General features: G+C 46.5%; 3 protein-coding genes across 10 annotated transcripts in view; 1 reads left to right on the top strand and 2 right to left on the bottom strand.

Annotated features, from left to right (window-relative positions):
• The window catches only part of Slc1a7 (solute carrier family 1 member 7), a 44,586-nt gene extending 36,573 nt beyond the window's left edge, over nucleotides 1–8,013 (top strand). The window contains exons 5-11 of the mRNA XM_005072146.3: nucleotides 148–370; nucleotides 3,133–3,232; nucleotides 3,781–4,014; nucleotides 5,221–5,415; nucleotides 5,829–5,963; nucleotides 6,345–6,447; nucleotides 6,934–8,013. Coding sequence (XP_005072203.1) covers nucleotides 148–370; nucleotides 3,133–3,232; nucleotides 3,781–4,014; nucleotides 5,221–5,415; nucleotides 5,829–5,963; nucleotides 6,345–6,447; nucleotides 6,934–7,152 — 1,209 coding nt within the window. The 3' untranslated portion in view covers nucleotides 7,153–8,013. The remainder of the gene's footprint in view (nucleotides 1–147; nucleotides 371–3,132; nucleotides 3,233–3,780; nucleotides 4,015–5,220; nucleotides 5,416–5,828; nucleotides 5,964–6,344; nucleotides 6,448–6,933) is intronic.
• A 1,541-nt stretch (nucleotides 8,014–9,554) lies between these two features.
• Nucleotides 9,555–28,121, bottom strand: Podn (podocan). 4 transcript variants are annotated; one of them, XM_040757012.1, is made up of 13 exons: nucleotides 27,859–28,106; nucleotides 25,814–25,930; nucleotides 23,136–23,196; nucleotides 20,037–20,353; nucleotides 19,531–19,624; nucleotides 18,305–18,369; nucleotides 17,687–17,796; nucleotides 16,892–17,048; nucleotides 16,470–16,585; nucleotides 15,576–16,233; nucleotides 13,273–13,421; nucleotides 12,245–12,450; nucleotides 9,555–10,409 (listed from the first exon to the last, which is right to left on the bottom strand). In XM_040757012.1, exons 4-12 carry the CDS (start codon nucleotides 20,346–20,348, stop codon nucleotides 12,267–12,269), a joined length of 1,845 nt encoding a protein of 614 aa, XP_040612946.1. In that variant the 5' UTR covers nucleotides 20,349–20,353; nucleotides 23,136–23,196; nucleotides 25,814–25,930; nucleotides 27,859–28,106; the 3' UTR covers nucleotides 9,555–10,409; nucleotides 12,245–12,266. The 4 variants fall into 4 exon arrangements, with proteins under 4 accessions (XP_040612946.1, XP_040612945.1, XP_040612944.1 ...); XM_040757011.1 differs by having other exon boundaries at nucleotides 9,555–10,369; nucleotides 23,162–23,196; nucleotides 27,859–28,100; XM_040757010.1 differs by having other exon boundaries at nucleotides 9,555–10,369; nucleotides 27,859–28,097.
• Nucleotides 28,122–39,777: 11,656 nt separating this feature from the next.
• Nucleotides 39,778–127,646, bottom strand: Scp2 (sterol carrier protein 2). 5 transcript variants are annotated; one of them, XM_040757006.1, is made up of 18 exons: nucleotides 127,548–127,611; nucleotides 126,740–126,797; nucleotides 125,505–125,638; nucleotides 118,196–118,253; nucleotides 115,955–116,026; nucleotides 113,079–113,210; nucleotides 111,427–111,491; nucleotides 109,756–109,882; nucleotides 104,027–104,090; nucleotides 98,357–98,443; nucleotides 97,155–97,305; nucleotides 94,746–94,893; nucleotides 86,587–86,760; nucleotides 70,965–71,118; nucleotides 61,480–61,582; nucleotides 54,245–54,374; nucleotides 43,405–43,484; nucleotides 39,778–40,751 (listed from the first exon to the last, which is right to left on the bottom strand). In XM_040757006.1, the coding sequence occupies exons 3-18, from the start codon at nucleotides 125,571–125,573 to the stop codon at nucleotides 40,656–40,658; spliced, it is 1,710 nt and encodes a 569-aa protein (XP_040612940.1). In that variant the 5' UTR covers nucleotides 125,574–125,638; nucleotides 126,740–126,797; nucleotides 127,548–127,611; the 3' UTR covers nucleotides 39,778–40,655. The 5 variants fall into 5 exon arrangements, with proteins under 5 accessions (XP_040612940.1, XP_040612941.1, XP_012970386.1 ...); XM_040757007.1 differs by having other exon boundaries at nucleotides 86,653–86,760; nucleotides 127,548–127,608; XM_013114932.3 differs by lacking the exon at nucleotides 86,587–86,760 and having other exon boundaries at nucleotides 127,548–127,605.
• Between the last annotated feature and the right edge of the window lie 15,162 nt (nucleotides 127,647–142,808).

Genomic DNA, 142,808 nt, shown 5'->3' with positions numbered 1-142,808 from the left:
TTGTGGTGGGTGACATCCTGGCTCACCAGGCTCTCCCTCGACAGTCCGTTGACATCCATGTACTACAAGCGAGTACAAACGTGCCTTCAAGTGTTTCCTGTAATAACATGGTACTGATTCCCTCCTGGTTGGCATGCTCCCCAACAGTACCGCACCAAGACCACTCCAGTTATCAAGTCTCCCAAGGGGGCGTCAGAGGAGGCCCCTTCTCAGCGGGTCCTCATCTACGGGGTCCGGGAAGACAATGGCTCTCGTGTGCAGAACTTTGCCCTGGACCTGACCCCCCCACCGGAGATCGTGTACAAGTCAGAGCCTGGTACCAGTGATGGCATGAACGTGCTAGGCATTGTCATCTTCTCAGCCACCATGGGTATGCGTTGTCACTGCCCCCTGCAGTGCCCCTCCCAGTCTTCCATACCCTTCTTTGCTGCTCCTTCCTAAGTGGCTCCGAGTCCTGAGAATTCCTGTCCTGGGGCTGCTCTGCCCACACAGGCGTCGGCCCTGCTACCTCTCTCCGACCTTGGACCTTTTACTGAAGTCATGAGATGATAGTTGGTGAACAGCTGGCCCTTTTGATAGGACTTTCATCCCACATCCCGGCTTTTCCCTAGCTGCCTCTCCCTCTAGAGCTGTTTGTGTCATTTCTTGGGTGCTCATAGCAACTTCCCTGAGCACGTCTTTCCCTTTGCAAGTATTGTCTGGGTCCCCAAAGTCCCTCCAACCACAGCAGTTTATTCAGTTAAACCACTAAGGGTGTGATGTGGGGTCCTTATTTGTATGTGAACCTTTGAAAGCATTCACCTTCTTTGTTGTGGTGGTGGTGGGGGGGTAGTTTTATATTCTCAGTTTTGCTTGTGTTTTGGTTTTGAACTTTTTCTTTGCTTTTGAAAATTTCACACATGTATACAAATGAATATAGTTTGGGGTTTTGCTTTTTGCTTTTTTTTTTTTTTTGAGGCAAGGCCTCATGCAGCCTGGGCAGGCCTCAAACTCGCTTTGCAGCTGAGGATGGCCTTGAATTCCTGACCTTCCTGCTTCCATCTGCCAAGTGGGATTATAAGTGTAAGCTTCCATTCTTGCTCTTAAAGAGGCCCCTAACCTGTATGGCTTCAGATGTCACGATCTCCTGCCAGGAATGCTGCCCACCGCCACCACTGCCACACACAGGACCCCCTGTCTGGGGGGAGCTCCAGGCCTGGACGTCTGAGGAAACATTCAGCATCAGCCCTGGTGTGGCTGGCTCCTGCTTCCTGGCTTTCCCACCCATTTCACCCTCACACAGCCTGCCCAGCATCCTGTTGTGTACACTGCCATCTGACCCCAGCAGGTCCCCTACCCAGCTCCTGCCGGCCTGCCTCCTGTCTCTCTCTCTCTCTGCTGCTACCACCACCCTGGAGCCATCTGGACCCTGCAACAGCTGCCTGGAGGTTCCCTGCATTTTGTGCTCTTGTCCCCCCCTTGGGAACAAGAAGCCAGTTCTGTTCTGTAGGCTGCACTCGGACAGAAGCCAAACGGGGCCTTGGAGGCTGCAGAACTCAGAGGTGTGGCCCGGGCTGCTCCACCTCCCTGCAGTGCTGTGGCCCAGGCCTCTGCTCTCTCTAGCCCACTGCCCCTGTGTTTCCTCACAGCCACCTCTCTCATCCTCACCAGGGTCTTCTTGGCCCCAGACTCAGTCAGGTGCCCGGGTTGTGACCTCTCTGCTCGGGATGCTCCACAGAACATCTGACCCTGTCACATTAGCCACTGTCTGTGTAGAGCGCGCAGAAGCTGGGTTAGGTGACTCAGCATCACTTGGGTGGCTTATTTATGGTCTATTTACCTGATCCCTCCATGGTGACTAGTGAGGGCAGAGCTTAGAGGAACCTGATGAAAACATGTTTGGGCGATGCCTGAGCATGTAGGCAATAACGGATAGCAAAGCTCCGGTCGCCTTGGCCAAAATACCAGACACGTAAGGGCTAACGCTGGAAAGTGGCACCGGCCACTGGGCTTTCCTCTCCTCCAGCCTCTTTGACGGATGAGGCAGCAAATGAAGGATCCGAGGGAGCAGTGAAATGGGATGTCTGAGACTCGGTGTTCACCAGGCAGTGTGACTGTCTGTGTGCCCTGTACATGTGTGCTGTTGGCGCCAGTCCGTCTTAGCCAGCTGGCGTGCCCACTCCTGAGAGTCTGAGAGCGCCCTCACCTGCGTATGTCCGTGCCGTTAGGCACAGTTGCCCTACATCCCTGTGTCCTTCCCCGATCTTTCTCGATATTGGGACAAGGCTGGCGCTCAGGTCACCTGTGGGGTGCCTCATTGTCACAACTGTGTCCTATGCACACTAGATCTGAATTCGCCCAGAGTCCATCTTGGAGACATCCAAGTGAATGACGGCGAGGAGGGGCAGAAATAGCCAGAAGGCAGACAGAGGTGGAAGGTGTGAGCTGGTTCATTTGCCAGCATCGCAAGCCAGATGAGTGGGCCTGGCCCGGTGTCACCCCAGTCCTGGCTTCTCCCGCTTACACGGGCAGGCCCTTCCTCACGCCACCACCACAGGGTGACTTCTGTGTGGATTCATGGCGACCGAGCCCTTCTCTGGAGCTCCACATGCCACACTCAGTGCCCACCTTTTCCTGTTGGGCAGAGGTCACTGAGCTGCCAAACCGCATGCAGAGCGTTCGAAGGACAGAATGGTGACATGATGGTGCGGTCACAGGGCTGATGCCAAGGAACAGTCTCCCCATGTGCTCTTGCCAAGAGAACTGACAGCCAGACGTCCTGACATTGAAAACTGGGGAAATGCTCTGAGGCAGCCGAGAACCTGCTGTCTAGAATGCTAAGGCCCATGAGGCCAGGGCCCAGGGAGAAAGAGCAGACAGAGCAGGGTGGTGTAGAGGGGTCAGGTAAGAACGGCTGGAGCTGGGGAGCTGGTTACTGTCAAAGTGGGCTGGGCATCAGGATGTATTCAAGGGCCTTTTATCTCAAGGGATGAATGTCTGTCTGCCGCCGTGTGGAGAACGAACTGTGATTCTAGAGGCTGCGGGGATGTCAGCAAGGGCTGAACTCTGTATTGTGTTCACCTGTCCCTCCTTGCTATCAGCATGCCTGCACGATGGCCTGGTGCACCTGTGACTTTCTGTGTCACCCTGCAGGCATCATGCTGGGCCGCATGGGTGACAGCGGGACCCCCCTAGTCAGCTTCTGCCAGTGCCTCAATGAGTCCGTCATGAAGATCGTGGCGGTAGCGGGGTGGTAAGTTTGCTCTATGGAGCCCCCCCCCCCACTCTTCCTGTCCTGGACACATCACTGGCCCATTCTCAGTGCTCTCTTAGGAGCTCAACAACCTGCACAGGAGGCTCAGCTGGGTGCGCTGGCTGTGTTTGCAGGGTTTCCAGCACAACCAAGCCTAGGCTTCTGCTCTTGCGGCCTCAGTTTCCCCTGTGGAACCTGTTTAACCCAGCTTTTGCAGAAAGCACACAGTGGAAGTGAAAACCAGTAACCATCCTGGTTAAGAGTTCAGACCCCAGGAGCCTTCTAGTTAGAAGGGCATGCATGGTCACCTAGGAGATGTGGCATTGCTGAGCTAAAATGCAGCTTCTCGAAGTGAGGTCCCCGGCTGCCTAGGGTTGGGGTAACCGAGGAGAACTAGTGATGCCACGGGCCTGGCTCTCGGCTGGGCACCTCGGTTGGTTACAGTCTCGTTCAGTCCCTGTGAGGGGCTTGAGATGAGGTCGCATGAGGACAAGGTGAGGGGTGGGATGGGAACCTGAACTGAGCCTGAGGTCACTCTGCCACCCCAGGTACTTCCCCTTTGGCATTGTCTTCCTGATTGCTGGAAAGATCCTGGAGATGGATGACCCCAAGGCGGTGGGGAAGAAGCTGGGCTTCTACGCCGTGACTGTGGTATGCGGGCTAGTGGTCCACGGCCTCCTCATCCTGCCCCTACTCTACTTCCTCATCACCAGGAAGAACCCCATCGTCTTCATCCGCGGAGTCCTCCAAGCTCTGCTCATTGCGTTGGCCACCTCCTCCAGGTACCCCAGGGAAGCGCTGAGCAGGCTGGGGGTGGGCTGAACAGAGCTCTGTCCACAAATCCAACCACAGAACCACAGGAAGTGCTAACACGGCTCTAGACAGATCCCAGGGGTGGCAACAGTGTCTTGGTAATATCACCGTGTGGGACTTAATGCTCAAGACTCTGTGGCCTTCCTTTGCCCATGGACCAAAGCTCTCTCAATCCTCATGGAGGACCGTCCTCACTCCACAGCCATGTCTCCTGTCAGGGTAGACCCCTTGACATCATGGGAGCTCGGTCTGTCTGCTCCATATGGGATGTCCAGGCTGGAGCACCTGTTTCAACCTGGGTAGCATTTCTGGACGGCCAAGGCTGGAGTCAGGCTTCTGTTAGGCGTGCCAGTGTGATGGCGGGCTGTCCCTTAACCTTCTCAGGCCTGAGTGTCCCCATACCTGGACTGGAATAATTTGTACCTCACAGGATTCCTTCAGAGACTGGGATAATCCACCGGGGGTAAGAAAGCCAATAGAACCAATGAACCCGGCCTTAGGGGCTCCTTACCACAGCTGAGTACGGAAGACCTGGGAGAGTTACAGGAGGAGGCAGGGAATGCAGTGGCCGTGCACGGCACCTTGCCCTGTGGGGATACAATACTGTCCTGAGATCAGGCGTCCAAGACATGCGGAAGGAGCTGTGGGGACCTAAGCCCATCTTTCCGGGCCAAAGTCACCACTCTTGCCTGGGCCTCAGTCTCCCAGACAGTGCCATGCTTCACCCCTGTCAGAGGCACCCCGTACCCTGCAGCAGAAACCCCTCAGAGATATAACATCAGGTGCTTCTCTAAGCACTTCATGGCTTGATCTTGCAATCACTCTGTGACCTGAGAGTTGTGTACAACAGAAACCAAGGTGCCCAGGTTACAGGGCTTGCTGAGGACCTGTGGGAGACTGCACTCAAGGTCCAGGCACTCTGGCATAGTCTCTGCGGGTCACCGCTATAGACACTCTTGGCGTTCCTCCCCTGGGAAGATGAAGGGGCAACCTGATGCCTAACACACAGTGGTGCTCTTCCTGGGGTCACTCCTACTAGCCTGAGCGGACCCACGTGTATGCCACACATTTCTGTCAGGGCATCAGTGAGCTGGCCCTCCTGTAGTAACTCACTTCAGAGGCCCTGACCGTCCTGGAGGAGGGTGGTGGGCAGACACCTGGCCCTCTGCCCGTAGCTCAGCCACACTGCCCATCACCTTCAAGTGCCTGCTGGAGAACAACCGCATTGACCGGCGCATCGCCCGCTTTGTGCTGCCTGTGGGCGCCACCATCAACATGGACGGCACCGCGCTCTACGAGGCTGTGGCTGCCATCTTTATCGCCCAGGTCAACAACTACGAGCTGGACTTTGGCCAGATCATCACTATCAGGTGTGTACTGCTGCCACACCCCAGCGGGCTCCTGGGTCAGCAAGGACATGGGCACACGGCAGCCGCAGGCAGGGCTAGGGCTAGGCTAAGCCTGATCTCTGGGATCGGGGCGAGCCGAGAGGCAAGGGCCAGGCCTGAGGACCAGTGAGGCTGGGGTGGGGCTGGGGTGGACCACCGGAATTTGAGTCTCTCTGTCCCACAGCACAGTTCCCTAACTTACTCCAGTTCCCTCAAGGATGGGGATGGGGACCCATGAGCCAAAGGACTGCGAGCAGACACGTGCTGCTCTGAGAACCCCCTGATGAGCTACTCGTGACTGCCCCCACCCCCTGGCTGACCCTGAGGACCTAGCATTCTGGTCTAGGAGCCAGTGCTGTAGCAGGTGTCCTTGCCACACCCTCCTCCCTCCGCAGCATCACGGCCACTGCAGCCAGCATTGGGGCAGCTGGCATCCCACAGGCAGGGCTCGTCACCATGGTCATCGTGCTCACCTCTGTGGGACTGCCCACCGACGACATCAACCTCATCATCGCTGTAGACTGGGCTCTGTGAGTGCTTCAGTCCAGTCCCTACCCAGGCCCTCCCTTGCCATGCAGGGCGCATGGGGGCGCCCCAATAATCTACACCCAGCTCAGTTGTATGACTTGGGGGTCCCAGGGTTCAAAAGTCGAGACAGAGTCCCCTTGCATTCTCCAAAGAAGAGTTCTAGATAGTGACCCCAAGTCTGGCCCCTCCTAACACAGGGCCTGTGTTCACGATGGGGCCTCCTCAGCTGGTTAGGCACGGCTGAGGATGGCTTGGGTGCATCCCCATGGGCAGTCACTGCCTGTGCTTCTCCTGTGCAGTGGTCTTACTTTCCAGTTCAGCGTGGCCCTCCACCGATTTCTGGTTGAGGTTGCTGCGGCTCACTGCCCACCTTGACTTGCCAGGGACCGCTTCCGTACCATGATTAACGTGTTGGGTGATGCGCTGGCAGCCGGGATCATGGCCCACATCTGCCGGAAGGATTTTGCTCAGGACACAGGCACTGAGGTGAGAGCAGTGTCTCCCCAGGAAGCCTCTAAGAGCCAGAGCCAGGTGGGGTTGCAGACTTCACGGTGGACCTGACAGAGTGCCCAGATCCAGCCAGGGAAGCAGTGGGGGGAAAAATAGCACATTCCCCCCTGAGAAACCCAGTCCCTCATGTCGTATATTGTGGGGCAGCTGGAAGTTGTCTGGTATTCAGGGTTGCAGGTATGGGTAGTTGGCTGTACCTACTTCACTGGAGGGAAGCTGAGTTCAGGCAGGAGATCTACTGCTCTCCAACTGGACCCTGTGGGGTAAGTCCCTTTACCACCAAGATAGGAGGCAGGAGGCAAGGCACCTTGCAAACTGGTAGTCAGAGAAGCCTGTGCCCTGCCTAGGCTACCCAGGCCAAGGCTATCCAGCTGTATTTATAGGAAAATCCCTTTTGGTGGCTGCTAGGCTTTACCTACCTTCAGTCCCTCCTAGTGCTAACAGGGCTCATTTCCTCTCCAGAAACTGCTACCCTGTGAGACCAAGCCAGTGACACTGCAGGAGATTGTGGCCACCCAGCACAATGGCTGTGTGAAGAGTGTGGCTGAGGCCTCGGAGCTAACCCTTGGCCCCATGTGCCCCCACCACATCCCAGTCCAGGTAGAGCAGGATGAGGAGCCGGCCACTGCCAGCCTAGACCACTGCACCATCGAGATCAGTGAGCTGGAGACTAATGTGTGAGCCCACAGGGCTGCAGAGCCAGGCCAGACCCTGGGGTAGGAGCTGAACTCAAAATACAACCACGCAGCTGGCAAAGCCTGTTCCAGTTCCACTGACAGGCCAGTCAGCCACTGATGAGGAAGTGTCTCAGCAAAGAGACAACTCGTGCAGGAGCCCACAACCAAGGGCTCTTGCGGCCCAGGACCTAGCTGTGACATTTCTCCTGCAAGAACCCACAAAAGCTCCTGGCAGGGAGGGTCTTTACCTCTACTTTTTGGAGGAAGAGTTTTGGGGCCTGAGAGCTAAAACCACTCACTGAAAGCAACATCAGGGTCAGGATGTGAACTCAAGTCTTTGGAGCCTTGACCATTCCCTTCTGGAGGACAAGGCAGCCTGCAAGGACCAGCAAAAGAGGCTCTGCCCTCTCCAGGGTCCCCATAGCCACCACTGCTTCCAACTGATAGAGATATAACAACAGCGTCCCTGTTTCTGTCCCAGCTGTGTCCAGGTCAGGTCAACCTGCCCCACCCCACAGCATGTGGTTCTAACCCAACACTCCCAGTAAGGGCCGGCCCATCCCAGAGCTGAGACCTGATGCCTTCCATGTGGCCATTTCTGCCCACCAGATCTCTCATCTAATATGGAGAATGATGTCCACTAGAGCTGGGAGGCCCCATGGGTACAGCCCAGCCAGCCTTCCATGGGACAGGTAGGCAAGATGGGCCACAGGAAGGGAAGCCTAGCCTGGGATTCTCTGGCCAAGCGACCAGCAGTACCTTGGGGTCCAATCTCCACAAAGACTTGTATGGCAAAGTGGCATGAGAGTTACTAGTTCTTTCTGTGTTTGCAATAACGTGATAAATAAAAGTCTTTGTGTTTTCAGGACTTGTGGATGCAGCAGGCTGTGCTGGTGGTGGTTTGTTTTGTGATCTGGGACATGGTCTTGTTAGGCAGCATTAACCACCCATTATGTAAACTCTGTTAGTAGCAGTCCTCCTGCCCCTGCCTTCCCAAATGCTGAGGTTATAAGGCCTGGGCCACACTCCCTGGCTGAGACCAGACTCTTGGACAGAACTCCTTTGTTGAGTGGATGAAAGCCGATAGAGTACACGTCAGCCAGCTCTGGTGGTCACAGTGAGGACAGGTCTATCACATGTGGGAGACGGAGTAGAGACAAGCCCACCCCAGGCCACCTCAATAGGCCTGACTGTAGCTGGCTTTTCCCAGGGCTGTTATTCACAGACCTCCTAGCCTTCACCAACCTGATCTGGGCTCTGGCCCTGAAATCAGATCCCAGAGAAGGAAGAAATCTCAGTGGAAGCCTGCCGCTGGCTAGTTAACATTGTGAGCAGGCCCTTAAAGAAGGACCTGCTCAAAAAGCCTAAGGCAAAGAAGGGCGCTGTCCACACAATCTGTTGTAGCCAGGATTGGGGCTGGGATGGGGTGGGGGTATCACTCTGGGGTCAGGAGGGGTAATATACTAGGTCCATGAGGATACTGAGACCCAGGGAGGAGACAGGCCACCCCAAGGTCACTCAAGGATCAGTAGGGCACAGGCCCTCACCCTTGAATTCTACCTTCTTCCCATGAGTGGAAAGACTACAGGAAGGGCCTCAGCTCCAGGACACTCTCCCACTCCCTGCTCTGTGGTCCTCTCATGGGTCCACCATAGCTGTCTTCCCACCTGGGAGAGATCAACTGTCCAGTCAGTCAGTTACTTCTGCCTTCATGTAGATGGGCTCACTTGGCCTTCCTGGAGCCACCTCTTAAAGCCTTTGAGGAATCCAGTTGTCTTGCCCGGCTAGTCACAAGCAGGAGTCTATATGTTGATGAACTTGACAGGCTTGTACCCACACATCTCCAGGTCAGGGAGACCCCTATATAGTCATCTAGATCCAAATGGCACTAGCTACAGCCTCCCTACAGCTTTCAACTCAGGCCCCCCTCTGCTCACGCTGGGGTGCCACACTGGACATGCCCCTCACCTCCTCCCGGGGCATACCTGAAGAGACTGTCTCCACATCAGCTCTGCATGAACTCTCAGACCTGCCTTCTGCCTCTTCCCTACTTGGACAGCAGAGAGCACATCAGTAATACCAGCAACAACACCTCCCTGCAAAGGTGACTCTCCAGGTAGGCCCTCTGCCTGGGGGCTCAGTTTGGGGGAGCAGGGGTAATGTGCAGGCTGTGCCCTGTCTGACCCTGAAAGCAGATTGTCGCCCACTCAGAGTGCATGCGCCAAACCTTCCTGCCTTGCTACTGTGTCCCATCCCTCCTCTGTCTGCACCACCCCTGTGGGGCCCCTTGGTCCCGGCACCAGCCCTCATTCTTGCTGGCCAGGGCTATTGCCTATTGAATCTTGCCCACCCTGAGCAGATGCCAGCCCAGCTCCTGGATGGAAGCATACACAGACACGGCGTGGCTGCAGGGGCAGGGACAATGCTTTATATTACTTTTTCTGTAACAGGAAAACTCAGCTTTGAGACTTTTATCTTTATATATATATTTTCTCCTTAAACAAAACCAAAGGTACCCAGAACTTTCCTGCAGAACTGAAGACCAATGCAGCCATGCCCCCGAGCCCCCACCATGCCCCACAGCTGCCTCCTTTCCCTCTCCCTCCTTGAGGTTGTCCTCAGAAAGTGCCTGTGACCTGCCAGGGCACAACAGGAAGGGGCTCGCTGCGGCGGGCCTGCCCCAGCACCTGGGGAAGGGGTAAGGCAAGAAACAAAAGCCAGCTTTTGTGAGTCTCAGAGGGTGGAAAGTACCTGGCCACAGAGCAGGGGGACAACCCGGAGTCTCCAAAGGAGAGACGACAGAGGAAGGGCACATCCAACTCTTATGGCCAGAGCTGTCCAGAAACAAGAGCTTTCGGTGGTATAGGTCACTGTGTGTGTGTATGAACTGGGAAGAGGGTGGCTGCCTGAGTGTGCCAGGCCAGTGTGAACTCAGAGGTCAGGATGTGGTGTGGGGTGTGTGTGTGTGTGTGTGTGTGTCTGGTGTGTGACTGTGCAGACAGCCAGTTTGGAGGGTCATGTGCAGCTAGCTGTGTGGCCAAGCTGGGGGTGTGGTATCTGTATGTGTCTGATTTGTAACATATTGCAGGAAGGGGTGGGACACAAAATTGTGGTCAGCCTGTGGCATTCGGATGCCCCTTGGGCTCAGCGTTGGGTGTGTCAGAAGGGCACTCGTGGGGCACAGGCCTGGGCTGCAGAAAGGAGTTCGGTGGTCCATCGTCCTGTGGAACATGTCGGAGAGTCAGCGCTAGCTACACACAGCTTCGGGAGAAATGAATCAGAGAGAGGGGGATTTGGAAACTAGGTTATTGGGAGTGCAGATGGGAGGTGCCCCTGGGAGCCTTGAACCAGGAGGTGCCCAGCTGGAATCCAGAACTCTCTGGGATTTCTCCCAGCACTCCGCTCAGTTGACTTGACCATGGCCCACATTCCACAAGGGGGAAGATTCTTCTTAACCCCAGAACTCCACAGCTCTTCCCCTGAGAGCCAGAGAATCCTCATATAGCAATCACCCCTTCCTACTGAGCCCTGGCTTTTAAGGACAGAACCAGAGGACAAGGCCATAGCTGGCCCTGGGAGCAGGGTCTGCCCCTCCATGCTCACAACCCTGTCATGCACCCGCTTTCTCTCCTTAGTGGACCTTGTTCCCATTATCTGTCCTCACAGCAGTCCTTACCCATCAACACCCTCCCCCCAACTACCAGTTCCTCCCAGCTCCAGGCTCTACTTCAAGTCACTATCCTAACTGTGGCCATGACCAGCAGTCCCCTCCCATGGCTGCACCCTGGCCTCTTAACCCCTAACACATTCTCTGAGGTCCTAACTAACCTTAGATATCCCCTCTGACCACGGATCTCTGCCTGGACACACCCTATCATCTGCCCAGGTTTCCGCACCCTCCCCACAGCTCTGCTACCAACACTTCCTCCTGCCCCTCCTCCTGTCCAGGCCACCAAGCCTGACCCCCAGGACTGTTAATCTATCCCGTTTCTTTGTTCCTTGTCTTCCTGGTCCCACAACCCTAACCAAAGAGTTAGCCATGGATGAACCCAAATCTCTGCTTAGCATCTTCTGCTGCATGGACAGAAAGCTGATGGTCTCAGTTCATGTGACTTCAGATCCAACCATCAAAGCCACTAGCCTGTCTGTGACGGCGGCCACTCAGCTCCCTGGCCTCCCTTCCACAGCGGGACAACTACCAGAGTCCTGCAATTCCTACAGCAACCCCCATACCCACGCTCCTCACTGCACCACCCTCCCTTCACAGCATAACCCCTGAGCGAGCATGCCACCTGTGCTAAAAGGAGTACTAAGCAGAGTGAGCCTTTGTGAGGCCTCCCCCCTGCTGCCCCTCTGCCCTTGCCACCCCAGAGTAGATATATTCTCTGACTTCCCAGTAATTCTCTCCACCCCTGCGTCTCCCTCAGTTGTTCCCTAGGAAGTCACAGGGACTCTGTAGACACATCCAGTTAGTTAGGCTTGCCAGTGTCTACCTCCCTCAAGCTCTTAGCACTGAAGCAGCTTGAACCCCCTGCTTCTAGAGAAGTCCATGCATGTACTAGGTATGTGTATATATGTGTATCCACATGTAAGCCCATATGAATGGGCACCAATAGACATGCCTCTATGCACATGTCTTCACACAGATATGTACATGTTATTGCCTGTGACTGTGTCCTGGAGTAAAGTATGTATGTATGTACACATGTGTAGATGCTTGTGTGTGCAAACTCTCTGTACATTAACTGTCTATGGCTGCCCTCTCCCTCACTGCCCTGGACAAGCTCTTCCAGCCCCCTCAGTGTCTGTCTCAAGGCCTACAGTGACTCCAGCCCCAGACTCGGGGGTCTCTGCACCCCGGTATCTCCCAGCAGTGTTCATCTCCTTGTATTAGGATGCCTTAGCACAAACTGGCTCCCATGGGCACTCTGCCACACAACCAGCCTCTCCCATGGTGCAAGCCTACATTCAAAATGAGCTGAGAGGCTTTCAAAATGAAGGGACAGAACAGAGGACACAGAGAGGGTAACACACAGAAACCTGGCTGGTCAGGGGCAGTGATGGGAGATGAGCCCCCACACACACAGATCACCCACCTGGGACATTTGCGTCACTTTGTTACGATCCTGTTTCCTCTTCCTCATCCTCCTCATCCTCCTCTTCCTCCTCTTCCTCATCTATGTGGCCCCGGTCCTTGGAAATGTCACCAACCTCAAAGTTGCCTTCAATGTCCAGGACCTGTAGGTGTTTCAGCTTCCGGAAGGCGCTTTCCACCACGGAGCCCACGGCCAGCTTGTTGAATCTGAGTGGTGGCCCAGGAGCCAGTGTCAGGGGCCCAGGCCGATTCCCTCATGCCTGCCCAGCTCAGGAGGGAAGAGGGCAGGGAGTGGGTGTCTGGGAAATGGCACAGAAGGTGTAAAGGCTGGGGACTGAGAAGATGGTGAGTAGACCTTTAAGAGCACTGAGCTTGGAGGAAGGGAATGGCAGAGGACTCATCCATAAGGCAAGGGAAGTCTCCCACATGCATACACTCACTTCAGCCACACAGTGGCAGCCATGGAGTTGCCTCTGCTACCCTCTGGCACTAACCCAAGACCTGGCACACACGCAAGGTCATGGCTGAGCTGGTAAGGGATGTACCCAGTCCTGATTTTAGGCCCAACAGTGCCTCAGCTCTGCTCAGAAGCCCGAGTCACACACCCCAGCGTCACCACCCCAGACCTTCTGCTGTCATCTGTCTCCTCTCTGATCCGGGGGAGGGGTCACGTTGGGGTGTGGGAGGGGTTGAGAAGAAGTCATAGCCTGTGGGGTCTGACTTCCCCGAAGTCCTAACCCAGAGCCCAGGGGGACCTAGGTATCTGCGTTCTTGGTCTGACACCTGAGCCCCACCTGTGTTCTCATAGCTGAGGGTTAGCAAGATGCTCTCTGGGCCTCCTTGCAACAACACCCTACACTTACACGAGTCATTAATGTCCCTGATGCCCACTAACAGACCTATGAGGCTTTGCAGGGTTGCCAGAGCTGTGTTCACACTCTGCCTGCAAGCTACTTCCCTGTGTCTCAACTGTCCACTCACTGTTAGATGTGGGGTCAGGAGGGGGAGGGTGCGAGCGGGGCTTCCTACCTGAGAAAGATCCCCTTGAGGTTGGGAGTGGAGTCGAAAGCGTTGGCAGGAACTGAGCTGATCTTGTTATTCTGCAGGTACAGGTACTCAAGAGATGGGGGGAGCCCTTGAGGGATCTCTGTGAGCTGGTTTCCAGCAATGTCCAGCAGCTGCAGAGGTGAGGAGGGGAGTCAAGGACTTCCACCCGTGCAGGGCACTTAACAGCTTACAGACTCCCACCAAGCTGTAGTCTATCTACATCTAATGAGAACCCCCGTGTGTGTGTGTGCGTGCATGTGTGTGTGTGTGTGCGTGCGTGTGTGTGCGAGTGCGTGTGCGTGTGTGTGCGCGTGTGTGTGTGCGTGCGTGTGTGCGCGCGCGTGCGTGCGTGTGTGTGCGTGTTTGGGGGGGTCTCACAATCCACATTTTCTGGGTGGAGAAACAGCTCATCGAGGTTAATCCATCTGGAAGAGGCTGGAACATGCTGAGCGAGCCAGACCCCACATTTTTGTTCTAATTGATGTAGATCCTACCCAGCCCCTTCTGCCTTTGCTCACTAAGTCATAGCCAAGCTGCCGGCATGCCATAGCCTTTCCTTTTTAATCCACCTGTCACTTCCATCAGCCTAGACATGCCAGGACCCACCTGTGCGGGTCACGTGACGTGCAGGGGTCAGGAGCGTGGGCACAAGGCTTGTAGAAACCCTGGCACAGCAAGCAGGCCCCAGGATGGTCAGGCTTAGAGTCACCTCACGCCTGGAGCCCAGGAGCCATAGCCAGGTTAGTGGGGCAGGGGACCTGGCACACACTGGCTCTGTGCTTGCCCTCGTTGCCCCTCCAAGTGCCAATGAACCTTCTCCAAACCCACACTAGTGCCATGAGACAGGACTGCATGCTCTTTAAGCTCCTTCATGGCCCTGAGAGGCTGGGATTGGGGGTCACCACCCAGATCTCACACATCTTGGTAAGCCAGCATCAGGATTGCAGCAGAACCTAAAATGTCCAACTCTATCACCTTCTCCATTCACAGGGCTTCTTGTTTCCCATTTTGTCTCCACAGCCATTGGCACCCTCCCCAATCTCAGCTTTGCCACGCCCTCATTCATTCCTGAGATGGTTGGTGGCCATGGGTGCTGGGGACATGGATTCCGTGAGACACCATCTCACTCTCAGAAGCCAGACACGCTGTGTAGATGGGCCAGGGTCTGACAAAACAAGCCACAGGCTTGGCTATAATGGAGTGGTAAAAGGCTCATCCAGCTTCAAGTGATTTCCAGGGCATTAGCACAGGGTAGATTTGAGGGAAAGGAGCAGCGGCCTGTCAAAAGACCCACAGTGTGAGGGAGAAACCCTGCGTGCTCCCCAGACACCCAGGCTGAAGCTCAGGAAAGTGACCTGCCCTGCTAACGGGTAAGGGTGTTTCCTAGGCAAGCTGAGTCAGGTATCCCAAACAAAGGTGGTGCCCCTCTATTTCACAGGGTCCCCAGTTCTGGGACTGTGTCTAGTACGATGTGGGGACTCTTCCACACCTATAGGATGAATGAAGGAACAAAAGAACAAATGGACAGATATCTCCAGTAAGCAAGGCAGGCAGAGAGCTTCCAGTGGAAGGACTGGTGTGTGCCTGAGCCTAGAGCAGGCCCCGAGGAGGCCTGAGGAAGAGGGGACAGGGTGAAGGTTCTCAGCTTCAGTCACGAAGGACGGCTGGGAGGGAACAGAGCTGCTGTGGCAGGCTTGCCCCTCTTAGTGTTCTGATGAATTTCTCTCCTCACGTGGGGGGGTCTTTTTGTCCCCAGAGAGGTTTAACCTTGGGGATACCCCTGCATAGTCATAGCAGCCACGCCTATGAAAGGCCCCTCAGTGCCTTGAGCAGCTCCCCTGCCTGGCCGGGCAGCTGACTGGTAAGATCAACATGAGCAATGCCCCGCCCTCCAACGTCAAGGCCCAGCCTTCCCCAGACACCTGCTACTTCTCTGCTTCGGCCCATGCTGCCCAAACTGCCCCTAGTCCTCCTGAACTGGGGACTCTGACTGCAACCATGGCTCCCTTACCCTTACCACCCTCCTCAAGCCTGAGCCTGCGTGTGGTGGCATGGCCCGGCCACCCCAGACACAGGCTCCAGTGTTCACTCCGCCTTTGCTTTTGACCCTACAGGTAGGTTGGACTGCATGGTCATGACTCTCCTACCGAAAGTCAGGCTCCCCAGCAGGTATCTAATTGTGAGTTAGCTCAGCCTGGCTAACCCACAGCAACCTGGCCCCTGGCCCAGTAGGTCCACTATCCTCTCTGCTCCCCGTGCCCTCACGTGGCCCAGTCCTTTAGTACCTGCAGACCAGCAAGGTCCACCCAGGCGCGGGGGCCCAGGGCCCGGCTCCGCAGTCGGTTGCCTGTGAGGTAGAGCTCCCGTAGCTGGGCCATGCCAGCTAGTGCCCCGCGAGCCAGGGCAGCCAGCTCATTGCGCTTGACCTTCAGCACGTGCACATTTCTAGGCAAGCCCGGAGGCAGGGTTTGCAGGCGGTTGCCAGACAGGTCAAGGGAGCGCAGCAGGCGGAGCTTGCGGAAGGCATCCCGGTGCATCTTTGGGCTGGTGATGCGGTTGTAGCTGAGGTTGAGCTCTTCCAGGAAGTAGGTGGTGGCGAAGTCCTCACGGCCGATGCCTGTGATCTGGTTGTGCAGGATCATGAGAGTGCGAACTCTGCGGGGCAGGCCACTGGGCACGCGCTCCAGAGCATTGTTGTACAGGTGCACTGTGTGCAGTCGCTTGAGGCCCTGGAAAGCCAGCGGATGGATGCCCTCAGCCCGCAGCTGGTTGCTGTGCAGCAGCAGGTACTCCAGGCTGCGGATGGGTGTCAGCACGTCGGCATCTACGTTCTGGATGACGTTCTTCTCCAGGTGCAGCAGGACCAGGCTGCGGGGAAGACCCGCTGGGACCCGCGACAGATTATTGCTGGACAGGTCCAGGTACTCCAGGCTGGAGAGCTTCCTGGAGAAAGGAGGGGCCTGAGATGCTAAGTGAGAGCCCGCACCCCACGCATACCTGCCTTATCTATACACTTGACTTGTTCCCAGAGACAGAAATGGCAACAGACACAAGCCCCAAAGTTTCGTCTCCAGGGAAAGCAGCCAAGGAAAGCAGACACGTGACTGTGCCCAGCTGGGACCAGCTGAGACTGCCAGGTGCCATGGTGACCAGAAGGATGCGGTGATACAGGGACCCACCAGAAGGTCTCGTTGTCCAGGCCCTCATCAGTCAGGAAATTGTTTTGCAAGTACAGCTCCCGTAGGTTGCTCAGCTCACTGAAGGCCCCAGGGGGGATCTTCTCTAGTTTATTATTCTAGAAGGAAAGGGAGGGAGAGGGCAAAGTGAGAGGCAGGAACAAGAACCAGGCCTCAGGATGAGGTGCGCAGAGGAGCCTGGGGGCTACCAGGGGGGCAGTCAGACCTGCAGCATCTGGGTGTGCTGATGGTCCCCTCAAACCCACACTAACGTCTGCCTGCTCCCCTGGGTGGCTAATACTCCTGCAATGAACTCTCAGACGCTCTGGGCATCCCCATACTCAACTGGGCGGTGCTTCTCCCTCAGCAGTGGGTGACCGGCCACGGGTCTGCCTCCACCCCCATCTGCCCTCTCTGTCCCCCACCTTGAGATGCAGCTTGTACAGGGCAGGTGGCAGGTGTTTGGGCACGTGGCGCAGGAAGTTGCTGGACAGGATGAGGATCTCGACATTGCTGGAGCCATTGAACATGTTGTCCGGCAGCCCGGCATCTGCAAGCTTGTTGTTGTGCAGGTACACAGACCTGCGGGATTGAGGGACAGGCCTCACCCCACCTGGGCCCCCGGGGCCTAGGCCACCTTTGCTGCGTACCTTCAAGCCCTTCCCCAAGCTGAGGTCAGGGCCCCGGGCACTCATCTACCATCTTAACCCAGGCACGTGGAGCTAAAGAGTTTCAGAGACCCCTCTATGGTCAGGGACAGGGAGCACAGGCTCAGCACCCTGCCCCAGGTCACCACATACATCAGTGGCAGAAACAGGACTTCCTGGTCCCAGCCCAGACTCCTTCATCTGAAGTCCAGTGTGGAGGTCCTGTGAGTGGTCCACCTCCTTAAGCAAGGTCAAAGAAGGGCAGCTCTGCCTGCTGGGAGCTGCTCTTTCCTCTCAGACCCCACCACTCCCATGCATAAGCTCTCATTCCTCATTTACTGGATGGAGACCTCCTCATCCTCATGTCTCAGCTTCCTGGGTCCCGAGCGCCTCTAGGCCCTGGGTGTTCCTCTGACTCCCCTGAGCACAGCCCATAGCCCACACACAGCACAGCAAGCCCCTTCTCAAGGCCTGCCTGTGTCTCCTCTTTGTCTCTGCATCCCAAGCCCCCCCCCCACTCACCCGACACACATACATCCCCACACACCCAGGACCATCCCTCTGACTTCTGACCTCAGATTTGGCTTCTGGCCAAAGGTGAGTCCATAGATCTTAGTGAGATAATTGGCAGCGAAGTCCACACTGATCAGGGCGTTTGGCAGGGACCGGGGTGCCAGCGTCAGCTGGAGAGGAGAGAGAGACCAGGAGAGGCTCACACTGGGCCCTACCACAGGGTGCACATCTGCTTCCCTTCCCTTGACTCTTCCTTTTCTAACGTAGAAACCTGTCTTTTGAAAAAATGTGCCCGGCTCCCACAGCCCTTAGCTTGGCAGTCAAAGCCCCTGAACCTGTCCCCACATTCCTGGGCTCCTGGACTCCTGGGCTCCTGGAGAAGGGGCTTAGAGGTCAGAAGAAACACTGTAATTTGAAAAGTTGCTCTGGATGGAGGGAAGGCAAGCTTCAGTCCTGCCATCCTTTCTGTTTATTATTTACTTCTATACATTTTGAAACAAGTCTCCTTGTGTCCGGGCTTGTCTCAAATTCATGGATGTAATGGTCCCCCTTCTCAACATCCAGGGCAACAGGGACCCAGAGGCCAGGCTGGAAAGGGCACTGGGGAACAGTCACAGAGCTCAAGGAAAGAGAGAGCCAAGAGGACAGGGAAGCCCGCCCGCCCTCCATGGCCCTCACCTTGTTGTTGGCCAGGTACAGGTAATTGAGGCTAGTCAGATGCTCAAACGCCTCCTCTGGGAGCCCTTGAAAGGACAGGTCAGAGCCCTGGATGAAGGAGATACTACAGGGGAGCAAGAGGACCACCCACACGCTAGGCGGCTCCCTCCCTCCCCAATCAGTCCCAGTGTCCATCCTGCGAGCTCGCTCCTTCTCACGTGGTCCACGCATAGCAGCAAGCAGCTAAGTGCTTGCTAGGGACCGAGTGACCTAGCCTAGCCCTTTGAAGCAGGAAGGAGTGCTCCCCTGAGGATGGCTGCCGGGGGTCAGAGCCCCTCTTCAATCTCAGCCCCACCTACAGGCAGGTGCAGCCAAGCTGGGAAGAGCTCTCTGTGCAGGGAAGGCCTCACCCCTGGTCCCCTCTGACAGCTCGCTTGTGAGGAGAGCAGTTAGACTGGCCCCTCTCCAGCCCGGAGCTGGCCTCTGACATCCAGTTCCCGCTCCAGGACCCCCAGATGCTGGGACTGATCCAAGTCAAAGGAGAGGGAACGGTTACATAAACCATGGGCTGTCTCTCCAAGGAATACCCTGCTGTGGAGTGTGATGGGGCAGCCAGAGAGAGCCCTAGCAACAGCAGTGAGAGAAACAAATTGCCAAGCGAAAGAAAGCAGGCCGCCACCGTGATTGCAGGAGTTCAGCTGTGGCTTTAAACCCTAAGATGAATGGCTGCAGATCATAGAGGCTGCACAAACTCACCAAAACACATCCACTTGGACTGGACTTTTAAACCGGGTCACTTACGGCACATAAATTTCACATCAATAAAGCTGCTTTCTTTTAATATGGGGAAGGGAGAATACTAAAATCTTAATATTGATTAATTCGAAGTGGTAGAATTATGGTGTGTCCCCTTCCACTTTGGTTTCCAATTATGTATTACATTTATCTTCAAGGAAAAAAAAAGCACTTAAGAATGTCGGACACTAAGGACCCTTGCAAGTTGGAGAGTCTTTGGCTAGGTCCCAGGAAGTTTGTGCTCTCAGTGCCTCAGGGCCCACCTTCTGGGCCTCAGCCACTAGCCACAGGTTCAAGCTCACAACAGGGAGCCCAACCCAAGCCTGGGCTCCCCTTCACCCCAGGGTCTACAGCGTGAGTTCTCCCCATGGCCACCATGCCTCTCAGGTCTCTGAGGCTCCATGTCCCAGGCCCCTGAGCCAGTGCCCCAGCTCCAGAGATGCCTCCCTCACCTCGGGAAGTCAGGCGGTTGTTCTGAAGGTTGAGTGTCTCCAGACGCTGCAGCCGAGCCAGTTCCTCAGGGTAGATCTTCTCCAGCTGGTTGTTCTGTGGGGAGATGGGGGCAGCAGCAGTTCAGGGGTAGTACACAAGGGTCCCATGCCTACCCTTGGCCTTAGGAGCATCCCTCTCTTGGGCACCTGCTTGGAATTTTCTCCCGAGGCAGATAGTGCCACTGCCTCCTGGAGTTGGGTCCCTTTGTCCCGGCTTTCCTAGTCCTGGAATAGTATCAGCGGTGCCCTATCTATCCAACTGCAGGGCAACTCTGTACCATTGGTGAGACACTTTTACTCTGTAAGCTGAACACCCCAGACTCCTCCATGAACAAGCAGGCTATATCTCAGGGCTCTGTAACCAGGCATCATTGGTACCATAGGGTCTGGTCTGCCTTGCTACCCTGAATCTGGGGGGGCTGTGAGTTGCCAGGTAGGGGTAACTGCTGAAGGAGCATCAGCCTCACCTGCAGGGACAGATGGTTGGTGTGCTCGGGCAGGTCACCTGGAAACTCACGCAGGTCAATGCCACCACAGTCTACAACGCCTTCCTGGGAGCAGGCACAGTCTCGGGGACAGTCGATGGTGGTTGGGCCAGGCTCTGGCTCCTCAGGGCTCAGAACTAGCACAGGCTGCTCCTCCTCCACAAATTCATTCTCCTCAGGGCTCAGGCTGTGGGTGTCACTTTGGCCAAACACGGGAGCCCTCACAGCCAGCACAGGGCCCAGGAGCAGCTGTGGCAACAGCAGCAGGAGTGGTAGGCCCCTGCTGCTGGCCATGGCGCCTGTGGAAGGAGTGGCTCAGGCCCACGGGTGCCAGGCGACTCACGTCACATACATTGGGCATAGAGTAATGGCCACTGGAAGCCTTGGTAGGCCCCTCGCAGGCTAAGACAGTGGCTGCTCTAGGGCTCGCTGGCTGCTCCCCCTCTCTCATCTCTCTGCAGTGATGGAACTGCCATAAAGCTCTGTCCTTAGTCAGGGCTGCAAAACCACCTGTAACCCTCACCAGACTGGGTCCTGAGGATTTGCAACCCTATTTCACAGAGGGGACGCTAAGGGACTTGCTAAACTCCTGCTCTCCGACACAGACAGCGTGGCAAGCCTTGGTCCCTCCCTAGCAGGGGTGACACTGCGCTTCAGCTCCCATAGAGGATCCCAGGACTTGGCCCTGCCAATCTCCCGTCACCAGCTGAGTTACACAGATTTCTTAGTGGTCCCTCCAGGCCTTTGCACATACGATTCCTTCTGCCCCAAGTGCCCTTTCCCTCTCTTGTGCGATCAACAATGTCCTTTCCAAGAAATAACTCAAGTGCTACAGTGTGTGGGGGGGGGGGGGTAGAGTCTGAGATTGCCCAGGACTTAGCAATAGTTGACTTGGGCTGTGAACACTTAAAAGTCACAGCACCCAGGTTGAGAATAACTCTGTATGTGGGTACAGTCTGAGTAGCCCAAAGCCAGGCAGAGAGGTGACTGAGGCTGCTGCCATCCTATGACCTGATGAGCTCCACTCCTGATGTTTAGTCACTCAGTCACCCTCCCCAGGACCTGACACACTCACATGACCACTGTCCCTGCCGACAATCCCCAGTGCAGCGGGGATGGGTATAGGCTATGGATGATACTTGGCTACCAATGTGGTCCTGGTCCCACAGGCCATGGCTTAGCATCGCATGGACTCAGAAATGTCTCTGGGATGTGTTGAGTTGCAACAGGCGGCAGGTCCCACAGACCCCAGTGAAAGCCTCACCTCCTCCGATTCACTGCACCCTCCCTGCACCTCAGCCTCCTCATCTGCACCAGGCAGGAGCTGTCTGAACTCACAGTCCTGTGAGTGTGACAGCAGACATAGCATCTGAGGCCCATTGAGTGGCAGGAGTGGCTGTTGCTCCGCACAGTAAGTAACATGTCCCACTGAGTGGCGAGTTCCAGGCTCCAGGGTCCACTCCAGAATGGAGTGGTCACCAGTATGAAAGCCAGGCTGGGTCTCTCCCACCATGCCCTCAGGAAATGCAACCAAACAGCAGCTGGAAGGGTCTGGCCAGAGCTTGTCATGGCAGGGTTGGGGGAACGGGGAAGCTGGCAGTGGCACTGGAGGGTGAGACTGGAAGACCAGTGTGTGACTTTGGGCAAGCTTTGAAACAGTCTCAGTTTCAGTTTCTTATCTGTCCTAGCGATAACAGAAGTGTCCTCCATGGGCACTCCACAGGTCAATGAGGTACACACAACAAATGCTTAATAAAACAAGCATGAATTTCTACCTTCCATCACTCTAGCCTAGTGCTTCTCAACCTTTCTAATGCTGGGACATTTAGTACAGTTCCTCAAGTCGTGGTGACCCCCAATGATAAAATTATTTTCATTGCTACTTCATAACTAGAATTTTGCCACTGTTGCAAATCACAGTGTGACCCCTGTGAAAAGGTTGTCTGACCCCCTAGAAGGGCCTCAACCCACAGGTTGAGAGCCACTGCTCTTCTCTGTAGCTTGATGCACCTCCCAATCACCTCATTACCCACTCAAGCATCCCCTCCAGCCCATCCCATATGTGGGGGTTGGAATAGGTTTGGCCCCCATAGACTCGTGTGTTTAGATACTTGGCCCATAGGGCGTGGCACCATGAAGAGGTGAGGTCTTGTTGGAGTAGGTGTAGCACAGGAGGAAGTATGCTACTGTGAGGGTGGGCTTTGAGTTCTCACATTTGCTCAAGCTATGCCCAGTGACACAGTTCACTTCCTGTTGCCTATGGATCAAGCTGTAGAACTCTCAGCTCTGTCTCCAGCATCATGTCTGCCTACACACCACCATGTCCCATCATGATGATACCGGACTAAACCTCTGAACCGTACGCCGGCCTCAACTAAATGTTTTCCTTTATAAGAGCTCCAAGGTCATGGTATCTCTTCACAGCAGCAAAACACTAAGACACCATGTCTAGAACCCGCTTAGACTGCTTGGTCTGGCTGGACCCAAACCATCTGTTCTTTATGGACTGTAGAAGATGCTGTAGCCCACTGGTCACTGTGACTCCCACTGCTGCACTATTTTAGATACTGCTTAGTGCCTCGGATGCCCCATCTTGCACCCAGCCCTGGGCCCTGGAGACAGAGGTGAGGTAGATCACATGCCTGTCCTGTCTGGGGTAGGTGATACCATAACCACTACTCACTCAGATCCGGTGGCAGTATAAAGGGTTGACAAGATATTCCAGGGAAAGGGTAGGAAGAAGAGGGCAACAGCCAAGTCCCTTGACCATACAATCCATGTGGCCTAAGCAGCCTTGAGTCCCAGGCCACTGGTCTGGCAGAGACAGGGAGCCCGGCAGATGCCCAGCTCTCAGGTGCCAGAGATCAGTGAGCAGATGTAACACAGGCAGCAGCCTAGCCCTCCGTCCCCCTGCCACACCTCTACAGATCATTAGCCTTCCCTCCCCCATAGCTGATTCCGCAGTCTTCTGGCCAGAGCAACCAGGAGGAGGTGGGAAGTGAGCCTCAAATTTACTCAGAGCAGGAGGCCGGGGAGTGGATTTAGGGAAGGAGCTCGTCCTCACATATACAAGGTACTCACTGGACAGGCTGGCTGTCTTCCCTCACCTTTGGCTTGTCTCCATAAAAATCCACAAGCTTATCTGTAAAATACATAATTTACATCAACATTCTGAACCACACTGAAGATGTTTTCTTCACCGCTTTAGAGATCAGAAAGCAGAGGCCCACTGGGATCAGCCAGCGTAACAGCTGCTAAGGGCTGAGCTGAGAGCTCCGGGGTTTCTGCGCTGTCCCATGCACACACGGAAGCCTGGGGCAGGCTCCTCGCCGAGGGGTTCATGATGCCCTGTCCACTCCAGTAGACACTCGCTGCCCTGTGTGGCTGTGGAGCACTTAAGGTATGGCTAGTCCATGCTGAGACTGTGTGTAGATTTTAAAGGCACTGCACGCAAAACACCTCACTAATACTAATGATACAGAATTCCTCATTAGTTTTATATGATGAAATAATACTTTTAATATAGTAAGTTTACCTGTCTTATTCTACTTTTAAAAAATTATTTGTTCTAGGCATGGTGGTGCATGCCTTTAATCCCAGCAATGCAGGAGGCAGAGCCAGAGTTCTGTGAGGTCAAGGCCAGCCTGGTCTACAGAGAGAGTTCCTGGACAGACAGGGACACAAGGACAGATAGGGATACATAGTAAGACCCTGTCTTAAAAAAAAAATAAAAATTTGACAGATGGTGGTGGTGCACATCTTTAATCCCAGCACTCAGGAGGCAGAGGCAAGCAGAGCTCTATGAGTTTGAGGCCAGCCTGGTCTACAGAGCAAGCTCCAGGACAGCCTCCAAAGCTACACAGAGAATCTCGAAAAACAAATAAACAAATAAATAAAAATCGTGTGTGTGTGTCTCTGTGAGTTCAAGGCCAGGCTGGACCGACAGCCTCCAAAACAATACAGAGAAACCCTGTCTGGTAAAACCAAAAAAAAAAAAAATCATGTGTGTGTGTGGTGTGTGGTGTATGTAGTGTGTGTGTGTGTGTGTGTGTGTGTGTGTGTGGTGTATGTGGTGTGTGTGTGGGGTATGTGTGTGTGTGTGTGTGTGGTGTGTGGTGTATGTGGTGTGTGTGTGCGCGGGTGTGTGGTGTGTGGTGTATGTGGTGTGTGTGTGTGTGTGTGTGTGGTGTGTGTGTGGTGTATGTGGTGTGTGTGTGCGCGGGTGTGTGGTGTGTGGTGTATGTGGTGTGTGTGTGTGTGTGTGTGTGGTGTGTGTGTGGTGTATGTGGTGTGTGTGGGGTGTATGTGGTATGTGTGTGTGGTGTGTGGTGTATGTGGTGTGTGTGTATGTGTGTGTGTGGTGTGGTGTATGTGGTGTGTGTGTGTGTGGTGTGGTGTATGTGGTATGTGTGTGTGGTGTGTGGTGTGTGTGTGGTGTGTGGTGTATGTGGTGTGTGTGTGTGCTGTATGTGGTATGTGTGTGTGGTGTGTGGTGTGTGGTGTATGTGGTGTGTGTGTGTGTGTGTGTGTGTGTGTGTGTGGTGGGGGGGCACATGTATGCCAGGGTGAGCGTGTAGAGGTCAGGAGTGTGTCTTTTCCTTCCATTCCTGTTTTAAGCCTGCACTGCACATTCCATGCTAGCTGGGCGTCAAGCTTCCAGGCAACTCTGCCTCTGCCTCTCACCTCACCATAGGACTGTTGGGATTACAGATGTGTTCATCTGCATCCAAGGGTCAGACTTGCACGGAGGTGCATTTACTCACTGAGCCATCTCTCTGGCCTCTCATTTCATTTTTATTAACGTGGCATTTAGAACACTTTACATTGCATTTTTGACTCACATTGTATTTGTTAGACAGTGTTGCTTTAGAGTCCAATGATAAATTTGATAAACCTTAGAGTGTGATAAACTGAGTCACCTGAGATGCGAGAGTTGAGGTGTAGAGTTCACAGGAGCTCAGAGAGAGCATAACCCTGTCACAGATGTCTTCCTACAGGAAGTGGAGCCTAGACGAGGCATTCTGACGGGCAAGTATCAGGCAAGAATGAAAGAGGGTCAGTGTGTGTGACAGTCAGGGGGTCCAGACAGTCCATGTGAAAACTCCACAAAGCTCACTTGCACTGTCTGTGGCAGGTGGGGATGTCACAAGCAGGCACAACGGCCCCCAGCCCAGGGCAGGTTAGGCCATGGGGTATGGGCCATGTCTCTGGAAGCTAAGGAGCTGCTGCAGTGAGGAGGGCAGCAGGCTGTGGGTGGAGGCCAAGAGCAGGCTGTGCAAGGGATGCAGAGGCTGAAGCGCTAGTGCAGGCATGGGAAGCGAGGACTAGACTCCAGAGCCAGACAGGAAGAGTGGATACGGCTGGGAGCAGGTGCTCCCAGACCAGTGTCACCTCCCGCACTCAGGCTCAGTGAACATTCACTGAGGCCCCACTCTCTTCTGAGCTACAGCTTGCTGGAGCAAGAGAAGGCCCAGGGATGGGCATAAACTGTACTCTGAACTTGCAAGCTGGAAACTCAAGTGCAAATGCCCCCACTGCTGCCCACCCCACAATCTCAGACTCCTCAGCAGCCCTACCCAGAGGTGTTATCTCTGTCCTTCAAGGTTAGGCTAAGCGTCCCCTGATTCTGGGTGTTGAATGAATTTATGGAAAGGCAGAGGAGAAAGACCTATAATATCATCTGTGCCGATTCTCTGCCTTATAACTTAGTATGTTGACAATAAGAGTGAATAAGGGTCAGAGCTGGAGCGATGGCTCACCTGTTAAGAGCAGTGCTCCACTTGCAGAAGACCTGAGCCCAGCACTCACTGAGATGGCTTGTGACCACCTGTAACCCCAGCTCCAGGGGCTCTGACACCTCTGGCCTCTGCCAGCACCTGTACACACAACAGACACAGAATTAAAAATAATGCTGATGGATGCTTTAATCCTAGCACTTGGGAGGCAGAGTCAGGTGGATCTATGAGTTTGAGGCTAGAGGGAGTTCTAGGACTACATGGAAAACCCTGTCTGGGGGTGGGTGGGTGTGTCTTTAAGAAAGAAAGAAAGAAAGAAAGAAAGAAAGAAAGAAAGAAAGAAAGAAAGAAAACCAAGGGTTTGATGGCTCAATCAGTAAAGGCTCTTGCCCCCAAGTCTGATGACCAGAGTCGGAACTCCAGGACCATATGGTAGAAGGAGGCAATCAATCCTGGCAAACTGTCCTCTGACTTCACACATGCTCTGTGGCATGTGCATACAAACACACAGGATAGATAGATGATAGATAGATAGATAGATAGATAGATAGATAGATAGATGATAGTTTTTCTTCTGCCCATAGCCCTGAGCTAGTCTTGAAAGCTGAGCAGGGGTTCCCCAAGTGAACAAAGAGAAAGAAAAGCCCTCCAAGAAGATGGAAAGCATGGGCAGGGTGTGAAGTAGGGACAGGAAAAAGGCAGATTGTTTAACCAGGGTAAATGGGGAATAGAAATTAGGGATGGAGACACAGGTTACCAAGGGCATCAGCCACCATGCCAGGGAGCCATGGGGTAGCAGTAAGTCATGACCAGCATTCTGTATGCCTCCACCAATCCTACAGGTGCCACTTCCTACCCAGGATTCAGACAGAAGGGACAAAGAGTCATTGAATCTGACACTTCTTACCTTGCACACAGAACATTGGGCCCAGGATTCCAAGAATATGCAGAAAAAGGTAGAAGCCCCAGACCTACCATTGATGAATTTCCCAGGGCAGCCCAGGCCCTTCCCAATGATGTGCCCTGTGAGCCCGGAATCTGATCATTTTGGCTTTCACAGGGCCAAAGAGAAAGGTGGAAGACAGGCCCACCCAGGGGTCCTCCCAGCTCACAGCCTTGGTGCCTGTTTGTGCCTGGCAGAGCGCAGTTTCACCTTCCCCGGCAGATGATGCGCCGGTTGCTAACGCTCATCCTCCGGACCTCTTGCACTCCTGCATCCTAGCCCGAGCCCTAGGCCTGGCTGCACACTCCAGCAGCTTGCTTAGGCTGAAGTTGCCTCCCAACCCAGGCCCCAGCACAGGGGCCCCAAGCTGACCCCACCCACTTCTTCCACCTGACTGCAAGTCAGGTATTTCAACTCTCAGAGTCCCCACACCCAGTGCCCCCCTACTCCCGCCAAAGCTGATGGTAGTTTTATGACATCCACAACCTGGGGACGACTGTGCTTTTTGCCCTGCCCCTTTCTATCCCGCTGTTAGTAGTTGCCTAGACAGGCGGAGTGCCCAGGACCACTCTGAGGTTCCTTGCTCGCCTGTGTGCATCACCTGTCCATTCACCGTAGGGACCGATTTCTACCTCCTTCTGTGCTTGTTTCTGTCTGTAAAAAGGTCGGTGTTGGACTCGGTAGAGCCCTGCTGAATTGACATGGAAAGTCTGCGGGATGCCCTGGGCCCAAGTTCTCAGTGCAGAGGTTCAGACCCTTTCTCAGTTCCACCTGCCCCCACAGTCCCTGTCGCCCGCCCGTGTGCCTCCACCTCCCCTCCCCACCCGCTCGCAGATTCTTTCCAGATGTGCGCAGCGGGAGGAGCCCGAAGGCTGGGACCAGCCTCTGAATATCGAGTAGAAAAAGCGTCCCCAGCCCCCTGATCCCGCAGGGGTCGCCCCCATTCCGTGGTGTGCCTGTGTGTGTGCCCGACCGTGCTCCTGAGCAGGGTCCACCACGGGACAGGGCGGGGTGCGGCGACCCTCCCCGGCAGCGGCGGTGCGCACACAGCGGGAAGTCAGAGCGGGCTGCCACGCACTGCCAGGGGCCCGTGGTCCCTCTGCCCACCCGTCCGCCCGTGCCCTACCTGCTGCTGCGCGCCGCGCCGTGGGTGGAACAGGCTCCCGGGTGTCCGCTGCGCTCCGCGGGCGCGGGCTCCTGTCATTCAAGTCGCACCGAGCGCGCAGCTACGCCAAGTTTTGTTGTGGATTCTCTCTCCCCGCCTCTCCCCCGGCCCCCGCCCCGCGTGCATCTGCCGGACGCCGGCCTCTCCCGACACAGGCGCAGGGTCCTGCCGGGCGCGGGGAGGGAGGGAGGGAGAGAGGGAGGGCCTGCGCCCAAGGCGCCGGGCTTGGCGAGGCCCCACTTCCCGGGAGCCCGCGCCGCCGTCCCCGTCCCTCTCCACCCCGGCGGGCCGCCGCACCACGCCCCCCGACACGGGCCAGGCGGGGTGCCTCCAGAGCACCCCTGCCAGCCTGCACGATGGGGCCGCTCCCCGGTCAGACCCCCCGCACCTGAGGAGAGCCCAGAAGGCTCCTTCAACCGCTGCCTCTGCGCTCAGCTTCTTCCTCATGCCTGAGAGGATTTTGCAACCTTTCCAGACCAAGTGCCTTCCCGTTCCTTCTCACACCCTGGGGTCCTGGGCTGTGGCTAAAGCGGTGGCGCCAGCCAAGACCCTGCTGAACCCCTTCCCGTCAAAATTCCGTGTTCTCCACCCCACCGTCCGCCTTCACTCCATTGGCCCTGAGCCCACAACTTGGTGAACATTGATGGATGGTAAATTGGGCCTGGAGTCTTCATGCACACAGGTCCTAGTCACAGAAAGGCAAGGGGGTGAGCAGGGAGCACTTCAGGCACCGTATTGCTCCCAGGAGCTGAAAATGGTTCCAAGTAAAGGCGCACTAAGTGCTAGCAGCTGAAGCAACAGTGGTTGGCGCCAGGGGCTTCACGGTGGAAAGGCGGTGGAATGAGTTCGGGTGCTACTTGGAAGGTCTGCTGTGAAACAAACCTTTCATACGTGCTCTGGCCTTTGGGCAGGACTCACCTGGCATTCTGAGAGGGATTAGAATAGTAAATCAAACGTGGAACCACTTGGCCACCTAAATTGCCGAGACCCTGGAAGTGGCTCCCGGACCTTACACTCCTGTGCTGCCAGGCATTCTGTTTATGTCTCCAATCCGCAGTCTCTAATCCTTACAACCCTGCAAAGGAGAGACTTTCTCTGCCCGACTGTGTAACAACATTACCATTCAGAGCCGGGGTTCTGGCCCATCTACCCATCTCAACAGCCCTCTGTGATGCGAACAGGCAGGTAGGTGAGTCGGTAAGGATAGAGCTTGGATTTGAACCTGTGGCCATCTGTTTCCATTACCCATCACGGAAGAACTTAACGAGAATGAGAAAGGGAAATATTTTGCCTTCTTTGGCCTCAAATTCCAATCCTCTCTGAGCTTAAACTTGAAAGTTGGTATGATTCACAGGGTTGGACAGGACCCAACAGAGATGCATCTCGTGTTTCTGGACAGGGCCTAGATTCAAGTGGAGCTAACAGAACTGAATTCTGCTGTTCCAAATACCCATGAACCAAAATCCTAGAACAAGGAGAATCAGTACAAACTGAGAGCTAAGAAAGTGCCAAGCACTGTCCTTAAATATCCCGTCCTCTGAGCCCTGTCGGGGAAGGGGTCATAGGGTAGACCATGCTGGGAAGGGCCAGGGTATTTCAGGGGCCAGGCACATAGACACTAAACACTCACTTCCCCCGCCATCAAAAGTAGCTCTGCCAAGCCAGTGCCCACACGTGCTTTGTGTCCGTGTGGTGCTGAAGGTACAAGCTACATTACAGAGGTCTGGTCTGGAGGAATCATGGGTGTCTTGGGTAAAAAGCAGAGATGATCCTGCAGCAGAAGCAAGTCCTCTGGCTTTCAAAAGGGATGAGGCACCGCTCAGTCTACCAATGCTGTCAGCTCCTTCACCTGCTTCTCAGTGTCAGCATCTGTGGGTGAGATCGCTACAGTGCTTGACGTCAAGCATAGGTTTTGGATGAAGACCTGGGCCCAAAGGAAAAGTAATACATCAAAAACTGTCTACAGAGAAACTAAACAGAGAAATCCAGAACTCTGCACAGCACTGGACTCATGGCAAGTACTCAGTAAACAAACTGTTTTTACAAGACTGTTACCCACTCCTAACTAAGCTCCAAGAGATGTCCAACGGAAATGCAAAGACCAGAGTCATGGCGCACACCTGTAACCCCAGCACTTAGGTGGCTGGGACAGGGAGACAGCAAGCTGAGACCGCTGGGCTACACTGTGAAATTCTGTCTCAAAAAGTGGGGGGTAGAGGACGTAAGGACTGACCCTGGAGGTTGTCCTGACCCCTCACGTTCACACTTTAGCCCCCCATGCCTGTATTAACACACTAATAACATATACACAAAGATTTTAAAGACGACAAGTGTGGAGAAATAAACTCCCGACCTGCCAGCTAAGTGCCTTCTAATTAGAAACAGAAGCAAGCAGCATAAAAGAGGGCAAAGACAAGGCTCACACAGCTAGGCTGAGGGACAGAAGGCTCTACAGGAGGTCTGATGATGAAAAGAGAAAAGAAGCAGCAAGCTATTTATTATCCTTTATCAATCAGAGGATTCCTTCTACCTTGAGCTCAGGACACAGGGTCTTTCCTTATCCATTGTCAGCACCCTGAATACTGAGCTACAGCAGGGGCTGGATCAAGTCAGAGTGCTGTTTGGGTCTATGGTCTGTCTGAAAGTCTTTATTGTTGTTTTCATTAGTACTGGGATTAAATTTAGGGCATTGTGCACACTAGGCAAGTGATCTACTGACAGACCCTACCCTCGGCCCTCTTTTTAATTTGTTTTTAACTTTGTCACAGGGTCGGGTCAGGTTGCCCACGTCTTGAACTTTTGATCTGCTTGCCTATGACTTCTGGAGTAAGTAGGCCTATAGACCTGCAACCATCACACCTGGCTGAAGGCTGTTGACAGAGGTCAAGACTTGGGGCTGGGGGACGGCTCAGCTGGTAAAGGGCTCATACCAAGATCAGCACACACCCAGGAAAAGATGAGCACAGTGGCATGCACCTGCAGCCTCAGGGACTGCGGTGGAAGCAGGGTAGAGACAGGATCCCTGGGGCTTGCAGGCAGCTAGTCTAGCTTAATCGGTGAGTTCTAGGCTCCCAGACAGACCTTGTCTAAAAAAAAAAAATAGAAAGGCTAGAGCCCTGGATCAGTTGGTAACGTGTTTGCCATGCAAGCCTGAGGACCTGAAGCTTGGATGCCCAGCACACATGTGAAAGGTGGGGATCCCAGGAGCTCATTGGCCCAACAGTCTTGCCAAATCAGTAAGCTAGAGAGACCCCGTATCAAACACCAAGGTGGAGAGCAATTGAGGCAGACACCTAGAGAATGCTTCTGGCCTTCAGGGACATGTGAACACACACACACAAAGACAAAACTCATCAAGGAAGCAGAGAATAATGGGAAACCCACAGGCCGAGTCATATACAAAGAAGTCTGAACTATTACATTTCATACAAGCTATTCTTAGATTTGTGTGTTTTTAATGTCCTCCACTGGGTTGAGCCCTCCAGGGCACAGACCTTAAGTCATGTTGTGTGAGGTCCCAGGTAGAATGTCCCAAGCCACGCCCCCAATATATACACACACCAGAATGTCCACCTCTTAACCCCCACAACTCGAAAATATGTCATGTGACACAAAGGACTTTGCAGATGTAATAAAGACTGTGGACATTTTCTTTGGGGAGGGGCTCCTGCTGGGGACTGAACTCAGGACCTCAAACATTAACAAAATCTTCAGTTCAATTCATGGATTTTCTTAACTTTGTAAAGTTATCTAGCAATGCTGAGACGCTTTGCAGGCTGGAGACAGGAGAAATGAAACAGAAGGGGCCTGTGACATGTGAGGCCTCCACCAGCTTTAGAGATGAAGGAGCTGAGTCAGAGGAGGCAGCTCTAGAAGCTGAAACACTCACAGCCTCTAACAGGGGCCTTCACGGGTAGCAGCATGGAGCCAAGTTCTGCCAAAATCCTGACACATCACACCAGCGGCTTCTCTGGTGAACTCTGATGAGCACCACATAGCAGTCCAGGGTGGCAGAAATTCCGTTTGTAAGACTCCAGGCCAAGCAGCCAGAAGAGCCCAACCAGAAGTCCTGAACCATGGCGGTATTATCTTCCCCTTCTTTCAGGAAACCCAGGCCCAGAGAAGAAATGAAACTTGCCCAGGGGACCCGGCTAATGAGGGCTGGAGGCAGAATTCAAACTTGGGTCTGCAGGTTCCAGCCCAGGGAGACTCTTGTGCAGCCCCAGGCAGTGGTCAAAGAGCCTACTACAGAACAAGAGCGGCCGGGGCACACCGAAAACTTGAAAGCTTTCGAAGATTCAGTTTCTTCCAAAATCATGAACGAGTATAAAAAGTAAATGAGAGGAATGAATCTTTCTCCCTTTAGAAGGAGAAGCCCTCAAAAACAGCCGTTAGTGAAATGACATGTTCTCCATTCAGACGATCCTTCAGCCATCACCAAGGTCTGTCTCATGGATGTCCTCAGGGTTAAGATACCTCTGTGGCTGGTGTCTCTGGTCCACTCACTACCAGCTTTTATTGCCAAGAAGCTCAACTGATTTTCTTTTTTAAAAAAATATTTATTTTTATTAACTTGTGAGTTTTGATCTGCTGTATGTGTATAGCATGTATATCCCTGGGGCCCAGGGTGTCCGATTCCCCTGCCACTGGAGTCACAGATGGCTGTGAACCACCAGGTGGGTGCTGAGAATTGAACAGGGGGCCTCTGGAAGAGGAACACGTTCTCTTAACCGCTGAGCCAACTATCCAGCCCTCAGCTGGTTTTCCACAGGAGCTCTCATGCTCTGTCTCTTCCCTTGACTTGTGATAGCTACGCAAACTTTCACCCTCCTTGGTCTCCCTTTGCTCCCATTTGTGAACTGCTGCCACACCCTGCCCTTGGGAATCAAACCTGCGGCTTCTTTGAGTTGCCTTAGTCAACCATTTACTTACAGTATCTATGTCCATTTATTTCCATTCCAATGAAGGGACTAGTCTTGAACAGACCTGTGTCTTTCATACTACAGAAGGTGCCATATCCTAAAAAGTGAATTATAACTTACAGGAGAAAAAAGGTAAACACTGAGTAATTGGATAATACCTGTCTCCCTGTAATTTATGCAACCTCATTTTCTTTAAAGATTAAATTTTAATTATTTGTATATGTCGGGGAGTGCAGGTGCCCAAGAAAGTTGAATCTCGATGGGGCTGGAACTATAGACAACTGAGATCTGCCTGATGTTGGTGCTGGAAACTGAACTCACTTCCTCTACAAGAGCAGCCCACAATCTTAATGACTGAGTCATCTCTCCGGCCCAATTTAATTCTTTTTTAATTTTAATTTTTTTGCAGTGGTGTGATCAAACCAAGGGCCTTGCACATGCTAGGCAAGCATGCTGCCACTAGGCTACATCCCCGGCCCTTTTGGCTTCAATTTAAATAAACAGCGCAGTATAATCAACTGTCCCCAACTGTACTTAATGTTTATGCCATCAATGCAGCAACTATAGGTCAACATTTGTCATGTCTACATACTGCTGAAAACAGCAATATGAATATTGGCAGTAAAGATTTAAGAGAAGTAACTATATGACCTCCACTTTGGGCAGTAAGTTTTGGATTCTTTTTTTCTTTTTTCCTTTTAATAGTTCTTCAAGAAGTCTGGCTAAAATCCCATACCAGATAGAACATCCAGCCAGATGGAATCAGACTCCACACTCGTCAAGGGCCAGAAATCTAGCCTAATATTCTCTGTTCTTACCAAGAATTAAAGAGCTGTTTGTTGCAGCGGTCTCCAGACACATCTAAGATGGGACTGGTCCAGAAATTTTGTAACTCTCTATTGAGAAAAACTCTAAAAGCTGGCCAGACTTGGCTGTGGTTGCTGATTGCCTGTGAATCTTTCAGGCCCCTCTTCAGCTGTTTAGTACAAATCCCTAATTCCTACCAGTGTGGGTCCAACCCCTAGAGCAATGCACGTGGAGGCGCACCTGGCTGACTTCGCCTCTGGTTAATAGCATTGGTGGGCTTTGTTGTTCAGAAAGCAGCCACTGCATGGGTCAACTAGAATTGCAATGTTTGGCAGAATTTAAGCCTCTGACTGTTATACTAACTGTATCTGTACTTTTAGTTACTGTTTAGTTAAAGAGGAATTTTGTTTTTAATGGTTCCTAGCCAGGTTTGGTGATGCCTTTAATCCCAGCACTTGGGAGGCAGAGGCAGGTGGATCTCTGTGAGTTTCAGGCCAGCCTGGTCTACCTAGAGTTCCAGGACAACTAGGACTACACAGAGAGACCCTATCTTAAAAAAAACTGATGGTTCTTATGGAAAATATAAAACTACATATGGTCAATAAAAACAAATTGCCACCAATCCTAAACCCAACTGATTATCTGAACTCAGAGAATTCTCAGACTGTCCCAAACCAGTAATTTCTTCATATAAAGAAACCTTCGTGGGGCTGGAGAGATGGCTCAGCGGTTAAGAGCACTGCCTGCTCTTCCAGAGGACCTGAGTTCAGTTCCCAGCAACCACATGATGGCTCACAACCATCCGTAATCTGGTGCCCTCTTCTGGTGTCCAAGCATAGAACACTATATGCATACATAAAAAAAAAAAAAGAAACCTTCGTCAAAATAACCTGAGACATGGTCTACTGAGTACACTTTAGAGCTACAACTACTAAACCTCACATCATGTGAAAACTTATTATTTATTCATGTATGTCACACGTGTACAGACAGCCAAGGAGGTCAGAGCAGCACTGGATCCCCAGGACCTGGAAGCCACCCAGCATGAGTGCTGGGCTCCAAATGTGGGTCCTCCAGTAGAACAGCAAGTGCTCTTAACTGCAGCTCCAACTTTTAAAAGAATGTGTGTGTGTGTGTGTGTGTGTGTGTGTGTGTGTGTGTGTGCCTACACTTATACATATGAACCATGTGTGCCCCGGTGCCTGCAAAGAGGGCGTTAGATTCCCTACAACTGGAGTTAAGGATGGCTCTGAGCCAGGTCTTCTGCAAGAGCAACAAGTACTCTTTACCACCCCCATCCCCCACCGGAGACAGGGTTTCTCTGTGTAGCTGCCAACTCACATAGATCTTCTTCCTGTCTCTGCTTCCCGAGTGCTGGGATTAAAGGTGTGTGCCACCACCACCTGGTTTCAACACGTACTCTTAATGGTTGAGCCATCTTTCCAGCCCCTCGGCTTTTTCTAGAAAAGATGTATTACTGTTTTTATTCGTGCATGTATGTGTATGTGAGTGAATGCCACATGTGTGCAGATCCCCTAAGGGGCCAGAAGAGTGTCAGATCCTTTGCAGCTGGAGTACAGGCAGCCGCAAGTCACCAGACGTAGGTACTGGGGACTGAGCTCAGAACGGCAAGCGCTCTTAACCACTCTACTCCTTCTCCCTTCTTACAGAAGGTCAAACAAGCTGGTCCTTCACTTACTATTAGCTCAAGGTCACGAAGTTGTTTACCACAGTGAGGACCAAGCCACACACCTGACAGACCCCTAAGTTTCCCACAATACCAAGCTCCTCTAAATGTCTCGTTGTCTGCAAGTCTCAGAAGAGAACACCCTGCGCTATAGGCTTTAAGTTCCTGTTTTATTTCCTCAAGGTGACATACACAGGGGAAACCAGAATACTTATGCTTATCGGACCAGGCTGGTCTCAAACTCACAGAGATCTGCCTTCCTCTGCCTCCGGAGTGCTGGGATTAAAGGTGTGTGCCACCACCATCTGGCCAAGTTTTTGTTTTTTTAAACTGGTCTTAAAAACAAATAACTGCCATGCAATTTGGCTTACAGAAGGCAGAGATGGTCAGGTACTGTTGTCTCAGGCCAGAGGCCTCTCTGCCTCCACAGGCCTCCTACCCAGGCTTCCCATTACTCCTCTGCTTATCGGATGCAGAGTCATCTGGAGGAAACAGCAGGGTTAATAAATGAATGCATCGACAAAGAACTAATGAACTCTCTTGTGATTTACTTCAGGCTTCTGTTTTTAGTTGAAAGGCTTAGGAGAGATTTCAAATGTCCTCAAAGAAAGATCGGGACAAGTCGGGCTAAGGAAGAATTCCTAATCCTTTCTTTCATCATTAGGGTAGCAGACAGACGGTCTATTTTAACAGACTACAATTCTGTGACTAGGTTCCCATCCTCAGACATGCCCTTCTGTTGAAACTGTTGGTAAGCTAGCTTCCCTCCCTCCTTCCTTCCTTCCTTCCTTCCTTCCTTCCTTCCTTCCTTCCTTCCTTCCTTCCTTTTCTTTCTTCCATCCATTCAATCAATGGCAATCAAGACTGGGGTTAGGAGGCATCAAACTAGATGCACGAGAAGCAGATTTTGCCCCTAATGAGCCCTCTGGTGGGAGACAGGAACATATTACTGTGGCAGAGTGAATACTTTCCTTTTGTGACTCATGGGGACAACTTCCTGAAGGATGAAATCCGAGTTTTCAAAGTGTGTATGAGTGACCAGGGGTGACACAGAGAGTAGCATGTATACTACCTGGGTTGGACTTCAATATGATCAAACTGTGCCTGCTCAGTATGACTTCTTAGAAACCAAGCTTCCTACTTCCCAAGAGAACTCTCATCTTATGTCATTGAATTTTACAAAACCAATTCCAGTCCAGCCTTCATCCCTACTATGCCACTGAACCAATTTTGTTTTGGTCACCAATGATTTCCATGTTGCCAAATTCTGTCAGACATCAAACTATTTGACCTCACTGACTCTGCCCAATTTTGGCTGTGCTCTCTTCTGGAGTTTTCCATCTACCTCTCTCCTACTACCTGACCTCTGGTTTACCCAAGGCTAACCCAAACCCTATTCCTCAGTTCCAAGTAATATCACCCATTCCTGCAACTTTAAATTCAGCCCTTTTGTGCACATGACTTTCTTTGAACAAAGGCGTGTGACCAAAAGCTTCCTATGTCATGACGGCAAGGTGGACAGCAGCAGAGTGACAAGCCCTGTCTTCAGCTCCCAGCGGCTGCACTAGGAATGCCGCACCTTACGAACGCCTTGCCGAATGAACCAGGCCTACGGTAAGAGACTCCCAGTCCACTTGTCCCCTGTGGCACTCATCCTGGGCCTGTCCTTCCACTCACTGTGGTCTTCTCATGTGCAAGTTTTAGAGCAAGCCACCTTTCAACTCAACATTCTTTACTTAGTTCTATCCTCCTTAGCCGTCCGTTCTCAGCTTAAAAATTATTTCTCACAGATATCTGCAGCCCTCTATCATGGCGCCCTGACTGCTTGCTGTAGGAGAAACTGCTGACCAGCCTACCCAAGCCGCAGGTGCCCAGGCCAACCCACATGAGTATAGAGGCAGCAAGCACTTCCTCCCTGAGCCAAACCTGCATCTATACTCAGAGACTACTGATTTCAGAAACAGGTATTCTAAGGTTTATCTACATAAGATGATAATATAATAAAGTGAGTTGAGATATTAAAAAGAATAAAATATGTTCTAGCTTTCTCTCTTTCATTATACTACTGTTCATTGTCTTAATAGACCACTATACAATTATAACTGCAAGGTCAAGATTAAGGTACTTTTTTATTATGCTAAAAAACATCTATACCACTGTACTATCAAAACTATAAGCTCAAAATTAAGGTACTTTTCATTGTGCTAAAAATATCTGTCCTCTGTGAGTTCGAGGCTGGGCTGGACCGATAGCCTCCAAAGCAATACAGAGAAACCCTGTCTCGTAAAAAACCAAAAAAAAAAAATCTGTCAATTTAAAAACTGCTAATACCTTCAGCCAAGTCGTTTCTAACACAAATATGCTGCTGATATGTCTAATACTTGTGTTTTCACAAACTCAAAGGATTCCTGTAAGTTCCAGGGAGCCTAATTGGACCCATCCAAACAGGTCAGATTCACTCCAGATATTATTCAACTGCTCCCTGGTCCTGGGACTCCCCTCCCTCATTTTGGGACCCCTTGGGAAACCCACCCTCATTTTACAATCTTCCCCTCAAATACCAGGACCTAAGAAAAAAAAATTTAACTTAACTTTGTCCTCTAGTCTGCTAACATCTTGCCAGTTCTACAGAGGCGCCAGAGAGTTCCATACAGCCTGGACTGCGATGGAACAACCAGCTACTCCAGGACGTGACAACACCCCAGCTTTCTCGGGTCCCCCAAAGATGGTTGATGGCCCCATGTCAGCAGGAAGCAGTCTTAAGAACTCAAGTGTCCTTATTCCCTAACCTGCCACACCTAACACCCACACCTCTTTTTAATCATAAATAAATATAGGAATGAAAGGTTCAGGCATTACGCTGGCCTGCCCTGCTACCTGGCAGGATTCACTCAGGCAGTTCTCTGGCCAGCCCAGAGTTCCATGAGAACCAGTCTGCACCAGGTGCAAAGGACCCCTTTAAAGGACAGACCCCGGCCACTTACGCTCTCTCACCTCTCATCTCTTCTCTCTCATCTTCCCTTACTCATCTCTTCTCTCTCATCTTCCCTTACTCTCTCTCTTACTTTCTCTCTCTCATCCCCTCTCATCAGCTCATCTTCTCTATCTCATCATCTGTTCTCTCTCATTTTCCTCCCTCTCTCTGTCACGTCTGCCTCCCCCTTTCAGTCTCCCTATAATAAACTGATTAATATACTCTCCATGGCTTGTGCTCCGTCCATCGCGCTGGCCCTGGTTCCATAATTAACAACATATGGAGACACCCGACCCAGAGACACCATTGAGGAAAGGACAATGCAACAGAGTCAGCCGTGAGCCAATAGGAGCTTGGGAGGGGGTATAAAGGCGGGTCTGACTTCCTTAATAAAGGAATCTGCAGTACACTCTGTATTCACTGACTCCCAGTGCCTGAGTCATTGGTGCTAAGTCTTCTCACCTTCTCCCCCAAGGGGTATCCAAGCAGGGTCACCCACAAGAGCTTGCTACCCAGCATTTCACAGTCTATAATAATTATTCATCTCTTTGATTTTCTCCCCCGACTGGACTGAAAGCAACACAGGGGAAGAGCTCACCAGCGTCTCCGGAGATTGCACTGTACTGTTTATAGGTAGTGCCTTCTGTTTTCATAGGGTCATCCTAAAGCCTATTTCTAGAATCTCTTGTTATCGAGGGTCAGAGGGGACAGAAGGGAGCAACAAGTGTAAACTACAGAGAGATCAGGCATTTTACTTCTTGGTCTTCTCAAAGTTAAGAAGCCACTCTGGTTAGGAAGTGGGTCTACTCCTTGAATCCATTTGTGGGACTGGAGGCCAACCTTTCCTGGTTTAATTTATCCTTAGGCACTATCAGCAAATGCCCTTTTGGTCACAGAACACAGAAAGCTAATGGTCTCAAGGACCTAAGCAAGTCCTGGCCACACCAACAAGGACCACGAATACTTAGAATGAATCAAACAACCTGACTTTTTACCTCTGGCCCCCTCACCCCCGGTAAAGGTCAACAAAAGCTGGGCCTACAGCGGGCATGGTGTCAAACACCTGTGATCCCAACACTTAGGAGGCAGAAGGATTACCACAAGTTCCAGACCTATGTGGACTATGAGGAGAGTTCAGGCTAGCCAAAATTACATAAGACTTTGTCTCAAACCCCCTCCCCAAAAAGCAGTCATCAATCCAGGGACACTAAATTCCCAGTGAGAAGACTAGCATAGTAGCAGACTGCTACTCCTTTCTAACAACTCAGGGGCCAGGGCCCGGGCAAGTTACTTACTTGCTTATGAGAGGCAGAGTGTCAGTCAAGGGTTCTTCCCACACACACCACCTCTCCAGTCAAGAACTAGCAACTGTGAAAGCACAGGAGGCCCTGCTCGGGTAACATCTGGGCTCTAAGGCCCCAGTGTTTTCTTTGCTCTACAGACTAGAGAACACCGGGTAAAAGGAACATACTCAACACAAACAAAGGAGATAGGAAGAGCTATTTTAATTTTCTTTTTAAATCTTCCAAAAGCATCATCCAAACCTAAGTTGTAACAAGGCATTAGAATCAGAAAAACTAGAAGAGATGATACAGCAGACAATCAAATGTATGAAAAAGGAAAATTGTGAGACTTAGTTTATGAATTTATTAATGTGAAGTTATAATTTGAAACCTGTGCCTCTGGAAGAAAACTTTATTCGATTATTTTTAGTGATTGCATCCAATCGCTCTAATACCCTGATTTTTTAAGGATGCCAATTCAAAAGTACTTTAAAAACAGCTCTGTTCAGCTGTAAATTCCCTCCTAAGCTCAGGCCATAATTCTTGTATTTTATTTGGGGAGAAAAGAACTGTTTCAGATGGCATGAAATGCACATTTTCAAAGTTGTTGTTTTTTTTTTTTTAAACTTAGTGCAGAATTTTAAGAAGTATTAGTAAGAACTTGATGTAGGTAATTAAAAGTGAGACACTGACTCCTGGTCAACTATGGAAGTCTGTTTCTTCTCTGGTCCCCAAGGGGACCTCTCACTCCAAGTGTTCCACACATTGATCCTTAAATATACTTCTAAGCAAAACAAGAGCTTTGTTTACAATCGTTAGATTTTACTGTTCTGAGTTTTATTCTGAAACTCAAATTTATCCCCAACCCTCACTGCCATAGTAGCCTTGTCATGCACAGTTGCATGCAAGTCTTCAAAGCAGCAGCAGTGAGGCCCTATCACCCCCAGCTCAGGAGAAACACCACCATTGGCTGCACCCACATAGCAACAAATCTGCCTCAGGCTAATCGGGAAAGGAGAAGGAGCCTTGGTTATCTACATATCTATGCATCTCATCCTGACGCTGAGGTTTCCAGATGGAGATCTTCACAGCTTAGCTTTGCCAGGCTGAAGCTGGAGGCTTTGCAGTTTCATCGCCAGACCCATGTTACCAGCAATTTTCAATTTACCTTGAAAGAAGGCCTGTGAATAATAGAAATAAATAAATAAATTCATTAGTTGGTGGATTTTGTTTAACATTTGCTAGCGTTTCTAGACTATTCAGGCATTAGATCATCTATTCAGGTCCTTAGCTTTCTGCAAAATACAAACCTTAGCTTTCTAGTACAGATTTAGAACAAGATCCCTTGACAGGAAGAATTCCCAACAGCCATGCTTTATGTAAAGGGAAGGAGGGAGCAGAATCCCCAAACTCCCTTCTCTTAAAAGTTGGGGCTCTTTATCTCAAATGTAGTATACCTTGTTCAAATGCCAGACAAAATAGATCAACATTAGATGAATTTCCTTTAAAATATCACATATGGGCTTAAAATATGAAATTATAACAGGTTATGAAGAGAGAAAGCACACTCAAAGCCCACTTAGAAAGTCCCAGAATTCAGTGGATGGTTGAAACTCCATCATTGGCTCTGTTCTGGTCAGCTCTCCCTGAAGGGCTGGTCCCTGCAGAGGATAACCCCTATCCCCCCACCCCCAGTGAGAAGCTTCAGCCACTCAGAAGGGCAAAGCCACAAACTTCCATTTAACAAGGCTGGGGATTAGATCACATGACATTTGCTAAACTAACTGTGTAACAAAATCCCAGGGAGACTCAGAAGTAGCAAAATGAGGACTATAGCATGATTCCTGCTATGACTTTAGTGTTTTAACTTAGTCTGCAGCAAGAACAAGCGCTGGCTGAGAAAGGACTCTGGGAATTTCAGAAGCACACAGCCTGGCTGGGTTTTTCCACACCCTGGTAGGGATCACTAACACTCTCTTTCCCCCAGTAGGGACAAACTAAATATTTCCTTTTTATATGGCACAACGCCTTCTGTCTGATGACTGAAAGGTCAGGTGTCTCAGAACACAATAGATTTAACATATGCTATTTAAAAATACAAACCAGCTGTACTACAGAAATGCACCACCTTCTCCTTTTAAAGCCTTGGGAGAAAATAATGGAGAAAGCATTAGTGTCATCCACTGAGAATCCAAGCGTGAGGACTGTGTTAATCTGGCCCCTAGGTACTCTTTGTCTGTGCTTTTCTGCTGGCTAGATCACTGCTTTGGTTCAACTGCAGCCAAACCCTGAAAGTAGAATTTCCACTGCATTTAATGGTTCCCAGTCAACTCCTCTACTGAGCATAAGGAAAGGCCATCAGCACAGTGACAGACAGGGCTGCTACTTTAATCTGCAGTTCCTCTGGGTGTTAACAGGTGCTGAAGAAAAACAAGCTGATACCATGCCCCCCACAATGCTTGTACACAGATAAACTACAGGAGAACGAGGAAAGCGGATGTGTGAAGGGCAAACCTCTGCTGAGCCCAGCACGGTACATGAAAGGCGAACCTTTGCCAGAGCTGTGTGGTGTGCACAGAATGGGCACAGAAACTGGGAAGGGTATGACAGCCAGCTCCTGTGCTGGTGGCCTCTGTCCCATCCAGGTTTATGGAGTGGACTGTGGGCGGTGATGTCAGCACCAGGGTGAGTGCTACATTGAAATATCACAGATGCACACTGTACAGTCATGGCATTACTGAGACATACTCAGTTGCTAAGAAACCCATTTCAAAAGGAAGAGGCATGGGCGTCAGATTTAGTTTGGTCCAGTCTTGAATTACTTGGGAATACTAGAAACAAGATCTACAACAGCTTTAGAGTAGAGGGAAAGGTCTTGGGTTTCTTTTCTGCTATTGGAAGGCTTGATGTATCTAGTCCTCTCAACCCTGTTGATAAAGAAGGATTCCTTGTCAACTTGGGGACCAGGAATAACTATATAAGGCCATTTTAGATAAATACACTTTTTAATCTATCAACTGTTTATAGCAACCTAAAACCATCAGGCACTGTACTGCTGTAGAACCACCAAGAACATAAGATGTCTGTCTTCTGATCTAATGGGGATGAGACAGACTCAGGACAAGGGCAAGCTCAGCCAGGGGGACTGTACTCAAAAACTCAAGACTGTTCTTGAGCTGATTTGAAAAGTCAAGTCTGTCAGGGAAGGAGTTCAGGCATAGAGGAAAGCTTGGACATCAAGAGGAATACAGGATGTACTGTGTGTGTCCACTACCACCTCTTCCTCCCTCAAGTGCTCCTTCTACCACCGAGCCTCACTCTTTGTATGCTACGCCTTTCCTGAGGCCATCCCTTCTTCCACGTGGGCTGACCACCAGCCAGGAATGGCACCTTGGACCTTACCAGCTGTGCTTGGGATGTGTGCATGAATGAGTGAGTTTGTGTGTGTGTGTGTGTGTGTGTGTGTGTGTGTGTGTGTGTGTGTGTGTACATACACCGAGGGTGTAGCTCAACACTGGGTGTCTTCTTCACTTGCTTTCCACCTTATTTTCTGAGACAGGCCCTCTCACTGTGAGCTCCAGGGACTCATGTGTCTCTGCCTCTCCAGCACTGAGATTACAGACATGTACAGCCATGCCCAACTTCTTTACATGGGTGTGTGGGTTCTCATGTCTGTGCGGCATGCACTTTACAGACCATCTCCCTGGCCTCTGTACTTAACTCTTACAGATCTGTTTCTTACCAAACTAAGCGTAGGAACTACTTCAAGTTCATTGGGCACTTATAACACACAGGATGGTATTGTCCCACAAATGTCTGCCACATCGTACTTACCGACTGAGGGTTCATTTTACCAGTCATCAAAGCCAGCAAGTCTGAGTCAGCCATGGTGATAGTGCAGTCAGCCTCCTTATCTAAAGCAGACACATGCAAGACAACAGGAGAGAAGAGAAGAGAACATTCAGGGACATGACACTTGGAGACCACTCCTTCACGAGAATCACAGTTGAAGCAGCAAGAGGACATGGCACTGGGGAACAGTCTATTATAGTCTGCTAAAATGGGGGTAACCTTGATGTTCAACAGCAGGAATGAGCTGTGTTCTCACACTGTACCACAATGCAGCCATGGTCAGGAAGGTAAAGGTGTCTTATTTGTGACAACAATGATATAGAGGCAGTTACAAAGTAAACCTCAACAATGATCCTGTTTTTGCTTTAAAATACTATTCGATGACAGAAATAAAAGAAAAACAACTGTCATCTCAGACACTGATATGTTACTGTTACTGTGGTTGACAGACTCAGGGTGGCCCTCATGATCCCTGCCTACCTTGGCATAAGCCCCTTGGGCCAGTGTGAGCAGGACCTGTCCTTGCTTTAGCCAAAGGACTGTGGTGACACTGCTGGAATGGAATCCATGGGACTTAATGCTAAATAAGCATCCATCTTGCTAGCAAAGTCACACTTGCTCTCCTCTTGGCTCTGAACAACTAGTTGGTACATGTGGACTTCCCACAGAGAGGGCCATACTTTCCAAGCAGCTGGGGGCGACTAAAGCTACTGAAGCTGTCTTTCTCACAGTCACAGGAAATACATTCTGCCAACAACCTGGATGCCGAAAGCAATCAAGCCTCCAGTAACTCGATTGCAGTTTTATGCAACCCTGTACAGAGAATCGAGCTAGGCTGTCATCAGCTCAACCACTGGAAGCATGTGAGGTGATAAAGAAAAGTATCCTCTCCACACACTGTGTAGTCCAGGCTGGCTCCAAAGTGGGATTACAAGTACATGCAACCAAGCCTAGCTAATATATATATTCTTTTAAGCCATTAAAGTCATCATAATTTGTTTTGCAATAAGAAAAATTAGCATAATTACATAAATATCGGATTAACCAACATTTTAAGATTTGTTTATTTATTACAAACACAACACCCTGCCTCCATGTATGTCTACACATCAGAAGAGGGCACCAGATCTCATTACAGATGGTTGTGAGCCACCATGTGGTTGCTGGGAATTGAACTCATGACCTCTGGAAGAGCAGTCGGTGCTCTTAACCTCTGAGCCATCTCTCCAGCCCTAACCAACATTTTTTAAAGATTTATTTATTATATATACAGCATTCTGTTTGCATGTATGCCTACAAGCAAGAAGAGGGCACCAGATCTCACTGTGGATGGTTGTGAGCCACCATTTGGTTGCTGGGAATTGAACTCAGGACTTCTGGAAGAACAGCCGGTGCTCTTAACCACTGAACATTGTTTTGTAAAAGATCAAACACTAAATATTGTAGGCTTTGGAGGTCACCGGGTCTCTGTCATAAATATGCCATTCTATATAGTGCAAAAGCAGCCACAGATAATACACAAATGAGTAGCTAGGTCCAGTAAATGGTGTCCTTTCTTTTTTGTTTTTTGTTGCTGTTGTTTTGCATTTATTTGTTCATTTAGGGTGTGTGTATGTTCATGTGCACACTTATGCCCAAGAACGACAAAGTGTGTATACATCAGAAGACAACTTGATGGAGTAAATTTTCTCTTTCTACTGTGAGTTCCAGGTATTAAACTCAAGTCGTCAGGCTTGGAGGTAAGTGTCTTTATCCACTGAGTCTCCCCAACAAATCATTTTAAAGCAGTGTCAGACAGAGGGGAATGTGCCTACAACTCACAAATCTACAAACAAATTGTGTCTAGAACGCTCGAAGAATTCCTACCACTCAGCTGTGGGAAGTTGGGTGAGGGGCTGGGGAATGGCTGCCCAAGTATAAGGACCTGAGTTCAGACCCTCAGCACCCACATAAAAGCTGGGTGTACTAGGCAGCAGTGCACGCCTTTAATCCCAGTACTCAGGAGGCAGAGGCAGATGGATCTGTTTGAGGCCAGCCTGATCTACAGAACAAGTTTGAGGACAGCCGGGCTACACAGAGGAAACCCTGTTTCAACCCCCGCAAAAAAAAAAAAAAAGAAAAAAAAAGAAAAAAGAAAAAGAAAAAACCCAAACCCCAAAAACCTGTTTAACCTCAGTGTGTGTGTGTGTGTGTGTGTGTGTGTGTGTGTGTGTGTGTGTGTGTGTGTGTACACAATGGACCTGAAGGTCATTGGGTCTTGTGGGCCTCAAACCCTGCTCCAGGGTCAGTGAGAGACTCTGTCTCAAAGGAACAAGGCACAGTGACAGATCAGCAGGACACCTGATGTCCTTCTCTGGACCCCACATGTGTGCACTCACACGCACACATACAAAAATGCATGGCTGTCCTAGAACATCCTACATAGATTAGGCTGGCCTTGAACTCAAAGAGGTCTGCCTGTCCCTGTCTCCCAAATGCTGGGATTAAAGGTGTGCATGGCCCAGACTAAAAGGGCTTTTGCTTTGTTTTGTTTTAGGGTAGATTTCATTGAATATAAATTATAGCCTGATAGACATGACTTTAAAAATCTGCCAGTTCCAAGTACTATAAAAATGAGAGGCAACTGATTATAAAACAGTGCAGTATAGCAAAATCCTGACTGTGATGCACTTTATGACTTAACACTCTCACGCCAAAGAAATGTCCAAAAGCATGATAAAATGTCCAGAACAGCTTTCTTCAGAAAAGCCTCAACTGGGAACAAGGCAAGGCAAGTTCAGCCCACAATGAGTAAAGCTGGGGTTCGGGCCTGGTAAAGACGAACGGTCGCTGCCTGCAACCATTTTACTGGATCCTACACTGCGGAGTAAGGAGTCTAACACTAAAAATATGTAAATATGCGGTGATTCCATAGACAGGTTCCCAAGATAAGTAAAATTCAGTCTATGGTGACAGAATTTGGAACAAGTGTTCCTTTTTGGGGTGGATGGCATTAGGAGGAGCCTTAGAGAGGCTTCTGGAATGCCAGAATTCAGCAACATTCCAAAGCATCCTGGTCTGGGAGGTATATTATTCTGCAAACATTCTTCAAGAGAGTACTTCAGATCTATGCTCTTTGCCATAGGCTAGATTTCAATAAAAGCTACCCAAAGTTAAACAGCAAAAAAACAGGTGGTAGGCTAGAGTTGGTCCATAATTTGCCATTTCCTAGACTAGATGGTAAAACTGGGGGAGCAAAATACCTACTCTCATTTTATTTCTCTACCTTTTCTAATCATTTATGCTAAGTATACGTTACTTTAATAGTGTCTAAAAGTATTTATTTTGGTATTATCAATGTATGATGATAGAAAAAAGACTGGACAACAAAGATTAATATCTCATTGTTGAAACAGCCATGATGACTGTAGGCGATGAGAGGCTTCCAGCAGGAAAGGACAAACTCAATTAGAAATCATTTTCTTAACACTCAGTGTTTTAGGCAATGAGTCCGTGTAAGAGGGGTCCAATTGTTGGCTGCTCATCTTATAAGGGATTAGCTCAAATAAAAGTTGGCTTTCTCCCCCAAACCAAGCCATCTTCTACCCCTCTATTTTTTACTCCTTACATTTATCTGAAACAACACTATGTACTTGTGTGTGTTTTCTATCTGTCTGTGTACAAAGAATGAAACTTCAAGGGGCAGGACCCACCTCAGTCTTATTTACTGCTGTATATCCCCAAATCCCCGGAAGAGGGTGCCACAAATAAAGATCAGACAATAAACTGCTCAGATAATCTGGACCTGAACAAAAGAGACAGGGGCCAGGAAGGGCAGAGCATGCCTGTAACCCCAGCACTCAGGAATGGCAGAGCATGTCTGTAATTCCAGCATTCAGGAATGGCAGAACATGCCTGTAACCCCAGCACTCAGGAATGGCAGAGCATGCCTGTAACCCCAGCACTCAGGAATGGCAGAGCATGCCTGTAACCCCAGCACTCAGGAAGGGCAGAGCATGCCTGTAGCCCCAGCACTCAGAAGGCTAAGCAGGAAGACTGCCCAGACTGGATGGATGGTCTCATCACTACTCAGAAGGTCAGGGCGACACAGTAAGAACCAAGCAAGTCTGGGATGCAAAGTAATACTTTGTCTCCAAAAGATAGGTGAGCTAGAGCGATGACTCAGAGGTTAAGAGTGTGAAATGCTCTTACAGAAGACTCACTTTCAGTTCCCAGCTCCCAGATTAGCTGTCTGAACTCCAGCTCCAGGAGATCCATGCTTCTGAACTCCTCAGACACCTACACTGATGCATGTATATACCCACACAGAGATACATACCTGAACATATAGTTAAGAAGAAAAATTAAAAGAGGGAGAGACTATGACTATGGTGGAGCACACCTTTAATCCTAGCACTCAGGAGGCAGAGGCAGGCAGAGCTTTTTGAGTTCCAGGACAGCCTGGTCTACAAAAAGCTCCAGGACAGCCAGGGTTTTGTTACATTGAGAAACCCTGTCTTCTGGAAAAAAAAAAAAAAAAAAAAGGAAGACGATGCCTGGCATGATGGCACACATCTTTAATCCCAGCACTCAGGAGGGAAGAGGTCAGCTTGATCTACCTAATGAATTCCAGGAAAGTCAGGGCACATAGTGAGATTCTGTCTCAAATAAAGGAGGAAAAGGAAAAAGGACAGAGTAAATGAAGCATTAGGAAAGGCACACCCACATCACTAAACAAAGCAAGATGGAGAGAGCTTTCACAGCAGGTTTTATGATTTAGGGACTGACAGCCAATGGCCACTCCACTGAAGCTTCTAACAATACTTTCCCTTACTTATAGGGTGAAAGGCCTGAAACTTTAAAAATGAAGACAATTTGCTATCTAGAAAATCAAATCCTACTGCAAATATATAATATCAAAGAGTAAGTGGGAATGGGGTGGCTAAGTAACTGATACAGCTGGACCCGATTCCATCATTTCCAGAAAGGATTCTTGAGCACGAGGCACGTAACTGGGAAGAGACATCTGCAGTGCTGAGCTCACCATGCTGAGCATGGCACACATGCTCTCACATGAGCTTGGTAACTCCCCTGTGCAGGTGAGAGAGAGCATGTAACGTCCCTAAGATCACACAGCTGATGCAACTAAGAAAAGTTAGTATTTGATATACTGACTCACGAAGCCTTACCATGCCAGGAGCTTTACAACCCTGCATCACAGTTAATTCCCACAACAGCTCTGCTGACAGAAACTATCCTCACCCCTTTCTGGAGGACACAACTAGATTCAGGGAAGGGATGCACCTTGCGTAAGAGACTGGGCCAGGATCTGAACCCAGGCTTAAGCGCCTCCAAAGGCTCATCCTACTGCACCTGGGGAGAGGAGACCCAGGGGCATTCTCTACTCTGTTGTCCCTAAAGGGCCAGAGTGAGAAAGAACTCAGTAGCTGAGGACAGAAGGAAGGAACAAAGAAGTAACATGCCACATTAGAAGTTGGCTTCTGGGAGAGATGCTACGTGAATTGTTTCAAAGAAATCATGGGAGAGAAGGAACTCAGAGAAGGTAATAGAAGGCATCCAAGAAGCGAGAAAAGACGATGGAAAACACATTACAAGTTTTTAACATAATCATGTGTATACCACTGCCATACTCTTAGAAAGCAGATGGATGAAATATATGTACAAACCTTACTTTTTTGTTTGTTTGTTTTTTGGTTTTTACGAGACAGGGTTTCTATGTATTGTTTTGGAGGCTATCGGTCCAGCCCGGTCTCGAACTCACAGAGATCCGCCTGCCTCTGCCTCCCGAGTGCTGGGATTAAAGGCGTGCACCACCACCGCCCAGCCAAACCTTACTTTTTAACAATAACAAAAAGTCTCCTGAATCTGTGTACACACCAGAAAAGCCAGCAATTCTCCTCATGGTTCCAGTTCAAACTAGGACATGTTACCGAGGCTTTAACATAGCTAGCATCTAGCAAATGAGCATTTGTTGTGAAGCTAAGAGTAACTGGAAGTTTCCAGTGATGGCTTTCACAGGCACATTTAAACACAACTCCTGGCTGCCAACAGGTGTCAGGTTTAGCAGAAATTCCCCTGCCCCAGGGTTACCGTCATTCAGGTCTGGAACAGGGCACCTAAAACAGGGAGGAGGGCACCTGGCAGTGTTTGTGCAGGGAGCAAGGCCTTTTGACATCATTGATAGCCTTCTGTAAGCAAACCATCTTTCGTGACCAAACAACCAGCTTTAAAGAGAACAACACAGGAGACTATTTAAAATTCCTTAACATCTGTCAGGAAACACAATTCTAAGTAACTATTAACCTTTATTTATGTTTTAATTGCCACTACTGCCAGATATGGAGCCCATGTCTTTAATCACAGTAATTGGGAGGCAGAGGCAGGTAGATCTCTACCAAAGCCAATCTTGACTACATAGCAAGTTCCAGGCCAGCCAAGGGCACATAGTGAGACCCACCCACCCTTCAAAAAGCCATTACTATAGTCCCTAGAGCACCTTCTATTTTTAAAAGCTGCCTTTAGATGACACCTTTAAAAGTTTTCTTCTTATACCACTTCAGCGTGGCAGCTCATGGAATGCAAACAATTTCTCTGCTCACTCATTTTTTTGGGGGGACCCTATATTTAATTCAGGAACCTCTGCAACAAAGCTACCATGCTACACTTGACAGGCTCCCTATTTGTTGGTCCTATTAGACAGTGCACAAAGCAGTGCCCCTAAGCATTCTCTCTTTTTCTAAATGCTTCACACTCTCCCAAGCACCCCTCCCTCTGGAGAGCCTGGATACCTAAGTACAATTGCAGGGAAAGGGATGTCCATCCCTTGTAAGAGCTCTCCTCCACCTGTTCCTGAGGACAAGCTCTCCTTCGGGACCGTCTTCACTAATGACACAGCAGTGTCACTGCAACACCTTTCTTCCCTCAGCGAAATGATCTAGCACCCACCCTCAAGCACTCACTTTGTTCCCTGCCACACCAAGCTGTCACTCAGGGTGTGGTGACACCATCCTCCTAAATGTTCTCTCTGGCCCTGCTCACTCCTTTGCAGTCCATCAGGCCTACTACAGCTGCCAGGGAAGCGTTGCCAGCTTGTGTGGCAATGGCTAGATCCCCAGCTGGAGGTGCTACTGAGAGGTGGCCGGGCTGTGAGGGTTCAAACTTCACCAGTTTGTCACAGAAGAGTTCACAGCTGAATGGGCTGCTAGCAGGCAGGACCAGACTAGAGGAAGTCAGTCGCTGTGGGCGTGTCTCCGAGGGTACAGCCTGCTCCTGGCTCTCTGCTTTCCGGCTGACACGCAGCGAGCAGCTTTTGTCCACCATGCTCTCCCGCCAAGTTTCCCCCATCATGTACCGGCCCAGATGCAGTGAGGCCAGCGGCCCTTGAAGACCGTGAGCCAAAACAAATCTCGCTCCTTGTTTTTACATCCTCACAGCTGGAAGCCGACTAGGGCAGTCACAAACACCAGTTCACACGCTAGCACTCAGTTCCTTAGAAGCTCTAATGAGGCTGGTGTGGTGGTGCACAACTTCCACCCGGGCACCCGGGCCACAGAGGCAGGCGAGTCTCTGTGAATTTGAGGCCAGCCTGGTCTACATAGTGAGTTACAGGACAGCCAGAGAGACAGAGAGAGACCTTGTCTCAAAAACCAAAAAATAAATAAACAAACAAAAAAGCTTAATGATTTGGCTATAATATACTAAATAGCTTTCAAAGTTCTTACGGCATGTTTCTAGTTTAAAAAATTAAGTGTTTTATGTGTATGGGTGTTTGGGCTACACGTATGTCTGTGCACCACAATGTGTGCCTGGTGCCTGCAGAGGTCAAAAGATGGCATCTGATCCCTTGAAACTGGAGCTATGAACAGCTACGAGGCACCATGCACATACTGGGGACTGAACCCGAGTCCTCTGCAAGAACAGTCAGTTCTCTGAACCTCGGAGCCATCTCTCCAACCCACTATTGTGACATTTGAAAATCTTTAGTAAGTTGATCCCAGCACTCCGTCTTCCTAAAGTATACCAGCCCCTCTCCAGCAATATGGCTTCTGCAGTAAATGCCACTAGTGTCTTTCTCATTTCTGAGGGCCTACCATGTGTTACATACTATGTGGATTATTGGGAGGCAGCAGTGGCCTAACGGACAAAAGCTCTGCTGCCTGTGGATTTGTCAGAGGAGCAGCAGGTGGCAACTGAGCTTCGGGAGTTGGGTCCCCCAGGAAGCAAAGCACTGATAGGCAAGTTCCCTGAGGGCTTTGACCCCAGAAATCTCTCTTGTTACTGCTATGTCTTTGCATGTTTGCCACTGCCATTTTTCTCTGGTATCTGGCATGGTATAGATGGGTGTTGGGGGATCCCCATTGCCTTAATAAAGAGATGAGACAAAGACCCTGAAAGTAAGTGTGAGTGAGTATGTGTGTGTGAATGTGTGTGAGTGTGTTGTGTGTGTGAGAGTGTGTGAGTGAGTGTGTATGTGAGTGTGTGTGAGTGTTACGTGAGTGTGTGAGTATGTGTGTGTGAATGTGTGTGAGTGTGTTGTGTGTGTGAGAGTGTGTGAGTGAGTGTGTATGTGAGTGTGTGTGTGAGTGAGAGTGTGTGAGTGTGTATGAGTTGCTGAAGGTTGGTCCTCATGGCAGCAGTCTGCTTCCACTGAATGTATCTCAGGGTGGGACAGCAGCGGCAAATGAGAGTGAAAAGCACTACAGAGAAAAGTAAGGCAGAAAACAACAGTAAGTGTGGTTAGGGAAGTGACTGCTGAGAAGGAAACTTTTGGGCAAAGATGAGGCAATGAAGCTATCTGGGAAAGACAATCCCAGGCAGGCAGAACAGATAGAAGCTCCCAAATGAGAACACCCCGTGCTCAAGCTATAGCAGGAAGTCACCAAAGTGAGTGAGGGAGAACACAGCAAGACAAGCTGGCCGGATCATCCAGTGTTGTCACAGAAACCCCGATTCTGTTTGGAGCAGAGAGGGTACAAACCTGACTCTGGTTTTTGACCATCAGGCTGCTGTGTAAAGAACTGTGAGAGTCAAGGGCAGGAACAGAGACACAAAGCTCAGATCCAGCAGGACATGGAGTATGAGAAGAGAGGCCAAGGATGACCTCACAGCACTTGGACTAAGGAACTAAGAAAACACAACTTACTGGGAAGACGGCAGACCACAGAATACATGCTTCAAGAGGAGTAGGGCCCAGAGTTCTGTTTCACACACACTATCTTTAAGGTGTTGACATGGTTTAATGTGCCCTCTAAAACACCGTAAAGTCTAGTTTCTAGTCTATCAGTATTAAATGATAAAGTCTTTTAGAGGAGCCAAGGGCCATGAGGTCTCTACCCTCAGCAACAGATAGAGGCCATTACCTCAGGAGATGGTTTCTGGGAAAGGGCGGAGCTCAGCTCCCATCCTTCCCTCCCACTTCCCTGACCTTTCCACTCTATCAGATAAAAGTAACAAAGCCCTCTCACCGGATGCAGCTGCCTTGTGTTGGATTTCCAGCCTCCAAAATGAGAGCCAACTAAAATTACTGTTTATAATTTATTTACCTAGTCTGGGATATTTTGTTATAGCAGTAGAAAACGCCCTGACAGGTATCTGTGTACACTTGTCAGCTAAATACAGACACCTCTGACTTCAGTGGTGGGTTTATGCGGAATACATAAACCTGGGAGTCATCAGCAAACTATTTTAAAATATGAGGCTACATGAGATCCCCAGGGAGTGAGTGAACCAGAACTAAGCCTTGCAACACTCTGATGCCTGAACTTAGGAGATGGAGAAATTATTAAGACAGGCCAAAATGAACAGCCAGTTCCAAAAAAAAAAAAAATCCAAACATGTGATATGAAGGCTGGAATTAACTGCATCTAGTAAGGTGGCAATTGCTAGGGACTTTAGCAAGAACAAATTTAGGAGAGATCAGGACAAAAACTGGATGGGATGGGTTCAAGAAAGAACTGGATGAGAAAAAGCAGAGCTCATGAACTCAGCCAGGTCTGTGGAGGTCGCCCTTCAAGCCCTGGATAATGTGATCTCAGGCTAATCAAGAGAAAGTGCTGTCAAGTCCCACATACACTCTATGAAGCAGACGATATTTGTGGCCACTTATAGGCAAGAAAACTGAAGCTTGGCAAGCTAGCTAGTTTCATGGCAGCCTCACCCAAGCTAGTCATCTGAAAGGAGGGAACCTGGATTAAGAAAATGGCTCCAAGACATCAGGCTTCAGGCAAGCCTGTGAGGCATTAATTTCCTTGATTAGTGATTGTTGGGGGTGGACCCAGCCTATTATGGGAGGGTCCATCCCTGGGCTGGTTGGTGGTCCTAGATTCTCTAAGAAAGCAGGCTGAGAAACCATGGGAAGAAGCCAGTAAGCAGCACTCCTCCACGGCCTCTGCATCAGCTCCTGCCTCCAGGTTCCTACACTGCTTGAGTTCCTGCCCTCACTGCTTTTGATGATGAACTGTGATATGGAGCTGTGTGTGAAGTAAACGCTTTCCTCTCCAAGTTGCTTTGGGCCACTGTGTTTCATCCCAGCAATAGAAATCCTCAGAGAGGATGAATAACTAGGTCAAGGTCAGAACTGGAGTGAAAGAAATCCAAGCCAGGTGTGTCTATGTCCAGTCTAAGACTAGTATTTCTTGTGTAGAGTCCCCTCACATTTGGAGGGGGTGGTCTGAACCAACATCTCTTCCCAAGAATAGAACAGTTCTTTCCCAGGACTTGTAACCTCCAACACAGGCCTTTGTGGGAACACCGAAGCAGACTACCCAGCCCAAAGTCCTTGTGACCTTGTCACTGCTCTACGGGAAGTCACTATGGCACTGACCTGAGTTGGGCAGCACTGATCCTTTGCCGTTCTTCACATCCACCACCCAGGTGGCTTCTTTGCCCCCAGGGCCATCCTTCACTTTGAAGGCAAAAATGCCACCGATTTTCTTCACGAACTGTTCCCCTTCCTGGAAACAGAAGTAACACAGGGAGCTGTTACCTTATGTCCCCTCTGGCTTTCAGTAAATATTTAAACAGGCACACGTGAGAAGCAGGGACAGCAGAGTCCCCTTCTGTAGGATCTTTACTCAGAACCCAGAAAGAAAACAAGGCAACAGTTCTCCCATCTGGCAACTCTGAGAAGCAGTGGTACAGATGGAAGGAGCGGGCGAAAGGCACCCAGTGTCTTCTGGTGAAAGAGCCTGGATTCGCCCCAGCAGTTTGAGGTTCGAACATTCTGGCCTGTCTACCTGCAGGCACCACCAGCCTTTGATCCAAACTCAGCTCCTTAACTTCTGATTTTGGTTCTCCACAATCAAAACTTAAAGAGATTCTGAAACCAAATTTTTCTTTAAAAGCTCAGTTCCTGTCTTAGTATAAAGAACTACGTAAACAATATTCCATTTGCCTTAGTTTTGGGTCCTGGGAACACAGTGGCCTAATACAGAAAATGCCGCAGCAATCTCTGGCCGACAAGTTTCCCCTTTCCTTGCTCTTCGTATCCCACTCAATTCCCACTCCGCTTCCTTCGCCTTCTTGAACATTCATGGCCCCAGACTCTGTTGTAAGCACCAAGGTTACAGTAGCGAGGGAGTCAAACACAGGCTGGCAGTATTCTGCACCGTAGTGACAAAACCATCCAATTTAAGGGAGCACAGGGACACAGGAGCCGCTGGCAGGGTGGACAATGACAGAAGTCAACAGCTCATGACCTTGCTCTAAAGAAAAGCAGAGGCTGGTGAGATGGCTCAGTGCTTGCCTGATGACCTGAGTTTAATCCCCAGAAACCATCATGAAGGTAAAAGGAGAGAATACACTCCACTAAGTTGTCCTCTGACCTCCACGGCATCCCCTACCTCATGCACACAGACACAGACTCTAATAGTAAATAAAATGTATAATTAAAAAAACAAAAAAGAAAGAAAAACCAGGCCAGATAGCGGTGGCACACACCTTTAATCCCAGCACTGGGGAGACAGGCAGGCAGATGTCTGTGAGTTTGAGGCCAGCCTGGTCTACAGAGTGAGTTCCAGGACAGCCTCCAAAGCTACACAGAGAAACCCTTTCTTGACAAACAACAAGAAAGAAAGAAAGAAAGAAAGAAAGAAAGAGAGAGAGAGAGAGAGAGAGAGAGAGAGGGAGGGAGGGAGGGAGGGAGGGAGGGAGGGAGGGAGGGAGGGAGGAAGGAAGGAAGGAAGGAAGGAAGGAAGGAAGGAAGGAAGGAAGGAAGGAAGGAAGGAAGGAAGGAAGGAAAACACGGCGTCTGGAGAGATGGCTCAGTGGTTAAAAAGTGGCCGTTTGTCCAGAGGACCCAGGTTCAACCACACAGTGCCTCACAACCTTCTGTAACTCCAGTCCCAGGAGATCCAACGCCCTCTTCTGGCCTCCATGGGTACCAGGCATGCACATGATGTACAAACATGCATGTAGGGCAAAACACCCATACACATAAAATAAATTAATTTTAAAAAAGAAGCCAAAAGCAGCACAATTAATCTTTTGAAATCTTTTTCTTTAGAGAAAAAAAAACATTCACAGTAGAATAATTAGCAAATATTGGTATGTAAAAAGAAGAAAATACAAATCATTTCTAATTTAGCATATAAATAAAAATCACATCTGGTATGAATTCCATCTTTTTTCTCTACACAGTTTTAAAAATTGATGTGATGGCTAGACATGGTGGTTCAATCCTTTAATCCTGGCATCAAAAGGCAGAGGCAGATTGAGCTCTATGAGTTCTAGGCCAGCCTAGGCTATTTATGAGACCCTAATCAAAATAGGTGGACATTATCTACTTTTCTAACTAATATATCCTTCCTCTGCCTCATGAGTGTGTCACCATGTCTGGCTGGCCCTTTTATTTTTCTATAAAGAATAATATTTTTTACACTTGTGTGTGTGTGTGTGTGTGTGTGTGTCTGTATGTCTGTATGTGTGTATGTGGTGTGTTTTGACACATGGTTTTACATGGTTACACTTTAGGCTGATCTCAAATTTGCAGCAATCCTCCTGTCTCAGCCTCCCAAGTGGTGCTACGATTACAGTCAAGAGCAACTATACCTAGCAACATTTCTAGATAAATTTATCCTTAGGCATTTTATAGTGCTCGTTAATATACTTTTCACTATATTTTATGGCTGAATTATTACAGATACATAGACAATATGCAAATCTTCTTATGGTCAGTTTTGGAGTTCTCCTGTTCAGTTTCCTTCCTTAGTTTTAGACTTAACATCCCTGCAGTAATTTGTATATCCAGGGTTCTTTCTCCCTATTCACTCCCTTAACAAAGATTAAACTGTTCACTGTGTTCAGACCCTGTAATGAGCACCTGAAATACTCAACTGCTTATTTCCCTGGAGGGATTTACATCAAATGACACCATACACTAACCTGTTTCCTGTCTCCATGTGTGCAGAACCATGCCCACATTTATATTCTCTCTCTCTCTCTCTCTCTCTCTCTCTCTCTCTCTCTCTCTCTCTCTCTCTCTCTCTTTCTCTCTCTCTCCCTCTGTCAACCTCCCTCCCTCATTCCCTTCCTCTTAGTGTGTGTCTGTGTGTGTGGTATAACAGCAACTGAGGTATAATTCAGTCAGTTACAGTATGCATTTTGATAACTTTTTTAGTATATTCTAAGATATGTATGACAGTTAATCTTCATTACCGACTGGCAGGAACTACACTTGTCTAGGAGACACACCTTGCTGTTGGTGTGCATTTCCAGAGAAGCCCCACCCTGGATGCTGGTGGCACCATGCTATGTGTTGGGATCCCAGCCTAAGTAAAAGGAAAAACAGGCTGAATGCCAGCACTTCTTTCTCTGCTCGAAGCTCTTGGCTGCAGATGTGATGTTATGACTCATGCTCCTGCCACCAGGCCTTCCCACCATGTTCAGTCTCTCCTCAAAGTGCCCGTCAAGTAAGTGGTCACAGAGATGGGGAGGGTGACTAACATATAACGTGCCACCCCAACATCATTAATTTCAAAAGTCTCATTTTCTCATGCAAATTTATACCCATTTGCAGTCCATCACTATTTTCTGATACTAGCTTCTGAACACCACAATAAACTGGCTCGTTCTGGGCATTTCCTATAAATAGAACACACCGTGTGATCTTTTGTGAGTGGCCTGTCTCACTTAGCATGTTCTCAGGGTTCATGCTGCACTGTGAATCAACCAGCACCACTCCCTGCTCTCCTTTCCTTTCTATGGGCGGAAAATGTTCCACTGAATGTGGCATATTTCGTTTATTTTTGTTTTTGTTGTATTGTATGCATGTGTGTCTGTGGTGTATGCTGTGTACATGTGGGGAAAGGGATATTCACTCATGCAGACACACATGGATGCCAGGGACTGACGTTTTTCTCACCTGTTTTTCTACTTTGTTTCTTTTTTATTTTTATGTTTTGGTTTTTCGAGAGAGGCTCTGTCTATGTAGTCCTGGCTGTCCTGGAACTCACTATGTAGACCAGGCTCTGCCTCTGTCTCCCAAGTGCTGCGATTCAAAGAGTGCTCTACCACACCCAGCTTCTACCTTCTTGAGACAAGACCTCTCACTGGACCTAGATAGAGTTCAACGTTTCAGCTAGACTGGCTAGCCAGCAAACTCCCAGGATCCATGTGTCTTTTCCCCACAAACACCAGGATGTTAGATGCCCCACCACGCTCTGCATTTACAGGGAATCTCAACTCAGGCCTCATCTCCCCAGCCCCCTTTTAATTGTTTTCATATTTTGGTTTTGATGAATAATGCTGCTATAGACATTTGTGTATACATTTTTATGTACACAAAAGCTCTAATTTCTCTCAGCTAGGTAGTTAGAAGGAAACTGCTGGATCATTAGGTACTGTTTAACTCTTAAAGGAACTAACCAACTGTTTCTAAATAGTTAACACCAATACTGCAACCTTAGCAGTCATTAAGTAGGGTTCAAATTCTGTACATCCTCACCACTGATTGCTACCTTCTATTAGTCAGGTGACTGGGTGCATTAGTCTTTTTCTCATAGAGAAAATTAGCCTTTCTTGTTATTTCTTCCTTATTACCCTCCAGCCCACCAGAAAGCAGACATGGGTCTTACAGCAAAGTAGCTGTTCTAAGGTATTTAGTCTGCGCCTACTTTTCTCAGTAGTCACAGGTGCATTTCTCCTCAGTCCTACAGATCAAACTCTAGCCAGTTTCTTCTGGGGCCAGGGTCAGTGAATGACTACTTCCGGATGTGTCCATCTGCTTGCACAGTGCCTCACGATCCAGCCAGGAGCAGACAACACTGAGTTACAGCAGGAAAACCCCAGCAAGCATTTACAAGTTCTACCTTCTAAATGCCCAAGAAACCCTGCAGTCTCACATCCAACTGCTTAAAACAGACGTGAATTAACTTTTACTTGCTGTTCAGTTTCAATAACCAACTGATCCTCTTACACACCTATACTCTTCAGTCAATAGGACATTTTCATTTGAAACGGGAGTGAAAGTGGCTAAGAGAATTAAAAGAAAAAAAAACGCAATTGCAAAACTGGAGATCATTATTACTAAGAAGTCCTAAGTGCCTCTTGTGGGAGAAAAAGTACTTTCTGAGTGGAATGAAGGTCAAGGAGTAGGTGCTGCTGTGAACACAATAGGACAAAAAATGAGGACGGAATTCAGAACATCAGTGGAGTATTGGTAAGAAAGACAAAGATGGAAATAAAACCTCTTGCTAGGTTGCCTCCACTAAGGCACAAAGTGCATTAATTGAAAGAGTCCAGACTTTCACTTCCCAGCACTGCAAACATTGAGGAAACTGACAATCGTGGGAAGGCAAAATCAGACTAGGGATAAGGTTATGAAGGAGTACAGAATTAAAATGAGAGCAAGAGACATAAGCTTGCACAGCTGAAAGCGTAGTGCGAACTGAAACAGCACCTCTTTGTTAGCCCCAGTAAGGAAGTCCTCCATGATGGATCCATGGCCAACCTCAGACTGCATAGTAGGTAATCTCTAACCCAATCTCCTATTTGACCTTTGAACTAAGTCCTCATAGAGGTCCTCATTTTACAGTGGACACTCAATAGTGAAAAGCATTTGAAACACAGTCGTGAGCTATCATTTTCTGACTTGGCTGGCAAAGATTTTTATATAATAAGCCAATACAGTATTGGAGAAGGTGTAGAGAAAGAAGCAGTTATTCTCTTGAATTGTTTGTTAGTAAGTCCTATTTCTGATGGGAGTCTGGCAAGCTCCACTAAATGTGAACTGCACACCATTTAACTATCCAATTTTGTCATTAACTCTTTAAACTACTTAGTACTTGAAGTACAAGAGGAAATTTATAACAGCAGTGTTGCACTTGTAAGATTGAATACAGCCATCATAAGTCAATTAAATAAACTATGGCACATATTTAATTAAGCATGTCAATGTACTGAAAAGCGTGCTCTTAAAGACCTATGTGCACGGCCACAAAGCATACTGCAGGCAAAAACAGGATGAGGTCATGCCCCACAACGGCGGCCTGGTGGTCCTGCAGTTCACCTCCTAGTGCCGCATCATCTGCTCCGGCCCCGGAGGCTAGGGAATGCTGGTCCTTTCACAGGGCACACTAGCTACAGTGCAGACAGCTGCTAAGAAGTCCTCGCTCTACATTAAGGGACTTAAGACGTGAGCTCATTGCTCCCTCTGTGCCTCATACGCATAAATCTTAAAAAACAACAACCAAAAAACACATGTTCTTGTAGAGAACATGGGTTCGAGTCCCAGTACCCACACAGCAGTGCGCTCTCTCTCTCTCTCTCTCTCTGTCTGTCTGTCTCTCTCTGTCTGTCTCTGTCTCTCTGTCTCTCTCTCTCTCACACACACACACACAACATAATTCCAGTTCATGATGGCAAATCACCCATACACATAAAACAAATCTAAAAAAATTTTAACAAACTAATTATGGTATATAAAAATAGATTTTCATGTGTAGTACAATAAACCCAACATGTATCATATGGGTAGCTAAGTGTGTGCATTTGACATTTTAGTCTAGTTTACTATGCTAACATTTTAGTGAACTCTAACTGGTACAACTGGGAAATTTTGACATTTTTTTTCTTTTTAAAAAAGATTTACTTTTTTGTACTTATTTTTTATTATTTATTTTGGATGCATTGGTGTTTTGCCTGCTGATACGACTGTGTGAGGGTATCAAAATATAATATGTATAAATGTTTTAGTTGCATTTATATAAGTACACCACACATGTGCCTGGTGCCTGGAGAGGCTAAAAGAGGGTGCTGGATCCTGTGGAAGTGGAGTTACTCACTGTTTCAAATCACTCTGTGGGTGCTGGAAACTCAATGGTCCTCTACAAGACCAGATATGCTCTCAACTTCTGAACCATCTCCAGAGCTACCTAAAATGTTTTTCCTTTGTATGTGTTCCTGTATTGTGTGAATTTTTAAAATTAGAATTCTGTTTTGCAAGAAGGAAGTAGCTAATAAAAAAAGACTTTGAAAACTGAGTGTGATGACTACCCTGTCAAGCCCAGTTCTTCAGAGCTGAGGCTGAAGGACTACTACGTGTTTGTGGCCAGCAAACAATTCATCCAATGAGGCTCCTTGCACCTGAACTATACCCACTACCCACAACTGGATATCTTCCCGACAAAGAAGACTAGAATGAAATAATTTTAAACATTATTTGCTATAGTCTTTACATTCAAACCTGGAGATGTGCACTGGGTGGTGGTAGCCCATACCTTTAGTCCCAGCACTTGGGAGGCAGAGGCAGCTGGATCTCTGTGTGAGTTCAAGGCCAGCCAGGTCTACAGAGTGAGCTCCAGGACAGCCAGGACTGCACACAGAGAAACCCTGTCTCAAAAAACCAAAAACCCAAACAAACAAAAACAACAACAATAAAAAGAAACGAATCTGGAGATGTGTACATTTCAAACTGCAGTCTTAACTAGAATTACAAATAAGCCTGTGAGACACTCAGGACTCAGAAACACAGACTATTTCAGCACATGACATGATCACCTTGTGCTACCGCTAGCATCAGCTGGAACCATGGGCCTCCCAGCCCTGGCTCTGGTCTCTCACCTCTTCAAGTTTCTTCTCGATCTCCTTAAAGACAATGTTTGCCTTGAATCCATCACCGGCAGAGCTGGTGGGCGCAGCCTCAATCTGATGCGCTCGGAAGGAGCTGTGGAAGGAATCAGCGTCAGCTCTGGGAGTCACAGGGGGTATCTGGGTTTTCAACATATACGCAACAGTAACTTTCAAAAAGCCCAAGGACAGAGATGTTGCAACTGTGACCTAAAGAAAACCTTTTAGTAAGTGTGTAAAACAATTACCTAACCTTCATCCCACAACAAATACTGAGTTCTCACTAGGTGAAGCTGCCCTTATGAAACTTACATGCCAGAGGGATCTTTGACAAAACAAGAACAAAGAGCAGCTAAGTGGCCAGAGAGAAGGGACATCTATGTCAGGAATGATATTGTAGATAATGTCACAGAGAGCCCCTCCAGGGAGGTAGTATTTATATTACTCAACTGCTAAATGAACCAGACCTACAAGAGGTTTGGTGGGAAAGCCAAAGCTGGCCTGAAGGACCTTAGGTCCAAAGGTGGAAGAGGAAATACAAGGAAGCTAAAGAAGCAAGGCTGCCATGGTCATAGCAGAGGAGAAAAGCAGGCAGAGAGAAACCAAAGGGCACAGAACAGAACACGGCCTCCAGGCCTTAGGTAAGTGGTTCAGTGGGTTTTGCTTCTTCAGTTTTCTTTTTGCCTATTTATTTATCCATTTGTTTGCAGTGCTGGGGATGGAATCCAGACTCTTGGGCATGCTAGTCAAGCACTCTGCCACTAACGTGCCACCAGTCCCTTTCACTTCAGTGTAAAGGGTTGGCATGTAGCTCAGTGGTAGAATATGCATTCATCATGCTTAAGGGCCCATGTTGGAACCTCATCACAAAACAAAAAACAGACAAATTAACAAACCATCCCCCCACACCAAGTTTCAGTTTTAAGTATAATCAAAACACTGGAGGATGATCTAATGTGTGTCTTGAAAAAGAAATCTAGCTGTCAGCTAGAAAAGGGGCAAGCTGGGAGACAAGATCAACTAAGAGTCCATTGCAATCATCCAATGGAGAGATGCTGGCAAGCAGAGCCTAATTACAAGGATGTGGACGAGGCAGTGGGCACAGGCAAGGCTGGACTAGAGACTCCTGTCTACCTGTGATAGGAGATAATGTGTTGTATAGCACATGGTTGATACCTGGGAGACAACCACTGATAATGGCTGATGTTATCAGCAACAGCTCTTAAAGCTGTAAGGGCCTCTTTCATTCACAATCAGTAGGACTCTGAGCAAATGACTGTCTTCATCCCACTGCACAATGGGAGGGAGGGAAAAGCCAGTGCCAAAGACTCTGCTGAATTAAAACAAGCGCCTGAGAAGCACCTAGCAGTGCGGAGTCCATGGAAAACAATAATAGCCATGAAGGTTGTAGGCTATAGGAAGTATTAGGTCTGAGGAAGCAGCCGACTTTCAGCTATCAGCTGCTAGACAATTCCTGACAGACCAGCACAGACTGGTGAAGGCAGGGGAGCACATCTATTACAAAATCGCTCCTCCCTCCCCCTTCTCCTCTCCCCCACCCCCAATACACATCTCCTTTTCTTCTTTCCCTGTTTCTTATCATCTGTCTATCAATCATCTATCCACCCTTTATCATCTACCATTTTCATCTATCAATCATCTATCATTTATGTATCAACTATCTATCTTCATCTATCTATCTATCTATCTATCTATCTATCTATCTATCTATCTATGTGGGAATTGAACCCAGGACCTAGTATATGCTAAGCAGGTCTTTACCAGTGAGCTACACTCCCATTCCTCTTTGAGTCATTTCATAACCATCTAAGCTGGCATGATAGTATATGCCTATAATCTCAGTGCTTAGGAGAGAGAGTCTAGAGGACTGAGTTCAAAGTAGCTACATAGTGAGTTTCAAGCTAACCTGGGCTACCTAGTAAGACCATGTCTCAGAAAAAAAGAACTGGCTGGGCATAGTGGTACATGCCTCTAATGCCAGCATTCTGGAAACAGGAGCAGATAGATCTCTGACCATCCTAGTCTACATAGGGAATCCAGGAATATATAGTAAGACCCTGTTTGAAAGAAAAAGGAAGGAAGGAAGGAAGGAAGGAAGGAAGGAAGGAAGGAAGGAAGGAAGGAAGAAGGAGAAGGAAAGCACCAGCCCTTAAACACATAAGCAACACCCAGTGATTGCAGGCATCATGCAAGGCAATAATGCTGAAGGAATGATCTGAGAGGTAAGGTCCAGCTAATGCCTTATTAGAGCAAGGAGGGGCTCTGCCTCCCTAAAGACCAAGCTGCTAAGATCTCGAGGGCAAAAAAGATGTTATGAAGAAAGAAAATAAAATAAGATCAAGGTAACCAACACAGCAAATGGGGAGAAAATGACACGGCCTGAAGGTAGACACTGGACACAAGACACAGGCAGCACAAAGCTAGGAACCTGGGGCGGCACAGAGACAGCGCGGTGAAGTAGAAAAGTATTATGGCAATCCTCCCAACAGTGTGCACAATGACCCAGGGGGACATGAAACAGGTGAAGAGAATGGTTAGGAGGCCGCTGAAGTGGTCCAGGTATGAGTGACGGTGGCCTGGACTGTGGGCACAGTCTGCTAATGGAAATGAAACGAAGGATTCAAAACAAAAACAGAATCTAGAGACTTCGTTGCTGGGGCAGGGACATGGCAAGAGGGCATGGAGTACCTGGGAGTAACAGTGCACTAAGCAGGAAGAGTGAAGTGGGAGCAGAGAGGACTGGTGGTCGACCTCAGCATCACCAGCTGGAGAAGGCTGTGACGTCAGAGGCAGGACAGGAGAGTCCAGAACTCACAGGGGTCAATGCAGGCTGGAGATCAAGTGGGGTAGCAACCAACAGAATCAAAAGTACTGAAACCCTGGAATGGACTACAGAGAAGGCAAGACAGGACAATGCCTCTGGAACCCATTATTTAGAGGTCTAGGAGCCAATGAGGATTCATTCAGAAACCAGGCAAAGGTCACAGAAGCCTAGAGCAGAAAGTGTAGGGGATAAGAGTCAGCTATGTGAAACACCGCCAAAAAGTCAAGTACCTAGGGGATGTGACAACGCTGACACCATTTATGGACCAGTGAATTGAGTCCATCCCTGGGGCAGTGATAGCTGGGAAGGGTAAATGTTTGTTTCAGGTGGGACAAAAAGGGAATCTGGGGGCAATCTCTTAACGGAATGCAAGTTCCTTCTGGGTGTAAGCACAGAACAGTCCTGTGAGTGTTTATGATCTTCTCTAGTCTTTAGTGGTGTACACCTGTAATCTCAGCAACTGGGAGGTAGAGGCAGGGGACAGAGAGCTGGAGATCATCCTCAGGTACACAGTGAGTTCACAGCCATCTTGGGCTTCATGAGACCATATCTCAAGCCCACATCACATAAACTTCATCACCCAAACTACTTTTAACTGTGCAGTTCAGTGATGTTAAATGTTTTTAGAATGTTGAGCAGTTATCAGCACCATGCGGCTCTATAACCCTTTTCATCTTATAAAACTGAAACTCTGGGGCTGAAAAGGTGACTCAGCAGTTAAGAGCATTTGCTGCTCCTCCAGAGGACCCAGGTTCTAGTCCCAGCACTCACATGGTGGCTCACAACCATCTGTAACTCCAGTTCCTGGGGATCCAATGCATTCTACAGGCAACGCATGTGGTTCACAAACATACATTCAGACAAAATAAACATACATATAAAATAAATGAGTCTTAAGAAAAAAATTGCCTCATGTGGTGTGGCACACGCCTTTAATTCCAACACTTTAGAGACAGAGGTAGGTAAATCTCTGTGAATTCAAGGCCATCCTGGGCCACAGTAAGCTCCATGCCAGCCAGGGCTACATAGTGAAACCCTATCTTAAATAAATAAGTCTGATTGTCAACCTTTAATCATCCATGTGCCCTTTTCCCAGTACACACTTTTTTGTTTGTTTGTTTTTGTTTTTGTTTTTCAAGACAGGTTTCTTTGTATTGCTTTGGAGGCTGTTCTAGAACTGGCTCTATAGACTAGGCTGGCCTCGAACTCACAGAGATCCACCTGCCTCTGCCTCCCGAGTGCTGGGATTAAAGACATGCACCACCAACGTCTGGCAACTACACACTTCTTGACTCTATCTGATAAAACAATTGATCCTGGCAGCCCCAAAGTATACAAAATATCTTGACTATGTGGCAGGTCCAGACATATTTCCAAAGGTTAAGGTCTCCCATGTTTGAAATAGCTCATCATCGATTAACTTCTAGATTAGAAGAAAGGTTAACACACAAAATACTGTTAATATTTTCTGAACATCCTTTCTTGCAAGTTATTTGATACATGCCCTACTTAAAAGAAACGGAATAATAACTTAAATTCAGATAGCTCTCACACAGAAAATGTTTCTCCTGATTTCTTGTTGTTTTATTATTTACTTTGTTTTGTTCTGCTGTGTTGCCCAGGCTAGCTTAAGTGATCTTCCCATCACCCTCTCGTCCCGAGTCCTGGGAATACTGGTGTATGTATACATACCATTGTGCCTAGAGTCTCATAACTTCTTTTGATAAAAAATTTTAGTAGAGGCCGGGCATTGGTGGCGCATGTCTTTATCCCAGCACTCGGGAGGCAGAGGCAGGCAGATCTCTGAGTTCGAGGCCAGCCTGGTCTACAGAGTGAGTTCCAGGACAGCCTCCAAAACAACAGAGAAACCCTGTCTCGAAAAAAAAAAATTAGTAGAAACTAAATTGTGATTTGTTTTTATTTGAATTTGGTAAATACAAGTTTACTGGACTAAGTCTAGCAGTGGATGTTAGAAGGGGCTTAAAGATTAATTTAAAGAATATTCTAGTTTGTGTTTGGATTCCTACTAGATACATGGCAAATTTCACTATAGGGCCTTCACAGGCTCTGTATCATCAACAACTTTACACTGTGATGGTAGCTAAGACCTTACTTCTAAATCTGAAACTGTCTTCAGCTAAAATGTCTTGCCTCTGATCTCCACTTTATCTATAGTGAGTTTAGTGCTACCTACCATGTGGTGTTTTTACACAAAGATGCTTGTCTGTGGAAGCGCTGCATGGTGACGAAACACTTACCTAGCATACACGATGCCCTGGATTTAATAGCCAACACAATAAAACAAAAAGCTAATACAAAGCACCTAGTGTGTTCATGGCACAACCCAGGCTTTTTAAACAAAAAGCTCATACAAAACACCTAGTGTGTTCATGGCACAATCCAGGCTTTTTAAAAGAACTCTTACAATTCAACAATACCCATAATTTACATTGCTGAAGACTTTAACTGACATAGTCTCCAACTATGACACTCAAATGGTGAATAAGCAGCCCAGGAAATGATCTCCAGAAAATGGTTAGTTACAGGGGAGATACAATCAGATTATGAGGTACTACGTCACAGGCACAAGGACTGCTAAAATAAAAAAGACCAGTAATGACAAGGGTAAGGAGGGGCTTTCACGCAAATATCATTCAGCCTTCAAAAGGAATACAGCTTCTTGAAAATACTATGTTAAATCAAAGAATCCAGCCATGAAAGGATAACACCACACGACTTCCTGTATATGTAACACGTAGAGTAGGCAAATCCAGAGACAGGGAGTGGGTGAGCAACTGTCAGACTACAACTGAAACAGACAGGAAGTGAAAGCATTTGGGGTATGTGCTAGGAGGGTGGGGGAAGGAAAATGTTCTAAAACTGATCATGGTAAGGATAACCCTGATCAGACTTTAGATGGTGAGCTGTGCAGCACCCAAAGTGTATCTTAAATAGAGTAGTTTAAAATCATTTCCAAAAAGTTACAGTTATTCTTAGTATCTGAGATGAATACGAAAGTCCTCCAGTTGAGTCATCCAGTCTTCAATAGAGTAGGGAACAGGTCATCGAGTCGTCGCTTTTTCTGATCAGAGAGGGTTATGCAACGTGCGACGGCACTGGCGAGTAAAGTTCACAAGCAATCAGTACGTCCCTTTGTCCTCAGAGCTGGCAGGTGAGCCCAAGCGGCGTGACAGATACACAGCCTCAAGAGCTGAGAGATCACAGAAACCTCTCTAGGACACGGTGGCAAGTGCCACCGCGGTGGCTGTGACCAGGGGATAGTTCCCATTTTGTACTGAAGAGTCAAGTTCATTTTTTCCAGAACTCCTGAGCTATAACTCAAATTCAATGACTAATCCCATTTCAATCACTTAACCACGGAATGAACTAGAGGCACAGGGTAGGAGAAAGGTAAATGTGCGGGGGACACAGTCACAGGTCACCCAACACCTACAGTGTGTAGCGGGAGCACTTTGGAAGTTTTCTGAACTGTGAAGTAAGTAAATACTGTCAATATTTTCTAAGTGGCAAAAAGGTTAGCAGGCCCCAAACAGATATTGTGACAAAAAAGTTAGTAGGGTACGCTTTCTGGTCACCTCTCCCTCTTTGGAGAACAAAAACAGTAAAACACACACACACACACACACACAACTAAAATGACACCATTTACACATTGCATTTAATCCCAGCACTGGAGAGGCAGAGGCAGGCCGATCTCTGTAAGTTCGAGACCAGCCTGGTCTACAAGAGCTAGTTCCAGGATAGCCAGGGCTACATAGAGAAACCCTGTTTCGAAAAACTTAAAAAACAAAACAAAACTAGTTTTCTAATCCCTATTCTAATGTGAGTATAGAGGCACATATGTCATGTGATATTATCCCTAAATTTCTATTTAAAAACAAGCTAACCTAATGCATATGTGTGTCTATTGTGTCTTCTGAGAGGGCCTGGGAGTGGCAATAATGAGTACCTCCCTAGAGACCATATGTGGTGTCTCAGCATCATTTTTCACTAAAGGAAACCAAGACTCCTTGGAGAAATGACTGATGGTAGGGATGGGACATGGAAAATGTAAGAGGGGCTGGAGAGATGAACCCAAATTTCGTTCCCAGAACCCACCTCAGACGACTTACAACCACCTGCAATTCCTGCTCCGGGGAACCTGGTACCTTCACTCACCCGCATCTGCATGCCCAAACGCACACACGCAAATAAATATTAAAAGATTTTAAAAAGACAGTACAAGAAGGAAATGGGCTATCTTCTTGAACCAGAAAAAAGTCAAGGTTAGTACTATAAAGACTTGTGGGACATAAGTGTCAACTTGAGGGGGTTCCAACTGGCCAAATCAGGGGCATTCTCAGCACCAAAACAGCAAATACTAAAGGAGTGTCACCCCTGGGTAAAACAATGACCAGTGACTTCATACAGTGTGTATGAATACATTTAAGGTCAGGAGAGGAAGGAAAGTTGTTTCTTAAAGCAGAATATCAGTTAGTAAAAACAGAAGAAAAAGTCAGAAAATCATCAATGGGTGGTAAAATTAAAGCAGTGCCCGTTTGCCTTTTTAATGGATACACTGACATTCATAAAAAGAGCAAACTACAGAGGCAGAAAACAGAGCAGGGGCTGCAAAGAAAAGGTCCAGCAAGGATTGCAGGAAGGGTACATAAAGAACTAAAGAGTTGGGCAGGGTGGCGCACGCCTTTAATCCCAGCACTCGGGAGGCAGAGGCAGGCGGATCTCTGAGTTCCAGGCCAAAGCGAGTTCCAGGACAGCCAGAGCTACATTGTGAGACTGTCTCAGAAGAGAAGAATAACCAGAGGACAAGAGAGCCAGGTCACAGAATCATCCTGCATCTTAACTGTGGGGGGAATTACAGACTGTACACCACCTGCTTGTGAGACCCTGCAGGGATATACTCAAAAGTTGAAGCATCTAAAACAAGGTTAGCCTGGGCTACAGGGTGAAACTGTCTCAAAAAAAAAAATCTGTGGACAAACTTCCTAATTTTACTCTGAAGAAAATGAAGTATCTATGCCAATTATACCACCAGTGTCTGCTTTCCATAGCTTGACTTTTGCTAAGGGGTTTTAGCTACAAGAGTGAACTGGGTGGGGTCCCAGGCTCACCAGTGCAGAATGGATGAATCAGATTTAGGAAGAACAAGGGTCAACCCCCTTTGTTTGACTCAAAAGCACTTACACACTATGAGGCAGATCCTAGGGGGCAGGAAAAGCCACAACTTTAATTAATCCAACAGACCAAAACTGGAGTAGACCTAAGGATTACAAAAGGTTGTGGATATTTGAGATGGGTCTTAATGTTGGGAACAAAAATAAAATTCTAAGCAGAGAAAGCAGAGTGAGACCACAAAGAGGAAGAACACCCCAGAGTTTATAAAAGTGAAGGCTAGCCGGGCGGTGGTGGCCCACGCCTTTAATCCCAGCACTTGGGAGGCAGAAGCAGGTGGATCTCTGTGAGTTCGAGGCTGGGCTGGACCGACAGCCTCGAAAACAATACAGAGAAACCCTGTCTCGTAAAAACCAAAAAAAAAAAAAAAAAAAAAGAAAAAAGAAAAAAGAAAAAAAGAAAAGTGAAGGCTATAATGGGCTCTGTAAGTGTGCCCCTACCCTTTATAGAACCAAATGTGTGAATAAATGACTGATTACCAAGAATTGCAAGAGAAAAAGAGTCTGTTAGTGTTAAAAGCCACAGCATGGTTAAAGACTTTTAAGGATGGAAAACATGTCAAGGATAATCAGTTCATTAGGCTCAGCACACACCTGAACTCAGACCATACTGAGGTGTCCCAGCACACAGAGAAGCAAGGTGGTTCACTTATAAGACGTTCATCCTGGCCTTTGATCCCAGCAGAGGCAGGCAGATCTCTTGGGTTTGAAGCCAGCCTGGTCTACAGCATGAGAGTTCCAGGATAGCCAGGGCTACACAGAGAAACCCTGTCTTGATGAAACCGAAACAAAGGTTCACCGTGAAAAGGGAAAATTAAAGCAAGAAGAAAAGAAAAATAGATTTTGTGGACAAAGGAAGATTCCCTGGTATTTGGTAACTGAGGCAAGGAGCCAGTGAAGGGAAAGACAGGAAGATTCGAAAGAGGGTACGCACAATCTGGGACTAGTTACAGAAGGCGGCTGAAAACCAAGCGTCCAGAGGAGGAGCAACCCTGAGAGGCTGCAAGGCAGTTGAGGATCGCAGTGGGCTGGGACAGAGGTACCTGAAGGACCAGGCGCGCCATAGAGAAAGAAAGCAAGACACAAAGAATTCGAGCAGCAATGAGGGCCTGATTCAGAGACATGTCTGCAAGGGTCCAACGGCACATGTATTTATTTGGCTGCTTTCTCCGAACCACTCAAGCAACCCGAGAGACCAAAGGAGAAAGCCAACCGTGGGAAAGGAAGCCAAAAGGTGACTTGCCTGGATTCTGCAGACTTGTGGGTCAGCATTCCTGGCTTCGCCGCCTCCTTCGGAACAAATTTTCCCTAAGGCTGACTGAGCTTTAAAACTACTCTTAACTTTTAAAGTCATATTAAAGAAGTAATGTCATACTTTACCTTAAATACTTAATCAAGTTGTGAACCTTTTTAAATACGCAGGCGTCACGTATGCCACTTACCGGGCAGCTTCAGGAAATCCCATCCTGTAGAGTGTAACAACCACTGCTCCTCCGAGGCCTAAATTGTGCTGCAGAGCCACCTTTGCCCCAGGAACCTGCCTCTTTCCGGCTTCACCTCTCAGATGCCAGCAGAGCTCCACGCACTGAGCCAGACCTGGCGAGTCGAGCACAGAGCGCCCCAGGCCGCGTTACAACGACGTCTCCGCCCACCGACCCCACTCGAGCCGCTAGTATGGACTGCTTGTCAAAGCCACCCTTGCTTCAGGAACTTAAAGCCCAAGATTCGTTGCTAGTTCCCACGCTAAGAGATCTAAAAGGACTCGAGTTCAGGAAATCATGAAATTCTCACTCTTTCTTCAACCCATTCTTTTCTGGCAAGTTGAAATCGAAAACGTAACATCTAGCCAATTGTGGTGGGGCACACCTGTATGCCAGCACTTGGGAGGCAGAGGCAGGCACATCTCTATAGGTTCAAGGCCAGCTGTGTTCTACATATTGGAGGAGATGGGAACATTTTGAAAAGCAATGAGGAAGATCACATTGATCTCTAAAGAGGGGAATAGAAAGATACAGATGATACTAAGTGAAAATGAAAATGTGGGGTAAGAGTAGGGGATCAAATTGCAGAGGGGAAAAGAAAACAATACCAATGGAGAGAAAAGAGGGATCTATAACACTAAGAATGTATGAAATAGTCATAGGGTCTGGGCAGTGGCAGTGCATGCCTCTGGTTCCTAGACAGCCAGAGCTGTTACACAGAGAAACCCACGTTCATGGGGAAAAAAAGTCACAGGGAATCATCTAACTTTACATTTACCAAAAGTACTTGTGTGTGTGTGTGTGTGTGTGTGTGTGTGTGTGTGTGTGTGTGCGTGCACTTATTGTTTAAATGAAGTTATACATTTGGGATGATAATGCCTCTCCCAGTGCCAGGCATGAAAAACCTCCTTTTGAGTTGTTGGTCAAGGGAGTTGAAGAAAATCCCAAAACACTGACAGCATTGTTGTTACCCTTGGTTTCATCCCAGAAGTCAAAGGTAAGTGCCTGTTGCTAAAGACAGCACATGCTAGAACACAGGACTCAGAGGAGTTGAGCTGGATCTAGCCCAAAGCCTCCTCCTTCCTGAGAACTACCTTCTTAGTACCAGAAGGTGCTGTGCAAGCTGGAAAAAAAGGGGATGAGAAACCAATAGTCCTACCCAGCTGTGGTGACTGTGACCCCCAAAAAAACCAGCACAGCAAGATATCATCCCTAAAGGTACAATAGTGACATCCTTGACGGGAATCAACTGCTGTCTAATGAGACTTACAGCCCACTCTACAGGAAGGAAACCTCATCTGACACCGTAACCCAGCCAACCACCAGAGGCCAGTGAGTTCGTGTATCTTAAAAGAGACCCTCCTGCCCCCACTTCCTAATACAATACAATCTAACTGCATTCTAAACACTTATCCTTATACCCACAGAGACGTGCAGCTCTCACGCCTCCTCAGAGCTCTCCTCTCACTCCAAATTCCTACCCTCACCTGGAAACTCTTCAAGATCAACTTGAAGAACTTAGTCAGTAAGGCACTTGCCACACAAGCTGGAGAACCTAAGTTTGATCAACAGAACCCACACAAAAACAAACAAAAACCAGACGTGGTAGTGCATGTCTGTAATCCCAGTGTAGGGAGGCAAAGAAAGGAGGATCCCTGGGGTTCCCTGGCCAGACGGCCTATCCTACTTGGTAAACTCCCAGCCAGTATCTCAAAAGTAAATGGGTGGCATGGCACCTCAGGAATAACACATGGCACTGACCTCAAATGGCAGGGCTAAGAAATGATACTACAATATGTTTGTGTCTACCTTCAAAGTATTTTAAAACGAAGTACATTCTATCTATATTGCTGCCTGCTTTGGGTTGACTTTTTCAGTACCCACTGAAGACAACTTGTGCTAGTTAATTTTATTCTTTTTTAATTAAATTAAATTAATTTTTGTCAACTTGACACAGGCTACAGTCATCTAGGAAGAGGGAACCTCAATTGAGAAAATGCTGCCATCAGATTGGCCTGAGGCAAGGGGGTGGGAGCAGGCAGGCAGCTAGCTCACTGTGGGCATTGCCGTTCCTAGGCCAGTGGTCCTGGTCTAAAGAAACTGAGTGAGCCGTGGAGAGCAAGCCAGTTGGCAGCGTTCCTCTGCAATCTCTGCTAAGTTCTTGCCTCCAGGTTGGACTGTGGTGTGGAAGCATAAGATCAAATAAACCCTTCCCTCCCCAGGTTGCTTTTGATCATGGCGTTTATCTCAGCAATAGACAGCAGACAAAGACAACTGACTGGCATACGTGTTGGCAAGATTGTCAAATTTGATAAGAAAATCCAACGCTAACAAGATTAAAGAAAAAGACACTTTTCCTACTCTATGGGTGGGCATGTATGCTGGTATACTTTTCTTCTGAAGAAAGTTTGGTAAGTTCAGCAAATTTTAGGTAAGTATGTATTGTTGACACATCTGGAATGTGCCCTACAGGTGTGGTTTTTCTGGGGGTTTTTTGTTTTGTTTTGTTTTTTTGTTTTTGTTTTTACGAGACAGGGTTTCTCTGTATTGTTTTGGAGGTTGTCGGTCCAGCCTGGCCTCGAACTCACAGAGATCCGCCTGCCTCTGCCTCCCGAGTGCTGGGATTAATGGCGTGCGCCACCACCGCTCGGCCAGGTATGTTTTTTAAGTATGGAAAGATACATGCATGCTTACTGCAACCTGTTTGTGAGAATAAACCTAACACAATCCAGATGTCTGTCAGTAAGTGATTTTTTTTTTTTTACAATAAGAATATGAGGCTAGAGAGATGGCTTAGAGGTTAAGGGCACTGGCCACTCTTCCAAAGGACCAGGGTTCAAGTCCCAACCCCCAAATAGCAGTTCACAGTTATCTGTAACTCCAGTTCCAAGGAATCTGGTATCCTCACACAGGCAAAAGCTCAATTTAAATAAAAAAAAAATAAAGAAATCTTCTTTTAAAAAGTAAACAAATTAAGCTCTAGTCACACAGAGTTCAGAGAATGCAGAATACAGACACACTGAAATCATAGATTTCAACCACCCACAGCAGCTCAAACCTACAATCCCAGCATTTGGGAGGGATGGGGAGGGTGTCACTGAAAGTAACTATATAGTGAGTTTCAGGCCAACTCTAACGGCCAACAACATGGCTTAGCAGATAAACATGAGCCACCAAGCTTGATGACCTGAACTGGATCCCCAGGACCCACATAAAATTGGAAAGAGAGAGCCAATTCCCACAAGTTGTCCTATGATCTCCTCATGTGTGTGCTATAGAGCATGGATATACATGAATACATACACAACATATAGATAAATGTAAAAAAGAATTAAAGACAAATCAGAGTCTAAAGTGTAACCTTGACAAAAAAGGATAAAAGCTTGTGAGGTCTGTATGTATTGTCACCTGCTGCTCCCAGCGGGTGTCCCTTGGAAAAGGATAAAAACTTGTGAGGTCTGTATGTATTGTCACCTGTTGCTCCCAGCGGGTGTCCCTTGGAAAAGGATAAAAACTTGTGAGGTCTGTATGTATTGTCACCTGCTGCTCCCAGCGGGTGTCCCTTGGAAAAGGATAAAAACTTGTGAGGTCTGTATGTATTGTTACCTGTTGCTCCCAGCGGGTGTCCCTTGGAAAAGGATAAAAACTTGTGAGGTCTGTATGTATTGTTACCTGTTGCTCCCAGCGGGTGTCCCTTGGAAAAGGATAAAAACTTGTGAGGTCTGTATGTATTGTTACCTGTTGCTCCCAGCGGGTGTCCCTTGGAAAAGGATAAAAACTTGTGAGGTCTGTATGTATTGTTACCTGTTGCTCCCAGCGGGTGTCCCTTGGAAAAGGATAAAAACTTGTGAGGTCTGTATGTATTGTTACCTGTTGCTCCCAGCGGGTGTCCCTTGGAAAAGGATAAAAACTTGTGAGGTCTGTATGTATTGTTACCTGCTGCTCCCAGCGGGTGTCCCTTGGAAAAGGATAAAAACTTGTGAGGTCTGTATGTATTGTTACCTGTTGCTCCCAGCGGGTGTCCCTTGGAAAAGGATAAAAACTTGTGAGGTCTGTATGTATTGTTACCTGTTGCTCCCAGCGGGTGTCCCTTGGAAAAGGATAAAAACTTGTGAGGTCTGTATGTATTGTTACCTGTTGCTCCCAGCGGGTGTCCCTTGGAAAAGGATAAAAACTTGTGAGGTCTGTATGTATTGTTACCTGTTGCTCCCAGCGGGTGTCCCTTGGAAAAGGATAAAAACTTGTGAGGTCTGTATGTATTGTTACCTGTTGCTCCCAGCGGGTGTCCCTTGGAAAAGGATAAAAACTTGTGAGGTCTGTATGTATTGTTACCTGTTGCTCCCAGCGGGTGTCCCTTGGAAAAGGATAAAAACTTGTGAGGTCTGTATGTATTGTTACCTGTTGCTCCCAGCGGGTGTCCCTTGGAAAAGGATAAAAACTTGTGAGGTCTGTATGTATTGTTACCTGTTGCTCCCAGCGGGTGTCCCTTGGAAAAGGATAAAAACTTGTGAGGTCTGTATGTATTGTTACCTGTTGCTCCCAGCGGGTGTCCCTTGGAAAAGGATAAAAACTTGTGAGGTCTGTATGTATTGTTACCTGTTGCTCCCAGCGGGTGTCCCTTGGAAAAGGATAAAAACTTGTGAGGTCTGTATGTATTGTTACCTGTTGCTCCCAGCGGGTGTCCCTTGGAAAAGGATAAAAACTTGTGAGGTCTGTATGTATTGTCACCTGTTGCTCCCAGCGGGTGTCCCTTGGAAAAGGATAAAAACTTGTGAGGTCTGTATGTATTGTTACCTGTTGCTCCCAGCGGGTGTCCCTTGGAAAAGGATAAAAACTTGTGAGGTCTGTATGTATTGTTACCTGTTGCTCCCAGCGGGTGTCCCTTGGAAAAGGATAAAAACTTGTGAGGTCTGTATGTATTGTTACCTGTTGCTCCCAGCGGTGTCCCTTGGAAAAGGATAAAAACTTGTGAGGTCTGTATGTATTGTTACCTGTTGCTCCCAGCGGGTGTCCCTTGGAAAAGGATAAAAACTTGTGAGGTCTGTATGTATTGTTACCTGTTGCTCCCAGCGGGTGTCCCTTGGAAAAGGATAAAAACTTGTGAGGTCTGTATGTATTGTTACCTGTTGCTCCCAGCGGGTGTCCCTTGGAAAAGGATAAAAACTTGTGAGGTCTGTATGTATTGTTACCTGTTGCTCCCAGCGGGTGTCCCTTGGAAAAGGATAAAAACTTGTGAGGTCTGTATGTATTGTTACCTGTTGCTCCCAGCGGGTGTCCCTTGGAAAAGGATAAAAACTTGTGAGGTCTGTATGTATTGTTACCTGTTGCTCCCAGCGGGTGTCCCTTGGAAAAGGATAAAAACTTGTGAGGTCTGTATGTATTGTTACCTGTTGCTCCCAGCGGGTGTCCCTTGGAAAAGGATAAAAACTTGTGAGGTCTGTATGTATTGTTACCTGTTGCTCCCAGCGGGTGTCCCTTGGAAAAGGATAAAAACTTGTGAGGTCTGTATGTATTGTTACCTGTTGCTCCCAGCGGGTGTCCCTTGGAAAAGGATAAAAACTTGTGAGGTCTGTATGTATTGTTACCTGTTGCTCCCAGCGGGTGTCCCTTGGAAAAGGATAAAAACTTGTGAGGTCTGTATGTATTGTTACCTGTTGCTCCCAGCGGGTGTCCCTTGGAAAAGGATAAAAACTTGTGAGGTCTGTATGTATTGTTACCTGTTGCTCCCAGCGGGTGTCCCTTGGAAAAGGATAAAAACTTGTGAGGTCTGTATGTATTGTTACCTGTTGCTCCCAGCGGGTGTCCCTTGGAAAAGGATAAAAACTTGTGAGGTCTGTATGTATTGTTACCTGTTGCTCCCAGCGGGTGTCCCTTGGAAAAGGATAAAAACTTGTGAGGTCTGTATGTATTGTCACCTGTTGCTCCCAGCGGGTGTCCCTTGGAAAAGGATAAAAACTTGTGAGGTCTGTATGTATTGTCACCTGTTGCTCCCAGCGGGTGTCCCTTGGAAAAGGATAAAAACTTGTGAGGTCTGTATGTATTGTTACCTGTTGCTCCCAGCGGGTGTCCCTTGGAAAAGGATAAAAACTTGTGAGGTCTGTATGTATTGTTACCTGTTGCTCCCAGCGGGTGTCCCTTGGAAAAGGATAAAAACTTGTGAGGTCTGTATGTATTGTTACCTGTTGCTCCCAGCGGGTGTCCCTTGGAAAAGGATAAAAACTTGTGAGGTCTGTATGTATTGTTACCTGTTGCTCCCAGCGGGTGTCCCTTGGAAAAGGATAAAAACTTGTGAGGTCTGTATGTATTGTTACCTGTTGCTCCCAGCGGGTGTCCCTTGGAAAAGGATAAAAACTTGTGAGGTCTGTATGTATTGTTACCTGTTGCTCCCAGCGGGTGTCCCTTGGAAAAGGATAAAAACTTGTGAGGTCTGTATGTATTGTTACCTGTTGCTCCCAGCGGGTGTCCCTTGGAAAAGGATAAAAACTTGTGAGGTCTGTATGTATTGTTACCTGTTGCTCCCAGCGGGTGTCCCTTGGAAAAGGATAAAAACTTGTGAGGTCTGTATGTATTGTTACCTGTTGCTCCCAGCGGGTGTCCCTTGGAAAAGGATAAAAACTTGTGAGGTCTGTATGTATTGTTACCTGTTGCTCCCAGCGGGTGTCCCTTGGAAAAGGATAAAAACTTGTGAGGTCTGTATGTATTGTTACCTGTTGCTCCCAGCGGGTGTCCCTTGGAAAAGGATAAAAACTTGTGAGGTCTGTATGTATTGTTACCTGTTGCTCCCAGCGGGTGTCCCTTGGAAAAGGATAAAAACTTGTGAGGTCTGTATGTATTGTTACCTGTTGCTCCCAGCGGTGTCCCTTGGAAAAGGATAAAAACTTGTGAGGTCTGTATGTATTGTCACCTGTTGCTCCCAGCGGGTGTCCCTTGGAAAAGGATAAAAACTTGTGAGGTCTGTATGTATTGTTACCTGTTGCTCCCAGCGGGTGTCCCTTGGAAAAGGATAAAAACTTGTGAGGTCTGTATGTATTGTTACCTGTTGCTCCCAGCGGGTGTCCCTTGGAAAAGGATAAAAACTTGTGAGGTCTGTATGTATTGTTACCTGTTGCTCCCAGCGGGTGTCCCTTGGAAAAGGATAAAAACTTGTGAGGTCTGTATGTATTGTTACCTGTTGCTCCCAGCGGGTGTCCCTTGGAAAAGGATAAAAACTTGTGAGGTCTGTATGTATTGTTACCTGTTGCTCCCAGCGGGTGTCCCTTGGAAAAGGATAAAAACTTGTGAGGTCTGTATGTATTGTCACCTGTTGCTCCCAGCGGGTGTCCCTTGGAAAAGGATAAAAACTTGTGAGGTCTGTATGTATTGTTACCTGTTGCTCCCAGCGGGTGTCCCTTGGAAAAGGATAAAAACTTGTGAGGTCTGTATGTATTGTTACCTGTTGCTCCCAGCGGGTGTCCCTTGGAAAAGGATAAAAACTTGTGAGGTCTGTATGTATTGTTACCTGTTGCTCCCAGCGGGTGTCCCTTGGAAAAGGATAAAAACTTGTGAGGTCTGTATGTATTGTTACCTGTTGCTCCCAGCGGGTGTCCCATGGAAAAGGATAAAAACTTGTGAGGTCTGTATGTATTGTTACCTGTTGCTCCCAGCGGGTGTCCCTTGGAAAAGGATAAAAACTTGTGAGGTCTGTATGTATTGTTACCTGTTGCTCCCAGCGGGTGTCCCTTGGAAAAGGATAAAAACTTGTGAGGTCTGTATGTATTGTCACCTGTTGCTCCCAGCGGGTGTCCCTTGGAAAAGGATAAAAACTTGTGAGGTCTGTATGTATTGTTACCTGTTGCTCCCAGCGGGTGTCCCTTGGAAAAGGATAAAAACTTGTGAGGTCTGTATGTATTGTCACCTGTTGCTCCCAGCGGGTGTCCCTTGGAAAAGGATAAAAACTTGTGAGGTCTGTATGTATTGTTACCTGTTGCTCCCAGCGGGTGTCCCTTGGAAAAGGATAAAAACTTGTGAGGTCTGTATGTATTGTCACCTGTTGCTCCCAGCGGGTGTCCCTTGGAAAAGGATAAAAACTTGTGAGGTCTGTATGTATTGTTACCTGTTGCTCCCAGCGGGTGTCCCTTGGAAAAGGATAAAAACTTGTGAGGTCTGTATGTATTGTTACCTGTTGCTCCCAGCGGGTGTCCCTTGGAAAAGGATAAAAACTTGTGAGGTCTGTATGTATTGTTACCTGTTGCTCCGCGTGTCCTGAAAGGATAAACTTGTGGTCATTGTTACCTGTGCTCCTGGAAAAGGATAAAAACTTGTGAGGTCTGTATGTATTGTCTACCTGTTGCTCCCAGCGGGTGTCCCTTGGAAAAGGATAAAAACTTGTGAGGTCTGTATGTATTGTTACCTGTTGCTCCCAGCGGGTGTCCCTTGGAAAAGGATAAAAACTTGTGAGGTCTGTATGTATTGTTACCTGTTGCTCCCAGCGGGTGTCCCTTGGAAAAGGATAAAAACTTGTGAGGTCTGTATGTATTGTCACCTGTTGCTCCCAGCGGGTGTCCCTTGGAAAAGGATAAAAACTTGTGAGGTCTGTATGTATTGTTACCTGTTGCTCCCAGCGGGTGTCCCTTGGAAAAGGATAAAAACTTGTGAGGTCTGTATGTATTGTTACCTGTTGCTCCCAGCGGGTGTCCCTTGGAAAAGGATAAAAACTTGTGAGGTCTGTATGTATTGTTACCTGTTGCTCCCAGCGGGTGTCCCTTGGAAAAGGATAAAAACTTGTGAGGTCTGTATGTATTGTTACCTGTTGCTCCCAGCGGGTGTCCCTTGGAAAAGGATAAAAACTTGTGAGGTCTGTATGTATTGTTACCTGTTGCTCCCAGCGGGTGTCCCTTGGAAAAGGATAAAAACTTGTGAGGTCTGTATGTATTGTTACCTGTTGCTCCCAGCGGGTGTCCCTTGGAAAAGGATAAAAACTTGTGAGGTCTGTATGTATTGTTACCTGTTGCTCCCAGCGGGTGTCCCTTGGAAAAGGATAAAAACTTGTGAGGTCTGTATGTATTGTTACCTGTTGCTCCCAGCGGGTGTCCCTTGGAAAAGGATAAAAACTTGTGAGGTCTGTATGTATTGTTACCTGTTGCTCCCAGCGGGTGTCCCTTGGAAAAGGATAAAAACTTGTGAGGTCTGTATGTATTGTTACCTGTTGCTCCCAGCGGGTGTCCCTTGGAAAAGGATAAAAACTTGTGAGGTCTGTATGTATTGTTACCTGTTGCTCCCAGCGGGTGTCCCTTGGAAAAGGATAAAAACTTGTGAGGTCTGTATGTATTGTTACCTGTTGCTCCCAGCGGGTGTCCCTTGGAAAAGGATAAAAACTTGTGAGGTCTGTATGTATTGTTACCTGTTGCTCCCAGCGGGTGTCCCTTGGAAAAGGATAAAAACTTGTGAGGTCTGTATGTATTGTTACCTGTTGCTCCCAGCGGGTGTCCCTTGGAAAAGGATAAAAACTTGTGAGGTCTGTATGTATTGTTACCTGTTGCTCCCAGCGGGTGTCCCTTGGAAAAGGATAAAAACTTGTGAGGTCTGTATGTATTGTTACCTGTTGCTCCCAGCGGGTGTCCCTTGGAAAAGGATAAAAACTTGTGAGGTCTGTATGTATTGTTACCTGTTGCTCCCAGCGGGTGTCCCTTGGAAAAGGATAAAAACTTGTGAGGTCTGTATGTATTGTTACCTGTTGCTCCCAGCGGGTGTCCCTTGGAAAAGGATAAAAACTTGTGAGGTCTGTATGTATTGTTACCTGTTGCTCCCAGCGGGTGTCCCTTGGAAAAGGATAAAAACTTGTGAGGTCTGTATGTATTGTTACCTGTTGCTCCCAGCGGGTGTCCCTTGGAAAAGGATAAAAACTTGTGAGGTCTGTATGTATTGTTACCTGTTGCTCCCAGCGGGTGTCCCTTGGAAAAGGATAAAAACTTGTGAGGTCTGTATGTATTGTTACCTGTTGCTCCCAGCGGGTGTCCCTTGGAAAAGGATAAAAACTTGTGAGGTCTGTATGTATTGTTACCTGTTGCTCCCAGCGGGTGTCCCTTGGAAAAGGATAAAAACTTGTGAGGTCTGTATGTATTGTTACCTGTTGCTCCCAGCGGGTGTCCCTTGGAAAAGGATAAAAACTTGTGAGGTCTGTATGTATTGTTACCTGTTGCTCCCAGCGGGTGTCCCTTGGAAAAGGATAAAAACTTGTGAGGTCTGTATGTATTGTTACCTGTTGCTCCCAGCGGGTGTCCCTTGGAAAAGGATAAAAACTTGTGAGGTCTGTATGTATTGTTACCTGTTGCTCCCAGCGGGTGTCCCTTGGAAAAGGATAAAAACTTGTGAGGTCTGTATGTATTGTTACCTGTTGCTCCCAGCGGGTGTCCCTTGGAAAAGGATAAAAACTTGTGAGGTCTGTATGTATTGTTACCTGTTGCTCCCAGCGGGTGTCCCTTGGAAAAGGATAAAAACTTGTGAGGTCTGTATGTATTGTTACCTGTTGCTCCCAGCGGGTGTCCCTTGGAAAAGGATAAAAACTTGTGAGGTCTGTATGTATTGTTACCTGTTGCTCCCAGCTGGTGTCCCTTGGAAAAGGATAAAAACTTGTGAGGTCTGTATGTATTGTTACCTGTTGCTCCCAGCGGGTGTCCCTTGGAAAAGGATAAAAACTTGTGAGGTCTGTATGTATTGTTACCTGTTGCTCCCAGCGGGTGTCCCTTGGAAAAGGATAAAAACTTGTGAGGTCTGTATGTATTGTTACCTGTTGCTCCCAGCGGGTGTCCCTTGGAAAAGGATAAAAACTTGTGAGGTCTGTATGTATTGTTACCTGTTGCTCCCAGCGGGTGTCCCTTGGAAAAGGATAAAAACTTGTGAGGTCTGTATGTATTGTTACCTGTTGCTCCCAGCGGGTGTCCCTTGGAAAAGGATAAAAACTTGTGAGGTCTGTATGTATTGTTACCTGTTGCTCCCAGCGGGTGTCCCTTGGAAAAGGATAAAAACTTGTGAGGTCTGTATGTATTGTTACCTGTTGCTCCCAGCGGGTGTCCCTTGGAAAAGGATAAAAACTTGTGAGGTCTGTATGTATTGTTACCTGTTGCTCCCAGCGGGTGTCCCTTGGAAAAGGATAAAAACTTGTGAGGTCTGTATGTATTGTTACCTGTTGCTCCCAGCGGGTGTCCCTTGGAAAAGGATAAAAACTTGTGAGGTCTGTATGTATTGTTACCTGTTGCTCCCAGCGGGTGTCCCTTGGAAAAGGATAAAAACTTGTGAGGTCTGTATGTATTGTTACCTGTTGCTCCCAGCGGGTGTCCCTTGGAAAAGGATAAAAACTTGTGAGGTCTGTATGTATTGTTACCTGTTGCTCCCAGCGGGTGTCCCTTGGAAAAGGATAAAAACTTGTGAGGTCTGTATGTATTGTTACCTGTTGCTCCCAGCGGGTGTCCCTTGGAAAAGGATAAAAACTTGTGAGGTCTGTATGTATTGTTACCTGTTGCTCCCAGCGGGTGTCCCTTGGAAAAGGATAAAAACTTGTGAGGTCTGTATGTATTGTCACCTGTTGCTCCCAGCGGGTGTCCCTTGGAAAAGGATAAAAACTTGTGAGGTCTGTATGTATTGTCACCTGTTGCTCCCAGCGGGTGTCCCTTGGAAAAGGATAAAAACTTGTGAGGTCTGTATGTATTGTTACCTGTTGCTCCCAGCGGGTGTCCCTTGGAAAAGGATAAAAACTTGTGAGGTCTGTATGTATTGTTACCTGTTGCTCCCAGCGGGTGTCCCTTGGAAAAGGATAAAAACTTGTGAGGTCTGTATGTATTGTCACCTGTTGCTCCCAGCGGGTGTCCCTTGGAAAAGGATAAAAACTTGTGAGGTCTGTATGTATTGTTACCTGTTGCTCCCAGCGGGTGTCCCTTGGAAAAGGATAAAAACTTGTGAGGTCTGTATGTATTGTTACCTGTTGCTCCCAGCGGGTGTCCCTTGGAAAAGGATAAAAACTTGTGAGGTCTGTATGTATTGTCACCTGTTGCTCCCAGCGGGTGTCCCTTGGAAAAGGATAAAAACTTGTGAGGTCTGTATGTATTGTTACCTGTTGCTCCCAGCGGGTGTCCCTTGGAAAAGGATAAAAACTTGTGAGGTCTGTATGTATTGTTACCTGTTGCTCCCAGCGGGTGTCCCTTGGAAAAGGATAAAAACTTGTGAGGTCTGTATGTATTGTTACCTGTTGCTCCCAGCGGGTGTCCCTTGGAAAAGGATAAAAACTTGTGAGGTCTGTATGTATTGTTACCTGTTGCTCCCAGCGGGTGTCCCTTGGAAAAGGATAAAAACTTGTGAGGTCTGTATGTATTGTTACCTGTTGCTCCCAGCGGGTGTCCCTTGGAAAAGGATAAAAACTTGTGAGGTCTGTATGTATTGTTACCTGTTGCTCCCAGCGGGTGTCCCTTGGAAAAGGATAAAAACTTGTGAGGTCTGTATGTATTGTTACCTGTTGCTCCCAGCGGGTGTCCCTTGGAAAAGGATAAAAACTTGTGAGGTCTGTATGTATTGTTACCTGTTGCTCCCAGCGGGTGTCCCTTGGAAAAGGATAAAAACTTGTGAGGTCTGTATGTATTGTTACCTGTTGCTCCCAGCGGGTGTCCCTTGGAAAAGGATAAAAACTTGTGAGGTCTGTATGTATTGTTACCTGTTGCTCCCAGCGGGTGTCCCTTGGAAAAGGATAAAAACTTGTGAGGTCTGTATGTATTGTTACCTGTTGCTCCCAGCGGGTGTCCCTTGGAAAAGGATAAAAACTTGTGAGGTCTGTATGTATTGTCACCTGTTGCTCCCAGCGGGTGTCCCTTGGAAAAGGATAAAAACTTGTGAGGTCTGTATGTATTGTTACCTGTTGCTCCCAGCGGGTGTCCCTTGGAAAAGGATAAAAACTTGTGAGGTCTGTATGTATTGTCACCTGTTGCTCCCAGCGGGTGTCCCTTGGAAAAGGATAAAAACTTGTGAGGTCTGTATGTATTGTTACCTGTTGCTCCCAGCGGGTGTCCCTTGGAAAAGGATAAAAACTTGTGAGGTCTGTATGTATTGTTACCTGTTGCTCCCAGCGGGTGTCCCTTGGAAAAGGATAAAAACTTGTGAGGTCTGTATGTATTGTTACCTGTTGCTCCCAGCGGGTGTCCCTTGGAAAAGGATAAAAACTTGTGAGGTCTGTATGTATTGTTACCTGTTGCTCCCAGCGGGTGTCCCTTGGAAAAGGATAAAAACTTGTGAGGTCTGTATGTATTGTTACCTGTTGCTCCCAGCGGGTGTCCCTTGGAAAAGGATAAAAACTTGTGAGGTCTGTATGTATTGTTACCTGTTGCTCCCAGCGGGTGTCCCTTGGAAAAGGATAAAAACTTGTGAGGTCTGTATGTATTGTTACCTGTTGCTCCCAGCGGGTGTCCCTTGGAAAAGGATAAAAACTTGTGAGGTCTGTATGTATTGTTACCTGTTGCTCCCAGCGGGTGTCCCTTGGAAAAGGATAAAAACTTGTGAGGTCTGTATGTATTGTTACCTGTTGCTCCCAGCGGGTGTCCCTTGGAAAAGGATAAAAACTTGTGAGGTCTGTATGTATTGTTACCTGTTGCTCCCAGCGGGTGTCCCTTGGAAAAGGATAAAAACTTGTGAGGTCTGTATGTATTGTTACCTGTTGCTCCCAGCGGGTGTCCCTTGGAAAAGGATAAAAACTTGTGAGGTCTGTATGTATTGTTACCTGTTGCTCCCAGCGGGTGTCCCTTGGAAAAGGATAAAAACTTGTGAGGTCTGTATGTATTGTTACCTGTTGCTCCCAGCGGGTGTCCCTTGGAAAAGGATAAAAACTTGTGAGGTCTGTATGTATTGTTACCTGTTGCTCCCAGCGGGTGTCCCTTGGAAAAGGATAAAAACTTGTGAGGTCTGTATGTATTGTTACCTGTTGCTCCCAGCGGGTGTCCCTTGGAAAAGGATAAAAACTTGTGAGGTCTGTATGTATTGTTACCTGTTGCTCCCAGCGGGTGTCCCTTGGAAAAGGATAAAAACTTGTGAGGTCTGTATGTATTGTTACCTGTTGCTCCCAGCGGGTGTCCCTTGGAAAAGGATAAAAACTTGTGAGGTCTGTATGTATTGTTACCTGTTGCTCCCAGCGGGTGTCCCTTGGAAAAGGATAAAAACTTGTGAGGTCTGTATGTATTGTTACCTGTTGCTCCCAGCGGGTGTCCCTTGGAAAAGGATAAAAACTTGTGAGGTCTGTATGTATTGTTACCTGTTGCTCCCAGCGGGTGTCCCTTGGAAAAGGATAAAAACTTGTGAGGTCTGTATGTATTGTTACCTGTTGCTCCCAGCGGGTGTCCCTTGGAAAAGGATAAAAACTTGTGAGGTCTGTATGTATTGTTACCTGTTGCTCCCAGCGGGTGTCCCTTGGAAAAGGATAAAAACTTGTGAGGTCTGTATGTATTGTTACCTGTTGCTCCCAGCGGGTGTCCCTTGGAAAAGGATAAAAACTTGTGAGGTCTGTATGTATTGTTACCTGTTGCTCCCAGCGGGTGTCCCTTGGAAAAGGATAAAAACTTGTGAGGTCTGTATGTATTGTCACCTGTTGCTCCCAGCGGGTGTCCCTTGGAAAAGGATAAAAACTTGTGAGGTCTGTATGTATTGTTACCTGTTGCTCCCAGCGGGTGTCCCTTGGAAAAGGATAAAAACTTGTGAGGTCTGTATGTATTGTTACCTGTTGCTCCCAGCGGGTGTCCCTTGGAAAAGGATAAAAACTTGTGAGGTCTGTATGTATTGTTACCTGTTGCTCCCAGCGGGTGTCCCTTGGAAAAGGATAAAAACTTGTGAGGTCTGTATGTATTGTTACCTGTTGCTCCCAGCGGGTGTCCCTTGGAAAAGGATAAAAACTTGTGAGGTCTGTATGTATTGTTACCTGTTGCTCCCAGCGGGTGTCCCTTGGAAAAGGATAAAAACTTGTGAGGTCTGTATGTATTGTCACCTGTTGCTCCCAGCGGGTGTCCCTTGGAAAAGGATAAAAACTTGTGAGGTCTGTATGTATTGTCACCTGTTGCTCCCAGCGGGTGTCCCTTGGAAAAGGATAAAAACTTGTGAGGTCTGTATGTATTGTTACCTGTTGCTCCCAGCGGGTGTCCCTTGGAAAAGGATAAAAACTTGTGAGGTCTGTATGTATTGTTACCTGTTGCTCCCAGCGGGTGTCCCTTGGAAAAGGATAAAAACTTGTGAGGTCTGTATGTATTGTTACCTGTTGCTCCCAGCGGGTGTCCCTTGGAAAAGGATAAAAACTTGTGAGGTCTGTATGTATTGTTACCTGTTGCTCCCAGCGGGTGTCCCTTGGAAAAGGATAAAAACTTGTGAGGTCTGTATGTATTGTTACCTGTTGCTCCCAGCGGGTGTCCCTTGGAAAAGGATAAAAACTTGTGAGGTCTGTATGTATTGTTACCTGTTGCTCCCAGCGGGTGTCCCTTGGAAAAGGATAAAAACTTGTGAGGTCTGTATGTATTGTTACCTGTTGCTCCCAGCGGGTGTCCCTTGGAAAAGGATAAAAACTTGTGAGGTCTGTATGTATTGTTACCTGTTGCTCCCAGCGGGTGTCCCTTGGAAAAGGATAAAAACTTGTGAGGTCTGTATGTATTGTCACCTGTTGCTCCCAGCGGGTGTCCCTTGGAAATGAGCCCACCACTAGGGTTTATGACCCACTTTCCTCCGTAAGTGTTATCGCCTCTGTCAACCAGTGTTCCACCTTGCCCTACGGGAGAAAGAAGTTAACATTCACAAATGTTAAAAAAAAAAAAAGTTGGACACGAGGCATATTTACCTAACTTTTTCATATAGCCAAGGATTTCTTAATATAAACATTTCTTAAGAGCTTAATAATTTGTTGCAAATGCTTCTAATGTTGAGTAATGATATTGAGCAATAAAGGCTTATCCTTCAAAAATGTCCTACATGAAACAAAGCATTTACTAGTTCCTAATAACCCTGTAGCTTCCAAAATTGCTCCAACTGTAACAGAGAGGCAGAAAAGAACTAATATGATCAAAACAAATAATCTCAATATTTTAACTGAAAATTATAGTTTCAAAATTCATGTTTCCAAATGCATTTATTTCTCTCTGGTTTCAGCTGTATTACTGTGTGGTATATATATTTTTTTTTTAATTAAAAAAATAGCATGCTGATCATGATGGCACACGCCTTCAATCCCAGCACTCGGGAGGCAGAGACAGGTGGATCTCTGTGAGTTAGGAGCCAGCCTGGTCTACAGAGCGAGTTCCAGGGCAGCAAAGGCTACACAAAGAAACCCTGTCTCAAAAAAACAAAACAAAGGGCAGGACTGGAAGTGTGGCTCAGTGGTAGAGTGCTTACTTAGCATGTTCATGTCCTAGTGTTTGATTGCAGCACCACAAAAAACAAACAGAAATTCACTTTCATAAAACTCAGGAGAAAGACTGAAAACCCTGATGAGCCATAAAGGTTAAAAAAAGAAAACAAAGCATTGTTTCACAGTCACAGGAGTGGTGCTCAGGCCTTTTATCATGGCACAGAGGCAGGCAGTGCTTTGTGTGACTGAGGCTAACCTGGTCTACATATTGAGTTCCAGACCAGCCAAGGCTATGTAGTGAAACCCTGTCTCAAACTAAAACCCAAACAGAAAACAACTACAAATTTATTTCACATGCTTGGTGGTGGCCTCCCCATTGCCTGTTAATGATTTTTTTCGCTGTTTTGTGATGGTTACAAAATAAATAAAAGTTCATGGATTATATAAAATATTCCTCCAATGCTTTTCTGATCACACAACAAGATCTGGGAGCCCCAGATGTGATGATAATGGTATGGGTGCTGCCCAGATAACAGTATGCAGAGTAGCCACAGCACCGTGGAGACAAGGAAGGAAAAGAGTTTGAGAAAGTGGGAACAAGGAAGATAGCCCTGAACAAACCATATGGGGTTCTAGACACATGACCTGAGAGAAAAATGAACCTAGAGTGCTTGACAAAGGAGGGAAGCTGGGCGTTGGTGGCGCACACCTTTAATCCCAGCACTTGGGAAGCAGAGGCAGGGGTATCTCTGTGAGTTTGAAGCCAGCCTGCTCTACAGAGTGAGTTCCAGGACAGATGGGGCTACACAGAGAAACCCTGTCTCGAAAAACAAACAAAAAATAGGAAAGGAGAAGAAAAAGGAGGCAATGTGGTTGCAGGAGAGTAGTCACAGAGAGAAGAGGCTGGGGTCACACAGGTCAGGAGTAAAAAGACAGAATTCAGCCTGTGCCTCTGTGAGAGAGAAACTAGCAGGCTTGGAAAAAAGGAACCACACTGACCTGCTTCTAACACAACCATTCTGCTTTGGACCTAGAGAAGAGACTGAAGGAATCCAAGCAGACTCAGGGCCAGCTGTGACGTGACCACAACCAAAGAAACTGTGCTGGCAGTGACAAAATCTGGCAAGAAGAGGTACATGCAGATTTATTTGAAGGCAGGTCCAGCGTCACCAGGACTGGATGATGGATTCGGTGGGGGCGGTGTGAAAAGGATGACTCAAGATTGATTCTGCAGAGGCTGGAAGGACGGCTCGCAGTTAAGGCCACCTGTTGCTCTTGCAACAAGTTTGGTTCCCAGAAACAAACTTGGGCAGCTGACACTATCCTGTAACCAAGGAATCCAACAGCCTCTTCTGGCCTTTGTGTGTAGACCTACACATGTGTGCACACATGCACAGTGGGTGAACACACACGCATGAATAATAAATAAATCTTTAAGAAGAATGATTCTAGTTTTCCAATGTGATATCCAACTGGAGGATATCAAGCAGAGTTTGGGAAATATTAGCAGTTCTATTCTGAACTTAGGTTTGAGACGATGACAAGCCATCAAAAAGCAAATAAAACAGCACACACACACACACACACGCATGCACGCACACACACACGCATGCACGCACGCATGCACACACACACGCATGCACGCACGCACGCAAACACACACACGCGCGCACACACACACGCATGCACGCACACACGCACGCATGCACATGCATGCACGCACGCACGCACATACACATACATACGCGTGCACGCACACAAACACACACGCACGCACACACACACACACACACACACACACACTGTGACACCCTGAAAAGTAGGCAGCTTGCTCGCTGAATCTAGATTTCAGGGAAGCATTCAGAGTTGGGATACGAACCTGAAAGTCATCATCACGTATGATATTTAACTGGGTTTTGGTTCCAAAGCACAATCTCCACAGTACTCTTTTCTCCACAGTGCTCCTCCCTCACAGTGCTCCTTCCTCTCACAGTGCTCCTTCCCTCACAGTGCTCCTCCCTCACAGTGCTCCTTCCCTCACAGTGCTCCTTCCCTCACAGTGCTCCTCCCTCACAGTGCTCCTCCCTCACAGTGCTCCTCCCTCACAGTGCTCCTCCCTCACAGTGCTCCTTCCCTCACAGTGCTCCTTCCCTCACAGTGCTCCTTCCCTCACAGTGCTCCTCCCTCACAGTGCTCTTCTCCTGTGGCCACCACTGAAGCCTTGTATACAATGCTAGTTATAGCAACCAGACGACTGGAAAGCAAACAAAAGCAGGAAGATCAGCAAGGGACATCTTGGGAAAGCCGCTATACAGGGCAAATTCCAGTTGTAATTTTTCAGGCTGTCCTTAGCAATTCTGCACAGGGGAGCAGTTATCCTGGGACAGCACAGCATGGCAAAACAAGGCAGTGTCAGCACTACAGAACTAAGTCTGCCCCCTTCCTCTCCACCCCACCCCACCTTTGGCTTTTTCAGACAGTCTCAAGTAGCCCAGACTAGCCTTGAACTCCTGGTCCTCCTGTCTCTGCCTCCCAAGTGGTGGGATTACAGGTGTACATCACACTGAAACCCCACCTTTCTACCCAACAGGACCAGGAAAAGAAATTCCACAGGTTTAGTAGCAAGCAAATAAGGCCACAGTAGAGAGGGCCAGAGCAGAGCCCCCTCCCTGATCCTGAGTGAGACTTATGTAAGTCTGAGGCTCACTCCTGAGCTATGGATGCACAGGATGGCCCCAAATCAACACAGCACAGCCCTGGCTCGGGAACTAAACATGGGCATCAGCAGCCACCTCAGAAGGCAAGACAGAACTCATCACGACTAACAGTGGAGCTGGGTCAAGAACTCAGTCAGTAAACATGTAAGTATGCAGACTGAGTGTAACCCCCAGTACCCACATAAAAAGCTGGATTTAGTATGTGTGCTTGTAATCCTTGTGCTGGGGAGGCAGAGACAGGTGGGTTGATTCCTGGGGCTCACTGGCTGTCCCACCTAACCTAAAACTGATAAGCCCAGATAATCCTGAGACTTGATACTGGAGGTTGATGCCTGGCTTCTACACGTGCCCCACCATTCGTTTCCAGAGGAAACTGGATACAGTCACATTCATGCTGCCCAATGCCATCTACAATTATTCCACAAACAGCTGACACCCGATGGGGAAAGGCCATCAGTGGATGCCAAACCCCAGAGTCAGCATTACAAAGGTATCAAGGACTTTCAGATTGATACTGCAAGGTGGAGGAGACACACTAGAAACAAAACACCAAGACAGGAATTCTCAGCAGAGCCAGGAAGCCAGACAGTGAATCCCATAGAAACTTGAAAAGTGAAATCTTTGAGTTGAAACACTAAATCCAGATGTGGAGGTGCACGCCCAGGATGCTAGCCCACAGGGTGCAGGGCCAGAGGCACAAGGTCAAGGCCAGCTCCTTAGCAGCAAGCTCCAGACAAGCTGCACAGAACGGCCTTGTCGCTTTGTTCCTTTGTTTTTGTTTTTCTCATTATTAGAGCCTGAACTCAGGGTCTCCAGCATGTGAGGCAAGCAATGTGCCTACTAAGCTATATCGCCAGTCTGAGATCTGTCTCCAAAAAGAAAAAAGGAGAAAAAAGAGGACATCCTATCACTCTGGAGACTGAAGCCAGAAGATGGCCATGTGATCAAGGCTAACAAGACTGCCAAAAAAAAAAAAAAAAGAAAGAAATTCTTTCAATTAAAAGAGAGAGAGAGAGAAGAAGAAGAAGAAGAAGAAGAAGAAGAAGAAGAAGAAGAAGAAGAAGAAGAAGAAGAAGAAGAAGAAGAAGAAGAAGAAGAAGAAGAAGAAGAAGAAGAAGAAGAAGTCGTCTTACTCCAGTGGCTTAGAGCAGAAAGGGAATTTAAAAAATTAAAAAATGAACAGATTTGCATGTCCCCAGGTTTGATCATTAACTCTACAGAAACAAAACTAAAAAGAAAGTGTTCCACAGACTTGTGGGATAATAGCAAAAGCTCTAAAACAGACATCACTGTAAGGGCACACGCCTTTAATCCCAGCACTCAGGAGGCAGAGGCAGTAGGACTTCTGAGAGTTCAAGGCCAGTGTAGTCTACAGAGTGAATTCCAGGTCAGTCAGGGCTGTGTACTGAGAGCCTGTCTCAAAGGGGGGCAGGAGGCAGAGAGACAGAGAGAGGACCTTGGAACATTCAGCTCTAAATGCGATGTTGCTATCAAATCCCTTCCAACAGGATGGGGTAACCCACCCACTCACCCCCCACACCTCTGAGGAAGAGGAAAAAGTGTAAGATCCAGAGGGGATGAAGGATGGAGAGAAAACAAGCCTCTGTAACCCAATATGATCAAAGCGCATAAGAACCCAGAGAGACTGCTGCAGGGCCTGCACAGGTCTGCACCACGGTCTGTGAGCAGAGATTATCTTTCAATTTAGTGTTTTTATGGTATTCCTCAGTGGTTCCCTGATTCTTGTGATTTCTCTTAGACACTTTTACTTCTGTTTATTTGCCTTGTCCAACTCCAAGGTGATAGTTTTTGTTTTATCTTACTATATTTTATTTAGTTATATTTTTAAAAAAAAACTATAGACACAGGTCTTGCAGAGGACCCAGGCTTGGTTCCTAGGAGTTCACAACAGCTTTTAACTCTAGTTCCATGGAATCCAACGCCCTCTTCTGGCCTGTACATACAAACATGCAGGCAAAACACAGAGAATAAAAATAAGAAACAACACAGGTCTTGTGTTGGGAGCCTGACAGATCCAAGGCTCTCTCAGAGGCCCTGATTAAAGGACAAAAGCAATGCTAATACTGTGTCCTTGGACAGGGCAGACTTGGCAGGTCCAGTCTGGGATGGAGACAGACCCTCAAGGGAGGGTTTTGGTTCCTGGGAACCTGGCTCTTTCCCCCAGAAGAGATTGGAGTTATCAGTTTCAAGGATGCTGTATGCTGGATCTGTGATGTAATTGCAATCTCCCATGTTCCTTTTATACAACATGGTTTGACTAGCTCTTTGCTGACTGTGTTCATTTCCCCCTACAAATTATATATAAGATGCTATACTTTTTAATAAACATCTTTGCCAGGAGCCATGCTTGTACAAGACCTCCTGTTCCCAAACTTTCTTGTCTTCTTTAATTTATCATCCTTTGGTCCTCCTCTCAGGAACCTGTCACTGAAGAAAACCCTGCCAGTCCAGGTCAGTCTTGGGCTGAGAGATGGCTCAGTGGGGAAAGTATTTCCATTCAAACATGAGAACCTGGATTTGAAACCCCAAAGCCCATGTAAATGCCCAGCATGAATCTATAACCCTAGTGCTCCTAAAGCAAAGGGGAAGTGGAGACTGGAGAACCTCGGGATGCTTGTAGGGTGCACAGCCATGACCAATAAGAGGAAGACGTTGTCTCAAACATAGAAATTGTCCTCTGACCTCCACAAGCATTCTGTAACACACACACACACACACACACACACACACACGCACACACAATCTTTAAGAATGAAGTAATAAAAATTATAAATATCTAGGTAAGTATAAAAGACTTTTTCCTCTTCATGTCTTCAAAAATGATGAAAGCAATAATTATTTCATCATGTTAATATTTTCAACATAAACAGATGCAATATGTATGACAACTACAAAAATGGAGTCAGTGGAGGCAAAGAGGAGTCGGTTAATCAGCTAATACGGAGGTGAGGTTTCTTCCTTGCTTTGAAGAGGCACAATATTAGTTACAAAGAGACTGAAGGTTAAAGCCACACCATGACCTTGGAGCAGTAGTTCTTAACTGGGGAGATTTTACCACAGGGATGTCAACAGACATTTTTGGTTGTCACAACTGTGGGAGGCATCTGCAGCATGTTATGGGCAGAAGGCCAAGAACACTCACTGCTGAACACCCCAAAAGCGCAAGTTCTACCACAGACTAACAGACTGGGCTCAAATGCCAACAGTCCTGAGGCTGTCCTATTAGCAGCCTCTAGAGAAGGAAAAGAAGCAGAGGGGCTAAGGAGGTAGCTAACTTTGTAAAGTGTCACAACTTGGAAAATAGAAGCAAAACAACCAGAAGTTCAAGGTCATTGTTGGGCTAGCCTGGGGGAAGGGGGGAGCCTATGAGATGGCTCAGCAGGGAAATGCTCATGATGCAAGCCTGATCCAGGAACCCACACAAAGGGGGAAAGACAAAGGCAGTTCCAGGATGCTTTCCTTACATGCAATATGCCATGTGCACACCACAATACACACAATAATCATAAACTATTTACAAAAATCTGAAAAGAGATCAAGCCAAAAAGCTAGTAGATACATTTAAAAAGTACACTACAAATGTTCAAATAATGCAAAAGAAGACAGTAGGACAACGGGAAGAAAAAGCACAGAACATAAGCAGAAAACATAATAAAACAGTCAATCTAAACCATATGTACACAGAAGGCTATGTTCTTGGACTAAAAGAAAATATTCACAACATAAATGTTTATCATTGACCTATATCAAGAATGTATATGAAGTATATATATATATATATTAATATTATGATAAATACATATATATATATTCTTACAATACAATAAAGACAAATAACAGACAACCAAAGGGCAGAGATTTAAATAAAGTCATGACACACGATACATAAAAAGAAGGTAAATGAGGGGCTGGAGAGATGATGGCTCAGCAGTTAAATATATGCACTGCTCTTCTCCAGAAGACCCAAGTTTGATTCCTAACACCCACATAGGGTAACTCACAACCAGCTGTAACTCCAGTCCTAGGGGATCCAGCGCTCTCTGCTGGACTCCATGAGCACCTGAAGTCCCACATTCACTTACTCACACACAAGTACCGACAGATACACACAATTAAAGATAATATAAATCTTTTTTTAAGAAAATAAATGAATGACCAATAAGCCCATAAAAAGATTTTCAACATCACTAGTCAAGAGGAATATGCAAATTAAGACTAAAATAAGATACAATGATATTCTCTTGAGCATGCCTGAAGTGAAGCAACTGAAATTCACACACTACCAACAGTATTTTTTAGAAGAGGAACCCTTCACATCCCACCAATTAGGCTTTCTATTTTCCTTTCTTCAAGGCTTTATCTAAACACAAATTTAAAAATACTTGGGATTGTAGATCTAATAAATCCTCTTTAAAATCTAACAGTACACTCTAAGTACTGATTTGCATAATGTACATGAAGCATATGCCCTGTTATGCCAGGGCTGATGTTATCAAAGATTAGATATCCTAAAAAACTTTCCTATCAAAACTTCTTACATCTCAAATTGCACAGTGTGGCAGAGCCAATGTCCAGGGAAAATGCAATTAGAGATTTCTACTGTTTAATGATGAAAGGGAAGCCCTCTCGTTGGAATTTACACAGGCAAGGAGCCCTCTTCCAAGACGCTACCTTCTGGACAAAGCCCCAGCGCTTCGTAGGTGAGGAGCTCATTGGCAGAAAAGCAGTCATGGAGCTCTATCACATCAACATCGTCTGGAGTCAGACCGGATTTCTCATAGCACCTCCTGGCAGCTTCTTTACTCATGTCAAAGCCAACCTAGAGCCAAAAATCCATTCAGGAGTGAGTAAGGGGCCAAGGGGTGTAAGGGTGACACATGCATAACAGTAAAAGTTCAAAATACCACATACATCGACATCTCAGCTGATTCTGCATTATATAAAAAGTCTAAATAAAATGATATCCAAAAAAGAAGAATGTACATATTGAATTTTATACCATAAACTACAAAAGTTTAAATAAGATATTGAAAAAGGACTTAGAGTCTCTGAGTGTCTATCTTGGCTGTTATATGGAATTATAATGTACAGTTGTACTGGTTAAAGAAAAATTTTAATACATCATGAATCAGACACAGTGAAAAATATGGAACAATTTCTATAGGAAAACACGCAAACTTCTTTTAGAAGATCATAGAGGATTCAAATCACTTTTGTGCAGATCATGTTCAATTTCTATTCAAGGAATAAAACAGAAATATAAAATGTGCTATGAATATAATCTACATGCCATAACCCAACTTTATGATGTTGGCTTTGCTGGTCAGTATCCCAGTGCTATGACAAAATACCTAAGAAAACAGCTGATGAGCAGGAAAGCTTTTAGGCAGCTTTCATGCAGCCCAGACTAGCCTCAGATGCACTGTGCAGCTGAAGATGACCTTGTCCTGTTCCTCCTGCCTTACTTCTCAAGTGCTGAGAGTACAGGTGTGTGCAGCCAAGCCAAGACCACATGGAAATACAGATTAATAGAGCTAGCCAATAAGAAGCCCTAGACATCAGCCAACAGTTTAGAATGCATAGTCTCTATGTATTGATTTGGGGCTGAAGCAGCAGCAGGACCTGGCGGGACAAGAAAACTCCAGCAGCACACTACCTCAAAACACTGCTGGATCAGGGACTAAATCTGTAATACAAGAGCTTATGGAGAACATTTTAGGACCAAACTAAAGCACTGATTAAATTATATGGGCATTTCGCCAGGCGTTGGTGGCACACGCCTTTAATCCCAGCAGAGGCAGAGGCAGGCGGATCTCTGTGAGTTCGAGGCCAGCCTGGTCTACACAGCAAGTTCCAGGACAGCCTCCAAAGCCACAGAGAAACCCTGTCTCGAAAAACCAAAAAAAAAAAATTATATGGGCATTTCAAATTTGTAGCATGTTGTAAAAACTATTTTATAAACTAATTTTCCATCATAATTGTTTCTGTAGTTGAGGAGTGAATCTTCAATTGTTCAATTTACTTTAGGTCTGAAATCTTTTATTTTCCATTTAATAAGGGCACATGCCTTTAATTCTAGCACTTGGGAGGCAGAGGCTGTTGAATCTCTTGAGTTTGAGGCCAGCCTAGTCTAGAGAGAGTTCCTGGACAGTCAGGACTACATGGAAAAGCCTTCCTCAAAAAACCAAAAGAACAGCATGTCTACTAATTTAAAATACCATAGTCATGGCTCTGTCCTAAGTAGCATCTGATTAGCAATGTAGCTGAGGGTGGCCCTGAATTCCCGATTCTCCTTCCTCCACCTCCCAATTACAAGAGTGCAACAAGCTTATCTCCTTCACATATCCTTAAGGAAGGGTGTGGTCCTTTAAAAGAAAATGACCCCCAAAGGGAGTGATACTATAAAGAGGTGTGTCCTTGTCAAAGTATGTATGACATTGTTGGAGGAAGTATCACTGTAGAGGTGGGCTTTGAGGTATCATATGCTCAAGATACCAGCCCATGTCTCAGTCCACTTCCTGTTGCCTTCTGCTCATGATGTAACCAGCTCCATGTCTGCCTGCATGCTGCCATGCTCCCTGCCATGATGAAAATGGACTGAACCTCTGAACTGTAAGCCACCATGTCAATTGAATGTTTTCTTTTATAAGAGTTGCCATGGTTGTGTTAGAGAGATGACTCAGTGGTTAAGAGCATTGACTGCTCTTCCAGAGGACCTGGGTTCAATTCCAAGCATCCACATGGCAGCTCACAACTCCAAGGTCCAACACCCTCACACAGGCATACATGCAGGCAAAACACCAATGCACATAGAAATAAAAATAAACAAATTATTTTTTTTAAGTTGTCAAGGCCATGGTGTCTCTTCACAGCAATAGAAACCCTAACTAAGACAATAGGCTATGTAAGAACCTTTAATGATCATGTTCTTATAAATAAGTACCTTCCAGAGCTAATGACAATAAAATGTTAGGTTGCAATTTAAAATAATATTTCCTTAATTTTAAAATTAATAATTTATAATTAAATTAATATTTAAAAATAATTTTCCTTGATTTTAAAAAAGAATCTCAAATATACCATTTTAATAATGCTTTTTTCTTCAAATGTGCTTGGCAAGTCAGTCATCATCTCCTGTGCCACAATTTCCACAGCTTTGGCTTGCAGGCCATACTTCTTTACAAATTCTTCACTAGACACAATTGCTGCCGCGGCACCATCTGAGGTGGGACTAGGAGGAAGTGAAAATAATTACTTACTCCAACACCATCTCCTAGGGGTTCAGACTGGGAACTAGGGGAGGGAAGAGCAAGTTTGTCTCCTGGCCAAGCCACAGTCTTCTCTCTGGTGTTAAATTGCACATGCATCCCACTGAGGCTGAGCCTCTAGCAAGCCCTCAAATGGCCCTCATGATCAGGCTGCAGTCTCTCCCTCAAGTTCTCACGGAAGGAATCCTAGATATGCCTCCACTGATGCATGAGGAAATTCTGGAGACCTTCTGTGGCGTGAGACTAAAAGGCTGTTTCCCGTGTTCGTGCTGTGAAGATACTACGATGGACTCACACCACTCCAGCCTCGCTCTATCCCAGAGAGCTCAGTCTGGAATTCCCTTAGAAGCTGGGGCAGAAAAGAATGGGCATGCTAAAAAGTCCAGAGTTAAGAGCCTCGAGATCTGGACACAGATCCACAGTAAGCTGTGAAGCTAGGTGACCCACACAAGAGGCCCTCGCTGAGTTGGAAAAGATTTTCTAAGTGGGCTGTCCTTCAGACTCACAGGGGACAGCTGACCCATTTTTTTCAACTGCATCCCAGACAGTATCTCCAGAGACTACACAGAACTCATAGTTTTCAAGAGGTGACTGTGAGCATCATTAAAGCTATTATTCCTTCATTTCATATCTATCACAGAGAAAAATTTTCTGTATTAGAAGTCTACCAGGAAAACAAACACTCCAAGAACCTTGGGGGTGCCCAGGCCTCCTAAGGCACATTTTTCATGAATAAACCGAATACCCAAAGCAAATAGACATTACTAGAGAAGGAAGAAGTAAAACATATTTTTTTCTTGACAAGAGGGGATCCGCCTCAGAGCAGCAACAGGAAATAAGGGCACATGCTCAGGAAGTAGCCTGAGTGAGGCGACATTGAAAAGGTAACCCCGAGTGAGGCAACACTGGTAATTCTATAAAAGCTACATCGAGCCTACAGCTACCCACGGAGGGACAGGCAGGGCGGGGAGATCAGTTGCTTATGCGTAGGAAATGTTAACATGCTTTTCTTACCAGCATTGCAAGACGGTCAGAAAATCAAAAATCTTTTTTGATTTCATTATTTCTTCTAAGCTGTACTCATCTTGGAACTGGGAATACCTAAATACAAGATAAGTAGTTACAAGATGTAAGGAAGCAACTGTAATTTTTCTTGAAGTCCAGTGTTACAGAAATATGTGAATTTTCTTTTCACAACCCACAAACTTACATAAAAGAAGTTTCAACCTTAAAGTCATTTGAATGAAGTTCTTAAAATAAAGGGGAAAAACATTCCGAAATCATATATTGTATATTAAAACCGCCTGTCCTAGTTGGGAATGGTGGCACATGCCCAGAACTAACACTATGCTTGGCACTAACTATACTTGGCATTAGCACTCAGGAGGAGGGAGCAGGAGGTTTAGAAGTTCAACGTCATCCTCAGCCACATAGTGAGTTCTGGGCCAACCTAGACTACTTGAAACAGTCTCAACAACAACAATAATAATAAAACCTGCCTGGGTTTTGTGATGGGTTCTAGGTGCAGAACTTCTAAAACCATTTCCTAAGCGATAGAACTGGCTCTGTTAGGCTAATAAGATGGCTGAAGCATGGCCCCTAGTCAATCATTTCCTCTCCACTCTTCTCTCCTCCCTGTCAGTCCCCTAGGAGGATCTCTCTCACTGTAGCCCAGGTTAGCCCTGAACTCTCCATTTTCCTGCCTCTACCTCAGCGCTAGAATTACAGGTGTGCACCACATACTGCTCCTTTGTGACCTTTAAGATAGGTATCTCCTCACCAAAGAGACCAACCACGTAGATTCAAGGTGTGATTTGAACCTGATCATCCTTAGCTGAAGAGAGGAAGGCTGGAAATTAAGTTCAATCATGTGTCCAGTGACTTATGGAGCATGCCCATATAACAAAGCCAACAAAAATTGTACACACAGAAGGGAGGGGAACACCTAGATGTACTGAGGAGGCCACGGTGAGGGTAACAGCCCCTCTCCGTCGGGAGAGAGCACAAAAACTCTACACTGGGACTCTCACAGTTAGGATCTCATGAATTCCAGACTGGACTCAAACTTTCGAGGTAGCCAAGGATGACTTTAAACTTCTGACCTTTCTACTGGGATAACAGGCATATGCCACCATGCTCTTTATAATGACATTATAGTCGCGAACACAGCACTTTCCTGAGTTCTATGTTATTCTAGAATCATAAACCTGAGGGGGTCACGGGAGCCCCTAGATTGTAGCCGGTAAGCCAGCAGTGTGGTGTGTTGGCCAGCTATCAGCAACAGGCATCTGAAGTAAGGTCAGTCTCCTGAAGGGCTGAAGCTGACATGCCAGCCCCAAGTAACAATGTACCCAGCTGGTGTTAACACCAGTTAGATGATAGAACAGAACACCTAATCCTTCCCCTGGTCAATTAGAAAATACTAGGCATTAATATTAAATGACTTGTGGTCAGTGAGGTCGGTGCAGGTAAAGGTTCCAGCCACTCAAATCTGGTAACGTTGAGTGCAATACCAGAGCCCACATAAAGATAAAAGGAGAGAACTGACTCTACAGAGTTGTTCACTGAACCCCATACACATGTCACACACATCATGCACACAGCACACAACAATAGTAAATTAATTAATTGCTAAATCAAATGACTTGCTGGCTAGGGATGTAGCTCAACTGGTAGTTGGGGTGGTTTGTTTCCTTTTACGACAGGGTTTCTTTATGTAGCCTGGCTGTCCTAGTACTTGCCTTGTAGACCAGGCTGGCCTCCAACTCACAGAGATCTGCCTGCCTCTTCCTCCCGAGTTCTGTGCATAAAGGCCTGTGCTAACACACCCAGCTAGAGTGCTTTTCTAGTATGTGTGAGGCCCTGGGTTCTCAGCACCACATAAACTGGGTATGGTGGCACATGTTAGTGATCCTAACATCCAGGATGCAGAGGCAGGAGGATCAGAAGCTCCACCTCATCCTCAGATACATATCCAGTTCAAGGACAGCCAGGACTACATGAGACCCTGTTTCTGAAACAAACAGAAAAATCATTGGCCTAGCACATGTGATGTCCCAGGTTCCATAAAAATAAAGTTAACTTTGACCATGACTAATTTTCTGAAACTACTTTATTTAAGCCATACCCTATGGGCAAAGAGACATGGATACATACTCTGTATGATTCCACAGTAGAGAAAAACATTCCGTTCTAATACTTACAGTACAATACAGACTACGACAGAGATGTTCTGTGGGTGGTATGGGAGCACACAGCTGTGCATTCATTCCAGATGCCCCAAAATAACTAGCAAAGGAAGAGAGGATTCCTGGCAGAAGTGGCAGCAGATGCAAAGCACCCGAAGTGAAAAAGTCCATCAAGACAGGCAGGAGGCCTTGACGTCTGGGAGGGGCGAGGAGGCGAGATGAAGAATGACCCAGGGCGAGAGCAGAAGAGCCCGTTTTATGGCGTTCCTATTTAACACTGAAAACAGCGAGGAACAGGGCACTACACTGGGCTGTGGCACAGTAAGACCCATATTTCAGCAGGAAAACTTGGTATGTACAAGGGATAGAAAAATGACATTATCAAAAGCAAATCAGCAAAGAGACGGAGGAGGGTAATTAGTTAGGACAAGAAATGAAAGATGGAGAAAAGGGATGACTTCCAAAGATAGTCAGTAAGGAGGCAGAACCCGTGAGGTCATCCCCAGCTGCGTATGGATGGAACACCGTGGGAGGTAGATTCAAAGGTGTTCTAGCTTTCTGTCTTAGATAACAAGGGATACTGGATGTCAGTGACCGTGATGAAGAACAGTGAAGGAAAATCAGGGTAGAGGGAAATGACAACGTCAGAGTAGACCCAATGGCTCTGAGGTACCTGTAGGACACCTAAGTGGAGCCAACCAGGAGAACTGTCAGACTAAGAGCGAAGGCTCAGGTGTCATAGGCCAGCTCCAGTCCTTCCTACTTATGGCAGATCCTCACCGCCTTTCAATAGCTTTGTATTTTGTGGGAATGTGCTCAAAAACAGGATTTTTGTTTTGTTTTGTTTTCTCTTTTGGAGTTAGGATCCCATGGAGCCCAGGCTGGCCTCAAACAAGATAAGTAACAGAGCGTGAATGGCCTTGTACTCCTGATGTTCCTGCCTCATCCCAGAAGAAGCCAAAATCTGCCTTTTGGAGTCCCAAAGCCAGAAAAGTGCACTGCTGTTAATTTCTCAACATTCCCAGAAATCAGAAGCATCTTTAGCAGTTCTCCAAGAACTAAAGATAAGTACATGAGTTCTACACATCTTCACAGGCTTCAGTCGCTCGCCCTAGCTCTGCTACTCAACACCAGCATTCCCACTGCATGCTAACTCTGTCCCAGGTACACTGCCCGAAACAGAATGGGGGAAGACGACGAGGAAGAGGAGAAGACAGAGAAAGAGGAAGAGTAGTAAGAGGTTCCTGCAAGGGTCAGGTCAGGCAAGGGAACAAACCATGGGAAGGTGAAAATGAAAAATCAGTTCAGTCTGACGTACTCGGCCAGACTGATTCAAAACTCTAGAAAGTCTGACGCCAGGCAGTTTATTGCCAGCATATTTAAACACAATATCATTTCAAAAAAGTTTCCAGCTGTAACACTATCCCTGATACACAAGGAGGCAATAATTGTATTGAAACTTAACTCAAAGTGCACGCCATTTCTTCCAAGAAGATGGGTTCTTGAGAGAGGCCACCTGTATTAGCTTAAGGGCCTAGGGAAGGGTCTGGCATGTTCTTGGTCATACAGACACTATAGAGGTCATGTGGACTGTTAACCACCTCTGGTTCTGGTTGTGGGAGCAGGGTGAACCCTGGCTGTACAGGGAATGTAAAGGCCATTTAGATTACTAGCCACCTCCAGTCCTGGTTGTAGGACTTTGATATGCCATGGTCCAACAGATAACACAGATTACCAAGCTATTAATCACCGAAAAACAGGTTGTACATCTTTGCCTTTGAAAGGACAATGCTGGGTGCTTAGCATTCCTGGTTTCCCCAGAGATCTGTGGGAGCAAGGACCTCATGCCCCCAACAGAAGCAGAGGAGGAGGCAGCCCCATGCATCATCTAAAGGATTCTAAACTCACCACATAAGCAATGGGATTCACCAGGACTTTCATAATAGCCTTAGGTTTTCTATAAAAGATGGGATTTGTCTTGGATCTTAGGAATGGAATTTGTCTCAGTTTCTTTTCCCACTGCTATGATAAAATAACCTGACAGGATGAGGGAAAAGGATTTATTTTAACTCATAATGTCCATCATGACAAGGAAATCAAAGCTGCAAGCTTGAAGCAGCCAATCCCATTCCATCCCAGGTTGGAAAGCAGAAAGGGATGAATGAATGTGATGGGATTGGTTCCCTCAACTTCCTGCGGCTGTGACTTCTCTGCAACGATGGGCCTGGAACTGTGTGTGAGCCAAAATAAAATCTCCCCTAAGTTACTTTTGTTACAAAGGCACAAAACGAAACCTAAGACAGAATCAGGTATGCCCTAAGAAACTGACAACAGCATGAAGAAGTACAAATGTGGGGTGATTTTTGTATGTGTGACATGAAAACGTCTCTGTTACAGGTCTACATTTGGTAAATGTGGCAAAGATAGTTCAGAAACAATTTTCTGATTACCTCTGTGCTAAGCATTAAGGACCCAGAGATAAGAAATGGCTTTTGCCCTTAAGGAATTTGTAATGTAGGAGGAGGAAATAAATAAATAGTTTGTAATCTAGGAGTAGGAAATACATAAATTGTTGGTAGTCTAGGAGGAGGAAATAAGTAAATAAGGGTATGAACCACTAAGCAGTCACAGAATGCTGGTGGACAACACATCTGAATACAGCCGATATCATTTTCTTCAGATTATTTTTAGCATATAAATAATTATATTGTTCTTCCAGGATAAGTTAATAGCATTAGAGTGACTGAAATCCATCTCAGTTATAAAATTAATATGCATTTAACAATTTTTTGCTTTGCAAAGAAATGAACCTAAGACCTCATATATGCTAATCATGATCTCCAGCACTAACCTGTATCATTAGCTCCAAGTAAATTTTTTAATACTTGTCACTTTTATTTTTATTTAAAAGAATCATTAAAGCCAGGTGGGACTTATTTACTTAGAAGGCTGATGCAGAAGGATTGCCACAAATTGGAGGCTGGCTAGGGCTACTCTCTCAAACTCTGTCTCCCCTCTCCAAAACAAACAACCCTAGAAACATAAATAAATAAATAAATAAATAAATAGCCATTAAGCTGTAATGGTATTTTAAGCATAAAGAAGCCAAGAACTAGAATTGCAAAAGCAGGCAAAGTATGAAAGTATGATTTGGGCATAATCCTTTAATTTATAAAAAAAAATTAAACATCCAGGCTGGAGAGATGACTCAGAGGTTAAGAGCACTGACTGCTCTTCCAGAGGTCCTGAGTTCAATTCCCAGCACCCAAATGGTGGCTCACAACCATCTATAGTGAGATCTGGTGCCCTCTTCTGGCCTGCAGGGAAACATGCAGGCAGAACACCATATACATAATAAATAATATTAAAGAAAAAGAAAAAAAATAAACACCCAAGCTAATATCTTTGAGATCTTACATTTGTTTTCCAAGGATACAGTTGCATATTACACAGTAGGATAGATCAGAATTTCATGTCATGTCTCTGAAGTACTTACGGGTTATTAACTGAGTGTTTGTGATTTTTCCATCCAATTTTTGCAAAGTGTTCAACTTTTGTTCCTGCAGAGAAAGCAAACATCAATCAATGTGCTATTTTCTTCAGCTTATCATCAAATGTCACAGAAGAACTCAGTGTTTTGCTAAATATTTCCATAGTTTCTCTTGCACCAATATCAGGGTTAAAGACAGCAATCACTCATATGTTTGTTATAATCAAATCTGAGCATTTCATGCATTGAATGAAGGGACATATGAGATAAAAATTTAAAACTGTCTATTCTATTTAGTAGAATTAGGATTCAGTTTCAAAACTAGAAAATACAGTCTGGAGCCATAGTGGTTAGCTGGAGAGTATTGCCAGCAGTGACCCAGTGCCTGCCAGATATTCCCAAGGCCGGGAGTGAGCAGGTGTAATAGTCACATCCTCCATGGCCTGATAAACCCCAACAACTTCCATTTATGATACAGCAGAAAGGCCTTTAGACAAGTTACAGTCAGTGAATTATACATGCCTTCCAAATCTTTTTTGTTTTGTTTTGTTTTTGTTTTGTGTTCTGAAGCAGGGTCTCACTGTTTAGCATTTGGCTGGCCTGGAACTCAATATGATGAGTATGACAGCCTCAAGCTTACGGAGCTCTGCCTGCCTCTGCCTCCAGCGTGCTAGGACTAAAGGCATGTGTCACCATGTCTGGCCCAAACAACCTGAGCAAAGGACATTATGTAATAGGTTATTTTCTGAGGTTCTATTTAACTACAGACTAGGTGAACTTTAACAGTGTGGTTTGTGGCCACAGGACAGGACTTACACTGTTTTCAAGGAGTGGTGCCAAACCCTTGTAATCCCAACACACAGAAAGTGGAAACAAGGAGGATAAAATTTAAGACCAGCTTGGAACCTTGTCTCAAAATATAAAATTAAACAGGACCAGATACTGTAGTACATGCCTTTAATCTCAGTACCCAGGAGACAGATGCTGTGGTACATGTCTTTAATCTCAGTACCCAGAAGGCAGATGCTGTGGTACATGCCTTTAATCTCAGTACCCAGGAGGCAGATGCTGTGGTACATGCCTTTAATCTCAGTACCCAGGAGACAGATGCTGTGGTACATGTCTTTAATCTCAGTACCCAGAAGGCAGATGCTGTGGTACATGCCTTTAATCTCAGTATCCAAGAAGTGGAAACAGGGTCTGTGAACTTGACGCCAGCCTGGTCTACACTTTCAAATTACTGGTCAACCAAGGCTATATACACTGAGATCCTCTCTCAAAATAAAATAAAATAAAGGCCATGGGCAGAAACTATAGGGAGACAGACTTGAAGATTTATTGTTGTTGTTTCTGATTTGGTTTGGGGTTTTGGGGTTGGTTGTTTCTTGTTTTATTTTGTTTTCAAGACAGGGCTTTCCATGAAACCCAATTTCATATATAAAAGATCATCTCCTAGAAAAGAATTCTGCCGATAACTTACTACTTATTTCTTAAGCCTGACCCGAATCAAAGCTAATGACCACTAAGTTAGAACTGCCAATTAAGTTTTTTGGCTGTTGCCAGGCAAAGAGCACACCTGTAGTCCCCGCACTTGGGAAGTAGAGGCAAGAAGATCAGTAGTTCAAGGCCATCCTTAACTACATGAGCCACCCACCCCCACAATGTTCCCCTTTAAAAAACAACTCAGCTGTTCAAAGAATATGCTTAGTATAAAGAGATCCCAATCCTCCAGAACCAAATTATAAAACCACAAAAATCTGCTGATTCTACCAAGTTAGATTCTAAGAAGCGGTGGTTCATGCCTGTAACCCCAGAACTCTGGAGGGACTTGGAAGCAAGAGGACTGTGTGAATTCCAGGCTAGCCTCGGCTACACAGTGAGCGCCAGGCCAGCCCAGGCTACAGGCAGATCCTGCCAACAAACAAAATTAAACTCAACTATTTCAAATTTTAGACTAGAAAACTATTAAGATATCACACCTAATATAAAATTTAAGAAAACGCATAAATTTAAAAATATACCAGGGGCTGGAGAGATGGCTCAGTCGTTAAAGGTTAGGCTCACAACCAAAAGTAAAAATACACCAGGACCAGGATTTCCAAGGCCAATGGAAGCTGCTGCATCTGTCTCCAAAGCCTCCAAAAATAATACAAACAAGAAGGAGTGGACAGTACCATATAATCAGCCAAACCAGAAAAATGGTGATTCCAAACCTCAAAATCTCTGTAAGTTAGGAAAAAAAGAAAAACAAACACACAAAAAAGGGCCAAATCCCAACCACAGACCTTTGGGGTAACAAGAGCAGCCTGAAGGAGAGAGGAGGGCACAAATGGCAGCCCACAGTCATTCAAAAGCCACCATGGGAAGAGGACAGTGCCCCCCACCAAAGGGTGCACACTCAGAAAACAGTTCCTACAATAGGAACAGAGGACTTATTTTAAATGTTTATTTACTTGTGAGTGTATGTGTATGTGCTATATATGTGATGTGTGGGTCCCAGGGATTTGAACTCAAGTCCTAACTTATGATTGCACAGCAAGTGCTCTTACTTGAGCCACTTTCCCAGGCCTCTAGAAATAAAACTTTACATTGCAAATGATTTTTCTCTTCTTTCTTTCTTTTTTTTTGGGGGGGGGTGTCTCAAGACAGGGTTTCTCTGTGTAGCCTTGACTGCCCTGGAACTGGACCAGGCTGGCCTCGAACTCGGGGATCCACCTGCCTCTGCCTCCTGAGTGCTGGGATTACGGGTGTTCACAACCACCTACCAAATTTTTTTAATTTTTAAAGAAAAGTAAACAACAAAATCATGAGGGGCTTTGGATCCAGAAAACGGTATTTGTGGGATAAATTAGTGAAATTAGGAGTATACACTGTAGATTGGGTCACAGTATGATGTCAAGATTAACTAATTTTGTCTTAAAGTGGGGGAAGATTGAGGTCTTGCTATGGTGTCCAGGCTGGCTTTGGAGGCCTAGGCTCAAGAAACTCCCCTACAATAGCTCAGACACAGACATTGATAATCTTGACTTGATATTAATTTCTTGATTTTGATTATTATAATTTAGCTGTGAAAGTCTTTTTTTTTTCAGACAGGATCTTACTATGTAGCCCTAGCTAGTCTAGGACCCACTATGCAGATCAGGCTGGCCTTGAACTCACAGATATCCTCCTGCTTGGGCTGGAATTAAAGGTGTACAACCATTACTCTTGACCCACTCTCAACTATTTAAGTTATATAATAATATGGATAAAAGATACTAAAAAATGAGAATAGCAAAATATAAATGATCTAGAAACAAGGTATTAGGCATTTTTTATACTTGTTTTGTGCAACACTGTCATGAAATCTGAAATTATTTCAAGACAAATGTGAAAACTGTAAGGCAGTGGTAATGCACACCTTTAATCCCATCACTCAGTAGGCAGAGGCAAGCAGATCTCTGAGTTCAAGGCTAGCCTGGTCTACACAGTGAGTTCCCGGATGGCCAGGTAGCCAGCCAGGCCTACATAAAGAAACCCTATCTCAAAAAAAAAAAAAAAAAAAAAAAGGAAAGTGAAAACCACATATAGGGCAACAACTCTTCCTAAGTCCCTAAGTCTAAAAGTGAATCATTCTATCTTTCAAAACTGGTAATCTCTCAACAGACAGCCATGGGCAATTTCAATTTTTAAACTACTGGGCCAGAGAGATGAGTCTGTGGGCATAAGAGCTTGCCACACAAGCCTCATGCCCTGAGTGTGATACACAGAACCTAGTTAAAATCCAGAAGTAAAAGCTCATACCTATAATCACAACGAACCTATAAGAGATGGAGATGGAGGCAAGAGAGTCACCTGAAAGTCCAAGGACCACTAGCCCATAGCACACAGCATAAGGCAGAAGGAGAGAGAGCCTGTCTCGACAAGGTGGAGGGTAAGGCTGACTCCCAAAAGTCATCCTCCACATCCACGTGCAGAGCAGCCACACGCATGCTCACACACACACACAAAGAATAATAAATAAACAGTCTGGTCACATTCATTATCCAGAAAGCAAGGAAACTTAAGGTCTGTATGAGATTCAAACAATTTGCTGCAAAATTCCTTATGACTTTATATGGGAGATAGATTTTTAAATAAAAAAAATACCCAAGCTGATTACTTAACCCAGTGCTGTACTGAAGAATCTTCTCAACATGGTGCTATGATATTAACCACATAGAAACACCTTCCATACATTGGCAGGTAAAGTCAGGAGATCATCCCAGAAGAGGAATTGCTAGATTCCCATTTCCTCTCCACCAGCAACATCTAACACTTTCAATTTCCTCCACTCTGCCCACCTGTGTTACCAAGCTTAACATAAACTGGAGAGAGGGTATTGTCAAGATGGCTTTCATGTTTTTCTGTTATTATTAGTTAAGACAAGAGTGTTTTCATATTTAAAAAAACAAAACTGAAAGCCAGGCTTAGTGGACTCAATCCCTAGTGCTGTCCAGCAGGAAGAGCAGAGCCTGTGTGAGCAAGGTGCTGCAGTCACCTGCCAGCACCCATAAATACAAACAAGGAACTACAAAAAAGTACCACCTTGCTACACAGCTAGTTAATGGCTACACTTCCCAATAAGACGTTAAGCCCTCATTTGTAACATTATCAAAGGACCTCAAACATCTTTCTAATATCCTCCCTCCTAAATTCTAATTTTGAAACCTGGCCTCAATGACTGGGAGATGGGGCCTTTGGAATGAGGAAGTGAGCTGAAGGCTGCTGACCCTACCAAAATTCTAATTCCCAAGTGCTAGTATTGGCTGGAAGGGCCTTCATGAACAGGGTTAGTGTCGTCGTAAAAGAGGCCCTGGCTGGACTGGAGGTGTAGCTCAATTGGTAGAGTGCTTGCCTAACATTCATGAAGCCCCAAGTTCAATGCCCAGCACCCTTATAATGGGTGACAACCACCTTAACTCCAGTCCCAGCAGATCTGATGTCTTCTCACCTCTAAGGGCACCAAGCATACATGTGATACACAGACTAAGACACACATAAAACACCCATACACATTAAACATAAGTAAAGTTTTTAAAAGTTATTTTATTTATCCAGCCTTTTCCGCATGTCCTGGACAAAGACCTGCTATTTCTTATTGCATGAATGTGACTAGTATTAAGCCTGGAAGGTGGTGCTGTTGTTGTTACTTTGAGGCAGGATCTCACTGTGCATCCTTGGCTGGCCTGGAATTCACTATGGGGACCAGGCTGGCCTTGAACTCATGCAGATCCAAATGCCTCAGTGCAGGAATTAAAGGTGTGTGCCACCTCGCCCAGCCTCCAGAGCAGTGGTTCTCAACCCTCCTAATGCTGCAACCCTTTAATACAGTTCCTCATGCTGTGGTGACCCCAACCATAAAATTATTTCGTGACTACTTCGTAACTGTAATGTCGCTACTGTTAAGAATCATAAAAAGCATCCTGATATGCAGGATGCTCTTAGGAGCCCCTGTGAAAGGGTGGTATGACACACCCACGCAAACACGTAAAGGGTCACCATGCACGGTTGAGGGTTGAGAACCACTGCTCTAAAGGGTGTTTTTTAACATACCATATTTTTTTTTGGTTTTTTTTTTTTTACGAGACAGGGTTTCTCTGTATTGTTTTGGAGGCTATCGGTCCAGCCTGGCCTCGAACTCACAGAGATCCGCCTACCTCTGCCTCCCGAGTGCTGGAATTAAAGGCGTGCGCCACCACCGCCCGGCAACATACCATATTTTTCCATATGCTCTTTTCCAGCACACCCAAACATCTGTGGAGCAAGTGGGTGTGCAGACAATCCATACTTATTGATTAAGACATCAACATGCTTGTCAGTTGGATTGGTCCGATCTGGAAACTTAAAGAGAAAAAATAAAATTTAATGGACAGTTGATATAAAAGTGTTTCTTGCAACTTACACCATTGCTAAGACATTTGCTTATCCTGAGAACAAAATAAACAAACATGGTCAGTGTGAATAAAATCATCAAGAAATACTTTGTCGCAGGAAAACATGAGGTATGGTGACACATCCCAACACTTGGGATGTAGAGGTGGGAGGGTCAAGAGTTTAAAACTAGTCTTAGCCACATGGCAGTATCCCATAATGGTCAGAGGCCAGTTTGGGATACATGAGGCCCTGATTTATTTTTTTTCTTTCTCCCAGGTTTTGTTTTTTGTTTTGAGAAAGGGTCTCTCTACATAGCCCTGACTGTCCTAGCCCTCACTATGTAGAGCAGGCTGGCCTCAAACTCACAGATATCTGACTGTCTCTGCCTTCCGAGTGCTGGGATCACCATGCTTAGTTTATTAGTTCTTTTAAGAAATTATTTACAGGGTCAGGAAGATGGCTCAGCAGATAAAGGCTCTTTCCACGCAGTCTGATGACCTGAGTTGATCCTTGTCACCTACATGGTTCAACAAGAGAACCAGTTCCTGCAGGTTGTCCTCAGAATTCCTCTCTCATGCTGTTTGACATGTGAAGACACTCAAGGACCCACACACAAAACAAATACTTGTGAATTTAAGGTTTTTTCCTTAGGTTTTAAAAATATTTTATTTTGTAAGTATACATGTTTTGGCTGCATGTATGTTTTGTGTAGCATGTGCGTTCCTGGTGCCCCCAGGATGCTGTGACTCAAATGCAGGTCCTCTGGAAGAGCAGACAGAGCTCCTAACTGCTGCATCATCTCTCTACCCAGTGAATAAAAAAAATCTTTATCAAACGTTCATTATCCACTATTCAGCAGTAATATTCAAAATGCAGGGAATAAAGTCATGAATGCGTGAGTTTAAGATTCTGTTAATCCCAGCACTCAGGAGACAGAGGCAGGCGGATCTCTGTGAGTTCAAGACCAGTCTGATCTACAAGAGCTAGTTCCAGGACAGCCTCCAAAACCACAGAGAAACACTGTCTCGAAAACAACAGAAAAAAAAAAAAAAGATTCTGCTCATCAGACAATCAGACATTTAGACTGGGGGAAGGGGACAAATGGTGAGGGCCAGTTATCATGCAAATAATAATATTGCTATAAATAATAATGCTATAAATAATAATGCTATAAATAATAATGCTATAAAACCAGAAAACTGAGTGGGAAACTGGAATTCATGACAACAGTCTGGAGCTTAGGTGGAGCTGTGGAGGCCCAGGGGATCCCATACCTTCTTCTGGCCTCTGCACACCCAAGTACAAGTAACATGGAATTTCACACACACGCGCGCACACACACACACACACACACACACACACACACACTTGCACAAAGAAATAAAAACAAACAAATCTTAAAATACATGTATCTTTAAAACATCAAATCATGTTCTCTGTTGCTTACTACAGACTGTTTATGATGGTTCTCATAAGGTTAAAACAATTCCAAAACAATAAATGAGACTCACTTTTACTGCCACGGATCCCTTTTCCATCTTCTCAAACCCAAGAGCCAACACACAATCCGCCATACCTTAAAGGAAATGCAATTACATTGAAATTTAACCTAACACAGTACTATTGAATACTTCAATCTAAATATTAATCTACTCCGTATGGTGGTACACACCTTTAGTCAAAGCATTTGGGAGACAGAGGCAGGTGGATCTCTGTGAGTTTCAGGCCAGCCTGATCTAAAGAGTGAGTTTCGGGACAGCCAGGATTAACAGACAGGCCTTATCTCAAAAAAAAAACAAAAAATACAAATAAATAAATTTATGTTAATTTAACTGAAACAAAAAAGGCAAACCATTAGCCAGGCATTGGTGGCGCACGCCTTTAATCCCAGCACTCAGGAGGCAGAGGCAGGTGGATCTCTGTGAGTTCTCGAGGCCAGCCTGGCCTACCGAGCAAATTCCAGAACAACCTCCAAAATACAGAGAAACCCTGTTTCGAAAAACCAAAAAAACATAATCCTATAAAATTATTTATCTGTGCATATGTATACACTTATGTTTCTGTATGGTGCACATGCAGGTGTGCATACTTATGTGTGCACATGGAGGCCAGAGGTGATGTGAAGTCAATCACTCTCCACGTGTTACATAAGACAGGTCTCTCACTGGATCTGCAGCCCACTGCTCTTCTTATACTAGATGGACAGCAAGCTCCAGGGACCCTGCTGTCTCCACCTTCCCAGCACTGGGATTGCTGGTATATGACACCATGCCTGCCACCCTCTGCCTCTGCTTTCTTTTTCTTTTGACAGTGTATCACTATGTATCTCTTGGTTAGCCTTGAATTTACAGATCCACCTACCTCTTGCCTCCTGAATGCTGTGATTAAAGGCATATGCCACCACTCCTCAAAATTATATTTTCTACATGGGTGCTATGGATCTGAACAATTATCAAATCAGTAGACTAGAAGAGAGCCCAATAAAAGGGAATTTTCAGAAGTTTCTATTTTTGGAAATAGAAACTACGATATATGATACTTTATATAGATATAAATATATAGACACATATGCATGAGCATATGAAAATATTTGGCCACCAAAACAAAAAGAAAACCTGTGCATAAATGCTTATGGCAACATTCATTCTAACAGCCAAAAAAAAAAAACCTGAAACAATAATGTCCATCAAAATATGAACACCCAGATAAGATACAGCTTAGCCATGAAGTGGAATGGTATTTGGCCATAAATGGGAACAAAATGCTGACATGTTCTATGAGAATCAACTTTTAAACAATAAATCGAGTGAAAGAAGTGACACAGGGCCATGTGTCACAGATGCCACTGAGGGGAACAGGTGAGTTCATGGAGTGTATGTACCCTGGTGAGTTCAGACACACACAAATACACAAACAAACAAACACTTTAGAAAAAGTTTTAAAAGAAAGAACATTAGAGCAATAGGCAAACACTCGGGGCTGGAGAGACAGCCCGGTGGTGAAGGGCACTGATTGGTGGCTCCCAACCATCTGTAGCTCAGTCCCAGGAGTTCTGATGCCCTCTCCTGGCCACGTGGCCACAGCATGTGGTGCAGGTGAAACACCCACACACAAAATAAAATGTAACATTAAAAAATAATGATAATAAGCAACCATGCCTTACCTCCTCGAATCAGTTGCTGGGCCACAAACAAAGCAGTGGAGCCAGTAGAACAGTTATTGTTGACATTAATTATAGGAATGCCAGTCAGTCCCAGACTGTGATAGATGGCCCTCTGCCCACAGGTGGAGTCGCCTGCAGAGAAACAAGGAGGAACCTTAACACCACAGAACAGAAGCCGTGGATCTGCAGTTCAGCATGCCCACACGCTAATTCCTTCACTATGAAAGTCTGCCCTAGTGTCCTACACAGGCAGGACGGCGGTGCGCTATGCTATGACCTCTGAGTCAGATTATATACTTTATATAGGTATGGATATATAGACACATGCAAACATAAAAGGTAGTCACAACACATGCTTATGTGCACTTTTTTTGTTCTTTTTTGAGACAGGGTTTCGTGTAGCTCACGATGGCCTGGTGCTCACAGCAGTCCTCCTGCCTTAACCTCCTGAGAGCTGAGACCCCAGGCCTGAGCATCACACAGGGCAGTAAAGAAGCGTGCACTTTCGTCCCGTCCTCTTCCATCCCCTCCTGTTTCACTCGGGATTGGAACCTCCACCCTAGTATTTGTGTCCCTGATCACAGCCTTGCAGCTTACACGTGTTGTCTGTTTTGGTTTTTGAGGCAGGGTTTCTCTGAGTGACAGTCAGTCCTGGCTGTCCTGGAATTCACTTTGCAGACCAGGCTGGCCTCAAACTCACCTGCTTCCCGAGTGCTGAGATTAAAGGTGTGCACCACCACCCGGCTTCACTTTCTTTACACGATACAGAGGTAGAGAAGGAAATAGTCAGGTGACTTAGGGCTTCTATTGCTGTGAGGAGACACCATGACCATGACAACTCTTATAAAGGAAGACACTGAAGTGGCAGCTCACCGTTTTAGAGGCTTAGCCCATTATCATGGTGGGACATGTACGGGCAGACACTGGAGAAGGAGCTGAGAGTCCTACGTCTTGCAGGCAACAGGAAGTAGGCTATCTCACTGGGAGTATCTAAAGCATAGGAGACCTCAAAGCCCACCTCTACAGTGACACACTGCCTCCAACAAGGCCACACCTCCTAATAGTGCTTTTGGGAGCCATTTTCTTTCAAACTACCACACCAGGGAACAGTGAATAATTCACTCTCACAGAGCTGTGTGATAAAGGAAGTCATGGTTCATAGACACTTGGTTCTCACACATAAATAGTTAAAGGCCATCACAAAATGATAATAGGCCATTATTTACTTTTCATGTAAACATTCCACGCCTTTAATCCCAGCACTCTGTGAGTTCCAGGCCAGCCTGGTCTACAGAGCGAGTTTCAGGACAGCCTCCAAAAACAATACAGAGAAACCCTGTCTCCAAAAACAAAACAAAACAAAACAAAACAAAAATCCACAACTGAAGCAGGCACGGTAGCACAGACTCTAAGTTTCAGGTACCCGGGAGGACTGTCACAGGCTAGATCCACCATGATGATCCAGAAACACTTCAGGAAGTTTTGTGGCTAAGGAAGTAGCTCAGTGAGCAGCGTGCTTTCCTAGAATGCAAAGGACCTGTGTTCAGTCCTAGCACTACATAAGTCAGGTGTGGTGGTACAGGCCCACTATTCCATCACATAGGAGGTGCAGGCAACAAGACCAGAGGCTCAAGTCCATCCTTGAACTTGAGGCCAGCCTGGGCTGAATGAGACCCTGTCTCAACAAAAGAATTTTTTTAAACGGGCAGTGGTGGTGCACACCTTTAATCCCATCACTAGAGAGGCAGAGGCAGGCGGATCTCTGTGAGTTTGAGGCCAGCCTGATCTACAGAGCGAGTTCCAGAACAGCCAGAGCTACATACTGAGACCCTGTCTTAGGGGAAAAAAAGAAGAAAGGAGAAGGAGAAGAAGGAAAGTTTGTACACTTTGACTCAAATCTACCCATTTCTCATACTCCATTCTGCTTTAAACACCGGGAAGTGAACCTAGGGCCTTGTCCATACTAGACAAGCCATTTCCCCAGCCCAGTGTTACATTTTTGTAATTGTACTGTATTTTGCCATTGAAAGCTACTAGCTTATTTGTTAGAAGTAATGGTATACTGTTTTTAGATAATCAAAATAACTAAAATGTGTAATAATACTATAAATGAATCTAGTGCATAGCCATAATTTCCTTTACTTTTCAAGATCCTAGAGAATCCCAGGATGTAGACTTACTAGGGCAAGATTTGTAGAATGTGTGTATTGCCAGAGGACTGGTGAGCATTGCTGTTTTAGTAGAAGATTCTAGCTGCTGTCACCTTGCTGTTCCAGAATTCCTGTCTTGTGAGCCACATTACTTGAGAGGGAAAGTCATGTTTGTACTCAGTGAGGGTCATATTTTTCTGGAAGGCCTAGATGCATACACGAATCTTTAAAACTTAGTGAGAAACAAATTCTTTTTTTTTTTGGTCCGGAGCTCAGACACATCCACCTGCCTCAGCCTCCCAACTGTTGGAATTACAAGCATGCATCACCAGGCCCAACTAAAAATTCTTGTTTCTTTGTTGTTGTTTTTGAGACAGGGTCTCCCTATATAGCTCTGGATGTCCTGGAACTCACTTTGTAGACCAGGCTGAGCTCAAATTCACAAATATCTTCCTGTCTCTGCCTCCTGAGTGCTGGGATTAAAGGTCAGCTAAGAAATATGTTTAAATGCTATGAAAAAGCTTTTACCAACTGAGTCCTATTGCTAACTCACAAAAAAAATTGGAATTTCAATTTGTCTCCTGTTTTAATACCATAATGACAAGAACAGTTACACTGAGCCAACAAAGGTAACCTTTGAGTTCTGTCCTGAGGCTTAGCATTCACTTATGAATCTGCTGCTAGATCTTATGTGCATAATCTTAGAGCATTCTGTTTACCACATACCATACACATAGCCAATGCATGCCTGCTCCACAGCGGAATAAGGGATCTGGGCATCTGCCAATGCCTTCTGGCCTGTAAAAACAAAAAGGAGTTCATCAAAAAGCATGTGGCAAAGTGACTTCAGATGAGGCAAATGCAGTTTAAGAGTTTCGTCAGACACTGTTTACTTCTTCATCATCTGTTCGGCTCAAATGACAAAGTCGCCACCAAATCAACTTGGAGCTCCCCTTCTTCCTCTTTTCCATCACTTTTCCAAACCTTCTTTTTGATGTTTCCTGTCCTAACTGCACCCCAATGTACTGAATCCCAAGGCTCTCTGTCCTCACGCAGCCCAGGCTGGCCCTATAACTTAGTGTGCAGCAGAAGCGGATCCTGAGCTTCTAAACCTCCTGCCTCACCTCCCTGGGAGCACACACAGAAGACAAATATTAAAGAAATGGTGTCTGCCCCCAAGAACCCACAGCAGTCAATCAAATCTCCAGTGACTCTTTCGTCTGGAGGGGTGGGGTGATAAGATACCCTGACTCACCGTGTAATACCTGAATATTGGGTCGCATAATAAGTTGATGGAAAATCTAAATTTTGTACAAAGTACACATGGTTGTCATGGAAATAAACACAGCCATTTAAGGAATAACCACAGAAACTCCTTTGGGACTGCCTAGCAATAAGTTAGCAGGAACTGGGTGAGGTTCCTTAGAAGGATGGTGTCTAGCAACTTCTCAAGGACTGGAGGGACTCCTGAGGTCTCCAAGTATAAGATACAGGTGTTCCCCGTGTTCTGCTAAATCAACTGAAACTCAGGCTTACAACGTCTCCCCAACCACTCCTTAACATTTCTGTTTTTCTTCTAACTCTTTTATTCATTTTTAAACAAAGCTGACATTCATTTAGTTATTTCAACCATGCAAAGAGTTCCAATTTTTCCCTTTTTGAGAAAAAGAAAGCAAATGTTGTAGGTCTCTTTGCTTGAACTAGAGTCACCGCTCAGGCAGCTGAAGAACACCAAATGCTCTAGACCAGGGAGCCCTGCCCCAAGCCAGCGAGTGCACAGGTGTGTCACCCACGTCTTTCTGGTACTAGAATAAACAATGATTAAGTATGTCACTTCATTTAGTAGGCCTCAGCCTAGTGGCAGAAAAACAATTCTCTAGGTTGGTTCCATGAACTGGAGAGAGGTAAAACCGTCACACAAGTATTCAACTACATCTTAAATGTCAGCAGCGCTTTTCCAGGAAAGGAAGACACTGGTGTGTTATAACTACAGGGAACACACACCAGAATTAAGTTATCTACTTAACGGTTGTGGTGGTTTGAATGGGAATAGCCCCAAAGGTTCAGGAACTTGAATGTTTGGTTCCCAGTGTGTCACGAGGGGTGAGCTTTGAGGTTCCAAAAGTCCAGTTGGCTCTCTCCCTGCCTGCTGCCTGTGGATCGGGTTGTAAGGCCTCTGCTGCTGCCCCATACCTGCCTGTCTGCTGCCACGCTCCCCACTATGAAACGGTAAGCAAGTCCCCAATGAATGCTTTCCTTTATAAATTGCCTTGGTCACTGTGTCTCTTCATAGCGGGATCCTGCCTTCCTTTCCCAGCTGCCTTTGCCACCTGTCCTGGCTGCCTTCTGTTGCTGTGACAAAACATTCTGACCAAAAGCAATGGAGGGAAGGGCAGGTTGACTTGGTTTACCCCTCATTTCACAGCCTATCACTTGGGAAATCAGGACAAGCACTCAAAGGCAGGAACCATGAAGGACCACTGCTGGCTGGCTCCCTTTCTGTCTTGTTCACAAGCTCATGCTTAGCCAACTTTCTTACAGAACCCAGGACTACTTTCCCAAGGAACAGTGTCACCCATAGAGGGCGGGGCCTTCCTACATCCATTAATAGTCAGTCTGTGGGAACAGGCATGCCCACAGGCCACTCAGACCTGGGCAATCCCTCAGTTGCAACTCCCTTTGCAAGTGACTCTAGGCTGTGTCAAGTTGACATAATTAAAGTTAAGTAGGACACCATCTCAATACACACCTTAATAACATATGAAAGTATACAACAGTGTCCACTCTAGATATATAGCTGCTAAACATATGTCTTTTCCTTCTCTTTCCACTACACCCACGGACAAGCTCCATGGGAGCTCCTCCCCATGACTGTGTTTCTTTTTGCGCTTGCAAGGCTGTCCCTCTCATGGAATAAGACAGACCACACAAAACTCTGTTCAATCTCCAAAAATATTTTTCTATTACCTGCTTCCTTTGCCATATCAGGATAATCTCTTGAATTTTCACCTCCAGGCTTCATGAACTAGAACACAAAAGAGGATGATAAATAGAAACAGGTATAGAGGGTTTAGTTTTGTTTTACAACTGTATCACAGAAATTATCCCAAGACCAAAAAATTGGGGGGAACACATAAAATGCTTCCTGTGTAAATCTGACAGTGTTCAGCCTCAGAACCCACTGTGTAAGGAGAGACCTAAGTCCCAAAAGTCGCTCTTCACATAGTATACATGCATCATATGGTTCTCTCTCTCTCTCTCTCTCTCTCTCTCTCTCTCTCTCTCTCTCTCTCTCTCTCTCTCACACACACACACACACACACACACACACACACACACTACAGAGCATCTGCTATGTTTCTCTACTCTGAACACAAAAATCCAATCTTTACCCTCAGGGAGTTTCCAATCTAATACAGAATAGGCAGTAACACTAGCATTGTAAGTATAGAGTATTTGACAAAGACCAATTTAGGAGACAAAATAAGAAAGACTTTGCAGGGAACCATTTTGTGTGCACAGTCAGAGGACAACTTGGAAGAAGTGGTTCTCTCCTCCGCCATACAAATTCAGGTCGGGAATCTAACTCGGGTCATCAGGAGTGGCGGTGAGCACCCACGGAGCCATCACTCAGGCCCCACACTTCCGTTTTTTCTGCTGATATCTGATTTACCAAGAGACAGAGTCATATCTGATACTTGCTCATATCTTAAGTTTAATCTTCAGCTCTACATTGTTTTTATTGAAGTCTATGAAATAAATCTAACCTGACACAGATAAACAATTAGAAAAATAAATATTTAAATATTATTTTTCCATGTGCATATGCATACATGTGCACACAGATACAAGGTTGGTATTGAGTCATCCTCCTGTGGTTGCCCACCTAATCAGTAAGGCAGTATCACTCAAACCCAGAACTTTCAACCCGGATAATCTTGGAGAAGTTTGCTCTGGGAATCTCATCTCTGCACTCCAATGCTGGAATTACAGGTTGGCCATATACTTGGCATTTACATGGGTTCTAGCAATCCCGATTTGTCAGCAACAAGCATTTTAACCACTGAGGCTTCTCCCCAGCCCTATTCTTTCTTTTTACTGCTTTCTTCAAATGGTGCTAGGGATTAAACTCAAAGCCTGACCAGGCAGGGTGGCACACGCCTTTGATCCCAGCTTTCAGATACAAAGAGGCAGGCAGACCCCTGTGAGTTCTAGGCCAATCAAGTCTGCATAGCAAGGTTCAGGCTAGCCAAGGCTATACAGTGAAGCCCTGTCTCAAAAACAAAGCCAAACAAACAGACAGGGCCTTGACATGTGCTGGGCAAGCATTCTGCCACTGAGTTACAACCCGTCATGGATATTTCTTTTTAACACTAAGTAAAACTTAATAGGTAGAAATTATTTTAAAGTGGAAATTGTATGTGGAATTGTAATGTGGAAACTGTGATGGGGAATGTTCTTCTGTATATATGTTTCTCTTATTGGTTGATGACTAAAATACTGATTGGGCAGTGGCCAGGCAGGTAGTATAGGCAGGGCTACCAGAGGAGGAGAAGGCTAGGGAGAAGACACAGATAGAGGTTGCCAGGAGACTCCATGTAACCAAGGAAGGAATAATAGGTCCGGACCCTTCTCCAGTAAGTTAAGACCACGTGTAAATACTTAGATTAATAGAAATGGGTTAATAATTAAGAGAGAGCTATCCAATAAGAAGCCTGAGCCATTGGTCAAACAGTTTAATAATTAATATAAGTCTCTGTGTGTTTATTTGGAGCTAAACAGCTGTGGGACCAGGCTGGAAAGAAACTCCAGCTACAGTAATCGGCAATTGAAACCATACCAGTGAACTCTTCATGTTGTGTTGTAATAAAATCTTGTACTATGGTCTAGACATGGTATTGAGTGCCCACAATCTCAGCAACTAGGAAGGTTGAGGCAGCAGGATCACTTGAGTCCAAGAAGTTTGGGGCCAGCCTAAGCAAAATGGAAAGACTATTATCTCAACAAAAAAGAAGTGGAAGGGAAGAGTCTGTGAGATGGCTTGGTAGTAAGAACACTAGTTCAAAGGCGGGATATGAGGTTAATCCCCAGATCCCACAAGGTGACAGGAGAACAGACCACACGCACGCACGCGCGCAGCACACACTCAAATCTTTATTGATCCAATGAACAGATCTACAAACCAATGAATCAGTTATTTAACAAATGTGTCTTTGGAATGAACATTTCCATTGGTCATCTACAAAATAGTGGTTCCAGAGCTGGGACTGTATCTCAGGGTAGAACACTTGCTTAACATGCATAAATCTCTGGGTTTGGTCCCTAGCACTGCATAAACCGGGTGTACAGGTCACATGTGCAATCCTAGCACTCAGGAAATGGAGGGAAGAGGATCAAGACTTGAAGATTCATCTGTGACACAGGGAGTTTGGAAGCCAACCCAGACTCCATGAGATCCTGTCTCAAAGTAAAATAAAATGAAAAAAATCAGTAATTCTAGCTATGTGTGGTGGCTCATGCCATCAGCTCCAGCACTCAGGAGCAGAAGCAGGCAAATCTCTGTGAGTTTAAGGCCAACCTGATCTACACAGTCAGTTACAGGACAGCCAGAGCCATGTAGTGTGACCCTGTCTCAAAAACAAACAAAATAGTAATTCTGTAAAGCATACATCACTTCCAAATTTGATATTATGCAATTTCCCAATCTCACTACTCACCTCATCAAAAACATTCATTTGTCCAGCAGATACAGGATTCCTGATTTTCTCCTAGGGACTTGAAATTTTTTTAAAATTTTTATTTGTATTTTACATACATTGGTGTTTTGCCTGCATATGTCTGTGTGAGTGTGTCAGATCTGTTGAAATAGAAGTTACAGATAGTTGTAAGCTGCCATGTGGGTGCTAGGAATTGAACCCAGGTCCTCTGGAAGAACAGCCAGTGCTCTTACCTGCTGAACCATCTCTCCAGCACCCAGAATTTGGTTGTTTGTTTTTTTTTTTTTTTTTGGTTTTTCAAGACACAATTTCTCTGTATTGTTTTGGAGCCTGTCCTGGAACTAGCTCTTGTAGACCAGGCTAGTCTCAAACTCACAGAGATCTGCGTGCCTCTGCCTCCCGAGTGCTGGGATTAATGGTGCGCCACCAACGCCCTGCTGGAACTTGAAATTTTATCACTGGTAATAACTACAAACTAGATGACTGCTTCCTTTTATTTGACAGTTTCTTAGAAAACTAACAGGTTCACTAATGTCCTACAAATATTTGCTTTTAAGATATAAATAAATTATTTGGACACAATAGTAATGGACTTTAATCAGTTAAAGCCACTATCATGTTTAAAGGTCAAATGGTTGGGCTGGGTTAGTAGCTGGTAAAATGCTTGCCTTGTGTGTGAGAACATACTTAAATCCCCCGTATGGTCACTTATTTATGATTCCATCCCTAGGGGAAGCAGAGACAGACAGATCACAGGGCCTCACTGGATAGTCACCTACCTACCTAGTGAGTCGGAGACAAGGGAGAAAAAGAACAAGGTAGACAGAACTTCGAGCTTCTCATCCACGCACACACACTTTGATCACGGAGCCCTTTCTCAATTAGCACCTGACTCGACATAACCCAAGGGAGCCCTGATTTCTTCACAATTAATTATAACAAAATTCTGCAAACTTACCAATTAATCATTTCTTACCTCATCTAGATTTTGCAATTTCTCCAACCAACAATCAACCAATTCTCTTAATAGAAAAAGACACTTCATGGGCTGGAGGGCTAGGGACCTGGAGGCCTGGGAGCCTAGAGGTATAACTCAACTGGTAGAGTATCTAACATGAAGCCCTGGGTTCTATTTCCAAGATCACATAAATAGGAACTGACAGCACACACCTATAATCTGGGTATTCAGGAGGTAGAGGCAGGAAACCTAGAAGTTCAAAGTCACCGTCACCTACACAGTGAGTCCAAGGCCTGAATGGGATAAATAAGACACTTTCTCTGGATGAATGAAGATACTTCAGGACCTCAGTCTTAACATCAAGAATACCACTGAGGAGCCGGGCGTTGGTGGCACACGCCTTTAATCCCAGCACTCGGGAGGCAGAGGCAGGCGGATCTCTGTGAGTTCGAGGCCGGGCTGGACCGACAGCCTCCAAAACAATACAGAGAAACCCTGTCTCGTAAAACCAAAAAAAAAAAAAAAAAAAAAAAAAGAATACCACTGACGACGGGGATGGGGGTTGGCTCACGCCTTTAATCCCAGCACTCAGGAGGCAGAGGCAGGCAGATCTTTGTGAGTTCCAGGCCAGCCGGTCTACAGAGCATGTGCCAGGACAGGCTCCAAAGCTATACAGAGAAACCCTGTCTCAAACCTGCCCCCCCCAAAAAACAATACCACTGATTTGGTTACTGTTTCTCGGTCTCTTTGAATAACAGAGCTAGGACTATCATTAAAAGATGAAAAGTCTCATATGTTCACATTAATACTTCCCACTCAACTTTACTATTTCAGTGTATTTTATCTGTTGGTTTGTTTGTCCAGTTTTTTTGTTTGTTTTTTTTTTTGTTTGTTTAGACGGGGTCTCTTATGTAGCTCAGGCTAGCTTCAAACTTCCTATCTTCAAAGCTTAGGATCTTGCCTCAGTTCTCAGTTGTACAGCATTTTCCTGGCATGCTCAAAGCACTGGGTTTGATCCACTAGAACAACAACTAATTTAAAAATAACAAAAAGTTTGGACAGGGTAGGCAAAATGGTTCAGCAGATAAAGGTGTTTGCCACACAAGCCTGGTGACCTGGGTCTCCACAACCCACAATAAGATGAAAGGATAAAATTAACTCAATAAAGTTGTCATCTGAACTCTCGCTCTCTCTCTCCCTCCCCTTCCTCCCCTTCTCTCTCTCTCTCTCTCTCTCTCTCTCTCTCTCTCTCTCTCTCTCTCTCACACACACACACACACACACACACACACACACACACACACTAACTTTAAGTTTAAAGGAAGCTTTCTGAGCATGAGTGAAGCTTATCGCCTACTAAGTTTTACCAGAAGACAATGTGGTAGCAAGCTGATGTTTCCCTGGAATCATTTCAAATAACTCCCCCAACCCATGACAGAAAGGTCGTGTACCTCTGGGCATGTTTTCTGAGAACAAAGCTAGGATGAACTACATCACATGGAGAATTTTTGCGGTAGCTGGGTTTTGTTTGGTTTTGAGATAATTCTGCTACCGCCTGCAGAATGCTAGGATTCCAGGAGTGTGCCACCAAACAGGTGGCTTCTATCTGCTTTTCAGCTTCTAAATATTCTCTGCCATCTCTTCTTATACTTTCTGCTCCAATGCACATTGTTACTCATTGATTTAATGAGGTTTGGGAAAACAAAAAAAACAAAAACAAAAAAATCAAGAGATGAGTTAATGTTTTCAATCTTCCATGCTTAACTAAAAATTCCAAATTATCCTTTTCTCTCCCTTCTTTTTTGTTTATTTATATGGGTTTTTCAAAATTTGCCTTCAGTTTGTTTGTGTGTGTGTGTGTGTATCTGTATGTCCACTCACTCTACATGGTTTGGTTGGAGGATTTAAGAGTCAGCACTCCCCTTGTAGCACATGAGGACCAAGGATCACACAAGGTTGCCAAGCCTGATGGTGGACTTTTACCCAGGGACCATCTTGCTAGGCCTTGGTCTTTGTTTAAGATAAGGTCTTATATAACTCTGGCTGACCCCGACCTTTGATTATCCTGTCTCCTCCACCCACTGACTTCTGGAACTATGGTGTGTACTACCAGATCTGGTTTATGCAAGACTGTGTTTGGAACTGTGGAATGCTCTTTAAGCTTTATAAAATAGTAGTCAACTTTCCTATTTACATGTTTTGAATGGACTGAAAGCTCGTAGTCTGCTACTAAGACAATATAAAATTTGCAAGGAATGGGGGTGAACAACTTTAATACCAGCACTCAGGAGGCAGAAGCAGGAGGATATCCACAAGTTTGATGCCAGCCTGGTCTATAGAGCAAATTCTAATATAGTCAAAGCTACAGAGAAACCCTGTCTTGGGGGGGGCGGGGAGAGATAACATAAAAATTAAGGTTGTCTTTTTTTTCACAGAAAAAAAAATTCTCTCAAGTAATTTTCACAAAGTATATCCATCTAATATGGATCAACTAACATTATTGTCTTTGAACACCAGGGATTATCATTGTGAATGATAGTGAATAATCGTGGTATCCACCCTGTAGCAATACATTAGGAGAATATAGATGTCAAAACAAAACATTTCAGTGCATCAAAGTAAATGAGAGCGAGGTTCAAGTCTCTGTGAGAAAACCAAGATAATCAAGGGCTTCCTAGAAGATGAGATCTGAGCTGAAGCAGGGCCCCTACACTTGGGAGGCAGAGGTAGGCGGATCTCTGTAAGTTCAAGGCCAGCCTGGTTTACACAGATAGCTTCAGGACAGCCAAGGCTACACAAAGAAACCCTGTCTCAAAACAAAACAAAAACCACAAAGAAGTTAACCAGGGGGGTCAGCTGGAAGTATTGCCACTAGATGCAAGCGGCCGAAGACTGAGACAAGCTACAGGTAACTTGGCATTACTAGGTCACGAGAGTAGTCAGGGTATTGAGAGAGGAGGCTATAGAAACTTCTGGTCGTCTTAGTACCAGAGGAACAGCATCATGGTCAGAGGATGGAGGGAGCCTCCCTTGTTCATAACCACACCACACCGCTGCTATCGAGAAGGGCACTTATAGCCACTACAGGGCTGGTGGTATTCACAGTCTCCTCTTCTTTCTGAAGACAGCCCTGGTCTCTGTCCAAGCTCCAAATCTTTTTCAGTCACTTCGGCTTGTTTCGCTTGGTGAAACACAAGGACTTGCAGCATAATCCTCTATGGCCTCGAACTCCTGGCTGCACCTCCGAAAGCTCACACCACAAACAGGTGCGAGCCACCCGGACGGCCTACGTCGGGATTTAGAATCTATGGAAATGTTAGGTCTAGGTTATCTTAGGAGCTCCTTCACAGGCTCAGCAGAAAGAAAAGGGAAACAGGAAGGCGAAGAAAAGGTAGCTGAGGGAACAAACCCGAGACATTGCGACCCTAGGAGCAGCATCATAAACCCCCCCGAGTCGCCTCTCTGAAGCCCACCCAACTCTGGAAGGGATGGGACAGCAGTGTAGCCGGCGACCGTCCCCGGGCCACGCTTCCTGTCACCTCGGGGCTGCGGGACATCACAGGGACATAACTCCCGTCCGGCGCCTCACAGCTCTGTTTACCTTTGTCATGCCAACACCAACCACAAACACCCGGCGCTGGCGCAGAGACGTCGACGCGGCAGAAGACATGGTTCCAGCAGCGGACCCGGAGGAAAGAGCAACGGGATTTCGGGCGGTCTCCCACACACTGAAGCCTGAAATGAGCCAGAGCGCTTTAAAGTCGGGGTTCCCTGCCTGAGGCGTCGGGGGCGGGGCCTCGGCGTCGGGGGCAGGGCGTCGGGGGCGGGGCCGGGGTATGGGGACAGGGCAGGAGGCAGTGTAGAGCGTCTGCACATGCGCTGCGGTTCTAGTGGCTAGTTTTTCATAGGGCCTTTTAGACTGACTGATCACACTCATTATTCTATGACTACCGAGTGCCAGAATACCTGACCCATCCCGATCCACCCGAAACGCTTACAGATCAGATCCAGACAAAGTTTCTCAAGCAGGAGGAAAAAATCCTATAACCTGGCATCTGTACCACTCTGTGTTTGTTCCTGTACTTCCGCCCTTTACAGTGAGGGGGAAGGCCATAGAGGAAACTCAGAACTCTGAGGATTCTTTGGAGTGTTCGAAACGTTCTATATCCATTGGAGAGGATAGTTTCATCAATCAGGGTGCGAGCTACAGCACGATGTACACTAATAAAGTCAGAATTCCACATGTAGATAACATGTTTTTAAAAATGAAGTCAGAGCCAGGCTTATTGGCTCACAGAGGCAGGCCGACTCTAATGAGTTCCATCGAGGCCATCCTAGTCTACAGAGCAAGTTCCAGGACAGTCAGGGCCACACAGCTGAAACCCTGTCTAAAAGCTAATAGCAAATGCCATGGCAATGAGCTCCTGTAATCCAATCAGAAGCAGGTGGATCTCTGTAAATTTTTAGCAAGCTCCCAAGACATTAGCACAACGGACCCCATGTTAGAGATGCCTTATCGACCTTAAAACCCAGCACACAGGCCTCAACACCAGCCAAAAAGGGTGTAAAGACCTAATCCATCAGGACCTGGTCCATAGTTCCAGGACCCAGGAAAGTTCCTAAATGTGCTAACCCTGCCTTTTGGCTTCCACAGTTCTGCTTCTCACTAACTAAAGCTTGTCAACCAGGATGCAGCTGTTGTGCATAAAGGACAAAGAACTGTGAGGACCAGGAGAACTGTGAGGATCAGGGCTGCATAATTTGGTCAAATTACCTGTCTCAGGTCAGCAATACAGACTGTAAGATTGTCTGTGTGTTGTTCTCTGATGGACTTACCTTAACACAAGAATTCAAGCCCAGCTAGGAAGTTCCAAGCTACCAAGTGAGACCCCACCTAAAAAAGAAGAAGAGAAAGAAAGAAAGCACTGACACAAACTCTGTCTCTACATACATACATACATTTGGTTTGTTGGAGGGTTTTTTGTTTGTTTGTTTGTTTTAAGCAGGGTTTCTCTGTGGCTTTGGAGGCTGTCCTGGAACTAGCTCTTGTAGACCAGGCTGGTCCGGAACTCACAGAGATCTGCCTGCCTCTGCCTCCCAAGTGCTGGGTTTATAGGCGTGCGCCACCACCGCCCAGCTGTTGTTTTGTTTCTTGAGATGGGGTTTCTCTGTGTAGAGAGACCCTGCCTCAAAGAGAAAATCAAATACACTGCTCAGATTAACTGCTCTGAAATTCTTTAAAGCATACCCGGCAGGCTGTTATTTGAACAGTTTATGTTCATCAGCTAGCCTACTCACATTTATTCGTTGCTCAGAAATCAACACTTGAAGTAACAATTTAAGTCTCCTAAAGCTGTATTCTCAGGTGAGGTGGGACCAGGGTACAATCTGCCCTCTTAACCCAGTTCTCATACTGCAGACAAGTGTTTGACATGGTCTTACTTGATGCTTATAGCGCCTCCCTATTTTTTACATTTTTGCATTCTTGTGTTACCAGATTCCCACCTGGCTCTGCAGCTGCCTCAGAGGCCCCAAACAAACACACAACACACTATATTAGTTATAAGCTGTTGGCTGGCGACTTGGGCTTCTTATCTTAACCCATAATTATTAATCTACGTATTTCCTCGTGGCCTTATCTTACCGGAGAAAAGATCTTGGACTCTTACTCCATTGTGGTCCACATAGCATCTGTTCTGAGCTTCAGCAGAGAAGAGAAAAGAGAGAGGGGAAGAGAAGAGAAGAGAAAAGGGAGATTTCCTGCTTGTCCCTGCTTATCTACTGAGTCTGCCCTGCTATGTCACTTCCTGCCTGGATCACATGGCGACTTCTCTTTACTACATTTCCCAGAATCCTCCTCAACTCCTAGTTCCACCCATATTGCTTCCCTATTGGCCAGCAGTATTTTATTCATCAACCAATAAGACAAACATATACACAGAAGGCCATTTGCCTTCATTCTTGTGCTTTGGTTGGCAGGTTTGCTATTCTACAACTGCCCCACACAATAGTGCTGCTAGTCTCTCTAGTGTTCCCAGATGCAAAAAGGCTTGGTGACAAACCCTATGAAAAACAGACATATGTTAGATAAACTTACTTCAGACATGAGTTACAGTGCTATTTGCCTTGCTTCAATGTTTTAAAAATAAGTAAATAATAATTATTTTATACACAAAACAAGGAATATTTTGTGTTGCTCAGTTGATGGAATTGTGACCTGACACTCTCAGGAAGCTAATCCTGGGTTTCCTCTGGGAGCACTGATTCACTGATTTAGTGCTGGAATTGACTTCATATTATACAACCTCCATGAAAACCAGAACTGAAGCCGGGCGTTGGTGGCACACGCCTTTAATCCCAGCACTCGGGAGGCAGAGACAGGCAGATCTTTGTGAGTTCGAGGCCAGCCTGGCCTACAGAGCGAGTTCCAGGACAGCCTCCAAAGCCACAGAGAAACCCTGTCTCGAAAAACCAAAAAAAAAAAAAAAAGAAAACCAGAACTGAAAGCCAATTGTTATGGTGCATCCCTGTCATTGTAATAGTTACATGGGAAGCTGAAGTTATCAAGACAATAACTCAAGAGCAGAAACCAACCTATGCAACATAGAATAGAGGAGAGGCAGTTCAAGAGATTTAACTGTGGACTATGTGTGTTCCTTTGTATAAAATTTCTGTGGTCCTTTCTAACCCTCAGGACCTGTGGTAAGAGCTCCTCATCGAACTCCATGGCAGAAAACATTATTGAGCCCGAAGAACACTCCCTCCAGGACACCCCTTGTCATTATTTTTAGGATGGGTATTAAGAATGTATATTTGGAACTGGAGAGAAGTCTGGGTGCTTAAGAACACTTGCTGCTCTTACAGAGGACCTGAGTTCTACTCCCAGCACCCACATGAACACTCACAACTGAAGTTCAGTTCTATCTAGAAATCTAGCTCTGTTGTATTGATGCCCTCTTCTGACTACCATGGGAACTGGACTCACATACATCCATGCAACCAAAACACTCATGCACATAAAGCAAAATACATAAATCTGTAAGGGTGTGTATGGATAAACTATTCAGCCATGAGAGGAGGGTAGCTGAGAAGCAAGCTGGGAAACGGGATATTTGTTTCAGGTACAATGGAAAGCTGCCAGGAGGAAACAGACAGGATAGCTATTAGGGAACATCAAAGAATGACCTTTGAGTTCTGATGCTGAACACCAAGCAGGGTCAATAAGGACTGACCCCATTGTTGTTGGGGTCCCTGCAAGCGTGACAGTCATCAGAGAAAGTTCCATGTGGGATAAGAAGAAAAACTCCACTTAGTCAGTTCTGCTTCATCTTCTGGAGTCTGACACCAGGTCAGTTTATTTTAGACATATTTAAGTACAATATGATTTTGGGAAAAAGTTTCCTACACAATAAAGCTTAAGGCATGTCTACATTGAAATTCTTTTGCAAAGTACATGTGACCTCTACTATAAAGATGAGTTTGATAGCTTAAGGGTCTAGGATAGTGGTTCTCAACCCGTGGGTTGCAGCCCCTTTGAGAAAACTCTATCTCAAAAATATTTATATTGCAGTTCAATAACACTAGAAAATTTGCAGCTATAAACTAGCAATGAGAATAATTTTATGCTGGGGTCACCACAGTGTGGGGAACTGTACTAAAGGACTGCAGCCTTAGGAAGGTGTTGAGCCTCTGGCCTAGGATCTGGTGTGGTCTCTAACTGAAATAGAGTAGAAATCAGCAAGCTGTAAAGTACATGTGACTTCTCCTCTAAGAAAGGTTCCCATTGACTGAGAAACAAAGCTAAAAATAAGGATCTAGGGAGTAAGAGTCTGGGATAAACATGGGGGATAAGGTCTGGCTGTACAAATAACATAGGTCATAGGTTATTAACAATGTCCACGTCCAGCCTTTGGGGTGGGAAACAAGCTACACATTTCCTTCACTGAGGAGAAAACCCTGTGTGATAAACGTTCCTGATCTCACCAGTCCTTATCTGTGAGTACTCAAGCTGTCTGCACAGTCTCTGAGGTTCAGCCAAGTTCAAACTGAAATCAGCTGCCCTCAAGAATACTATAAAGAAAACACTTGCATCAAGCAGGGAAATGGAACACAGGAGCCCATAGTTCATTTATGGTATTTCAAAATACCTAATGAAGATTCATATCTATCTTACTAATAACAAAAAATGTGCAATTGTAAAAGTCAGCATAAAGTGTCTGGAAAGATTGCTCAGTGGTTAGAGCATGTGCATATACACTCTATTTTAGGGTTTCTATTGCTGCAACCAAACACCATGATCAAAAAGCAAGTTGGGGAGGAAAGTGAAGCCAGAACAGGAACTCAAACAGGGCAGAAATCTGGAGGCAGGAGCTGATGCAGAGGCTGTAGACAGATTTTTCTTTGGGCTGCCAGCTCACAAAAATGACATGGAGACTTTATTAATTATAAAAGCTTGACCTATAGCTTAGGCTTGTCCTGTCACACACACACACACACACACACACACACACACACACACACACACACACACACACACACACCCAGAGGCAGATATTATGGTTCAAACTTTTTTTTTTTTTTTTTGGTTTTTCGAGACAGGGTTTCTCTCTGTAGCTTTGGAGGCTGTTCTGGAACTCACTTTGTAGACCAGGCTGGCCTCGAACTCACAGAGATCCGCCTGCCTCTGCCTCCCGAGTGCTGGGATTAAAGGCATGCACCACCAACGCCCAGCCAGCCTGCTTTCTTATAGAACCCTGGACCACCAGCCCAGGATGTATCACAAACAATTGTCTGGGCCCTCCCCAATCAATTACTAATTAAGAAAATGCCCTACAGGCTTGCCTACAGTACAGTCTTATGGAGGCATTTTCATAATTGAGGTTCCCTCCTCTCAGATGACTATAGCTTGTGTCACTTTGACATAAAACTATCCATCACATATACATAATTAAAATAATAAAAATAAAATATTTTTAATCAGCATAAGAGCTACTAAGATAAAGGCAAATGTTGATTATAGTTGGATGTTTTGTCATCCTGCCCGCCAATTCCCAAATAACCACTCTAAGGCTTAATATTAATTATAATTGTTTGACCAATGGCTCAGGCATATTACTGATTAGCTCTCACAATTAAATTAACCCATTTTTACTTATCTGTACATCACCATATGGCTGTGGCTTACCAGTAATGTTCAGGCATCCTACCTACCCTTCGGCGACTATGTGAGGTCTCCCTGACACCACCTTCTTTTTCACTGTAACTCTGCTTGGATTTCCCATCTAGCTATATTCTGCCTGGCCATTGACCAGCTTTATTCATCAACCAATAAAAGCAACTTATATTCGAAGCATATAGAAGGACATCCTACATCAGCTAATAAACCTCACTATCTGAATTTGATCCCCAGGACCCACATCGTGGAAGGAAAGAATCAACCTGAAGGTTGTCCTCTGACTTCCATGTCTACTTTCACCCCTGACTACACACATGCACAAGAATAACCATAATAATGTGTGAAAAAATTAAATCATTGCAAGTTCAAAACACCCATGTCCTGCGTCCATTTAGTAAATTAGAGCCACCGGAAGAGGGGTCTCCTCTTTTCCTGTGGATCCCTAGAACCTAGCACGAGGCAAGGCACTTACTGAGCAGGTATTTTGCTCTTGAAAGTGTGATTGGCTGATGAAGGCAGCAATGTGATTAATTGATCAGATGAAGCCACCAACCAAATGCAGTTTATATGTGTGTGTGTATGCTTATGGAGACGAGAGCTGAAGGTGGGGAGGCGTCCTCAGTTACTCCCCAGAGCCTCTCACTGAACCTGGAGCTGAACAACTTGGGTAGACTGGGTGACCAGCCAGCCCCAGGGGTCTGCCCATCTCTGACTCTCCAACACTGGAATTACAGGGTTGCTGTCCCCCATCCCCCCACCTCTCCCACCCCCGTTTTCACGGGGAAGCAAACTTGGATCCTTATGCTTGCTGGGCAAGCACATTACCAACTGAATCATCTCCACGAAGCCAAACAGAACTTCTTCGCCGTCGTTGTCTTCTTCTCTCCTCCTCCTCTTCTCTTCTCCTTGACCTCGTCCTCATCCTCATCCTCTTCTTCTTCAAGACAAGGTTTCTCAATGCAGCCCCGGCTGGCCTCGAACTCAGAGATCCATCTGCCTCCCGAGTGCTGGGATTAAAAGTGTACACTACCATGCTAGGCTTCCAACAGAATTTCTTAACCATAGAGTTCAGAACAATTGTTATGCAACAAATACTGGGCATTCACTAGATATTTATTTCAAAATAGGAATCTTTAAAAGTGGGGTAGGGATAAGAAAATAGGTAATAACAAATATTGAAAGGATTGAGGAAGAACAAATGCAGCAAATTGCGTAATTTAAAATACTTAGAACTGGGGGGGCTGGAGAGATGGCTCAGAGGTTAAGAGCACTGACTGCTCTTCCAAAGGTCTTGAGTTCAATTCCCAGCAACCACATGGTGGCTGACAACCATCTACAATTCAATCTGGTGTATATGTAATAAATAAATCTTTAAAACAAACAAAAAATACTTAGAACTGAAGGATTAAATACAAATAATGCCAACATGGTGGTTCATATTTGTAACCCCATGTGGAGGTTTGAATAGGAATGGTCTCCATAGACTCATGTGTTTGAATGCTTTGTGCATAGGGAGTGGCACTACTAAGGGGTATGGCCTTGTTAGGGGAAGTGTGTCACTGTGGGGGCAGACTTTGAGGCTTTATATATGCTCAAGTCATGTCCAGTGTTGCTATTTCTCCTTCTGCTGCCTGTGGATCAAGATGTAGAACTCACAGCTCCTTCTCCAGTGCCATGTCTACCTGTATGCTGTCATGTCTTGCCATAATGATAATGGACTAAACCCCTGAAACGGTAAGCCAGCCCTAATTAAATGTTTTTCTGCCGCGCCCACTGTGCAGCCTGTATCCGAGAATGTGGCCAGGATTGATGACACAGAGACCAGTTGGTTGTGTTAAGAAAACTTTATGCTCCCCAAGAAGGCTCAAGAGAACTTCCCAAGAAACACTTCCCTCCAGAAAAGCTTCTGCCACACACATATACACACACATACACACCCTTCCTCCTCCTGGCTGGTGGTTATATCCCTGACACCAGAGTTGGCAATAGCAGCAGGGGGCAGGAAGAGGCGGCTAGCCATTGGAAAGATCAAAGTCAGGGTGTTTCAGTGAGCAAGCCCTTTTCAGGAACTTATAGCTCTGGTAAACATTTCTTAAGGCACTGGGTTGTTTTCAGTAAACATGTTTTCAGTAAACATTGTCTCACAGCTGCCTGCTCCCAGGCTGATAGGGAAGTGGGTCTCCTGCCAAGGTCTGTTGTTCCCACATTTTTCTTTAAAAGAGTTGCTGTGGTCATGGTGTTTCTTCACAGCAATAGAAACCCTAAGTAAGACACTCCAGGAGGGGATTGCAAAGGCAGGAAGCAAATTTTATATAATGAGGCCCTGTCAGGGTCTGGTCTGTATCAGTCCCATGCTACAGAGGCCATCTATTCCAGACTAATGTCTTTGGGGCTGCGATCAGAACCAGCCAAATAGCCCCAGGTCCAACGCTGAGTGAGGGAGTGTGGATGAGGGAAGTCCTAGCTACCCAACGACATTAAGGATAAGACAGAGATATCTGGTCATCTCAGGAGGGTTCTCAGTCAATAGTGGAGACCACAATTTATTCCAGCATCATCTTAAATAACTTTCCAAAAGTGAGAATAACGGCAGAAGACATCTATTATCATGTATAAAGGGCTGAATGGGAAACATGTCCTTTAATCCCAGGGATACTCCTAAACTACACATACTCAAGCCTTCAGACACTCCATAACATTATGTCTCACCAGCCCTCAGGGTGGTTGTGGATTCACTCAGGGCCTATGTCTTTTGTTACACAAGCTAGGAACCATTCCCACTATGGCCAGGCCATCCAGAGGTAACCAGCCGACATCCAAAAGACAATAGGAGTTCTGAGCTCCCAGAATTCTGTGAGCTGAGGCATATTTCTGAAATATTACATCCCCCCCAAGGCCCTATTTCAAAACACCAAATAGAGATGGAGAGGTATCTTAATCTTAAGCATGAGAATTGAGTTCTCTAGAACCCACAATGCCAAAAAATAAATTTCAAGGGGCCAGGTGTGGTGGCTCGTGCCTTTGATCCCAGCACTGAGAGGCAAAGGCAGGCGGATCTCTAAGTAAAAGGCCAACCTGGTCTACAGAGTGAGTTCCAGGACAGCTGGGACTACACAGGGAAACCCTGTCTCAAAAAACCAAAATTGCAAGGAGAGTTATGGAAAAGGAAGGATAGAGACCACAGTGGTGAACCTGCGGTGCCCGCACCACAAGCAACTCCGAGGTATCAGGAAAAGAGAGACAAGACGTCCACTTTTTTGTACTAAGAGAATGCATGTGTTGCCTTTATTGCCAGGAGAATGTGTATGTGTGTGTGTCTTCATTGCAAGTGTTAAGAGGTCTCTCTCTTGTAGGAGGGAGGAGCTTTATATACAGGCTTACAGCACAGTGGAAAAACCCCAGGTAGAAGAGAGTGTGTTTTCCTCCTGCTGAATGTTGATGTCAGAGGGTCAAGGCCAGGGCAGTAAGCCAGGACTAGAAAACAGGAAGCACTTGGACTGGAAAACAGGTTGCACTTGTAGGCTGACCAGCAGCAACTCACAGAGACCCCGTGGGGCTGGGGCCCAACAGAAACCAAAGAAGACTGTGCCCCAGCCTGGACACTAAAGTTGCTTTATTTCCTCTTCTTTGCAGGTAAAGAACTGATGGTGAAAGGCAATGTTGACACAAAAAAACACAGCTCTTACCTCAAAGGGAAAAAGAGAGACTTTATTCTGGAGAGTAAAATATAAGTGGCCACTGACAGAGAAAATAGAGTTTAGGTTACTCCATTTCTGAGTCTTCCAACATGGAAGCAGTTTCATAGAGGTTTATAGTAAAACTACAAAGAAAATCATAGAACAAGGCAGTTCTAAATTACAAGAGTGGGCACATCAGAGAAGCAGGTTACAGCCAAGCAGATAGACCTTAGATGCTATCTGATCGTCGAATGGAAAAAAAGAGGGACATGACCACTCCTAGGTATGGTTGAGAAGGTTTATTGTAGATATGAGAGAGAAAACAGCCAGAGGCATCTAGAAGGATCCAGAATGAACAGGGCCTTGGGAGAGGGAGGGAGAAGGGGGTAGGCAAGCAGACCAAGAGAGATCCAAGAGACCAAGAAATCCCATCCAAAAAAGACTGAGTTATATAGGATCAGAAACTGGGAGAAGGGAAGGCAGAGGATGGGAGGGACTGCACACAGTCCACTTTGATATATCAAGAGGCACCTCAGTCAGCCATTTGTCCTGGGTTTCTATGAGACCTAACATCTCAGCCCTCCGGTGCTTTATTAATTAATACATTCCAAAAGTTTGGGTTTTTTCGAGACAGGGTTTCTCTGTGGCTTTGGAGGCTGTCCTGGAACTCGCTTGGTAGTCCAGGCTGGTCTCGAACTCACAGAGATCCGCCTGCCTCTGCCTCCCGAGTGCTGGGATTAAAGGCGTGCGCCACCAATGCCCAGCTCAAAAGTTTGGGTTTTGTTTTGTTTTTTTCCTATATGTTTATTAGGATGTTAGGTCTGGCTGGCTGGTAGGCAGGCACTAGCTCTTTGTGATGAGAAGGCTAGGAACACTCTGAGAGAAACTGTAACGAAACCCCAGACCTAATTCCATTACGCTCAAACTCAGAGATCTGCACGCAGACACACACACACACACACACACACACACACACACACACACACACTCTTCTTTCCAGGAATTCTCTCTCACAGTAGGAACTTAACCAAACACACACTGCAAATATTGAAAGGCTGAGTAAAGTCTCTCTCGAGCTTTGCTTGTTTCTACTTGACTTTAAAAATTCCTAGTTTCAAGTTGGGAGTGGTGATGCCTACCTTTAGTCCTGGCACTCGGGAGGCAAAGGCAGGCAGATCACCAGTTTCAGGAGCTGGGGAGATGGCTCAAATTGAAGGCCACAGTTTGGGTCTCCAGCACCAACATAAAAACAGAGCAGGCACATCAGTCCACCTACAATCCTGTTACTCAGGAGGTCCCTGATGTGCTAGACTAGTGAATCAGGAGAGCTCCCAGTTTAGAGAGACCCACCTCAATGAAGAAGATGAAGGGCAGTTGAGGAAGACAGATGATGACGACCTCTGCAAACAGGCATGCACACATACACTACAATACACACACACACACACACAGAGAGAGAGAGAGAGAGAGAGAGAGAGAGACAGACAGACAGACAGACAGACAGAGAGGGAGACAGAGAGGGAGAGAGGAAGGGAGAGGGGGAGGGAGGGAGACAGAGAGAGAGAGAGAGAGAGAGAGAATCACTTCACTAGTTTCCAAAGGTCACTCATGTGGGAACACCAGACCTTGAGCAGAGACCCACTTCCCCTTCTGCCTGGGAGTAGGCAGTTGTAAGACAATGTTTAGTAAAAACATGTTTACTAAAAACGATACAATAAGTTTCTGGCCACTTCCCCTTCTGCCTGGGAGTAGGCAGCTGTAAGACAATGTTTAGTAAAAACATGTTTACTAAAAATGATACAATAAGTTCCTGGAAAAGGCCTTCCCACGGAAACTGCCCTGACCTCGACCTTGTCCAGAGACTAACCGCACCTTCAAAAACCCACACACATCCACCTCTGGTGTCAGAGCAGAACCAGCCAGGGTAGAGGAGAGAGCAGAAGCTTCTCTGGTGGGAGCTTTTCTTAGGAAGTTTTTCTTGAACCTTTTTGGAGCCTGTTTAAAGTTTTCTTTATATCATTGAACGAGTCTCTGTGTTGTCAATCCCCGACACCCTCCGCACGTTCTCGGACACAGGCCGCTCAGCAGACGTGACACACTCACTAGATTTCGCCTCTGCAGATTTCACCTTTGACTGAAACACCCATTGCTTTAAAGCTACAGTTTTCACTATCTTCACCAGATCCACAGCAAAAGATGTCCTCAGTGTCTTAGGTGTCAACACAAGAAACGCAACTCTCATCACAAACAGAACAGGGGATAGCTTATGCTCGAACCAAATTCGAGTGACCGTGACCCAGAAAGCATGGAACTAAGTTATCCCAGTTTCCATGTTCCCTTTGAAATTGGTCTCCTGATATCTTACAGTAACAGAACAAAGCTATAAACCAAGTTTTGAGAGCCAGGCCAACCCAAGATTTTCTCAGAGAACCTGATGAAAGAACAAATGGAACCTAGTTCTGTGTCCTTGACCAGAGGCAGTCTTGGCAAGGTTGAGTCTAGGGTCAGAGCCTTGAAATAGTTAAGATTTCAGTTCCTGGGAACTTGGCTTTTCCCCAAGAGACTGGATTTGTCAGTCCCAAGGCTATTGTGTGCTGATCCCTGACAGTCTTGAGATACTCTGTGTTCCCCTTGTGCAATACTATTTGCTTAGCTTTCTGCTGATTCTGGTCCATTTCTCCCCTGTGAACTGAATACAATGTGCTGTACATTACTAAACTTGCTTGCCTGAGCCTGTGTAAGACTTCCTAAGCCCAAACTTTGCTGTCTTCTTTATTTTCTCATTCCAGGGTCATGTATGTCATGGTCATTCCATGGTCCCCATAGGACTTGTCACTCAAGAATGACCTGCTGACCCAAGACAAGTTGTGAGCTACCATGTGGTTGCTAGGAATTGAACTCAGGACCTCTGGAAGAGCAGCCAGTGCTCTTAACCGCTGAGCCATCTCTCTAGCTGCTGATAATTGTTCATGTTGTATATAATTTCACTGTGTTAGAATTAAAGCCTTCCCTTTTTATTTAGATAAAAAGGGAAAAATGTTGTGGGATATTTTGATCGCACTCTGACACTCCTGAAACTGATAATAAAGGTTTTGTTGTTGTTGTTTGTTTTTCAAGACAGAGTTTCTCTGTTGGGGAAGTCCTATGTATATGTCAATAAAGCACTGTTGGGCCAATAAGGAACCAAGATAGGTGGGACTAGGAGTTCAGGGAGAACTCTGGGAAGGAGAAACACAGAGAGTCAAGATGTAACGCCATGGGGTAGGAAGCCCGGAGAGTTCTCTGGTAAGAGAAATACTTAGATTAACAATTATGGGGTAATTACTTAAGTCAGAGCTAGTCAGTAAGAAACAAGCAAGGCCAACAGCTTCATAATTAATACAGCCTCCTGTGTGTTTATTTGGGACTGATGCGGCTCTAGAACCAGGCTGGTGGGAAGGCTTCTCTCAAGGAAAAAGCTTCTCTTTACATTTCTCTGTGGCTTTGAAGGCTTTTCAGGAACTAGCTCTTGTAGACAAGGCTGGTCTCAAATTCACAGAGATTTGCCTGCCTCTGCCTCCTGAGTGCTAGGATTAAAGGCATGCGCCACCACTGCCCAGCCTGGTAATAAAGTTTACTTTGAATCAGAGGAGCTAGCTACTAGCTGACCAGAATTAGCTATAGAGGTTTTGGAGGACCCAGGACATATAGACAGACACAGGAAGTAATAAAGAGGGGCTTAGAAAGATTTTTGCCCTTTTTGGATTGAGGAAGGAAAGGGAGAGGAGGTCACTGGTCACTTCTCCACCCCTTCTCTGATCACTCAGGTTCTTGCCCCAATATCTGACATCCAAGTTTTTATTGATAAAGAATAATTAGATAGATGCTTCCACAAGTCTTGCCTTGAGTTCCAGGTTCAGCTTTTGTAAGTCATCATCCATGCTGGGGTGGGCTTTTGGTGAGCATCCCCTTACTCCTAATTCTGTAAGTAACCATTAAAATCATTACTTTACCAAGGTGGTTGTATCCTTACTTTTGTGTGGTTTTTTTTTTTGTTGTTGTTGTTGTTTTGTTTTGTTTTACGAGACAGGGTTTCTCTGTATTGTTTTGGAGGCTGTCGGCCCAGCCTGGCCTCCAACTCACACAGATCTGCCTGCCTCTGCCTCCCAAGTGCTGGGATTAAAGGCGTGCGCCACCACCGCCCGGCTCTTACTTTTGTATTTTGGGTTTGAAAAGAAGTGAAATGTTTTAGGTAATGCTTAATGGGGCATGCTAGTAAGAGCTTGGAAGACAATGGTGCTTATGATGATTTGAAATGTCAGAAGCTGGCTCACGAAGTTTCAGAGAAGAATTTTAGCATGTTGCCTAGAAATTATTCTTGTGATGTTTTGGTAAAGAAAGTGGCTGCCGTTTGCCCTTGTCCAAAGAGTCTACCTGAGGTTACAATGAAGAGTTTTGGATTAACTCCATTGGCAGGTGAAATCTCAAAACAGCCTACTCTAGGCTCTGTCGTGTAGACATTAGTGGTAACTGTAATGAAGATCTATAATGAAGAGGAGCAACGTCCTGCGCCGGGCGTTGGTGGCGCACGCCTTTAATCCCAGCACTCGGGAGGCAGAGGCAGGCGGATCTCTGTGAGTTCGAGGCCAGCCTGGACTACAGAGAGAGTTCCAGGACAGCCTCCAAAGCCACAGAGACACCCTGCCTTGAAAAAACAAAAACAAACAAACAAACTCCGGTTTTCTGTCTCCACGATTTTTTTTACTAAAACTGATATCAGATATAGAGGGTCCGAGGGCACCCCTAACAAAGACTTGAGCAGCGTTGCAGCAGAGGAGGGGACAGGCTAGTAGGAGAAGATGAACTCCAAGGGAGGTGCAGGCCGGAGCAGAGAGAAAATTCAGCAGCTCAGCTGCCCCAATACACAGACTTGTGACTTCTGGGTACCTTAGGGCAGACCTCTGTGCTCATTTGCATAGTGTGGACTTTCTGCACTCATTCTCCCTGTTGCATCACAGGTCTCATGAGCATCTGAGATCTCAACCTGGAAAGAGGAGTGCATTTCTGGGTTATTAGGAGCCATTGGCTACTTTCAGACATTCTAGACTACTTCTGTGGAACCAGGTTTTATTTATTTATTTATTTATTTATTTATTTATTTATTTATTTATTGTTTTCTGAGACAGGGTTTCTCTGTGGCTTTGGAGGCTGTCCTGGAACTAGCTCTTGTAGACCAGGCTGGCCTTGAACTCACAGAGATCTGCCTGCCTCTGCCTCCAACTCCTGGCTTTTTTTTTTTTTTTTTTGGTCTGATTTTATTGATTTCTTCCACCTTCCATTATTTTCCCAGGGAATTTTTGACCCCTTCCACAGGCAAAGCCAGCCTTGGTTCACACCACTGGGCCCTCTGCCCTCTCCTCTTTATGGGATGAGGAGGAGAGTGGGGCTGGGGGTCTCTTTCACCCATCAAACCTTACAGCAAAGGGAAACTCCAAAACTGGACAAAGTCTGCTGGCCTGAGACTGCCGCTCGCGCACAGGAGACACACCTGAACTTGGGGAGAGGCAGGGCTAGGAACAGAAAAGGAAGGGGTTAAAGGTCTGAGCCGTGGGGGTGGGGGATGCCCCCAGGAAGCTGTCAATCACTTTCCCACCCCACCACAACTCCCACATCCCTAAATTGGCCCTCAAACATAGAAACAACCAGCTTGTCCATCACCAAAGGCAGTCCCTCTGTCCCTTTCTTTTGGTCTCTGGGCAGTAACTGCTTGGAGCCAGGGTTTTTTGTTTTTTGTTTTTTGTTTTGTGAGACAGGGTTTCTCTATATAGCCCTGGCTGTCCTGGAACTCACTCTGTAGACCAGGCTGACCTCAAATCAGAGATCTACCTGCCTCTCTCTGTCTCCCAAGCGGGAGGATTAAAGGTGTACGTCATCACCGTCCGGCCTGTGGAGACAATTTTTAGGCATTCTCTGATAGTGGTTTTTAGGCAAAATAAAAAAGGCAGGGAAGCCTGGGAGTTAAACCGGGGGTGGAAGGCAGAGGCAGGCAGATCTCTGAGAGTTCTAGGCCAGCCTAGTCTACAGAGCAAGTTCCACAACAGGTTCCAAAGCTACACAGAGAAACCCTGTCTCAAAAAAAAAAAGAAAGAAAGAAAGAAAGAAAGAAAGAAGAAAAAGAAAAGAAAAAGAGCAAGTTGGGGAAGTTTTTGGAGACTTGAGAAGAGAAGCCTAACCCTAGCCCAGGCATCTCACAAGAAGCAAAGCCAGAATCCCAGTGTAATTAACAAGTCCTTCCCCTTCCCAGCCATTGACCTCTTTTTTCTAGGAATCTTGTCAGAAGCCCCACCTACAAGAAAAGGACATGTGCAAAACTCATTGTGCAACCCCAGTGGCTATAATAATATCCAAGGTATCTTCAGAGCATTACATATCTCTCTTATCAAAAGAGACAAGAGAGATTTGTAATGCCCTAAATTACTTTAAGCCCCACCAGCCCAAGGACCAGGTAACTTCCTGGGATGCTGGGAGTTCTTGAAAAATAGTAACGCCTCATGGGAAAGTATGGCCATATGGGTTTCTCCATAAATAGCTCTGCAACATGTGTCTCTAACCACTCAACTAGTAACTCCAGGGAATGGTCTAGACCAAAGTCCATCTTGGCTAGTATTTAATATTTAATATTAAAGCTCAGTATTTCATACTAAAGATTGCTTCAAAAATGGCTCAAAATGGTGGAATTGGTTTTTCTCTGGTGAATCTCAGGATTAACAATCTCTCAGCACAAATGGATTTTGGGAACCCATTCCACATGGAGGGATGCTCTCTTAGCCTGGACACATAGGGGAGTGCCTAGGTCCTGCCCCAGATGAAATGACAGACTCTGGAGATCCTCCATGGGGAGCCTCACCCTCCCTGGAGTGGGGATTGGGTGGGGGCCTGGGGGTGGGGGAGGAGGGGAAGAAGAAGGAACTCGGATTGCCATGTGAAGCAAGCTTGTTTCTAATTTAAATTTGAAAAAGATTAAAAACAGAAAACAAAAACAGTCTCTCAGCAACCGACCTAGGCTGCTGTCTGTTACTGCGACCAAAAGCAACTTGAGAGGAAGGATTTACTTCATCCTATATCTCCAGGTTACATGCATCACTGCCAGAGGCCGGGCAGGGACTGCAGCAAAAGACTAGGAGGGTCCTGCCAGCTGGCTTGCTTGCTCTACTACCTACCTTCTTCCTCCCTCCCTCCTCCTCTTTTCCTTCCTTCCTTCCTCCTTCCCTCCTCCCTTCCTTCTGTCCTTCCTTTTTCTCCTCACCTGCCTGTTGGGAATCTCTGTTCCAGTCTCACTCCTCCCGTTCCAGACCTTGCCCCTCAGAAAGCTCACCAAGTGCTCCCTGCCCAGAGCTGCTCAAGACCACGCCTACAGGGCATTTAAGACCTTCTCAGCAGATCTACCACATGAGTTCTCTCCTGCCTCTCCAAGAGTCATCTGGGAGTTGCTTTGCTCTGCTTATTAAATCTGGATTTATTATTATTATTATTATTTGGTTTTGTGACACAGGGTTTCTCTGTATTGTTTTGGAGGCTGTCGGTCCAGCCTGGCCTCCAACTCACAGAGATCCACCTGCCTCTGTCTCCCGAGTGCTGGGATTAAAGGTGTGCGCTACCTCTGCCCGGCTTAAATCTGGATTTATTAATTCAGCCTGATTTGGCATATTGCATCAGCAGAGGGTACTTAATAGCTGGAGATCCAACACTTATCTCTCCCTAGGTTCACACACACACACACACACACACACACACACACACACACACAGAGAGACAGAGAGAGAACTTGATCGAGCTGGGCCCTGTGCACATCAATCAGCAGTTAAAGACACACCCACAGGGTCAGTCTGATAAATGCAATTCTTCAATTGAGATTTACTCTTCCCAGGTGTCTTAGTTTGCTTCCTTGTTGCTATGATAAAACACTGACCAAAACAACTTAGAGGGAAAAGGGATTCTTTCATTTTACAGTTTCTGCTAACAGTGGATCACAGAGGGAAGTCAGGGCAAGAACCAGTGTGGGAGCAGGAGGAAA

The sequence above is a fragment of the Mesocricetus auratus genome, unplaced genomic scaffold (genome assembly GCF_017639785.1).
Source record: "Mesocricetus auratus isolate SY011 unplaced genomic scaffold, BCM_Maur_2.0 Super-Scaffold_100014, whole genome shotgun sequence".
Classification (NCBI taxonomy): Eukaryota; Metazoa; Chordata; class Mammalia; order Rodentia; family Cricetidae; genus Mesocricetus; species Mesocricetus auratus.
This window is presented reverse-complemented; position numbering and strand designations above follow the sequence as displayed.

What these genes read in the sequence shown, in the direction of transcription:
- Scp2 (XM_040757006.1), bottom strand. Translation starts at nt 125,573, where the DNA reads ATGTCTTCTGCCGCGTCGACGTCTCTGCGCCAGCGCCGGGTGTTTGTG. An exon ending in AGGGATCCGTGGCAGTAAAA is followed by an intron (nt 109,883 to 111,426) that starts GTGAGTCTCATT and finishes TTTCTCTTTAAG; the next exon opens with TTTCCAGATCGGACCAATCC. An exon ending in AGAGCATATGGAAAAATATG is followed by an intron (nt 104,091 to 109,755) that starts GTATGTTGCCGG and finishes CTTTCTCTGCAG; the next exon opens with GAACAAAAGTTGAACACTTT.
- Podn (XM_040757012.1), bottom strand. Translation starts at nt 20,348, where the DNA reads ATGGCCAGCAGCAGGGGCCTACCACTCCTGCTGCTGTTGCCACAGCTG. An exon ending in CCAACCATCTGTCCCTGCAG is followed by an intron (nt 19,625 to 20,036) that starts GTGAGGCTGATG and finishes ATCTCCCCACAG; the next exon opens with AACAACCAGCTGGAGAAGAT. An exon ending in CAACCGCCTGACTTCCCGAG is followed by an intron (nt 18,370 to 19,530) that starts GTGAGGGAGGCA and finishes TGTCCTTTCAAG; the next exon opens with GGCTCCCAGAGGAGGCGTTT.